Raw genomic sequence first — 130190 nt, forward strand, 5'->3', positions numbered from 1 at the left:
TTTTCATTTTGAAGGATGGGAAGATAATGCACCTTCTTGAAGAGGCTATAGAACCGAAATTGACTAAGGTTTATCTTTCTCGAAAAGCAAACTATTTCCTGTAATTTTTCAGATTTTTTTATGAATGTATTCTGTCATGTAATTGAATATGAAGTTATCAGTGCCTTTCTTCAATATTACTGCGATTTTATAAGTTTCTTATATCGGAGCAGGTAGTAATAGTCACTATCTTAAGAATTTTATCATCACTCATTGTAAAATCCTTTTTATCACGACACCATCTGTTGAATGGCAAAATCCTTTGATGCATGAGATTATTGTGTTGACTGGCCGAATTCTAGATGGATCTTCTGTACTCAGTTCCTCAATCGTTGCCTGTGTGAACATAATATCAGTCGTACTTAGAGGGGCGTACACTCCCTTGGGGCAAGCGGGGCATGATGGCATGATGGCATGACATATATTATTTGGGGATCCTCAAAAGCTAATACTTCAGTGGTTCAAAACAATCAAATGGAAAATTAAATATCAATTCAGGGGCCCCAACATAAATACATCAGGGCCCAAAATAAAAACATTACGTTATTGGTGGCATTCCGAATATTACTTCAGAACAGAGGCCCCAATACCTATTAATTCTTGGCTCCAAAAAAATTATATTATATTTTAGGGGCCTCTAAGCACTTAATTTTGAGGATCCTAAAAATAATTTTTCAGGGGCCCCAAAAGAAATAAACTATGTTTGATGATGGAAAATCAAATGTGTACATATAACTTCAGAACAGAGGCTCCAAGAACTAAGACCTGAACCTCGATTGTACAACAGTGCAAATGAGTTGAACCGAGTTCAAACATTGATCCGAGAATGAACCACGTTTGTACAACTGGCCCTTAAGCTTGAACATGGAGAACTGCTACAGAAAAAATAGGCCTCTAGATTGCCTCAGGATAACGCCATATGTGAAAACCTTACATAGCCTATAACTAGCGGATAACCAAGAAGCTTAAAATGGTACATCATTTGTCAAGTCATGAATAGTACTTTAGAAGTTACGAAGGAACATACATACCTACTAACCTGTTGAATGCATAACGCACTTCTATCCTACGCCATAGTTAATTTAAATTAAAATATAGTACTGAAAAGTATTCCTGATCGAAAGATAATACTCTTTTATGATCATATTATGATGGTAAAAAGGGTAAAAGAAAGTTGGGTGGACGGATTTAAGTCTGATCTATTAAGAAAACATCATTTCTTTAGCCTAAACAATTGAAAATAATAAATGTGTGCCGCCTATCTTTTATCTCTAACAGTTTACCATGTTCAGTCTCAAATATCTCGGCATCCCTTTGTGTTAGGGAGTTGAGTCCTTTTTGTAGTCCAAAGTTCAATTAAAGCATTCCAAACTTGTGAATGATATATTCATAGCTGTGGTTTTGATTCCAGAACCAGTTCTGGAATTTATTTTCTGATCTTTATGAAATGAATATTTTTGAAAATATATTCCGAATGACCAAACCAAAACCTTAACGTGAACCTGAATCTACAACGAAATCCTTTTCTCAATTTTCATTATTTTGTGCCTCCAGCTGCAATTTCAATTCAAAAAGAAGCCACAAACAAAACAATTTCATTCTTCTTCAACCACTCCATTCTATACTATTCCAAAGCAAAATATGACTTTTAATATTTCTAAGTCCAAAATCTCATTAAAATTACTTAAAACACAAAAAGTTCTATTCCAAATGAATATAGAAAGGTATTGCCTTGTTTTGCTCTTTGTGATTTTTTGTTTTAAATAAAAAAGTAAAAAGGTCACCAAGGCATTCTATAAGATACTAAAATTGCTGAGCTACTTATGTAAGAGATTTTTTTTTCATGAAATTTGAGTTATCAAGAAGTGAACCTTATTTAAATTTATATAAAGTCCTTTTAAGGCAGTATCTTTAAAAGATATTAAACCTATCAAATTTCTATTCATGAACAATTTTTATCATCAATTTAAAATTATTATCTAACCTTAAATATCTAATTTTCATTTCTGAAGAAAAACAAAATTCAATCAACTTCAAAAAAAAAATTCAGATTACCCAAGTTCAATTTTTTAACTCTTCATTTCGTATAGTGCAAAAACCGTAGGTATTCAAATTAAATTGATTAAATTGTTTTTTTTTTTTCTTTCTTCTCATGTTCTGTCTTTTACTCCTTTATACATGTCAGAAGGGAAAAATTAAATTTATTTTTATCTTAAGCCCTTTTTTCCAACACAAAAAGATTAAAAGACAACGTATGTTTGTATCTACAACATCTACATGGTCGTAGAGAAAGATGTATAATAATGAAAAGAAAGCAACTGAGGTAATTTATATTCAAAAGGAAAAAATCGATAAACATCTATTAGCAATAACCAACCATAACAATATTAGCCGGAACTTATTCTTCTGAAAAAACTTTGAGAAAACAGTAAGAACTTTACCTTTGTATTAAGAACTTTATGGAAATAAAACTTCCAGCTAAAGAGGGTATAATCCTTTAACTTGTCATAACATGAAATCTTTTATAAATTGAAGTTTGGTTATATTTTTTTTATATATTGACAAGGAATTAAAAACAACTTCGGTTTTAATAGGTCATAGATACCACAGTCGAGAATTCGGTTAAAGACGGCAATGTGACAAGTTTACACCCTGAAAAAAATGAATGTTTTGAATATTAAATGAGAAACATAACCTAAAACACTTAAAATTAACACTCTGTATTATGAATTTGGGCCAAAATTGACTAGGGTACTCGTCTCAATAGGGGTTTAATAAGGGTCTTTTGGAAAAGTTGGGTCTGGGAATATTATTAACCTAAGATATGGAATATCATAATTATTATATTTGGCACCATACTGAGAAAAGAATGGAAAGTTATTTTCAAAGTTTTTTTTTTAGTTTCTCAAAACAGATGGGAAGTTTCGGAAAGGCTGATATATATTTTGTGGTTCATAAAACTGAAAGACTAACGAAAAGTTAAAAGGTTAATTATGTAAACACTAAAATTGAAATTAAATCTCTGATAACACTGGTCTGCAAAATTTAACTTTTTTTTTCTCCTTCAAATAATTTTTTGATATTATAAATGATTTGACTTTCCTCAATCTAAATCTGGTTTCAGAAAAATTCTATCAGGTACCATTTATGTAAAAATGATTTTTGAAAAATGTGGGTAGTTTCTAAAAAATCACCCTTTCAAATGAATCGAACTTGTATAAAATTAAAACTATTTGTCGCATTAAACGCAAATTTGGAGAACTTATTTCTAATAATATAACCTATCGATTGACACAAAATATATCCTTTTACATTAATGTTTACTCATATTTTAAAATACTGATTGAAAAAAAGAGCTGAAATAACGAAATCCTTCATTTTTTAGTAAATCCTACATGAACAAAAACACCTTAATTAAGGAAAATGTAAAATATCAACGCACATTGTATTTAAAAAGTCAAATATGTAAAAAAAACCCTAATAAAATACATTAAACAAAACTTTTACGTGTTTTGTAATTTTATATACATACATACTATTTTTCTATTTAGAAATATCTTATCTGTGATAAATCATTCGATACACTGCCTTCTAAAGCTTCAGATTTGTTTTTCCTATAAACAAAAGTATACTTTTTTTTATAGTTTTTGATTTGCTAAGTTAGAATCCGAAGTCAAAAAAATTCTATTACGTCAGGATTTTGAGATATTTGCATTAAAGTATCGCAAAATCATGAAAATCTCAAAAAAAAACTACTATATTTCAAAAACTAGAGCTGACCGAAATTTTTTGAGTTTGGATTCAAAATCAACACACTAAAGTCCATAAAAAAAAGTATACTTTGGTTCGAGGGAAAAAGATATATTAATTTATAGAGATCAGTTTCTTTATGGTAAGATATGCCAAACCTACTAAACTTACTTAAATTAAGATATCTCGGAGAAGAAAAGAGATATTTGGAAGATTGAAACTGAATTTGAAAGAAAAAAATAAGTTCCTTCATAAACCATAAACATAAACTAAAATTGTTATTTTAATTGAAAAAGATTACATTATGCCAAAATATTTCTTCGAAAACCGCAAAAAAATTGGTTTTTGAGATTTTCTAACGAGAATATCTAAAAAAACGTGACGTGCTAGGTCAATTCTGACTTCGGATTCGGAATCAGCATACAAAAATCCTTTAGAAAAGTATAGACCAGTGTAATATAAACTGTTAAATTTCGTTTCAAATGCATTAAAAAAGATTTCATTTCATTGACTGATATTTTTACCCGTTTGCGTGAAACAGGAAATTTTCTAAAAACTTCGTCATGTCGCTATGTCGCCATGTCGCTATGTCACTATGTCGCCATGTCGCTATGGCGCCAAGTCGCCATTGAAACAATTTTAAACTAAAGACAGCAAGCTTAATGTCATTTAGATTTAGTTTTCTTGCCATCACGTTCCAGATGGTGAATTTCTTTTCCCACTATTTTTTGCAAGTTCCAATTTTGCCACCCGTCATTCATACAAATAGATTTGCCAATTCCAAACTTTCTATTACCTCAAATGAATTTAAATAGGAACTTCATCAACATACGAGCAACGCTTGTCTTGACAACTTGAAATCACACATATTCACTTTATTCAGTATCCCTAGATCTTTAAAATGTTCATGATGATTTTCTCTTGGGGGTGATCGGCGAAAATCCTCGTTCTTTGCACGAATGTAAATTAAAATGTAAGCAGAATAGAACATATTATTCTTATTTCATCAACAAGAAATTTTATTTAATTCAGTTTGAAGATTTTTTTTTATTGAAATTATTGTATCGAAAACAGCACCGGTGTTATCGATGTTTCCTCTCATTATTGTTAAAAAATTACTTGTTTGTGCTGTTTACCCGGAAACCCTCTTAGCATGCATCACATGATGGATGCCGAAAATCTTGTTTTTTATCGACTTGCTACGTAAACAGCACACGTATTATTTTCTCATTCAAGGACTTGTTGTGTTTGTTATTTTGAGAAGAAACCTAGTGAAAAGGTTACTCTTTCCCAGCTTTTCTTTCCCCAAACGTAAAAAGATACGAACTTTGATTGTGTGTTGTCTCAGAATTCATAATTTATAAATTTGAATTTTGTTTCCTTTTTTGAATTTCCTATTCCAATATTTCGTTTACGGATTATCAAATAAGGGCGTCATAATAATGTAGCCCCTAACAAAGGGCTTTATAAATTTGCTTTGTATCTTGAACCTAACATTAATAATTGTGGACGAAATCAAACACCTTAACGACCTTAATGTTTTTTGTGATTCAGGGTGTTGGGTGGTATTTCAAAAACACCCTCACTTTGGTTTATAAATATTGTAAAATTATATTCAATTATAAAACAGGTTTCTCTTTTGCTCATGTTCGACCGACCGACGCGACGGACGAACAAACGACTTATTTGCCAGAAACATTTTATCAAGACGTGAATTTGTTGGTTTTTTTTTTATTGAAGCTTAGCACTGCTTTTAAGGTAATTGAAACTATATAAGATGGGTGGGAATAGAACAGAATGGCACGTTTTTGAAGTGAAATTAAGTTTACATCAAAATTGAATTTGATTTGTTTGTAGGATACAGTGTTGTTTTGTGTTATAAGGAAAAGACACCTTTTAAATGAAAAGCGGCAATGAAGACTGAAAGTAAATTGGCTAGACTATTTCTTTTTTTTTTTTTGTGAAATTTTTGTTTGCCCTATAAATTGAAATCAAAAACATCTCACGATAAATGATGATTTGTAAAAAAGGTTAGAGGAGAACTCCATTTAGCTTGAGGGAACGAACGCACATTACCTATACCACTTTCTAAAATGAAAGCCGATTTAAGAGTTCTTCAGAAAAAAAAAACATGAAATTCCATGGAATTAATCAGGCGAGCAGAAGGTGAATGATTGATATACATTTACTCAGAATATTGCCAAATTGATGAAATGAATAGAGAATGTTAAGATATTTATTTGCATTCAGAGAAATATTTGCATTAAAACAAAGGAAGACACGCAACCAACATACTACATACAAAAAAAAGTTACTCATACGCCATAGTGACTTACTTTTTCTTGAAAATGATTGAAAATTGAAAATGATTGAAAATCATAAAAATTTATCAGTCGTATTTATTAGATTTTTGTCTACTTATACAGGGTGTCCCATAAGTAATGGATCAAACGAAATATGCTGATAGGCCAACTTAAGGGCTCTCAGAATTTGGTAACTTGTTCATCCCAAATCCTTACGGTTTTCAATTTAATGCAGTTTTTGTGAATTTTCGATGAATCCCGACTTTGCAACAGTATTTTGCTTCCTCCGCTGACAATTGATTTTTGTTTTTTACAATTCGTTTACTAAAAAAATTGCCTAATAATAAGAAATAAGTAATTAATCAAAATATTTTTTATTTCATACGCCATTTTTCTGCAAATTAATGAACAGTTCCATGTTTTATAAAAACTCAATTTCTTTCTTTTATTTCAAAGCAACACCCTGAAAAAAATTTGTATGGTGTGGCACTGGTTTATTATTTTGAAAACTTGCTGTGTTATTGCAGTTTTCAAAAATGTATAAAAATTTCCAAAGTTGAAATTAGAACGAAGGATATTTTAATTTGAATGCAAAAAACAGACGTTTTCAGAGCAAAATAACAAAAAAAAATCGAGGCTTTTATTCAAAAAGAAATAAACAAACAACAGTCGAGAAAATGTGTTTATTTTTCTTTGTTATTTTTCTCTGAAAAGCCCTGTTTTGTTGCTTTTAAATTGTAATATCTTCAGTTCTATCTTCAACTTTGGAAACTTTTATACATTTTTGAAAACTGCCATAACACGACAAGTTTTCAAGATAATAAACCAGTGCTACACCATACAAATTTTTTTTCAGGGTGTTGCTTTGAAATAAAAGAAAGAAATTGAGTTTTTATAAAACATGGAACTGTTAATTAATTTGCAGCAAAATGGCGTATTAAATAAAAAATATTTTGATTAATTAATTATTTCTTGTTATTAGGCAATGTTTTAGTGAAAGAATTGTGAAAAACAAAAATCAATTATGAGCGGAAGAAGCAAAATACTGTTGCAAAGTCGGGATTTTTCGAAATTTCACAAAAACTGCATTAAATCGAAAACCGTAGGGATTTGGGATGAACATGTTACCAAATTCTGAGAGCCCTAAAGTTGGCCTATCATCATATTTCGTTTGATCCATTACTTTTGGGACACCCTGTACACTACAGATAAAAATTGCTTGAAAGTTATGGTTGTTGTTCTTATTCTGAAAAAATATCGAAATAATAATTTCTGGAGCCACTTCCAAGTAAATTTCATCAACAGGTAGTACACAGACGTTTTATTTGCATTTGTTGCTTATTATTTATTATTATTATTAATTATTATTGATCACTTTTTTTTTCGAAAAAAAAAATATTTTATATGTTTCATAAAGACAATAAATAAATAAATAGATAGGTAATTAAATAAAATATTTGCTTTAAAAAAAAAAAAAAAAATTTAAAGTCAAGATTACCTACAAAACCTTAAAATTGAACTGTTACTAGCACCCTCTTGCACTTAAGATAGCGAATTGAAATTTCACAACGTTAATGTTATAGATAAATGGAACAAATTTAGCGGGTGGCCCGACCAAAACTCTAAAAAAATATTTTTTGGACCACATTAATGATGATTGTCGGAATTTTTCAAAAGTTGACCCCAAAAAAAAAAGCATATTGGCGATAATACGAGATCCTGTTTATATCATAATAACACTCATCAACAAGGTTTTTGCCACAAAAACCAAAATATACTTTTCTAGTAGTTTTTCATGTGCTGAATCTGAAGTCAAAAAATTGTTATTGGCCTCCGTTTTTGCAATATTACCGTTAGGAAATGACAAAAAACGTCATTTTGGCTGTTTTCGAGGCTATGTTTTTATGTGGGGTAGTTCATTATGAATTAATTTGTAACGGTGCCTATAAGAGCTAGTTTCAAAAAATGTTTAAATCTTTCCGATATCTCTTTTACTGCCCGAGATATTTAAAATTAAAGTAGTGGTCTTTGAATCAGAAACAACACAGACCAACAAAATTAAACTTTTTTTGCCACAAGAACCAAAATATACTTTTCTGAAAGTTTTTGGGTTACTAAACTCGAATCCGCAATCAGAAAAATTCTATTAGCCTTCGTTTTTGAAATATTACCGTTAGAAAATGCAAAAAACGGTTTTTTTATAACGGTAATATTTCAAGAACCCAAAAACCTTCAGAAAAGTATATTTTGGTTCTTGTGGCAAAAATTCTGTGACCAGTGACTTAAACTTTAGATTAAATTTAGTTTCTCTTTGGCTTACTAACTGAAACTTAAGATGTCTCGAGCAATTATAGAGATATCGGGAAAATTTAAACAGTTTTGGAAATAAGAATATCTTTTCTTATAATCACCTGTACAAATTTGTTTATAATGAATTACCCCATATAAAAACCGAAGCTCGAAAACAGCCAAAATGAGGATTTTTAGTATTTTATAACGGTAATATTTCAAAAACGGAGGCCAATCAAATTTTTCTGACTTCAGATTCGGATTCAGCACCCCAAAAAATACTAGAAAAGTGTATTTTGGTTCTTGTGGCAAAAAAAAAGTTAAATTTTGTTGACCGCAGTGTAATTATGCATTTGTATTATGTATGAATAGCAGAGTTCAAAAATGTATTTTTTTATAAGTTTTGGATGAGTATATTTTTGATACGAAAATACCTACATAAAAATGATGTATGTATTGTATATAGTCTGTTATTAGTTTAAGATTTTAATAAATTCTTAAATAAATTAAAAATAAATCATAAAGAATGTCAATTTTGATGACATTCCCTTAATTTAAAGAAAAAATAACGTAAAGAAAATAATTTACCAATTAAAGTTTATGAATTTCAAAACTAATTTTTTTCATATTATGTACCTATACGTACATTTATTTATATGTAAACTGTTTTTTTTTTTTTTTTGATTGAAAAAATATTACGCATACACCATAGTGACCCCTTTTGTAGTTCCTTTAGTTTTAACGTCCAGTGAAATTGTTTTACTTTTCAGAAAAATTATTTTCACGCTACGCGATTTCTTAACAGTCAGTTTCAAAGCGCCAACAAGTGAAACAAAGCGAGTTAATCCCAACCAATGAACCTTATTAATGTAAAGTATACAAATCTCAACGTCATGTGAAAAATATTTTTTTTGTGACGGAGTCTTACATTTTAAGAATCGAAGGGCAGATTTAAATTCAAAAAAGATCACTGTGATGTATGCGTAATTTATCAATACAAAAATTAAACTTAGACCGATGAGTCTATTTAGGTATGTATGTAAAATTGAATTGAACCAAATAATTTTTTTTAGTTATCTGGCCTAAAGCCTCTTTAAATACAAAAATAACGACTCATCATTTTACGGGCGTTGCTCAATGGAAAAAAACACAATGAAAATACGCAGCAAATAACCGTACAACTTCAACATCCGTAAATAAATCTCTAAGTCCCACTTAAAAAAAAAAAAATCTGCTTAACGACAACGTGTGCCGGCGCGCGTTTCTGTGCTTGATAAACATTAAATTATGTCTAATTTGAAGGTCAAAATTCTTTTCTATACCTATTACATATTTTTAAAAGTTTGTACGAGAATTGTTTTTTATTAAACGTGAACAGGAAGGCAAAAAACAAACCTTTATAACTTGGAAAACCGAATCCATGGTTTAAGGACTAAAGCTATGATTACACGGTCAACGAAATCGGTCAACGCGTTGACTCTCTGACGTCAAGAAAAAATCCATATTCTCTCTGTCATCTCACCGTCAACGTTCACAGTGTCAATGCATAAAACATTGACTATCACACGATTGACACTATTGCGTCAATGTTGTCCTAAATTACGTTGACCCGCAGGTGTGTCAACGTGACGTTTACTTAGCAGTGTCAACGCGTTGGCTCACAAAACTTTGTTGATCACACGGTTTGACACAAAGCAAAAATTTAAATTTTCTAAAAATATTTTGTAAACAAAAAAAAAGCGGAGAAAATGTGATTTGAAAAATGAAAATGAGAAAAATTAAACGAAAATTGGTTTGACATGGTCGCATTGAAATTGAAATATTTCGAGATATACGCAATGCATTTTTAAGATAAAAGTCTTAAATGAGTTCTAATAAGATTGTTGAACAAATATAAATGTAAAATTACTAAAGTTTTGTCTAAAAATTAGAAAAAAAAAATAAAAAAGTTTCGACATTTGATTTTAAAAAAATCGAAAAAAAAATCAATATGGTTATGGTCTTAAAATGTAGCTTAGAATATACAAATGGTTTTTGGTTTTTTATAAAAAAAAAAATTTTTGCATCCAACATGGATGCCATGGCCACACCGAAAAGTTTTTTTTGTAAAAAAAAAAAAAACAAAAAGGTGAAATGATGACATGAGAACCCCCTCCCTCTAAAACGGTACATCATTCAAAAAATCGCTCTACAAAAAATGTTCCCAATCCAACTTTCATCACATTTCTATACAAAAAAACAATGTCATTCTGAAACGATGACACGGTATTAAATTCTGCCCCGTCAATGCTCGGACAGGGTCATTGCGATGACACCCAGTCCTAAAATCCTGTCAACGCGTCCCAATAGCATTGACAGAGAGATTACACGGTCATCGAAAATAGTCAATGCGATGACCCAAAAATGTGTGTCAACGCGAGAGTCATCGTACCCGTCAACGCAATGACAGGAGTTTTCGTTGACGATCACACGACGTGACACTATTGGGACAGATTGTGTAATCATAGCTTAACACAAACTAAACTAAATGCAAGCTATTTTTGATTATCCATCCAATACCAGAAAATGGTGTGCGAGCCAAGCGAATATGATTTCTACCAATTCCATAAATTTTTACTAAAAGAGGAAAATTTAATAGTTTTCAGAAGGATAATTTAGAAAAATAATACATTATACCACTTGCGGGAATTATCGTTTTATAGTTGAATTTTGAATTTATTTAATATTTTTAGTGATTTCCTTTCAACCTTTATTCATTGAAAACTACGTGTCACGTACCTACTTTGTCAGCTGACGTAAAATACATTCTCGGAAAAAAAATCATTGGGGCAAAAACACTTTCGCGAATTTCTGAGGTTTCTACCCAAATTACATGTACCTAACTATTAGAATTTTGCGAGTATCTGGAAGAGCACAAAGAACTAAGCTCAAAGTTGTTCACTCGAATCGCAGAATGAAAAAAGAGGTTGTCTGTAAAGCCGGTTTACGGACGATGATTTTACGTGATAACGTCGTAAGAAAACAGGTTGTGTGCTTTTGTTTAAAATTTGTCAATTGAAGCGTTTACTTTTTTCAAACAATCATAATTTACAAGAAAAAGCTAAAAAAAAAATACCTTTTTTATTTTCTCATTATATTAATTATTTTACTTTAAAAGCTTACAAAAAAAAATTATGCAATTTAAAAGCCAAGCAGGGGCGTACACTCCCTTGGGGCAAGCGGGGCGGTGCCCCGGGGCCCCCGACTGACCCCAGGGCCCCCACTGGAGACAATGCAGGGAAAAAAACTGTTAGCATAAATTGAGTTACGAAGTAACCAGGGAGACAAATTATGTCATTCAGTGTAATGCATAATGCATTGGTAGCCACACAATATATGTATATTGATTTTAAAAAAAGTTACCACAGGGGCCCCAAAAAAAAATAAACTGCTTTTTTAAAAGAAAAATTATAATTTTATCTAAGGGTCCCAAAAAATATTACTTGAAAAATCTTTGCCACCACAAATAATACATTAGGGGCCCAAAAAAAGCAAAAAAATATTATTTGAGGATCTTCAAAAGTGGTTCAAAACAATCAAATGGAAAATTAAATATAAATTCAGGGGCCCCAACATAAATACATCAGGGCCCAAAATAAAAACATTACGTTATTGGTGGCATTCCGAATATTACTTCAGAACAGAGGCCCCAATACCTATTAATTCTTGGCTCCAAAAAAATTATATTATATTTTAGGGGCCTCTAAGCACTTAATTTTGAGGCTCTAAAAATAATTTTTCAAGGGCCCCAAAATAAAAAAAAATATGTCTGATGATGGAAAATAAAATATGTATTTATTACTTCAGAACAGAAGCCCCAAGAACTATCAATTCTAAGCTAAAAAAATTTTTATTTTAGGGATCCCTAAATATTTAATTTTGGGGGCCCCTAGTACAAGTGTTTACTACTTTTATGAGATACATTTTAAGTAAGTATAGCAAAATGCATTACGAACATATTAAAACATTAAAATAAACCTAAAAATAAATAAGCCATACAAAAAAAAACCTATGGCGTATACGTAATTTTTTTTTAACTAAGGGGCCCCCAAATATCAAAGGGGCCCCAAAATTTAGTCCTACCCCGGGGCCCCGGCGACTCAACGTATGCCACTGAAGCCAAGTATTTCTTTTTAAGAATAAAACCATTTTTAAATTTTTACAATGCGCAAAAAGTATAAAATTAATTTATTGAAAACAATCATTTTCATCAAAAAAAGCAAAGAAAACCTATAATTTTATCTTCGCACTCTATTGAATCAATTTTTTTCAATGACAAACTATAAAAAATTTTAAACCATCTGAAAGCTAATTGTCTAAGCTCAAAATATATATGAGACATCTACAAAAAGAGCTAGAATTTTTTTAACTCCATGTATTTTCATCAAAAAAAAAAGCATAAAAAACATTTATTTTTATGTTCTCATGATATAGAATTAATTTTTTTCAATGACAACCTATATTAAATTTTATATCATGTGAAAGCTTATTATTTCACCTTTCACATGACGGTTCAATCTTATTTTTGTGATGCCTACAAGTAAAGTTAGAATTTTTTAAAGTCAACCATATCGAGTTTCCAGACTGAGATTACGGTACGTCCCACAGTGGTTCCCTTCTATGGAGGAAGTGGAAAAAACCTATAAAAACTGAACGGGTGGACCGATTTGATTGAAATTTGTTATATAAGTTAAATAAAACGAATTCTCATCGTGATCTAAAAAATGTGCGTCGTACTTTAAAATTACTCATTTTTTCAAAAGTTGTATTGATTAATACGAGTATATTCATTATTTTTGTTTCCTTTTCTTGTTTTTCTTTGTGATGTGAATTTCTCTTATACTTTTAAAACTTAATTAAAACTGAATACAAAGAAGGTTTTGAGAAAGCAAATAACTAAAAAGTTTCAGAATTATTATAGCACCTTACTATACTTACTAGCCCAAAAAATTGTGATTTTTTTTTTTGTGATTTTCGATAGGCTGTATCTCAGTAAAAAATGATCGTATCATGACAAAACAAAAAGCATGTGAAAGCTACATTTGTCTAGTTTTAGGATTTAAAAACTAAATATTTTATTTCTAATGGTAAAATAACTAGATCTGGAATTATTCAAATACCAAAATTTTCCAAATTTTTTTCTTTTCTCTAAAAAAATTGGGAACATTTTTTGCGAAAAAATGATTATCATTTTTAGAAAGGCTATTTATTTTGCTTTGAGAATTTAAGGATACATTTGAAAACTTCATTTAATTCTCTACAAATAAATTAAGTTTACTTTGTAAAAAAAAAAATGTTTTCTTACATTTGAGATCATTTTAGAAAATAGGCCTTTTTACGGTTTCTGACAAAATGTGACGCTATTTTACAACTATGGTTGATTATGAGCAAAATTAAATTCGTTTGAGTTTATTTCAACATTTTATTAAAACATACCGTTTAAATTTTAGATAAACCAAAGAAAATTAAAAGTTTAAAAAAAAAGTTAAATTTATACCGTTTTCTGATATTTTCCCTTTTTTTGAAAATTTTTGATTTTTCTTTATTTTTTGGTTTATCAGTGATGGCTACATAGACCTCTTATAATGTAAACCACTTTATTTTACAAAAAAAAACCGTTAAATTAGAAACGGTAATACCAGAAGCCAATTTCAAGTGCTGTTTGAGTGAAACGCATTGCTACACTCAAGAAGCTCTTACAGGAGAATGGGTCAATATGGGTCATTTGTTTTAACACCATAAATAGTATATATCATAAGCTATAAATTAATACTAAAAAGAACGTGGAGCATCGTGGAGCTTTTTTTTTATAGGCCGACAAAGAGTAAAAACTATTCGTTCTAGAGGTTTCTTCATATAATATTCTGGTTTTTCTGATTCAAAAGCAAATTCAACAAACGGTAAATGTAGACTTAAGGACAAATATACCATTAACAACACCACATACTTTTTTTAAAAAAAAAAAATGTTTTTTCTTAAAAAAAAATTCGTCAAAAGTTGCAGAAAAAAAGAACGAAATTTCCAAAATTTTAAAGAATCTAGTTTGAGCTAAGTATACTCGGGACCCAGGCAATGCAAAAAATTAAAATTGATTGCATTCTGTATTTAAATATATTTTTAAACAAAAAACCAAATCAAAAAAATTGAAATAATTGTTTTACTTTTTTGGGTTTTTTCCATCTGGGAACCACTGTGCGTCCTAGACTGGTGACTGTTCATGGGGCAACAGATCTCCACTGGTGTTTTGAGGTTTTTCGCAAGTTCCTTGATTTAACATTGTATAGCTTGTAGTTAGTCTACCGTTATGTGTAATATACCAAATGAAATTTAATTGTATCAGGATGCTCATAAAAGTTTAATAAAATTTCTATCTGCTCTTGGTCAAAAGTTATAACCTGTTGAATTTTTTTACCGTTATCTCAAAAATGTGTTTACGAAAATGATTGAAACTTCGCACACATATAGTCGTAGTCATGGTCTATCATTACTCCATATACTTTATTTCTGTATCTATTAAAGAAAAAAGATAAAAATAAAAAACGATGAAAATCGGTTAAAAACGGTTAAAAAACGTGTTTTTTAAAAACTTGTTTCTTCTGTTATTCAGTCAAAACTCATTAAACGATTTCAAGTTTTTGCACATGTATGCATAAGGGCCTACATGTCCTATAAGTTTGAGATTTTTTGAACGATCAAAAATTATCCAAAAATACCCCTAAAAAACAAGGTGTTTTTCAAAAATTCATATTTCGAAACGCAGAGTGTTGGAAAAAAATCCGTATCAGACGCCTAACTTTTTTTTCTCTCATCTTTCACCTGGCATCTTTAGAATTGTCAAAAAAAATTTTCCTTTACCCAAAATCATCATTTTGTCATAGTGTACAACGTTCAAACAAAACGTTATAGCTTAGTTTCAAAATTTTTTAGAATTTTTTCTTAAATGCAGTTATTCTAAAATTAATCTCATATATTTATAGCAAAAAAAATCAATTCTCTACGACTTCGCGTTTAGATTTTAGCCCAAATTTCATCTTTCCGTTTTACCCCTGTTTACCCTATTAAATTACAGAATTTTTAAAAATCCTTCATTTGGATTAAGCTTTAGGTTATTATCTTTCAAATAAGCTATAGAAGATTTTTGTATCTCTAATAGTTTATTTTTAATTTTTAATTGAAATTTTTTGCCGCACTGCGAAAGTGCGAGAGTGTAACGTTAGAAAATGGCGTCACTTTTTTGTGGTGGCTGCCATGGTTCATCGATTTATAAGACGTTATCACGTCAAAAATATTATGGTAAAAATTTTTTCAAACTACTTTCATATTAAAAGTACCTAAATCCGGTTTTTATTTCAAGTACCTAACCATTAAGACTAATTTTCTGTTCTTATCTAGCAAACAGGAAAAAAAAACATCTAACAAAGGAATTTTAGCCAGACATGTCCAGAACACAGTAATGACAAGACAAAAATGACTAACTTGGCTGTAAAGGAATTTTGGCTTGCCTACCAAAAAGGTAGATTTGTTTTTCATGTTTGTCAAAGAGAAAATACGGTCACACGCTGCTGGCTGGTGTATCGTCTATATTTATCTTTGCACAAATTCATCAAGGTCCTATTACATTGAAGGTAAATTTGTTTTCCTCAATGAATAGTTCCACACCAGGTTCGTCCAAAGAGAATACTAATTAAGTGACTGTTCAAAATTCAAAATCAAATTGAGCCATCTGTAATTTGACCTTAGAGCCAGGTATCCCAATCCCAATTAACAAGAAGAACCTAGACAGGCAACAATATTTGAGGTTGAATATCTATAACCGCACTATGGTTATTGGACAATGCCACAAATGTGAGGAATATTATTTATGATGAATACCCGTATTTGGGACAATATCATCCACACATGAGTTAAATGGAATAGAAGTTTGTTGTCTGTTGAGTATATGAATATAAATAGATTTTACTTATTACGAACTTGTTTAATTATATTAAATTAATAATATTTTGTTGCGGTGTTATTGTTATTGTTATTTGTTGATATGATATTACAATGCATTATATGTAATTAATATAATTTTGTGTTTATGTGTAGAAATAGAATAGTGAAAATAAATGAGGAAATAAAAAAACTTAATGAAGTTGGGGACCAAAGCAAAATTTAACATACATAAGTGGATAGCAGAAAGGGATTTTATGAATCCAACAAAATAATTTTTACAAATACTAAAGTGATCTCACTGAAAATATTAATAAAATAACTCTTTTTTGCAATCACTTGAACTATGTTTATTATCCTAGAAAAATAAATGTTCTTTTTTTAAAGTCAATCCAAGTAAAGAAAAAAAGTAGATTCTTCGTTAATGTCACCTGAAATTCAGATGGATTTTTGCGTTCAACGTCAAAAAAAAATCTGAACTTAAGTTTAGAAGGTGCGTTGAACCCGGCCATTTTCTATATTCATTTATTTGTACAAAACTGTGCATGTAACTATTTAGTTTTTAGTCAGTGATGTGTTTTGAAAAGTTGTTATTTTATTGAAAAGGCATTTCAGAGAATACATTGGTGTATGTGGGTGGACACACTTTAGGCTTTATGAGTGAGAAAAACACTTGAAAATACCCATTCGTCTTTATTCAATAAGGGTTCACCCAATGCGATAGTTTTCTATACTTCGATAGATTTGATGCAGTACTTTGTACTTAAAAATTCAATTACTTAATTCTGTAAAAGGAAAATGGATTGTTTATTTGAAGTCGTTGAACCATCATAAAAGGGCTTTAGAATACTTACATGTATTTATCTAAATGTATCACATACATATAAACCTTTTTCCCTGATTAAAATCTCATCGATTATGTCAGCTTAAATCAACACCAAAAGTAAAATACTTGAATTGTTGGATTATGCGATCTACCTACTTGTATGATTTTTCGTTCTTCTCGCCACATAAATTTAACATAATGTGATTCAGAGTCAGAGATGAGGGGCGGATATTGAGTCTACATTTTGGCTCTAGTAAATTAAAAATTAATAATACCTATAATAAATTACATTTTTTATGATTTGTGACTTACTTCGAAAAATAAAATTAAAAACGTGCAGAGGTATAGCAAAAAACCTCGAACTCAAGCTATGAAAATCAATATTAAAAAATGTTTTTTCAGTATTATCATGTCAAAAACATCACAACTAAGAAATATGAATAGCAAAAACTTGTTTTCCAAAATAATAAATAGAAAAAAAAATGTGTTACTATCATGTTACATGTAAGAAATATGCACTGCCTATGACCAGTGTTGCCACAAGCTAAAATGAAAAGTCGCTAGGCCAACCCCTAAAAGTCGCTAGATTGGCTGAAATTCTGGAGACAAAAAGTCGCTAGAAAAAAATTGTAAAATAAAGCTCAACAAAAATTTATTTTTGAATAACTTTATTTTTTTTTTTTTTTTTTCAAAAATTCAAAGTTAACAACAAACTTAAGGCTAGAGATACAAAAAACAAATAAAGGTAAAACAAAAAAAAATTCAGTCTCATTGTTAATAAGTATTTAGATATATAGATAATTCTTAAATCTTTTGGAATAAAATACTCAGTATTTATTCTGAATCACATACAAAAAGATGACTATCGATTTCTTCAATATACTCAGTTGCAAGAACTTCAACAGCATTATTTTTAAATACATTTGTTTTTAAAACGATTTCTGGTAGTTCATAGGTATGACGGTTTTTGTAAAGTAATTTAAGCTGATTTCGAATAAGAATAATAGAATTTAAGTTTTTGTTGACAATTTATTTCTGGTTTTATTTTTCACAAGGTTTTGACCAGTGCTGTTATATAATAAAAATAGTATTTACGTTTCACAACTCAGAAATGCTTGGCTTCAAAAGTCGCTAGAAAAGTCGTTAAAAATCGACAAATGTCTATCGTTAAATGTCTATCGACAAATGTCTATCCACAAATGTCTATCGACAAATGTCTATCGACAAATGTCTATCCACAAATGTCTATCCACAAATGTCTATCGACAAATGTTTATCCACAAATGTCTATCCACAAATGTCTATCCACAAATGTCTATCCACAAATGTCAATCCACAAATGTCTATCCACAATGTCTATCCACAATGTCTATCCACAAATGTCTATCCACAAATGTCTATCCACAAATGTCTATCCACTATGTCTATCCACAAATGTCTATCGACAAATGTCTATCGACAAATGTCTATCCACAAATGTCTATCGACAAATGTCTATCCACAAATGTTTATCCACAAATGTCTATCCACAAATGTCTATCCACAAATGTCTATCGACAAATGTCTATCGACAAATGTCTATCGTTAAATGTCTATCGACAAATGTCTATCCACAAGTGTCTATCCACAAATGTCTATCCACAAATGTCTATCGACAAATGTCTATCCACAAATGTCTATCCACAAATGTCTATCGAAAAATGTCTATCCACAAGTGTCTATCCACAAATGTCTATCCACAAATGTCTATCCACAAATGTCTATCGACAAATGTCTATCCACAAATGTCTATCCACAAATGTTTATCCACAAGTGTCTATCCACAAATGTCTATCGACAAATGTCTATCCACAAATGTCTATCCACAAATGTCTATTGTTAAATGTCTATCGACAAATGTCTATCCACAAATGTCTATCCACAAATGTCTATCCACAAATGTCTATCCACAAATGTCTATCCACAAATGTCTATCGACAAATGTCTATCGACAAATGTCTATCGACAAATGTCTATCGACAAATGTCTATCCACAAATGTCTATCCACAAATGTCTATCCACAAATGTCTATCGTTAAATGTCTATCGACAAATGTCTATCGACAAATGTCTATCCACAAATGTCTATCCACAAATGTCTATCCACAAATGTCTATCCACAAATGTCTATCGACAAATGTCTATCGACAAATGTCTATCCACAAATGTCTATCGACAAATGTCTATCCACAAATGTCTATCCACAAATGTCTATCCACAAATGTCTATCCACAAATGTCAATCCACAAATGTCTATCCACAATGTCTATCCACAAATGTCTATCGACAAATGTCTATCCACAATGTCTATCCACAAATGTCTATCCACAAATGTCTATCCACAAATGTCTATCCACTATGTCTATCCACAAATGTCTATCGACAAATGTCTATCGACAAATGTCTATCCACAAATGTCTATCGACAAATGTCTATCCACAAATGTTTATCCACAAATGTCTATCCACAAATGTCTATCCACAAATGTCTATCGACAAATGTCGATAGACATTTAACGATATCGTTAAATGTCTATCGACAAATGTCTATCCACAAGTGTCTATCCACAAATGTCTATCGACAAATGTCTATCCACAAATGTCTATCCACAAATGTCTATCGACAAATGTCTATCGACAAATGTCTATCGACAAATGTCTATCGACAAATGTCTATCGACAAATGTCTATCGACAAATGTCTATCGACAAATGTCTATCCACAAATGTCTATCGACAAATGTCTATCCACAAATGTCTATCGACAAATGTCTATCCACAAATGTTTATCCACAAATGTCTATCATTAAATGTCTATCGACAAGTGTCTATCGACAAATGTCTATCGACAAAAGTCTATCGACAAATGTCTATCGACAAATGTCTATCGACAAATGTCTATCGACAAATGTCTATCGACAAATGTCTATCGACAAATGTCTATCGACAAATGTCTATCCACAAATGTCTATCGACAAATGTCTATCCAAAAATGTCTATCGTTAAATGTCTATCGACAAATGTCTATCCACAAATGTCTATCCACAAATGTCTATTGACAAATGTCTATCCACAAATGTCTATCCACAAATGTCTATCGACAAATGTCTATCCACAAATGTCTATCGACAAATGTCTATCCACAAATGTCTATCGACAAATGTCTATCCACAAATGTCTATCCACAAATGTCAATCCACAAATGTCTATCCACAATGTCTATCCACAAATGTCTATCGACAAATGTCTATCGACAAATGTCTATCCACAATGTCTATCCACAAATGTCTATCCACAAATGTCTATCCACAAATGTCTATCCACTATGTCTATCCACAAATGTCTATCGACAAATGTCTATCGACAAATGTCTATCCACAAATGTCTATCGACACATGTCTATCCACAAATGTTTATCCACAAATGTCTATCCACAAATGTCTATCCACAAATGTCTATCGACAAATGTCTATCGTTAAATGTCTATCGACAAATGTCTATCCACAAGTGTCTATCCACAAATGTCTATCCACAAATGTCTATCGACAAATGTCTATCCACAAATGTCTATCCACAAATGTCTATCGACAAATGTCTATCCACAAGTGTCTATCCACAAATGTCTATCCACAAATGTCTATCCACAAATGTCTATCCACAAATGTCTATCCACAAATGTCTATCGACAAATGTCTATCCAAAAATGTCTATCGTTAAATGTCTATCGACAAATGTCTATCCACAAATGTCTATCCACAAATGTCTATTGACAAATGTCTATCCACAAATGTCTATCCACAAATGTCTATCGACAAATGTCTATCGACAAATGTCTATCCACAAATGTCTATCCACAAATGTGTATCCACAAATGTCTATCCACAAATGTCTATCCACAAATGTCTATCCACAAATGTCTATCCACAAATGTCTATCATTAAATGTCTATCGACAAGTGTCTATCGACAAATGTCTATCGACAAAAGTCTATCGACAAATGTCTATCGACAAATGTCTATCCACAAATGTCTATCCAAAAATGTCTATCGACAAATGTCTATCCACAAATGTCTATCCACAAATGTCTATCATTAAATGTCTATCGACAAGTGTCTATCGACAAATGTCTATCGACAAAAGTCTATCGACAAATGTCTATCGACAAATGTCTATCCACAAATGTCTATCCACAAATGTCTATCCACAAATGTCTATCGACAAATGTCTATCCACAAATGTCTATCCACAAATGTCTATCGACAAATGTCTATCCAAAAATGTCTATCGTTAAATGTCTATCGACAAATGTCTATCCACAAATGTCTATCCACAAATGTCTATTGACAAATGTCTATCCACAAATGTCTATCCACAAATGTCTATCGACAAATGTCTATCGACAAATGTCTATCCACAAATGTCTATCCACAAATGTCTATCCACAAATGTCTATCCACAAATGTCTATCGACAAATGTCTATCCACAAATGTCTATCCACAAATGTCTATCATTAAATGTCTATCGACAAGTGTCTATCGACAAATGTCTATCGACAAAAGTCTATCGACAAATGTCTATCGACAAATGTCTATCCACAAATGTCTATCCACAAATGTCTATCGACAAATGTCTATCCAAAAATGTCTATCGTTAAATGTCTATCGACAAATGTCTATCCACAAATAATGTCTATCCACAAATGTCTATTGACAAATGTCTATCCACAAATGTCTATCCACAAATGTCTATCGACAAATGTCTATCGACAAATGTCTATCCACAAATGTCTATCCACAAATGTCTATCCACAAATGTCTATCCACAAATGTCTATCCACAAATGTCTATCGTTAAATGTCTATCGACAAATGTCTATCCACAAATGTCTATCCACAAATGTCTATCCACAAATGTCTATCCACAAATGTCTATCGTTAAATGTCTATCGACAAATGTCTATCCACAAATGTCTATCGACAAATGTCTATCCACAAATGTCTATCCACAAATGTCTATCCACAAATGTCTATCCACAAATGTCTATCGTTAAATGTCTATCGACAAGTGTCTATCGACAAATGTCTATCCACAAATGTCTAAGAATAATAAAATTTAAGTTTTTGTTGACAATTTATTTCTGGTTTTATTTTTCACAAGGTTTTGACCAGTGCTGTTATATAATAAAAATAGTATTTACGTTTCACAAATCAGAAATGCTTGGCTTCAAAAGTCGCTAAAAATAATCTAGCGACATCAAAATATTTTTTGTCGCGGAAGAAGTTGAAATGTCGCTAGATCTAGCGACAAAGTCGCTAGAATGGCATCCCTGCCTATGACCACCAAAAAAGTCGGACAACTGAGAAAATAACTTTTTATGGAACAATAATGTATGCTACTTCTTCTAAGTCAAAAAATAAAATTTTTACGATTTTTTAAAAATAAGTTACATAAGAGTAATGCTGGGTCCGAAAGGATCAAAGGACAATTTTAAGTTAAATTAGCTCAGCTACAAGCTACATATCATACACAGAGAAAAATATGACCACCTAAAAACTAACAGATTGCCTTATTGTTTTACTGCCCATATGTTTTATAAAGAAATCTTATTAATAAGGTTTTTCTATAAGGATTTCTTATTATTTTTATAGGAAAATCTTATTAAAATTTGAGTGAAAAGTTCATTTTTTTTACAACTTGGTACTAGAACAAAAATCGTGATCAATATTTTCATAGCAGGTTGGTCGTGGTTTTTTTTTTTTTTTTTTTTTCCTTTTCAAAACCCTACAAGTGCAGATTTCAAAAAACAATGAGGAAAACCCGATTGTTTTAACAAGGTTTCTTTCTTGGATGAAAACCATAGAGAAATCTTATTGTTTTTGTTCTATTTTATGTCGTCTATTTTTCTCTGTGTAGTTCATAGTACATAGTTATTTATTTACTCACTTTAATCACTGATTTTTTTTTATGAAATATGAATAGAATTTATTTAGGTACAGTAGCAATCAAAGAAAATGCAAACAATAAAAACATTTTCATATTTTTGCTCGTCTAAAAACGCGTAGACTTTTGACCAAATAATGGTTTTGGAGTAAAATATTCCACAAATTGACTCTGTTTAATGAAAATAAAAATAGTTTCAATATGCCAAATTTGGTAACTTAGTTCTTGTTCAAAACTCTTTAAACATCTTTCGTTTGCATTTTTTTTGCTCGCTACTGTACATACCTTCATATTTTCCAAACAACAATATAATGATTCATTAAAATTATTTTACACAAATGTTTCCCGCCGATTTTTTTTTATATCTCTTCAAAACTATTGCTATCAATTAAGATACTTAAAAAAAATGATTATGAAGCTATTGCATAGTTAAGCTATTGCATAGATTTAAACGCAGGCCTGGCATGGGGAGCTAACCAAGAAATTTCGTAACGAAAAATTATTACACCCTACACATAGATAATTCGGGATCGGGTCAAAATTCTGGCTTCAAAATTCTGCTTTTCAAAATTCTGCTTTTTCAGCGAAAATTCTGTTTTTCAAAATTCTGCTTTTTATCTATTCTATTTTTCAAAATTCTGCTTTTTAAAATTCTGCTTTTCAAAATTCTGCAAGCATTATATTTGAACAAAAAAATTCTACTAATTCTGTTTTTTTTTTATAGCATATGCGCTGGCTAAAGAAAAATACACCTCATTAATGTAATTCAACATTGGTACTTTCCTAAATTTTTTTATTTAAGTGTCGCAAATATTTTTTGAAATGCATATACTGACTTTCTTTCAAATAAAATATGTATACTAATTGGAACCGATGTTGTACATTCCTTTTCTTATTCAAATTTTTGAATATTCATCTTTATTTGATAAATTAATAAATTTTTAGTTATTTTCGGAAATGTTTAATATTAAAAACCTTTTCTTAATATTTTCAAATTTATTCATTTATAAAACAAAAATTAATTCGCATTTAAAAAATGACAAATTATGTAGGTAAGTAATCAAATAAGCAGATAATTTTTCAAAAAGATGATTTTACAGAATTCTGCAAAAAATTAAAAAAGGGTTTGGAAAATGTTTAAAAGCGCGTGCTTTTTAACATTTTCCAAACCCTTTTTTAATTTTTTGCAGAATTTTGAAAAGCAGAATTATGAAAAGCAGAATTTTGAAAAACAGAATTTTGAAAAACAGAATTTTGAAAAGCAGAATTTTGAAAGCAGAATTTTGTAAAGCAGAATTTTGAAAGCAGAATTTTGACAAAAGAATTTTGACCCCGGCAGAATTTTGACCCCAACCCAGATAATTCGCTATACGTGTATGGTATGGTGTCTATGTATTTTAATATTTTCTTCTGATTCTTGTTCAACTTCCTTAAGTCAGACAGAGAGGGTTAAAAAAAATTGTGTTAGACAACAAAGAGAGGAGTAAGGAAGAAGACCATAAATGCTGTGCCTGCAGAATAAATCAGAAGCAAAAAAAATTATCTGTATTTTCTTTTCTTTTCTCTTCCCATTCTTCTGTTTCTAGTTCAACTTCTTGTGATTTGTGAACGAGTAAAGCGTTGCATTGCGCTTGCGATATTAAATCAGAAGAGAAGAAATATTCTTGTGTTTTTTTATTTTTTTTTTTTTTTTGTCTGGAGAAGTTTATGACATGAGATTGTGTTTATGCATGTTTTCAAATGTGACCTTGTTGTTGTATATGAATTGATAGGTAGATAAAAAAAAACATAATCATTGCTCTTGTGTAAGTTATCACAGTATAAGTTGTCGTCGCTAACAACACGCGCGACACAACTTAGCTGACACAACATGTTGTCGACCCCAGTCAACACGAGCCAGTGACCAGACTGCAGCGAGGGTTCCCACAGGTGGGAATTCCAGGAATATGAAGTCAGCAGTACTACAGTCAGCAACACTAACAACATAACAATAAAATTAGGTTTCTTTCGGGCCAACAAAATATGTATAATTGAGTTTACTTCTATCAATAAAAGAGCTCACTTCATTGAGCAAAAAGTACAAAAACTGTTTTTTTTAGTTCATATAATAAACAAATCCATAACTGGCGCCCGAGCAGATTATCGCGGAATAAATAACCGTTTACTGAAAACCCGTGCAAACTTAAATAAAATAAGTGAAACCCGGTTAAAGTTAAAAAAAAAAATAAAAGTGAATTAAAACACTAAATGCAAAAAGTGAACTAAGACACTAAAAGCAAATAAAAATAAAAAAAAGTGAATTAAAACACTAAATGCAAAAAGTGAACTAAGACACTAAAAGCAAATAAAAAAAAAGTGGATAAAAAGTGGATTAAAACACACAAAAAGTGAACTAAGACAGTGCGTAACTCCCCTGAGGAAAAGAGGCCCCCCAGTAGCAACCAGCAAAAAGGAGGTGAAATTATTTACCAGCCGCCCAGGACATAAGGAAGATGATAATTACAATCATAATAGCGTAAGGAAGTTTATTATTTTTTTAAAAAATTTTTTTTCTCAAAAGAAAATTATTTTTAATTTAATTAATTCAAAATATATTAAAATAATACGACAAAATATATAAATAAATTTATATAAGAATTTACAAAAAAAAGTTACAAAAATTAAATAAGAAATAATTACGCAGTAATTCAAAATATATTAAAATAATACGACAAAATATATAAATAAATTTATATAAGAATTTATTACAAAAAAAAAGGTGACACAAATTAAATAAGAAATAATTACGCAACAAGCGAAAAAAGAAACAAATTTTTATATTACAAAAAATCCAAGAATAAATATTTTTTATATTTCAAAAATATTATCTTCACAAAAGTGTAGAAAATTTTAAATCAAGAATAAATAGTTTTAAGAAAAATATATAAACATAAAAAGTGCAACATGGCAAACCAAAACAATAATTTAGTTCCCCCACCTATTAACCCCCCTAATTTGAATATACCCCCTCCAAATCCACAACCACAAGGGAATCGACCACCACCACCTATTCAACCTGCCTTTATCGCTTCTCCGGAATTAATAAATATTATCGCTGAAGTAGTTAATTCAATAGTTAGGCCAGACTTTGATGCTGTCCCTACACGGGACCAAGCCATTCGCCCCGAATTATTGAACAATTTGGAAGAACTTGATAAGATACCCGATGTCGTAAGATCCTTGCGGGATTTTTCGGGTAAGTCAGGAGAATTCAGCTCCTGGCGTAAAAGTGTAGAACGTATCTTAAAAATTTATGAACCTCTCCAAGGTACACCAAAGTTCTACGGTATCTTGAGTATAATTCGTAATAAAATTATTGGTGATGCAGACGCCGTATTGGAGTCGTATAATACTCCACTAGACTGGAGAGCAATTTCCAAATGTCTAACCTTACACTATGCGGATAAAAGAGATTTGGGTACTTTAGAGTACCAAATGACATCTCTTGTTCAAGGATATTCTTCAGTGCAAGAGTTCTACCAATCGGTATATAAACACTTGTCACTCCTCCTAAATAAGATTTCCTGCATGGACGTTGGTCAAGAGGCCATCTCTCTGTTGACTAGCAACTACAGGGACAAGGCATTGGATACTTTCATTAGAGGCCTAAACGGAGATCTTCCAAGACTCCTAGGCATGAAAGAGCCGTCGGACCTCCCAGAAGCCTTAAACTTATGCCAAAAACTGGAAAATCAAAAATTTCGCTCCCAATATGCGAGCAACCATCAAAATCAGCAACATTTAGGAAACTATCAAAAATTCCAAAATAGACGACAACAACCAACATTGTCCACCGGATATGCACAGAATAGGAGAACACCACAACAAAATGCTTTCTATCCAGAAATTGCCTACTTGCCACAACCTAACAACAGTATCCCTAATCTTGCTTACCAAAATAAGCAAAGAAATTATCCCAACTACCCCAACTACACGCACCCTAATTATAACTACCCCAATCCTAATTACCCTAACTATACACAAACACAACCTAACTATAATTTTCCCAATTTTGCTCCTCCACGCCCACCCAAACCCCAACCCAAACCGGAACCAATGGAGACATCAACTATCCACTCTGGTGCCGTAAACTACCAGAACCGTCCCCAACCGTTTAAATACGCTGGTAAAAGGACACAAGGGTTCAACCCTTCAGTTCAAAATATGGTACCTCAGAAAATCCAAAGGAATTTTCATATAAATTCTGAAAATCCAGTTCCATCATCTTCAAATATACCTCCAGATTTCACCCTGCAGCCAACTGGATATATCTCTCCTAACGATGCTTATGCCTTCTACCAACAACCAAACGTACAAGAAGCAGAAAACGATCCCGATCTTTATAATTATATGCAAGAACAGATTGAAGATCAGGAACCCGAAGCCGATGAATGTGACATTCATTTTTTAGGTTAAATGACTCTTCGCTGCCATACTTTCAATGCAGAACGAAGAGTGGACAACTACTAAATTTTCTAATTGATACAGGCTCGAGTAAAAATTACATCCAACCATGTTTGGTAGAGAAACCTCTTCCAAACGAACAAACATTTTTGGCAAAATCAATTGCAGGTAACATTGAAATAACGAAACACACGTTCGTTAACCTATTTAATTTAAATGACGTCAAACTGAAATTCTACCTTCTCCCAACCCTTAAATCTTTTCATGGGATCTTGGGAAATGATAGTCTTAAAAATTTACATGCAGTTATTCATACAAAAGATAATTTTATGTCAATTTTAGGCAAAACTAAAATTCGAATTAAACAACTTAAGTCACAATACGTAAACCCCATAGGTATAAAAATTGACCATATGTCAGAATCGCAGAAAAAAACTATAGCCACTATCTCTCAAAAATTCAAACCTCTATTCGCTAATCCAAATGAAAAACTTACATACACAACAAGAGTCATAGGAGAAATACGCACCAACACAGATTCCCCAGTATACTCGAAATATTACCCTTACCCCGCCTCATTAAAAGATGAAGTGGAAAAACAGATAAATGAGCTTTTGGAAAACAATATAATTAAACCTTCTCGATCCCCATACAATTCACCTGTGTGGATTGTACCAAAAAAACCCGACTCATCAGGAAAAAAGAACTTCAGACTTGTAATTGATTACAGAAAATTAAACGAGGTCACTATCTCTGATCGTTACCCCATCCCAGAAATTAACGAAATATTATCCCATTTAGGTCAAAGTAAATTTTTTTCAGTTCTCGATTTAAAAAGTGGTTTCCACCAAATTCCCCTAAAACGTTCCGATACGGAGAAAACAGCTTTTTCCATTAACGGAGGCAAATACGAATTCACCCGACTTCCCTTCGGACTTAAGAATGCGCCATCCATTTTCCAACGTGCAGTTGACGACATTCTGCGCGCTTACATCGGTAAAATATGTTATGTCTACATCGATGACATAATTATATTTAGTCAAAACGAAAAAGACCATGCATGTCACATAGAAAAAGTACTACACACACTATGCGAGGCAAACATGAAGGTACAACTAGACAAATGCCACTTCTTCAAAGAAGAAGTAGAATTTTTGGGCTTCATTGTATCGTCAAAAGGTCTAACGACAAACCCTTCCAAAGTTCAAGCAATAGCAAATTTCCCAATTCCAAAAAACCTAAAAGAATTACGATCATTCTTAGGATTGGCCGGATATTACAGACGGTTCATTCACGATTATGCTAAATTAGCAAAACCATTAACGAGGATGTTACGCGGCAAAGAGGGCCACATTTCAAAATTTAAATCGAGCAAAGTTTTAATTTCACTATCCACCGAAGCAATAGAAGCTTTTAACAAACTTAGAAAATCCCTTACTTCTAAAGATGTAATCCTCGCCTACCCTGACTTTAAAAAAAGTTTCGAACTCACAACCGATGCATCAGAGTACGCAATCGGTGCAGTTCTCTCGCAAGATGACAGACCAATAATGTTCATTTCAAGGTCATTAGACAAGACAGAAGAACATTATGCTGTCAACGAAAAAGAAATGCTTGCCATCATTTGGGCATTGGACAGCTTCAGAAATTATTTATACGGAACAGCTCATGTTAAAATTTATACAGACCACCAGCCGCTTACATACGCTATGAGTAACAAGAATAACAATTCGAAAATGAAACGCTGGAAAGAAATCCTTGAAGAATACGACCACAAAATTATATACAAACCAGGGAAAAGCAACGTAGTCGCAGATGCACTATCGCGTGCTCCACAAAACTCCGAAGTATTCTCACTTACCGCATCTCAACATAGTGACCAAAGCTCGTCGCATAATTTAATCCCTAGTGTTGAAAGCCCAGTTAACGTTTTTAAAAATCAAATCTTTCTTCTCATTGGCAAAGAAACAAAATACGAATTTAAAATCCCTTTCCCAACCTACCATAGACATATATTCACACAACCAGATTATACCATAGACCAGTTAATTTCAATATTTAAAAGAGTCTTAAACCCAAGTGTTATCAATGGTCTTTATACCAACGAATCAATTATGGGAAGAGTTCAAGAAATGTATCCGCTTCACTATCAAACTTTTAGAATTCGTTTCACTCAAACACAGGTTACCGACCTCACAAATGTAATTGATCAGAATGAAGAAATCTTAAAAGAACACAATAGAGCCCATAGGAACGCTAAAGAAAACAAAATTCAACTCCTTTTCAAATATTATTTCCCAAAGATGAACGCTCGAATTTCCGAAATTATTAAACAGTGTAGAATATGCAAAGAACAAAAATATGAACGACATCCTAATAAACCAAAAATTCAAGAAACCCCAATTCCACAATTTCCAGGCGATATAGTTCATATTGACATTTACTCAACAGATTCAAAACAGATACTCACTGCAATAGACAAATTTTCAAAATATGCGCAAGTAAAAATTATTAAATCAAAAGCTATATTCGATATAATTGAACCTTTAAGGCAGCTCATATTTTCCTTCGGCGTACCGAAAAAAATAATTTTCGACAACGAAAAATCATTCAATTCAGCAACAATATCCTTCATGCTTCAAGATCAGTTAGGAATCCAAATTTATACCACCCCTCCTTACAGCAGTTCGGTAAACGGTCAAATAGAAAGATTCCATTCGACACTCTCTGAGATAATGCGTTGTTTAAAAGCTGAACGACCTCGAATGCCATTTGATCAACTTCTTGATTGCTCTGTATACGAATATAATTACTCTATTCATTCTGTTACAAATAAAAGACCAATCGAAGTATTCTTCGGTAGGACTGTTACAACAGATCCGAAGCAATTCGAATCAGCAAGACAGGAAAATATTGAAAACCTCCGATTGAAGCAGAGTAAAGATTTGCAAACCCATAATAAATCAAGACAAGAATTAAAAACATATTCACCTGGTGAAACCATTTATATCAAAATTAATAAAAGGCTAGGAACAAAATTAACCCCCAGATTTAGAAAAGAGATTGTTAAAGAAGACAAATCAACCACAGTTCTAACAAATTCAGGCAAAATAGTCCACAAAAATAACATTAGGAATTAACTTTTTCAGATTTTTCCTTTGCGGTGTGCTAAGCGAAATACAAATTTTGGATTATTCCAATTCAAAAATTGTAGCCACGAACATGGGCCCAGCAAAATTACAAATCGGCGCGTTAAGAATTATCCACGTCATCGACCTAGGCCAATACGAGGAGATCTTAACGAATATCCAAGCCGACATAGACCATCAAGTCAATAAATCCGATCCCAGTCTTCCCTACCTGTCCCACCAAATATCCGAAGTCCTCAAATCCCTAAATAATTTAAAACCCCAATAGAAATCCGAGATCAATGAACTTCTTAGGAAGTGCATGGAAATGGTTGGCCGGTACTCCGGACCACGAGGATTTCCGAATTATAAAAGCACACACACAAAAATTATTACAAAATAATGAGAAACAAATCATTATTAATAATGTATTAACAAAAAAAATAAATAAAATAAGCAATATAACAAACAATTTAGTAGAAATTACTAAACTTAATGCAATCCAAAAAAACGAATTTCTGTTAGACATTAAGTTCAAAGTACAAATCATAAAAGAAGAAATAATCAATATAGAATACGCTCTACTTTGGGCAAAAAATAACATAATAAATTCATTTATTTTATCTAATTCCGAAATCGAAATTGTCAAAGAAAAATTTAATAAGCAAAATGTACCATTCATTAACTTAGAAGAGGCACTAGAATTTTCGAATGTAAAAATAGCCTCCAATAATACAAATTTACTTTATATAATAACTATTCCCACAACGGGAACAGAGATTTGTACAAAAATTCTAATCAAACCTATTAAACAAAATAAAAATGTAATTAAAATAAATTATGAGAACATATTAAATTGTAACAATAAAATATATGGTGTAAAAAGTAAATGCAATACTTGCAACAATCTAACTATCTGTAAAAGAAACGAAATTATAAATTTAGAAAACGACAATTGTACAAGAAACCTAATCCAAAGTAAACAACTAAACTGCGACGAAATCAACAACCAGCATATCCCGACTGTAGAGGAAATACACCCAGGAACAATACTACTCAACCAATTCAACGGCTCTATTCTGGTGGAAAATAAGAAAGTAAATCTAACTGGCTCCTTCATTGTGCAATACAGCAACATATCAATAGTTATAGATGGGCAGGAATACCTATCAAAGGAGACTCCAGCAGGAAAGCCATTACCTGCAATCTTGCATGAGAACTTTTCAACAAAAACCTACAAGGAGATTCTCACAATGGAAATGCTCAAAGAACTGCACATCAACAACACGGTGCATCTAAAGAAAATCCAAAGCGATGCAAACATCCATAAAATCGCCAACTATAGCCTTTCGACCATCCTAATACTTTCCATACTAGCAATAATCGTCAAAATAATCATTCCAACCAAGAAAGTCATACAAATCAAAGAAGAACCAAAGAAAGATCATATGGACCAAAACAAAATACCAGTGCTCTATTTGTCGACTGAGGACAGTCGAATTTAAGAAGGGAGGAGTTATCACAGTATAAGTTGTCGTCGCTAACAACACGCGCGACACAACTTAGCTGACACAACATGTTGTCGACCCCAGTCAACACGAGCCAGTGACCAGACTGCAGCGAGGGTTCCCACAGGTGGGAATTCCAGGAATATGAAGTCAGCAGTACTACAGTCAGCAACACTAACAACATAACAATAAAATTAGGTTTCTTTCGGGCCAACAAAATATGTATAATTGAGTTTACTTCTATCAATAAAAGAGCTCACTTCATTGAGCAAAAAGTACAAAAACTGTTTTTTTTAGTTCATATAATAAACAAATCCATAACTTGTAGTGTAGGTAGATAAATTATAATTGCATAAGTCGATAAAAAATTTGGCTCTTCTTGTAAATATCGACACCCGTATTTTCACACGCGGTTTTTTTATAATCGGTAGATTATCACTTTTAGGCCCAATTTATTCACTCTCCATTATATTTAAAAGCTTCATTAAAAATTATAAAACTGTCAGATCGCATACAAATTTTAAAATTTCCCTTTTTTTAATGGCGACTTTAAATTTAATGGAGTTTGAATAAATTGGGCCTTAAACAACAAATAGCTATCACAATTTTAAAGCGGGGCAATATTTATAACTATTTTTAATTAATTTTTGAAGTTCCGCATTTCCCATACAAAACCCACATAAAAAACGGCCGAACACCACTGAACCAACATTTTTCCTCTTTATTTTGACATTTCTTTTTGTACATGATGTTGCCAGGATTGGGTTATTTTTGGGAAATTATGGCCGATTATTTTTTTTTTTTGTTGATTTTGTTAGGGAAGTTTTTGTACCTTCATGATCTTTACATAAATAATAGAATTTTTATATTCTTTATAAGATAAAGAAAACTGTGTACATTAGCACCTGCCTTGCCTGGTGACTTTAAATAACCTGACGTGGAGCAAGTTAAAATTTAGTTAAAAAAAAACTACACTATCAGTACTATGAGTCAAATATCCCAGGGAATTTTAAACGGACAATTATTTTTATTTTGACATTTGAGGATAAATAGTGAAGTGAATTTTCAATTTCTGTTTCAAACTCTCGAGTTGAAGCCAACGCCAACTTGTTTCAAGTTGAGCAATAGGGAGGAAAATGGCCCTTAAAGGAAGATTTAACAAATTCTGACACAAGGATTAGTCGCCTTTATTCAGAAATTTTGTGGCAATTTTTCTGTCGTTTCAGATTTGTATCAGTTTTTTTTTTCTTAAAAAATTGCTTCCTTAATTTTGCGATATTTCTATTTTTTGAGATTTTACAAGTGCAAAACACACTCAATGATCTATTTAACTCTGAACTCAAACTTACCTTAAGCAGATGAACCTTATCTTTTAATGGGTCTTTTTTTTTTTTTGGTAAAACTACAAAGCACGGAGATTTAGCGTTATAATGGTTTTCCATTTACCTCTTTTTATTTATGTAGGTAGTTTAAGAGACAAAACTTGAAAGTATATCAACGAAAAACGTTGTGGTTTACACAGTGGACCTATGTTATTGACCGACAGTGTGTGTACCTAATTACACATAGAAACCAATGACGATTCTATAAAAACAATTCCTTCGAATGATCTGAAAGGGTGGAAACATAGCCGTAGCTAGGATTTCATTTCGGGGGGGGGTTACCTCAGACTGAAAAAAATTTTTTTTTAAGATTCACAAAACTTTTTTATTAACTATAGGCGTGTTTTTTCTATTACTCAGTTGCTACTCATTTTTGATTTTATTCGCAAAACAATAACAAAAATTACACAAGTAAGTATTTGTTTTTATTGTTTTTCGAATAAAATAAAAAAATGAGTAGCTACTGAGTTGAAGAAAAAACACGCCTTATATGTAACTGCAGTCGATTCTTAATTCCGCTAATGCAAATGGTCATTAGAACTGTGTCAGAGCGAAAAACTTGTCAATATCCTTTTTAAGTATTTTTTAGGAGAGAAATTCATAGTTAAAAGTTTAAAATAGCTCTGCTTACCGTAGAAGAATTTAAGAATGTACCGAATATAAAATGGCCGAATATTCGGCGGCATCTCTAGTTTAAATTGGTACAAGGAGTGATAAGATGTTTGATATAAATTGCGATCGTTAGCGAGCAAGAAAATTTTTTTGAAGAAATAAATTTGAACCATTATTAGGCTTTATACAAAAAATTATTTCGCACAATTTTATATATAAAAACATTGAAAAATGAAATTTTTCTCCCACTAAAAATTTGTAGCAAAAAATTGAAATATTCTATTATATCAATTTAGTTCTAAATTAAATCGGGAATACTTAAAATTAAAAATTTTAAATAATCCAAGTTGTTTGGCATGAGCTAATTTTCTAATTTGAAACAATTTGATAAATAGAAAGCTAAAAATATAACGAAAAATTTTACATAGGTACTCTCTGAAATAAAAGGATAAGATGTCGGAAAGACTTAAATAGATTTAACGGTAATATTTCAAAAACGAGATGTGATCGAATATTTTTATCTTCGGATTCGAGTTCAGCAACCCTTTGAAAAAGTATAGTTTAGCCTCGACATCAAAAACCTTGTAGATAAATACTTGTGTTATTTAAAGGGTGTTTACATAGTGCTTTAGGAAATGATCAAAGAGGTAAAAACTAGTTTTTTGAAAATCCCTTACCAAACGTTGTAATGGACCACAAAATTGTTGTTTTTCCTTATAAAAACTTCATCGACAGCTTCTTAAACTATACGAAATTGGTAGAGACTTTTAGGGAGATTTTCGGGATCGGGTCTGGCTTCAAAATTCTGCTTTTCAAAATTCTGCTTTTTTAACGAAAATTCTGTTTTTCAAAATTCTGCTTTTCAAAATTCTGCCAGCATTATTCTTGAACAGAAAATTCTGCCAATTCTGTTTTTTTTATAGCATATGCGCTGACTAAAGAAAAATACACCTCATTAATGTAATTCAACATTGGTACTTTTTTTATTTGAGTGTCGCAAATATTTTTCAAATAAAATCTATAACTTATTGGAACCCATCGGTTGTTTGATACAAAATATTCCTTTTAAAAAATTTTGAATTATTTTCGGAAATGTTTAGTATTAAAAACCTGTTCTTAATTTTTTCAAATTTATTTATTTATAAAAAGAAAATTAATATACATTCAAAGAATAACAAATTATGTAGGTAAGTTATCAAATAAGCAGATAGTTTTTCAAGAAGATGATTTTACAGAAGTCTGCAAAAAATTAAAGAACGGTTTGGAAAATGTTAAAAAGCGCGCGCTTTTTAACATTTTCCAAACCCTTTTTTAATTTTTTGCAGAATTTTGAAAAACAGAATTATGAAAAGCAGAATTTTGAAAAACAGAATTTTGAAAAGCAGAATTTTGAAAGCAGAATTTTGTAAAGCAGAATTTTGAAAGCAGGATTTTGACTCCGGCAGAATTTTGACCCCAACCCGAGATTTTCAGATAGGTAATTAAATTACTAAAATACAAAAACAAACCATTTAGTACTGCAAATATTAGACTTATAGGTATTTTTTTATACTATATCTTTTGATTTTCTGAAAAAAAAAATTTCGGGGGGGGTTAAACCCCCAAACCCCCCCCCCCCCCTAAATACGGCTATGGGTGGAAATACCTCAAACTGTTCGATACTGCACACCAGACTTATTACAATAAATTCCAGTGTACAATTTAATATATTAATTAATTTTCCATACTTCTTTTGCACAATATTAGAATAACTTACCTCTCCGCCTCAAAAATAAACACATTCTTTAAAGTAAATTCAAACTTCAGTCTTTTTCATTGAAATTGTTCTTTATTGAATATTCAGTACCTAAATTGTCTAAATGCTAAAAAAAAACATGATTATTTTTATTCTTAAAGACTAAATTTTGTTTATAATTTAAAATAAAAAAAACAACAAAACTAAGAGTAATTGTGCATGATTTGAATGTATTTATCTTACTTTTTTTAATACGTTTTTTTAATGTGGAGTTTTATTTTTCATCGTTTGCTGTTTAAAGATTTGTGACTATGTCACTTCCTTCACGGTTAGAAGTTGTCGAGATTCCAGAAAAACTTTTCATATTTATTTCCATTGAAGTCAAAGCACTCGATACTTGATAAAGACTTTCAGATAAAATAGCATAAACTTCAAAGAGTTCAGAGCTGCTTTTTGAAATTATAAAAGTATCTGAAATGGAAAATAATAATTTATTTTTTCAATTTTTTCTTGAGAAATATTGAATTTGGTACAAACCTGTTCGATCCTTGAGAAGTCTTTGCGAATAGATATTTAGAATAAATATAACATCGTCGTATTTAAGACGATTCTCCAGATTCGTATACGGGAATATCGACAAGTTGGAATTCGACACAGACATGTGAGACATTCGTTTGTATTGTCGCACATGTGCCACTGTTTCTGGCCATTTTTGGTTGTCCATCAATTCATGCAAAGTTGTTTCAAACTCTGCACTCGTCATGGGTAGTCCTGGCGATGGTGTCGGTGTATGATCACCTTCTGTCGATGTTGATGTGTCCAAGGAGTCTTGTTCAGATTCGTTTATAGTTCGGACAAGTGCCTCACGGACCAAGATGAACAACTCCGAAATATCCAGCATCTGCCAAGTTATAAGAATTAGTATGAAATGTGTCTTTCCAAGAAAACTGAAGATGAAAAAGTTACCTTTTCGTTGTGTCGAAAATTGTTAACAACATTCGAAGCGATTTTATGATTCGACTCAATCAGTAACAACAACTGGAACATCAACTTGTAAAGGGCCCGCCCTAGGTCCAATACAATCTCCGCTGTAGCTGGGTCGAATGGCATGAAGCTGGTCGAGGTTGAGGCTTCCGCGCCAGACTGATGTTCAGTGACTTCGGTAAAAAGCGACAGCTTGCAAGAAGTCTTCACCGAGTCGAGACACTATAACAATAAGAAAAGACTTTTAAATGACCGAAATCAAGGATGTAACCAATTTTACCTCTAAAACTTGATCCTTGCGATCGAAAAATGTTTCAAGATGCTCTTGAATCTCAAGAACATTAAACCGAAGGGTCTCATATAAACGTGGAGTAGTTGGCTGCGATTGATTGCACCAAATCATCGGTGGGTCGGCCTTGGAGCTAAGCAAGTCAGTGAACTGAGAAATTTGATTACCCAATTGTGCTCCAATTCCGGTAAAGTATTTCTTCGAGTCTCGTGTAATGCTTATCGACTTGAGAGTGAGCTCCTTTATCATCTTGTGTAATTGCAGAAGCAAATCAGGAGCATGGGCAGATGGTTGATTGGTCAACATTGTCTGGAGTTGCTTGCGCCAATTTTCTTCGGCTTCATCGCGCATCGGTGCACCAAATCGAATTAGACCTGGCAAGTGGGGCGAAGCATTGCAAGGCGTTATGTCACCCAAGTCACCAGCACTCGAACCGCTCGTGTCACTTCGTGATACTGAGTTTCTGCGATGTCGTTCTCGCAAACTCAACGATGTGGGTGGCCCAACATGGAATGGAGATTTCAGGAAGGGTTGGCGATGATCTTCATCCATTGGAGACTCGGATTCAACTTCTTCGTCTGAAGAATCGTCAGCTGTTTGACGTTTTCGCTTGGTCAGAATCGGAGTCTTGTCACTATAACTCTCATCCAGATTCGAAATACCCTTCGATCCTCCTCCACCCACAGTATCACTGTCTCCGTCGAAGAGTTGATGACGTCGAACACCCCAATTGAAATTATCTGTCGATTCGCCAGCTATACTATCCTCATACTCAAGGAAATCAAAGTCTTTGAATACAGTAAAGTCCGGTTGGCCATCATCTCGACGTGAACCACTGCTTAGGTCACCCTGTGGACCTGAAGTTTCCTCAGTGCTAGATGCGGCTGATGATTGCCGTTCCATGAGATCAGAGGATTGACTGAAGATGACCTATGTAGAAATAAGGACACAATAGAATTTTATTAAACAACTAATAATTCAAGAAAGAAAAATTCTTATTTTTTATTAATAAAAAAAAAATGTGCACCGGAAAAAATTCTTTGATTTGTGTAAAAAGTTGAAATTTTATGTATAAATTTGAAAATCTTACACTTTGTTTAGATTTCATTGATCCCATAAAAAAGGTCATGATAGATGTCTAAAAAGTAAAGGACATGCATTGGTTTGCTTTAAAATTTCTGTCAATAAACGTGCAATTTTTTAAAGTTTTTTTTTTTGTTTTTTTTTTTTTTTCTTATAAATCTAACAACGATGAAGGTTTTGATAAAAGTTTCAATGGAAATTATTGACTAGTTGCTAGCGAAGAGACTAATGTGCGAATTGCAAATGAAAATAATAAAGCATTTCTTTTTTGTTTTGGTTTGGAACACATTACAGTACAAAACTAATACTAATTGGATGTCTTATCTCACACACATTGTGTCTATATTGTGTGTTGTAAAGTAATAGGTAAGTTTTTAGATTACGAGTATCTATTTAGTACTTGATTGAAGTACGAGTATAAGGAAAGAGGAGGTTTCTTAATACAATAATCGAATTATTACACTATTACGCATTTACTTATTATTTACTGATTTCCAAAATGCCCTAACTTAAAATCTTGTGGCTCAATAGGTTATATTAGGTTAGGTTAGGTTAGGTTAGGTTAGGTTAGGTTAGGTTAGGTTAGGTTAGGTTAGGTTAGGTTAGGTGAGGTTAGGTTAGGTTAGGTTAGGTTAGGTTAGGTTAGGTTAGGTTAGGTTAGGTTAGGTTAGGTTAGGTTAGGTTAGGTTAGGTTAGGTTAGGTTAGGTTAGGTTAGGTTAGGTTAGGTTAGGTTAGGTTAGGTTAGGTTAAGTTAGGTTAGGTTAGCTTAGGTTTGTTACGTTAGGTTGATACACTAACTACATTCTTAAATCGTTTCAAAAATATTCAACTACATGGAAATTGGAAAGTTGTAACATAATATTTAAATAGAATATCAATGTAAGACACAAGGTTGAAGGTTAAACAAAACCAATGAGAGTGATAACAACCACACTACTAGCATTATTACTGACATCTATTTTCTTTAAATTTTCCACAGATGTTGAATTCATACATGTATGTATCAAATTCAATTTGATAAAAGTTAATTAAAGCAATAAGGCACATCATTTGACTTATTTCATGTGCATCCTTGAACAAGTTTAAAAAGACAAACAAAAAACAAATGGTAGCTGCAGATAGTAATTTACAACCCTTATTTTTTTTATAACTCAATATATAATGTGCCACAAGTGTGTTTCATTTCAGCCACTATTCAACACTCTCACAAACAGTCAAAATGTCGTATGGGCATTATTTTTTTGCGAACAATCGACTTGTTTTGTTTTAAAGGTTTTAAGTAAGCATGTTATATCGTATACGCAATAAAATTAGTAATTTAAATTTTAGAAATAGTACAGGTAAAATAGTACAAAAAATCAATAAATAAAAAAAAATTGTTACCCTCATGAAACTTGGCAAAAAGTTTGATTTCATATGGATCAAGGATTAAGGGTCTATACGAAATGGGTCTATAAAAAATGATACACTGATGAAATTCGGTATGTAGGTTTCAGTTCTTAAAAATATTTTTGGAAAAAAGGTGTTGAGTTATATGTGAGAAAGGTATCATAACAGCTGACATAAATGTTGTTAATGTTTTAAACTTGGTGAAAATGTTTCGTTTGTTTTGTATAAGAAATAAGAATCTACAGAGTCTACAAAATTATCTTGAGTGAAAGGGTGTTTTTTTTAAGAAATGATGAAATTCACATACATATACTAGGACAAAAATGGAACCCTAATGAAAATTGGTAAAAATATTTAATTTATTACAGAAACTAGGAATCTAATCAGTCTATGAAAAAAACTTAAGGTGAAAGGGTGTTTTATTAGAAAAGAAGGAAAATTCTTAATATGTCCGATAAAATCAGTGGTATAAAAGGTACCCTTACGGAATTTATTAAAAATGTTTAATTACGAATTAAATGAGTCTATATTTTTTTTCATGTGAAAGGGTGTTTTTTAGGTGTAGAAAAGGTGTGGGTATATTGGAAAAACTAAGTTTTAATAGTGGTACCCCATTGAAATTCAGTAACTTTGTTACTTTTGAGATTAGCAACAAGAATCTAAAGTGTCTACAAGAATATCGTGGTTAAAATGGTGTTTTTTTGAGTAAAACAAAAATTGATGGGCCACCCCAATGAAATTTGGTAAAAAAAAGTTGTATTTGGAATAGAAAGCAAAAATAAAGAGTTTTCATAAAAGAAAATTGGGTAAAAATATTTTTTTTTTTTCGAGGAGACAGTAAAATCTGTAATTGGTCCCAAAAAGCAAATGATTCACTTTATTATTATTAACGTTAATACTTAAGTTCTTAGACGTTATATAAGAATCATTGGCTTTTTGTGACCAATTACAGATTTTTATGTCTCTTCGAAAAAAACACAACATATTTCAGAGCTTTTATAACTTGTTCTCGGCTATTTCCACATAATTGAAAATATTGATACAAGGTTTCGACTGTTTGACAACGATACACAAGACATAAAGAATAATTCTATGGACTATGGCATAGTCATCTCTTCAATATACTATTACCAAAACATATAGCACACCCCACAAGAAAAAAAGAAAAAAAGGAAAACAAAACAAACAAAAATAAAAACAAATCAACAAACACCCTTTTCCTAGGAAAAAGAGAAGCCGACATGACATAGCTAGCTATAGCTATACTACAATGAAAGTAAAAGTAACAAAATAAAAGATGAGATACTTGGATTATTACCTTGGAGCATACAGAGTTAATGAAATCATCCTAAAGATATTTTTTTTTTTGATTTTTTTTTTTTTTTTTTGAAAAAGGGAGGATAGGACGAGCATGAAACGAAATGAGAAAATAAAAATATCTCTATCAACAGTTTAAGGTAATAAGGATGTTGAAATTGTAACTCGTTTTCTCACTCATGAAGACATACGAGCGCGCGAGGACATGCAAGCAAATTGATGATATAGGTTTATATAAAATGTAATAAAAAAATAGCAATAAAAATATACACGATGGGTTCTTTCTTGCATTGGCATTCGAAGAATGCATGCATTCTCGAAGGAATAAGGAAGGAACAAGGGTATAGATATCGATACGAAAGGATAAAGCAAAATCCTAGCATGAAATATTGACTTACCGAAGGACTCTTGGGAAGACCAACTCTTTGGCCGCATGTTGTGAGCAGATTAACCAAACACTCACGAACGCGACCCTGTGACATCCATGGTCGCTTCCATCCACTTAATGGTGCTGAATCTGCAGGCGATAAACTAGCACTTCGTCTTGGGGAATTTGGTGTACCAACATGAGGCAAATGCGAATAGTTATTGCTGCTTTGTCCATTTTTATTCTGCTGTTGTTGTGCCACTGACATAACTGATGATGTATTATTGATTAAAGTTGTTGTTGTGCCATGAGTCGATGTTGACGATGATGGTTCTTCAGACTTTAAAAGTATCCGGCGGCCGATGAGAGGTGTTTGTGAGACATCGAAGGTAAATTCCATTGTTCTGCCGGCAAGTTCTTTTTTACAAAACATCTCCGAATCCGGATAAGCACCATAGAAACTAAATGATAATCCAGGACTTGACCCTTCTGTGGGTGGAACTACTTGTAGACTTGAACTTCTCGTCACAATAAGCTTTAATATTTTAAGTGATTCTTTCCAGTTGGCCGTCTAGAGAAAGAAAAGGAATTTTAAAAAAATCTAAATTAAATCTAAATTAAATTGTGATGAGGTAGTTTTATTGCATTCTTTTGAAAAAAAGGGTTTTTGTCTTGTAAAGCCTTAGGGCTACTGGTTAGAAACTTTTTTTTCTTGGTTTCTTAATTCAATTTGACATCTTATTGACTTTTCAAGGAATTTTTGTTTTTCTCTTATTCTAGACAAAGTATAAATATAAGGTAAATACAACATTTATTCATGATGCAATAATAATGTACTTAGATAAGGTTTGGTTGAACGCTTGAATAAGAACTTGACTGTCTATCCGAAGTAGGACCCAAGGTTAATCTTAATTTAATTACACTCAAATACCTGTTTAGTTACATACATTTATGAAGCTTTTTTTCTTTAAGTTAAAAAAAAAAAACCTCATTTTAATAATTTATAAACAAAACTTAAAAAACTTGAATAGAACTCATAGCTATGTAAATATAATGGCATATCGTTATTCCAATTTATACAGCATTGACCTTTTTTCTCCTGGTTTTTTTTTTTTCAGGTCTATTGCAATTTTGTTTGGGGTGGGGTAGAGTTACTATTTTTCTCAGCCATCAAACAATTTTCCATAAAATCAATATTGACTATTATCAAAATAAGATTTATTGTTTTTTGCTTACATTTATTTCTTCCTTCTTTTTGTATTTTTTTTTTCACTGTTTTGTACTTTCAGAAACTTTATCTTTGATTTCATATTCAAATTATAAACCAATCTATTATGTCTGAGAAATTAATTTAAATTTATTTATTTTTTCTGAGCACCTTTTCACTTCCGTATTTCTTTTGTTGTTTATTTTGCCCTACATGTCTTGTGAATGTAAGAAAAAAATATTTTTAAGCCTGTATATTTAAAAATCAATTATCTTACATATGTTTGGAACTATAAAGTTTCCAATCAACTAAAAGACAGCATTACAAATAGACATACAAAATGATTAGAAAGTTATCCCATATTCCATTAAAGTTTTAATTCACCGAGAAAAGACAGACAAACAAAAACAGAGGTCACAATAACCATTCTTATCAGATGAAATGTTCAAAATGTCAAGCTTAAAATTATGTAATCAAATTTCCCACTAAACCCTTTCAAAAGATGAAAGGAGGTATTAAACATTTTTTAATATGCCCTCTGTACATATTTATAGGTTTAACATTTTCCAATATCCTCTGTTAACTGCTCACTTCTTCATTATTTCAATTATCCAAATATCACTAAAATAGAATATCCTTTATTCTTCAATATCTATTTCCAAAAACTTAATTTTACATTTTACAAAATTTTCTATTTCCACTTTTCTATTTACACTTAAAACCCATAAAACGATAAAATGAAATAATCTCCATAACAAGTACCATCCTACACCACACACAACAAAAGTACTTTCATAGAATTTAGTAAAAAAAATTCAAAATAAAAATAGTAATTCATTGAATTTTACAATTTACTTACATCCAGATATTTGCCAATTGCTCTCAATAAATCAGCATTTATTGTCTGAGCCTGCGGAGCTGATAAATCCACATGATGCAACATACAATGTATTACATTCAGCACTGGCACTTGAATTTGCTGAGGACCCTTCTCAAGAACTTCAATAAGAAAAGCCAACATATGTAGTCCCATGTGTGCATAAGTGTCATATAGATACTTTACAACACACTTCGTCCATTGGAATGACTCTTTGCAAAATGTTTTCCTGCTATACAAAGTCATAACAGTTCCTAGATTCTCAAGTTTGGCTCCAAGCTCTGAGGAAACTTGAGCAATATTTTCCGCACTTCGAATACAAATTTCATTTGCATCTTCATAGTGGAGTAGCATGTATGGGAGGAGAGAAATTACATTCATTGGAAATGCACAACTTTGGGTGGGATCGCAAACTGGCAAATTCAAAAGTGGAGGCAGTTGGGAGAGGAGCGTTATTGTTGGCTCGTAGGTTGTTGTGTGGGTGCAACCCTGTAAATATAAATAATTTATTTTTCGAATGATTTATTCTTAGTCATTTGGAATTTGGTATTTATTATGTACTTACTTTTAGGAGTAGAGCATGTACTCCAGGGTAGCCAGTCCATTTCAATTGTTGCTGAAGCTTTTCAACTTTATCTCTGGCATCTGGTCGATCGAGTGGAAGACGATGCAGAACTCGAGTTAACAATCGAAGGGCAAGCAGAAACTCATGTTCATAGTCGCTTTCTAGCAACGAAACAGATAACCAGAAAAGTTGTGCTAGTATTGTCATTTTATCGTCCTGAGTTGCCGTATCGCCGAGCATTTTCAAGCTTTGGGCACTTCGCGAACGTGAAAGTGCTGAACCGAATTTTGAGACATTACGCTCCATATCGATTCCTGATGCTCGATTTCGAAGTTCAACTGTAATACATACCAACAAAATTTTAAGAGAAATTCAAAAATTTTCTTAAAGTGTATCGTACCTTGTTTATCACATGGTGAATTGGTAGTTTTTCGAGTACAATATGACACCGAATAGCTTGTGCTGCGAGCATGACTTGGCATTGAAAAGTTCGGCGATTGAGGTGTAGCCCCCGAAGGTGACTTTTTACCGGCAAGAACTGAATTCGGACCACCATCTTTGTTGTTGAGATTTGGAGTGCTCTTGAAAATATCTTTCATAACATCTAAAGGCCTGAAATCTGAGTCGAGACTATCGACAGCAGCTTCTAGGGTTAGCAATAACTCTGTGACATAGCCTTGCATGTCTTCACCTTGTTCGGCTACCGTCTCAACTAATCGTGAAAGTATATCTGAGAGCATTCGAGAATTGATTGGAACATTTAGAGCACGAAATATTTGCAAACATCTTCCTGCGTAGTGTCGTGATGAACAGCTGAGTCCGAGTTGTAGGGCAGTTTGTGCCCAACGTTCTGCAATACGGGCTTGTGAATAACTATCTGCAAACACTTTCACCATATGCTTGAGGAATGATGTTAATTGTTCTGCTGACTTGATTGACCAAACTATTTATACAAAATATAAAGAATGTTAAGATGGATCAATGACCTTTTTTATATGGCGATTACCTTTAGCATTAATATCTTCATAGTTCCATAGGGGTTGACAACTTTCTTGGGATAGAAATTTAAGAAGACTTTTTATAACGTGTGCTATGGGCATTGTTGGTCCGGGCTGGGGTGGTGCATTTTCATCAGTTATGATGAGTGGGACTTCCGAGTTTTCAGATGTATTTGGATTTATTTGCAGTGTTTGGGTGGAATTATTAGAATTCTGATGAATTGTTGCATTGGGAATGTTACAAGGTCCAAATAAATAACTGTCAAATTCGGGATTTGTTTCTAAAAATTAAAGAAAAAGGAAAATCTTAAAAATCAGCAAACCAAAACTGACAATTTCGAGTATAGTTCTAAGGTAACTTTTCAAATTTATGTGATAAATCTGTACTTGAAAGAGGGGCAAAGGACGAATAATTTGGGCGGAGGGACGTCCGTTGGTCGGTCGGTCTTTGGGAAGAATCTGAAAGGGACGCCTTTCAAGTTAGCTTAACACCTTGAACAGTCAACTATCTGCTGCAAGACAGAATAGGTCATTCAACTTGAGAAGCTGATGTCAAAATATAAGTCTCAAAAAGTTAGAACCTTAATATTCAAAAAGTGGTCGTATAACCAAGGTCCGAGGCAGATTTATAAGGTCTGTGCCTTCGCATATCGAATTCAGAAGTCTCACATTTTTTCTGGAAATCATGTTGCCTAACAAGGACTGTATTTTATTTTTATTGACTATTTAATACAATTCCCTTTATGTACAGATTTTATTCTATTCAAGGTATATCACGTCGAAGTATTAATATATTTTCAAACAAAAACTTTTAAATCAAAAGAAACCCATTCACGTATTTCTCCGAATCACTTATCGTAGGGAATCGTAAAAATGACCCAATAAACTTTTTGTTATTGCAAAGTTTTAAAAAAAAGTGAAAAAGTAATAATTGGCTCATTGTTGATGTTTTCATATGAATTTATTTTAAAACTGGATGAATTTTGGATGCAAATTAATTCATAAAGTCAAAACTCCCGGTTATCACAATCGATATGCAACCCTTGACGGTCATTTATCGCAAAATATAACCAGCAGCAGTAAATTCACTTGAATGTTTACTTTTTAAGCAAAAGAATCATTAAAACGACACTAAAAATAACAAAGCACAAGGAACAAAAGTTGAATGTATGCTAAAGAGAATGAAACAAAAGAAGGACATTCAAAATTTCGTAAAAGCCATTGACGGAATAAATAAGAACGATGAATGTTAGTTACAATATTGCGAAGAACAAAACTTTGTTCGTACATTTATTTAAACAACTTTTACTGGCGTCATTTAAGAGCAGTTGTTAGTTGTTATAGTATTGCATTTATACTGCAACAAAGATGTTTGCCTTTAGCATAAAAAACTTTTAATAAAGGAAGCGCAAATGATATTAGATAAAGTTCTGTCTGGGGAAACGTCAAGGAGATGATTCATTTTCAAACTTTTTATTTGTTGGTCTTTTCAAATTTCTAATGAAGTGATGGAGTGAAACTGTTTTAGAATATACAAAATAATTGTGTTGGTCGTAAGAACTATGCAGAACTGCTATTCAGTCGCAAAGTTTTATTTTGTTAAGTTTTGGTCTTTGGTGTGGTTTTTCAAAGTGGTAATTCTTTTCTGTTCAAACCAATGTGTTGAAAATTTTGCGATTAATTGAACATTTCGTTCGAATCACACAAAGCAAACATGTTTCAAAGTTTCATTTGACACCATTTTATACCTCCTACCTTCCAACGGTTGCCTATTTAAAAAGACGTTTCCTGATGGTATCACTTTTTTATTGAAAAACGGTCGCACAAAGAGGTTTCTAAAACAAACTTAAAACAGAATGTTTCAAAACTTAAAAAACTTTTAGAACGGAATTCAATCCAGCTGACAATGAAATTTGACTACATACGTACTGTCATCTGAAAATATATATTTTTTAATAATTCGTCATCGATTTGATTTTGTTGCGATAGACGATATTTAACATTAGAGAAAAAACGAATAGGGAATTATTAAAAAATATATATTTTTAGATGATAGTTTCCTCAAATCATTCAAATTTCATTGTGAGTTTGATTGAAAAAAATATTTTGTTAAATCAAGATTTTACCCTACTCAAGTGAATGCTTAAGTGGAGAAAAATCTTAACTTGAACGAGAGACAGAAACGTCAATTGTTGCCAAATATAAGTTACAAAGCAGCTTGCTTTTGAGTGTTCCTATAGCAATGTCATTAAAATGTGCAGCTGTTTTCATACTTATACATTCCCCGCGTTCAACGCAGGCCACCTGAACTTAAGATCTTAATTTTCAGAGGCTCTGATTGGTCAGATGTCATAAAAAGTTAGGTGGCATACGGTTTATAAAACAAGTTTATAAAACATACATAAGTGGATAACATAATAGCAGAAAGAGATGTTATGAACTTAACTACATAATTTTTACAAATATGTACTGAAGTGATCTCATTGAAAATATTTAATAATAACTCTGTTTTTACAATGACTTGAACTATTTTTATTATCCTTTTTTTTTAAGTTAATCCAAGTAAAGAAAAAAAGTAGATTCTTCGTTAATGTCACCTGAAATTCAGATGATTTTTTGCGTTCAACGTCACAAAAAATCTGAACTTAAGTTCAGATGGTGCGTTGAACCCGGCCATTGTCGGCAGCCCCACAAGGTATTATGAGTAATTCAAACTAGTTGTAGCATACAAAAAGTCTTTTGAAAAGTAGTTATCACAAGATTATATCATCTTTGTGTTTCCTACATTTCATCTCACTTCCTGGAAAAATGTAATATCTACTTTGTTTGAGTTCAGGAAATTTTATGTGGAAATTCGAAACTCTTTGCCCGGGATTCAGTTGATTGGGTTGTTAACATTTGGATCATCCATATCACAATCATAGCATAACACATGATTTTTTTTTCTGAGTTTCTGAGGAAGAGAAGTGGAAAAGAGGATATCTTCAAGGATAGGTGCCGGATTAACCACTTTTTTTTTTTTACTTTTTGACAAATACCTCGGCTTGACAGTTAAAAGATCTACAGAAAATGATCCAAATTTAGTATTTATGAAAATTGGTTAAGAAAAAATATTTTAAAGATTTTAACCGGGAAATTCAAGCATTAGGGTTAATATATTGAAAACAATAATATTAGATTAACCATCAAGCAAGGCTTTTTTGTGTTGAGTTGAAATCGTAAAAAAAATTTCTCAACCAATTTTCAACTGATTTTCATAAAATATTGGATTTTGAAATAAAAATTCTTTAATGTATTAATTAAAAATAAAATAAAATGTTTCTAGTACATAATGGTTTAAGTATTTTCTCATTTGAAATAATTATATGTTTACTTATGAGGCCATTTTTTTTTTAGATATAGCCTTAATGTAAATGTTTCTATATTAAACATTCTTTTCAAAAAGGTATACACCATTTTTCTAGGACTAGGGGTTAAGTCAGGACACGCATGTCTTTTTCTTGCATTCTTTTACTCTAAGGCTATATCTAAAAAAAATGGCTTCATACGTCAACATGTACCTATTTCAAATAAGAAAAAACTTTAACCGTGTTGGGGCGCCATCTAGCGTCAAAATAAAAATGTGAAAAAATTAGGGGATTTTTTTTTTACTATTTAGAAACAGTTTTTCCAATAAGGAACTTGATTCCCGAAACATTGTTAAATAGTTCTGAATGTCTTTTTTTTTTAATAGGTAAACACAACAAAAAATCGATTGAAAATTTACGAAATATTTAATATCTCCGTTGTTGAGAAAGATATTTCAAAAATGTTTTCACCATAAGTTTTTTAGGACATGTTGTAATGTGAAAACAAAAATTATTAAAAAATTATAAAACATCTCATTAATGGCATGAAATGAAAATATTCGCAAACATCTTGAAAAATGTATCATAGCATTGAAACACAAGAATGGAATGAAATGTGTTAGAGATATGTGCATACATATAAATTAAAAGAAAATCAAATAAATGTTTTTTGACACATTTTTTAATATCTTAATAATTTTTGAGGTTATGTATGTAACTAAAAGTTGTAGATCATTTTTAAATCATATACAACTTCCACATATAACTTTCGATAAGACGTCCCATTTTTTACACCCGTACTCTTTCTTTCTCACCCACCCGCACCCCACTTTTGGCCATTTGATGCGGTTCAATCTGGAGGACCTACATCATTAAATTTTCTACTCAGCCCAGAGACAGGTTTTATGTTAAGTTGAATCAAGTTTCTGTTCACTCCTAAGACCAAAAATTGCTGGTTTCAAAACAAGCAAACACTTGTCCTACTAATTTATGTTGTATGCTATTTGGAACTTAATATCTATTCATTTTATCTCCTGAATATTATACTAAAATATTATACCAGACCAATCCTAAGTCGGTAATTTTCTTAACTTTAAGAATTTTTGTAAAAAAAAGAAAAAAACACTTTAATTTTTGTTATTGTATTCATTCATTCAATCACCATCAAAGCAGACGTTACCAAAAATCGCTGGTGTCAACGAGTAAAGTTTTGGCGGGTTCAAAAAAAAGACTTATATACCAATTGCGAGCGTTACCGAGCAAACAGTTTTTTTCAGAAGGAATTGAGTGTTAATCAACGCAGAAATTCACTTTCTGCAACATATTCAAAATCTTCTGATATCCTCTTAAAAATAGCGCTATAAACACATTTTTATAAAATTGTATAAAGTTATGTTTTTCATAAGAAATTCAATTACTTATTGCAGAATCTCTTCAAAAAACGACTTTAGAAGCTCATACTAAATAAAACATTCATGCAGTTCAAAAATAAACTTACCTGTAAAATTATTACTTATAACCGGCAACGAAGGACCAGATAGTCCAAGTTCCAACTTTGAAGTTTCACTATTTAATAAAATTCTAGCAACTGTCAAATGGTCATTATGTTCTGCCAATACAATCTATTACAAAAAAAAAAAAAATAAATAAATAAACCCCCACGATTAAAAATAAAAAAAAAAAACCCTAAACCTCTTACCAAAAGATTTATACACAATTGTTTGCAATGTTCCCTCACAATAACCCGATTATGATCCAAACCCAAAAATAAAATATGCAACATTAGAGGCAAATGAAGTGTCCAATCCACGCCTGGAATTCCATCAACCACAATGTCAGCTAACAACATAACAGCCACGTTACATCTATATATTATGAATGTATATTGAAAAAAGCAAAAGACCAAAAATAGACGTATTGAATGAATATTCCATAAAGACTCATTAGCTATGGTGCAGAAAATTTTCCACTGACGATGGATGATGCACTTACCGATGGAAACCACTTATCGGCAAGCTGACGTCTGGCAGGAATTGGGTAAGTGGTGCAAAATAACCACCATATTCTGGCATTGGTAGTGGATGGGGTGGTGCAGGTTGTTCCGAACGTAGTTCAACATTTTCCTCTTGTCGCAACTGTAATAATATGGTTTTTTGTTGTCAGTTTTCATGCAAAAAAGGGTTGAAGGTGGGTTGTTCTGGTTTGTGGAATATTTTACCTCTGGATCGTTGATGAGAATATCTTCTGGACGTGGCATTATAGAAGGGCCAGATGCAGCACGTATTTTATCTGCACCCCTGGGGGGACGACTCGTCTGACTGAATACTCGAATTCCACTGTCTGACTTACAAGTTCTAAAGAAAAATGTTGGTTGCAAATAAATGAACAAGGTTCAAGTTTATTCAACTTTAATTGTGTTTTTGAATTTAATTCAAGGCCAATTAGCCGGTGTAGCTTGAAGGTGTTTTTTTCATGGCCAATTAAGGACACTTAGATAAACTTTTGATAATTGATTTATTTTCCAACTAAAACGTGGATTCGGAAGAAAAATGAATCTAATTGACTTACCCTGTTTTAATGGGATCTTCACCGCTATGACGTTTAGTATGAATAGTTCCTTTTTCCACAGTTAGATCTTGAATTCTTGAGTCATTTATTCCTGCTGCTTGTCCTTTTGAATCATAACAAAGAAGAACAAAGCATTTTCAATAAATTTAAAAGTTTTGAACAAATTTTTCAAAAACATTTTTTTTTTTTTAAATAACAAAATCCAATAAAATAGCCCTCAAACATTATTATATAGGAAGCTACATATTTTTGCAAAAATTAATTACAACATTGAAAATTAATCAGAATTTACCATCTGAATGACTTGAGGCTTTTCGCATGCTCGTTAGTCGATAAAATGGTGGTGTTTCCGTTCGCTCAATCAAACAATTAAGAGTTTCCACAGTTTGAAGTTCAGCCATTAATTCATCCAACAATCTATCGGCACAAGTTCTAGCTAGATATAGTGCTACTCGTTTTGCCTAGAAGCGTACAATATTATTTAATGAGAATAATTATAATTTAACTTTGGATTAATGAGCGGAGAGAGAGCAAAGCAAATTCAGTTCATTATAAATGTGTGTCTTGATTTATATTCATTTTAATTTCTTCTTGTTCAGTTTTTTCCTTTTTTGTTTTATGAGAAATTATTGGTTAAGTACTTACATATGGAAGAAGTTCAGTTGGTGCCATTCCAGACATAATAACCAAATATCGTAGAATGACTTTTAGATTATTTGGCCAAAATTGGCAAAGAGTTCCCCATAATTCTTCTATGTCTCGAGGATGTAAGTCTGAAAACTGAAAAAGAAAAAATTTAAATCAATTAGATCTTAAAAAAAAATATTCAGTAACAAAAATGATTTCAAATTGTTTATGGTTTCGTTGATATAGTTAATCGAATGGAAAAAAATTTGTTAATCAACTATATAGGTAAGCCATTTTGAATATAATAACAAAAAGGTTATAAATCCAATTAGTATGTATTTTAAAAGCCAGATTTTTAGTCATTAACTCATGACTGAGGGTTTAAGTGGAAAAAGTTAATCCTAAAAAAATATATTTTAATATTAAAATAGTATGCCAAAGTCTACGTCTCAGGCGGAAACCATGGGTTCCTCTACTAGGTAATTTTAAGGTTACTTTTTCGTTTTCAGATTATAACGACTTTGTTAAAGTTAAAGATTCGTTAAAAATTTAACTCGATATAAAAATGAGACATGACATTACGACAATGGAGAATGCTATACCGTTTACCTACTAAAGCGATTTTCTGCAAACTTAGTGGATGTAAATTATGAGCCATTCCCTAGAGGAGAAATAGAAAGTTTTCGTTTTGGTTTTATTTTTTCAAAAACGGCTCTAACAAATTTGGATCAAAATTTCCAATTTCCGTTCCGATTTCAAGCAAAAAATTTTCAACAGAAAATTTAAAGTAATCATAATGTTAAATCTTGCAGAATTTTCAAAAAAATAAATTTTTGAATTTTTATAAAATATTTCAATGTCTTGAAGATTTTTTTTTTCAAAATTTCGTTTAGAAATTAATATTTTCTTAAAAATGGCATAGTAACATTTTTTTTAGAAAAATATTGGAAAATTTTTATATAGGTATACAAAATTATTTTTTACAAAAACATCAAAATGGTTTTGACTACTAATTGAAGTATGCCATTTAATTCTTGTATGACAAAGATTTTAAAAGATTTAAAAAATCCTTACAGAATCCTTACATACATAATTTAATTATTAAAGAATTTGAAAAAAAAAAAATAAAATTCACTGTTTTTGCTCTTGTAGTACAAAGTAAACTATTAGATTATAAGAAAATATGTATAAGGGAAGAGCCAACATAACAAACACGATTTGTTTTAGCTTGTGTTTTTTGGAAAAAATAAAAATGCGGTTGTATTGAAATTGCTTTCAAAATTTAATCAAAACCATTTCGAGAAAATTGCAATAGCTCAAAAATTTTGTATATGGGAGATACCTATAAGAATATAATGTATATGAAAAATAAACATAAAAAAACTTTGATAAAAATCATATGTATGTACGAAATTGATTTTCAAAAAAAAAAAATAACAATTTAAAATTTTTTATAAAAATCCAAAAATTTTTTTTTTTGGAAAACTCAAACTCAAGAAAGTCAAAAATTCAGAAAATAAAAAAAATTAATGTTCAAAAATATTTTTTTTTTTGTCTTAAAAATAAGTTATTATTTGTCAAAGCACACAGTTTTTTAAAATCGTTGAAGCCGTTTGCCGTTTAGTTTTGGACCTTCAAATTAGTTTTCGATTCCCCCAAAAACACTAAACTACCAACTTTAAACAAAGTGCTTGAGTTTGATTTAGTTCGAGAAAGACAGAAACACACATAGCCAGACAGACTACTTCACTCCATCTTTTTTGAATTTCTCCATGTCTCTTTGACTAGGTGGTACTGCCCTTTTGAAGTCAGTGTTTTGACTATTTCCATGCAAAGTTCGCTAATAAAGGCAATCTTAAGTATATTTTGTCTTGAAGTACGCAAATTTGATTCATCAAATATGCAATTTTTTTCGTTTTATCTTTTTTCATTTAGTCGTTAAATGAGTTGATGTTATATTATTTTCTGGACACATAATCATATATTTTGTTTGAGATAAAATATTATATTTTTATAAATTAATTTAATATTCAATTTTTGCCTAAATCTTCTGCATTTTAATATTCAACTGTCTTGGCCTACCACTGCGCATTCGAATTCAATGAAATGAAATTACATTGTCATTTGATACTCAGAAAGCACACCTTAAATTATACATAAGTTGAATATATGTACTAAGACAAAGGACAAAGTAACATTGCTCTTTCATCGTTGAAATTTCTGTTAATTTCAAGGTGTACCATGGATACACGGAACACCTGCTGGCTTTGTTAAAATTTCTCCATAAATTGCAGCACATAATTTGCGTTCCAAAACCGATTGTGTCCTATTTTACCCTTAATTAAATTCCATTTGATTGTGGGTGCTTTTGTTTGCATTATTTGACATTTATGATATTCTAAGGACGACGACGACGACGATGGTGTTTGGTAGCAACAAAAGCCAATTAGAAATGCTTCTTCTTATAATGCTGTTTGGTAATAATATCTGGTTGAAAATTATTAGTTGGTGCACAGAAAAATGTCAAATATCTTTACTCGTTTTATGGGAATATGTCTGTTGTAACTTTTTTTTGCATAGTTCAGATTGAAAAACAAATTTCGAAGAATATTTAATATATAGAGATTTTCAATAGTTGACTAATTTTAGTTTTTAAAAAGATATGGAATAAAATAAATATATTGTTATAATGGCGATTCGTTCTTTGAAATATTTAATAAAATTCTTTTATATACCATATTTTGTAAGCAGTAAGTTAATTTCAAGCGAAATTGTTAATATCATGTTCAAGAAAAATAAATTGAACTGAATTTTTTTTTTTTGAAATAATACATAAGACGCTTACGAACTTTATTAAAATGCAGCCTTTGGGACAGGAGTCGTGGTTCGTGAATTAAATACGAAAATAAATTTGTTTTACCATGGTGAGAAAATGTGGGATTATTGTTAAATAATAATATTTAAATTTAGCGATAAGGTAACCATTAGAATTGGAACCATAACAGTATCAGCCCTATACTGCTATTCATGGGGGGGAATCCAAACTCACGTCGGTAATATCGGTAATGTTGTTCAGTATTCCACTAATCACATGAATGAACTGGCTCCATACATTTGCAATCCGCATAAAAAATGTTGTGGACCTGTCACTTTTGGTTGTAAAAATAAATTCACCATCGTTAAAATTAAGCAAAATGCCACTTTTCATAAATTTTTAATTATTTTTTAACATTTTATCGGCTGTTTTTATTTTTTCTATGCAAATAAACACAAACAAAATTTTTTTTTTTCCTTTCAATTTACTTCGTCGCCATTTTTTTTTTTTAATTTGACGTTAACCTGGAAGTCAAATTGAGGGATGATAATGCAGTTTACCCGATGGATAGCAGAATGGCAAGGTAGAGTTTAAGTGAACCGAATGTGTGAATCGGATCTGAGATTCACGGGAACAGCAGAATAGGGCTGTATATGTCAAGATATCAGTTAAAATCTATTTTGATTAATTTGTTGCAAAATTCTGTTTAAAACAATTTTTGTTGAAAATTTGAATTAATCATGCCTATTACCGAGGACGCAGATGCACTGCGGCGGGAGTGAGAGTCACTTTCACAAGATTTTGTATTACCGAAGCCGCCGCCGCCGGTGCGGAAGTGATAGAATGACATTTGGCTATGTAAGTGTCAACAATGACATATGTCGGTAAGCAGTTTAGTGTGTTTTCGAGGATCGATAATATAGTTCATCTCGGAGAGTTCACAGATTGAAATTTGATTCAGTTGCGGATCGAGTAGATTCCCGGGGACTGAGTCACTGCGTCTTCTGTAATAGGCATGAATATTTTAGTCTCAAGCAAAATCTGGGGTCGAACTACGGCAAACGTTCGTTAACGTTTTGAATATTGCTCTCTCTCTCTCTATTTAATCAAAAGAAAATGATAGAGACATACAGCGTCAATACGTTAACGTACGTATGGGTTCACAAGTAGCATAAAGTAGTATAATTTCGGTATGACACTTCTTTATTGATACTTTATTTACTATTAAATTGGTATGCAATTTTTTAATCAATCTTTATTCTTTATTAACTAGATATCTTTTTTTTTTAATTTCTTTAATACTTTTTCGGGAGACGGACAGAATTCATAAAACCCAGAATCACAAATAAAAAATCATGAAAGCCCAAGATCCAGAAAAAATGTATACGCAAATTTCTAATTTTATATAATTTTGCGGGATTTCGATTTCGAAAAATAATGAGTTTCTGGGTTTTCGGGATTTTGGGTTTTCGAAATTTTGGATTCTCGAGGTTCTGGGGTTGTCAGGATTTGAGGTTTTCGGGATTTTGTGTTAATGGGATTTCGGTTTTCGAGATTTTGAATCGAATCCTACTTTGTCACTTCATTAAAAAGGTATTATTCATTCTTGCATTTGTTTTTGAATGACCTCGTTCAAGGCCAGGTAAATAATAAAATTTTGTTAACAATCAATGAACTCTATTAAAAAATTTGTCTTTCCTATGTATTACTAATAAATCAATTCTATATACATTTATTCCTTGCAAAAGGGTGTTTTTTTTAGGTGTAGACAAAATGTGCGTTTATTGTATTTTATTTAGCAATCAGCATCAAAAAATAACCCGGCAGCGGCAGCATGTGTGTTATATTCCATAAACAATTATGTTGACAGATGAAGTCTAAAAAACCTTAGTGCTTTGGATATTCTGGATGAACACATAATCCCAACCGACAACGAGGAAGTAGTTTACTTTTACGCCGATACGCAATCGGCCTACTACCGCGGCTAAATGCCATACCACCCAACCCACCATTATCAATACCACAACTGGACAACCGGGACGGAACACCCCGAGGATAACCTAGTCAGCAGACTTGTAAAATTAAGCCTATTCATGTACTATATTTATATATATTTTATCTTTTATCCATTGTATAAGGTTAGGCCCCATATGTGCCAACAAATTTTATATCAATCAATGTATCTTATTAGAAATAAGTTAAGCTTAAGTCAATTGTATATAGTATGTTCAATAAAACAAAATTGAATTGAAATTGAATGAAGTCTAAAAAAAAACACTCTTTAACCCAAAATAGTTTCAATGCGTATATTTTAACATCTTCCAATCATGAAAATTTCATGCATTTATCACAAATTGCAAAATTTACTTTGTTTTGAATGCTTAGTAAAAGGCTCACTGAAACAAAATTTAATTGAGGTACATTTTTCATTTCCAAAACAAAATTTATTAGAGTAGATTTTTCAAATAAAATTTTGGTTTTCAATATTTATAAAAAAAAAAAAGTCCATTCCTTGAAAAATTATTTTCAGCATCGTTACCATTTTCTGGAAACATACTGTTTTTTAGAAACTTTTAAGTAGAATTCAGTCAAAAATAATATTCAAATAACAAATATCCTTAAACACCATTCTTTCTGTCTTCTAACTACACTCCTGCTCCTGCATATTTGTTTTACAAAAAAGTCCTATTATTACTTTATCTCAGAGTATCGTGGTTATTTTATCAAATAAGACAGGAGTGAGCTTAAATTGAAGGTATAGAATAAAAAGTTTGTGGGGAAGATTTGGAGATGCTGAAGAACCCGCGAACCTTTTAGAGATGAGTCATAAATTTTCATGGAGTAAAATCAGCTATACAACACGTACGGAGTTAGTGAGCTCTCCTAGACTTACTTTTAGTACCCAAATATACTTGACTGATATCCTCACAGCATGCGGTTCCAATCACCCCCAGATTTGGTCCACAGTTCAGTCTGATGCACGATAATGCGTTCAAGATTAAAATATGCCACCTTTAAATTGACCACACAGATATTCGGATTTAAATTCAATAGAACATGTCTAGGAAATGTTGAAAAAATGCATTTGCGACCGAAATCCACCTCCAAGCATTCTTTATCAACAGAAAACTGCAGTGAAAGAAAAGTTACAATAAAACCTATAAAGTTAATTCGTGGAATGAACAGACGACTCCAAATTATCATTATGCGCAAGAGGAGACAATGCCAAGTATTGAATAAAATTTTATTGGAAAGAACTGTCACGTGCTTCTATTTATTTAAATTTTTTTTCTTACAAAAACAAATTTTCAGACCTTGAATTGCTAAATTTGGTTTATCATTTTTTTTTTGGTTGATAATACTGCTGCAGTTTAGCATTTTTCTGACTTGCTAAACAATAAGCAAACATAAAAAATATAACAAATAATTTTAAAGCCATTTTAAAATATGACGCAGGGGTATAACTAAAGAAGAAAAAAGTGTGCGTTAATTTTGAGCAGGAGTTTAATTTCTCAGAATAATATTCAAAAATCTTTTCAGATAGATTTTTCAGTTGAAAATGTTGCAAAATTTATGAATAGGAATAATTAATGTGTGAAACTACGAAATATACAAAATTAAAAAAAAAAAAAAACAAGTATTCGTTCTAGTAAACCAATTTAGGTTATTATTTTTTTTTTTTGCTTGTAGTTGTTTTGGGAATGTTACTTGCATTACTGAAAATAAACTAGAGCTCAAACAAATTTACAGCTTCCATTTAAATTTGTATATTTTATGCTTACATTAATTTTAGAAGTACCTACGTATGTTTTTATTTTGTTTTTCTTTCTGTTTCACAAAAATATTTCTATTTATACCTACGCACGGCTTGGATAAGATTTTATACATTCCGTATTTATAATGTTAATACATAGGGAATTATATGGACACGGGTGACACTTGTATAGTTAATTTATTGTTTTGTTAATTTAATCAATTGGTAAAAAAAAATATGTCAACTTGATTTTTTAAAATTTATGGTAGATATTTACGACTGTTACGGGTGGTACAAAAAAAAAAGGAATTGATTTTGAGGCAGGGTACCTATGTAGTTGCTTACAAAATCTCTGCTTATTTATAACAATTTTTTTATAATTTTAAAAGTGATTATCTTTATATAAAAAATGTCACGGGTGGAACAACTGTTAGTCACATAAAGACAAGTGCGAATTGTTTTGGCTGACTTTCAGGAGACAGACAAAGTTGCTTTCATTATATTGAAGGTAAAAGGTATGGAACTTATAAATGAATAAATTACAGCTGTGATTTCAAGGAATCATTTCGAAAAAAATCTTAGTGGCTATACACTAGGGTGTCCGTTATTTCCCAAAGTGATTTTTTCGGGGGAGACACCCCCTAGATCGAAAGTTTAAGGCCTAAATAAGGGGAATTTAGCAAAAAAAAAAATGGGAAATTTTTAACTCATACATAAAATTTTTTTTCTCTCGAGTTAAATCATCTTTTTTTTCAAATGTTTGATAATTCTGGTTGGAAAACAGTTACTTTAAAAGATCACATTCAAAATTTCCCGTTAAAAATTTTTTTTATATTTTATTTCGGTTTTTGAAATTATTAGCTGTTTTCGTAGTTTTTGCTTTTACGTTTTATTTTTTTATTCTTAAAGTACACCTCCTATCACACAATTTTTGATGCAGTTTTATTGGTTTTTAAATATTTTCAAATATTGCATTCAAAAATGTGTGTATAAATCAAAAAATTTGATTTTTTAAATTTTTATTTGAAATTTTTGAAAAATTATTTTACTGGAAAATTTTGAATGTGATCTTTTAAAGTAACTGTTTTCCAACCAGAATTATCAAACATTTTACAAAAAGATGATTTAACTCGAGAGAAAAAAAATTTTATGTATGAGTTAAAAATTTCCCATACAAATTTGTATAGGGAAAGTATGACCCTAGAGGCACGGGTTAATGACCTGCGTAATTCCCCTTATTTAGGCCCTAAACTTTCTAAACTTTCGATTCAGGGGTGTCTCCCCCGAAAACATCACTTTGGGAAATAACGGACACCCTACTATACACTAACATAAATCGCAAAAAAAATCTGTATTTTTTTTTTTAATTTTTGAAAAACAGTTTTTAAACTATATAAAATGAATCAATTAAAAAATTCTCTGAAATCTTTTCAATTGATTTCTTATTTTAAACAAAAAATAACTAAACTAGCTATTTACTATTCGTGAACATTTAAACAAAATGATTTAAAAAATTCAATTTTTTTTCAAATTAAAAACACCTCAAACAGCTCGGACTTCTTCTTGATTCCATGCAAATAATTTTATACTAATGAAACCGCAAAATTTAGATATTCTCAAAAAATGTTCTATAAAATAATTCCTATGGGTAGTTTACTCTGGATTCTAGACAGCAATTAAATATGTAATTTCCAAACTGTCGTATTCATATATGTATTGTATATATGTATGTAAATCTAAATTAAATTATTTCAAAGAATCATGTCTTAAAATACTTTTTGCACCATAAATCCAAATTTTCTGGCTAGCATTTTTTACTTAAAGTTTAAACTGTAAATTCTCCATCACCACATCTACAATTTTCAGTATTCTGAAAAAAAAAAACTTATAAAATTATCCTTAATGCAAGCCCTACAATCCTTATAAATATTTTAATTTTTGTTTTACTTTATACAAAATCGAGATATGTGCGAATTAAGAGAACGTACGAGTAGCTACATATTTTGTAATGTTAGTGAAATTACTAACATTTAATTTCCACTTAATTTCACCTACATTGCTACTAAATGCTTCGTGATATAGAAAATTTCTTGCGAAATTCTAAATTTTTCGTGTTAAATTAGTATAAAATTATGCGCATGAAGTCAAGAAAAAGTCCAAGGTTGTACGAGCTGTTTGAAGTGGTGTTGTTAATTTGATAAAATCTGAATTTGTTGAAATTTTCACGCATGGTAAAAAGTTTTCAATTGTAAAGATTTCAGAGATTTTTGTATCGATGCAAAAACTGCTTTTTATCATTAAAAAAAAAACACGGTTTTTCGCGATTTATTTGGGCTCTAGGAAAGCAGATGGCGCTTTAGCTTAACAGGCCCGCAAAAGAACTGTAGGGCCTCGACCGAGCTCTAAGAGCCTTGAATAGAGCTCTAGGTCTTGTCTAAGAGCTGTGAGGCCTCAAACAAAGCTTGAACAAAATCTAGTGACATCATTTGTTTGATAAAATAACCAATGAAATAAGCCGGTTTAATTTTAATGGTTTTTATTTTTATTTCACACTACTGGCTCCATTGATTTTTTCTGTTTAAGGATGCGAATTCAACATATTATTATCCATGAAAAAAGTATAAGTTAGTTTGAACAAATTAAATATTCAAATTTTTCTCAACTTTGTACTGTTTCAATGTTTGAACTTAATTTTTTTTTTATTTTATTCATTGAATATGAAGAGTTACATACAAACAAAATGAGTAAATGATCAAATTAGGAAGATAATTTCATCCTTTTACTATGTTATTAATCACAAGCCCAAAACAGCATAATTCGTCATTATTTTTTTTAAGAAGTCTAATTTATTTTAGTTTAATTTTTTTTACTAGGTAAATAAATAAATCAGTTCCTAATAAACTTGATTATTAATAAAAATAAGATTTTTTTAAATTTATTTCTATTTTTAACATTTAAAAAATCCAATTATATGAAAACATGTTTTGTTTTACTTTTTTTGAGAATTGTTATAATATTAATTGCATTTTAAAATTTGACATTTTATTAATGTGAAATGCAACACCCTAATTCGCTAACATTTAGCTATATTTTTAAAAACTTAAAAAAGTAAAGTAAACATCTCGAAACATGAAAAAATGGACTTATACCGCTTTCAAATACAACCGCAATTATATTGATTTAAAAAATGAAAATTCAATTTAAACATGCATTTCGGCTTCCACGCCGTGTTAAAAAATAGAAGTTGGTAATAAAACATAGATACTTCTAAACTTAGAATTGGCTTAGAGGTAGTTCACCTTTAACTAATTGGTTTTTAAAATCATAGCACTTTTTAAATTTGGAAGTGAAATGAATGTTTTATTTTTGTTTAAATAAGGCTTTCTCTAAATCCGGAGCCAATGAGTACAAATTATGAACTTATTCATGTTTTATTCCAGCAATCTTTATTTAAAATACTTTATTGATACTATTTTATAAAATAAATTCGAAATTATTTGTTTTATTCATCGCTCAATACGATCTTTTCTTTTTTTTGCAAATCAGAACTCATGTTTTTTTTTTTAATTTCGAAATGGCAACACTGGTCTGTATGTTCCCTCATGGCTTCTTAACTACTAATCACCATTTAACGAATTAAGTATTGTTTGAATGGTTTTTCTTGTCTACTGATTGAAGGACATGCAAAGATTTCTTATATGGCGCCCTCTAGAGGCAAAATTCATTAATGGTTTTTTTTTTTAATTCTTGTCATGGCTAAAACCATACGAAGCTGGTTTTGTACGACACTCATCGATCGTACAAAAAAAGTGGTTAGATAGGTTATGTTTTTCCGATTAATCGTAAATCAATATTCCAAATTTAGTTGTTTTACACAAACAAATTAAAATTTCATGCAAAAATTATTATTTTGATATTTCGAAACGAATGCAATCCATTTCCGCAACTAAAAGGGAATAACAGAAATGCAAAAACCATATTGTTCCGGCCAGTTGAGATTGAACCAATAATAATTCACCTCTAAGAAAAATAAAGGGTTTAAGGACTTACCTTTGCGGTAATGTAAAAAAGATTATTCAATATCATCTCTGTAGCCTCTGTTGAGCCAGTACCTTCTCGTCGCCCACGTGTTCCAGAATCTGGGAAATACTGAAAAAAGAAACACAAAAAAAAAAAAATAACGTAAAGCAACAAAAAATCATACGAACGAGGAGGAAAAATATAGAACAAAAAAAAAAGTCATCTTTTGAAAAAAGAAACAATTTGCACACCACATCAAAAACGGTTTATGCAAACATTTCCACAAAAGAATAAGGATAACGTACCATGATGTATGATAAGGGCGTTGCGGGTGGAACTGTTGTTGCTACTAATTCCATATTTTGTAACCAGGGCAACAGACATTGCAACAGCAGAGCCCGTACTTCTTCTCGTGCCGTTTGGAAACGATGAGTTATTTCTGTGAATGGAAAAATAAATAATATGTAAATAGAATTTTTTTTTTTTTCGTTTTTATTTTGTACTTACCAGAAAACATAGACATGGTCAACTCGGGTCGTAGCTGGGCCATTTGTTTGGAGAGGAAACGTTGTGAACGGCAATATGCATTGCTAAGCAAAATATCAAGAGTTCCTGCTTTTTCATCTTCTGAAAAAAATAAAAATTAAGATTAGTGAAGTTTAATTCTATTTGGTTAGTTTGATCGTGTTTTTAAAACTCACTTAGGCCCAATTTATTCACTCTCCATTATTTTTAAAGGCTCCATTAAAAATTATAAAACTGTAAAATCGCATACAAATTTTAAAATTTCCCTTTTTTAATGGCGACTTTAAATTTAATGGAGTGTGAATAAATTGGACCTTAGTGAGAAAGGCAAGAATTAACAACAATTATTTGGAAACCTTGCTTTTTTAGCTTGAAACGCAGAAGAAACTATGCGGGGTTGGTTAACGAGTAAGATTTAAAAAGGGTAGATGTGCGAGGGAAGAAATTTTAAACGAAGACTTCAAAGCATCTTGAACAACGCTTCACTAGACCTATTTAAAAGTCACACAATGAAACCAAAATAGAAGGCGCTTCGCCTAAAGGCCCTGAGTCTCAAAAGTCTTCAAAGGACTAATTTCTTAGCCAAAATTTGTTTAAAAAAATATTACTCATACGCCACAGTGACCGTTTAGAAAACGAAAATTAATACAAAACTTGGGAATTTTGAACTAATTGATACCATGCTTTGAAATGTAGTACTGAAATAGTTTATCCAACAAAATTAAAGGCTTAGCTTCATTTTCATCGCTCCAGGTTTAAAAAAAAAATAAATGAAGCGTTATCTTGTAAGTGAACGTTCGTATTCGTATGGAAAAAAAGTTTGATGACATTTTTTGTGATACAAGAACAAAGCTTCACAGTTTTTTTTAAAGTGTTGGTGTTTAAGGCTTGAATGGAATGGAATGAAATGAAATGAAATGGAATGGAATGGAATGGAATGGAATGGAACCTTTAAATTATTATTTAGCATTGAATAACTTTTTTTACTGATGTTGTGGCAAAGTTGGGGGCTTTTGGCAAATCATTGTTGATGAAAAATCAAACGTACATACATACCAATTTTGTTCAGCAGGTTCTTTATTTTGACTGGACTTAGTCTAAAGAAGTTAAATGTGATTTTTTTAGATTCCATATTGAATAATACGTACAATTTTGAATAATATGAAAAGATAGAAACTATAAGAATTCAGTTCATCTGTCAACTAACCGTTCACGTCTTATTTAATAGAAAAAAGTCACCCGATAATTCTACTAATTACAAATAAAATAGGATAGCTTTTTGACAGTTTTGTATTTAATTTTATTCAGTATTTTATGCTTTAAATTCTTGTCAAAAAGTTGGATTAAAACGATTTTTTGGTAAATGCCAAAGAAAAAATACATAAGTTTGCTCTTGAATTTTTGAATGGCAGTTCCGACGGCATACCCCAATTTAAAAATATGATTGCATTTTTGTGAGTGTTCAGCAAATATTTAAAATAACTTTCTCTTTGATTTTCATTTTTCTCAGCATTTATTGAGAAATCCACATATAAAGTTTTGATAGAAGCTTACAAAAGTATTTCTCTTTTCATTACCTTGGAACTTATGTAGGTATTTTAAAAGAAAATTGAGAAAAGAAGTATAAGTAGGAGTAGGTACAGACATAAAGATTTGATTTATATTTATGAAAATGTTGTTTTATTTTCATATATAAATATATCATCAAAAGACTGCCTGAATAATTCCGAAAGCAAAATTGCATTGTAAGACTGCGAATGCAAGAGGTAAATATTTTATAAAGAATGTAATTGAAAACTCTACAGACGTTGTATATTATATACAGGGTGTCCCAAAAGTTTACGTCGAAACGAAAACGGTAGATAGGGTAGGTGGTGACAGTTATCAGAAAAATAATTTTAAAAAATCGCAGCCATACATTTTGTGAGTTATTGGCATTTGAAAAAAAATCGAAAAAAATGGTCACCCTGTGACGGTTTTTCATTTGCCGTGACTACAAATCTTAATTTTTCTCATTTTTTTCTTTTGTTACGGAACCTTGAATAACCCTGCTACCAAATGCATTCAAAAATTTTAACTCAGCTGCATCAGTTTTAAAGCAAATATTACTTTTTTGCCCAACTAAGAATTAAAAAATTTTACATGACTCTAATTCAATGAACCGTAGTGTTAAAAAAATGCACTACGATGTTTCGGCAAGTTACCTTAAAAGTTGGTGTGTTCAATTCTCTTTTCAAAATGGTATAACATTGTTGAGAATATTCCATAAATAACCGATATAAAAATTATTTTCTTAAGAAATCCGACTTTTTTATTAGGTAATTTTTCCATATTTTTTAAGTTTTGTACCCTTTCGGAACCTTTCAGAATACAAAAACTCAAATAATATGGAAAAATTTCCTCAACTAGCTATTTCTTAGCAGAAATGAAAAAGCGTGTCTGTTACATTGGTACAGCTGATACAGCGGTAGCTACGCCTCTGACTCAAAGATGGAAAATTTATTTTTTTTAAGATATTGGGCGACTTTGTGTCCTTGAACACGTCTTTAACGCGTCTAGTCACGTCTCGGGCGCGTGTCGGTCGCGTCATGGAAGTGTCTCAGTCGCGTTTTGAACACGTCGCGTGTTAAACCCATCTCGGTCGCGTTTTGGACGCGTCTTGGACAAGTTTTATTATTATTTTGCATTAAATTTTGTTGTAATCAAATCAAAATCACCCAAATCTTGAGTAGGTTGAAAGTAGCCTTGAATGAACTTATAAGTTTAGCGTTAAGTTTTTAGAGGTCTTTTTGTAGAACGTAAAATTTTCTATTGAAAAAAACAAAAATATTTCCCGCATGAAGTTAGATTACCGAACTACAAAAGTCAAAAGAAACAATTCAATTTTCTTCATGTAATTTCAATGGAAACCGAAAATTGAAAATCGTCACCTCTTAATATTTTTTTTTTTTTTTTTTCATTAAAAAACATTTCTTTTAAACACCCAAACACATATAAGTACCTATGCGGCTATAATATACTAATTAAAAGGTTTTTTTTTCTTCGGAAAATAAATGTACTTCATTTTAGAAGTTGAGTCACTATGGCGTATGTGTAATTTTTTTTGTCAATTTCAATTTTGTTAATCATCATTAATACATACAAAAAACTCCTTTCCTGACAAAAAAATGAAACTGGTTGATTGTTGTTAAGCATTCATCAATCTCTTAGGCCCAATTTATTGACTCTCCATTAAACTTAAATCGCCATTAAAAAAGGGAATTTTAAAATTAAAAACCAATTTCATTTAATTCAGTCTCTTTTAAGGATTTTTTTAAAGTTTGGCATCATTAACTAATTGAGCAATAAATTTAAAAGTAGTTTTAGTTAAAACACCAAATTCGACCTTTTAAGAGGGATTTTTAGAGCTAATGGAGGTTTTAAACAGAATTTCTATTTATTCACTCTCCATTAGTGTCAAATGTCATTTCATTTATTTTTTTTATTTGAATTATTATTTTATTTGAAAAATGTCAAATGAGCTAAAGAATTATTAAAAAAACATCACAATTATGAAAAAAGTCCAGACTAGAATTTTTTGTAGGTATACACACATGCATTTATACCATAAAAAAGAACAAGATTCAAAGAAATTAATGCATTTCTTGTCTACTTCGCACAGATAATACTAGATCTACTAGATTATGTTCTCTACTTCAAAACTAATCATTTTTGAGATGCTGCATAATACATACATAACATACATAACATTGCAATTGAAGCCATGAGAGGAAGAGATATAAAGCTTACTTCTAAACCAATGACACGAGATGAATGCCGATAACACTTAAATTTAAGTTGTTAATTGACACCGATGGAAAAAATTAAAAATTTCACTTAACTCCTTCTTCTTCTCATGGTTTCAATTGTAGGTTGTAGCATTCTTTGGTTACCACTGGTATATCGTTAATCTCTTGCATTTTCTGGCGTTTTCAGCTGCAAAATACTTACGGGTCATAGTTTTTTGGTTTTTCTTCCAATTCAAATCTATTTGATTTGACAAAATTGTAGCTTTTGACAGATTATTTTTCAAACAAAATAAAAAATCCCTAGGATATTTTTAACAGAGTTTTAAATTTAAAGTTTCCATTAAAAGTAAGGACTTTAACTAAAGAAGAGTGAATTAAATTAATTTTTAATGATGTATACTTAAGGGCGACAATAGTTTAACGAGGCCGTTAACTAAAGCGATAAATTTCAAAATTTAATGGAGGCTCAATAAATTGGCCCTTAAATTATAAAATTGGTCATTCGTGTTTTTACGTATATTGATTGATAACATCCCATTGCTTACCAAGCGTATGAAAAATTCATATTAATACCCAATGATGGTTACTACTCTACTAAATCTAAAAACGTAAACAAAAACCAACGCATGTTATAGTAAATAAATTTAAGCTTTGAACCAGTTGTAAACTTTAAAGCTTTATTCCATTGCTTTTTCCAGGATTTCCATCAACTTAAATAGAACTTTTTTGCATTTCAAGACAAGTTCTGGAATAATATTCACTGGGGAAATATTATTCCCGAAAAAGTAAAAGCATAAAAAGGAAAAGCTTTCATACTAATAGGTAATGATGAAGTAGAAACTAATCCAAAAGTTATGAAAACAAAAAAATCACTTGTTGATCTAGCTAAAGAAGGATTTCAGTTTTAAACCCTCTGGAGAAAAGTTATCCTTTCGATTATTTATCTTCAAAAAGTAAATTTTTATTTGAGATTTAAAACAAAATTGCCATTGATATTAAGGCAGGGTTTAAACGGTATCTATATACGCGTGTTTATTAATAGGTAGTTTTGTATCACCCGGTGGTCGAAATTCCACCGACATAGTCAATTTCTTTCTTTTTTTTTAATTTATTGCTTTATCAAATAAAAAGTGATAGCATACAAGATGAAACATAAAACACGAAGCATGCAGCATGTAACATTCCACATACGACATGCTACACATGCATTATTCGTCCCGATTTTCCCCAGAATGTCCCGTCTTGGTTTATTTTTTGTAAATATGGTCACTGTTATTTTGCCACATCATCGCTATGGCACATATCACAACATCATGCAATATGCCTCACCCATCATGAATGCCACATGCAAAATGGAGACTTTAAATGTTATATTAAAGGAGAATGACCGTGTTAACGTGTTTATTTTTAATGAAAACGGTTTTAAAGTGTGTGCAGCTTATACTCTCTTTGTTTAACAAACCAAATCTACACTGGCTTATAAAAGCACTCTTTCCATGAATCCCACATAGTTGTCTATTTTTTATAAATTGAATAACAAAAACAACAATATAATCAGTGGCATAAAAACATAAGTCAATGACCTTACTTTCAAATGTAATTTGTTTTTTTTTTTTTTTTTGTTCTTGCCAAAAACAATACTTTGATTTTGTAATTTTAATTGTTTTGCAAAGTTTTTTCAAAGGTTATACAAGTTAAAAACGACTTTGTCAATATTTACACACAACAATGATTTTTTAACCAACAAAGGTATGCATCCTTTGTAAACCAATTAATGTTGAATAAAAATAAAAATCCTTTTTCACCTAAGTCCAGTTTTTGTTTAACTTTGAAGGGTCAATTATTTACACTTGAGCAATGTCTGTTTATTTTGTTTTAAGAAAGAAAATTTTAATTAAATGAAAATTGACTTACATAAATGTTAGTTAAGTGTTCACAAAGGTGTATGAACCTGGTACAAATATAGATAAATACAAGGCAATTTTTTTTTTTTTTTTTTGTTTGTGGGTATTTTTGTACTTTATTCTTTTTTTGAATTCCCTATTCCCCAACTGAGTAACACATGTTTCTCAATTTTTGCTATTACCCTATTTAAAGTTGCACAGTTTTAAGAACACAAAAAACGCTTCACTTACTACTTGACATACACCAAATGAGCTTTTAATGTCAATACGATAAGTTTTACTGATTGCCATTTTTGAAATATTCTTATCACTTCTTCTAAAACCTTCTTATTTCTTGGAATATATTAGTTAGTAATAAGAACGCGATTGGTATATGCTTCAAGAAACTTTTATATAATTATGAACATACACACTATGCGGTGCATGATATATCTGAACTGAAAGTAATTTAACTTTTTTAAACACATCTAACTTAACAACGTACGATAAAAACTCGAAACTAGAAAATCTTAAAACTATGTTAAATTGCAATTAAATGAAAGTAACTCCAAAGATTAAGTTTTTCATATTGCGAATCAACCTCGGTTTTAAATCATACCTACGTATATTTTTTATTGTAAAAAGAATGTTAATGAAGTTTTTAAGTTGAACTTTTTTTGTATAAAATAGTAAATTTTTTGAGTCAGGAAGGTCTTTTGAACTTAATTTAGATGAAACTTGAGTAATTGGCGTAACTTTTCGCAACACAAAGTGTGGTGAAATTTATTTAATACTAAAACAAAATCATATAGGCTTTTCATTTGTGAGAACAAGAGCAAAAACAAAAATTCAAAATAATTCACTTAATATTTTATTCTTGTTCCTGCAAACATTTCAATTATATTACAATCTTAATGACTTACCTTTTTCATTTTCAGTATGTAATGGTCCAACATTTCCGAAAAAACGTTTATCCAGTATTTGAAGTAATTGCAGAGCAGTTGAATGTATTTCAACTCGTGGACAACCCGTCATCAACAAAGTGACATTGATAACGGATGTATAATGGTCACATGGATATTCTCTGTAAAATTAGTTTAAAAAAAAAAATAAATACAAAGAATTACAATATTGTTTCGTTAAAACAAAAACATAGCTACGTTTTTAAAATTACAATTTCAAAAAAAAATATATACATACTTAAAATAATCAACTTACCTTGCACTAAATATTGATGCCAATGACAAAAAGCAAGCATCAGCTTCTCTTGGTGTTGAGGTGTAACAGCGATCAATAACCCATTCAAGCAATTGTCCCATATCAGGATTTGTTTCAAGTAATAAAACCACAGTATCGCGAGCAAGTTGATAAACCTGAAAAAAAAAACAGTTAAACAAATGAGTAAAGAAAACAGTGGTGCAATAAAAGGCAGAAACATTCAACATAAGTATTGAAGGTGCAATACTGGATGGGGATCAGATTTTAACTCCATAGGAAATCTATAAAATCTGACCTATTCTATTTTTCAAGGTTGATGAAAATGATAAATATTTAATCTGACGGTAAAATTTTTTTTCTACAATTCTTCCATAGAATTTTTTTTTCCTGTACACACTTTTTGGACCGTTTTTATTTCAATTCTTCTTTTTGAGATAAATTTCAAAAAAAAAAATGGATAGAATTTTTACATCAGAACGTCATCTGAAGAATATATGACTAAAACTTTCCAAAATTTTGCATACGTTTGTTTGAATATTCATGTCCAATTTTTTTTCTTTTTTTATAGGGAGAGTAAGTATTCGTTTCATGTAAAAAATATCGAAGTTTTAATTTATGCTTCCATTCCTCGACAAAAAGAAAACGATTTGAAGTCTTTTAAGACGTTTGATTTTTGTTCGAAATTTTAAAGTCTTATCTTTTAGTTCACATCGTTTCCATAAATAGTTGAAATATTCTTATTGAAAAAAATTTTCATACAAAAATGATACACCTTACTACACATCAAAGCACAAATTTGGTACTGAAAAGTGAGATAAGAGCTTAAGCTCATTTTTATTGCATACGACCCAATATTTCAAAATCCAGGCGAGGAAAATGTCTTCCTGAAGGTCCTCAGACCTATTAAGTCCGTGAGTAATCCCAAAAGGGACATATGGCTTCGAACGGAGGGTAGTATTAATATTATTTATACCATTTCTATGGGCACAATCGATTTTTAAAAACCTTATTGTAAATATGCAAATAACACACCTTTTCATCTCTTGAAACCAGTAAGCAATCCAGCCATTTATAGATAATTCCATCATCTCCCAAATAGGTTGTATGAAAGATTGGGCCACACGACAATAATGCAGACATTGCCTGAAAAAAAACACATATTTACAAGTTAAAAATTTTCAAAAATGAACTTTAAATTAATTACCTGTAGAGCACTAAATTGAAGTTTTTCCTCATCAACTGTCGTACCAATTTGTGATGATATACCAAGAGCTTTTGCAAATGGTCCAGACCATGTTGCAAACAAATTGAATAAATTCCTTTTTAAATCACGAGATAGTAGAGTTCCACAAGCTTCCACTTTAATTTTGTTTGAAGAAAAAAAAATTTTTTCACTGTGTAATCAACTGTGCATCAAAAATTGATTTATATAAAACACTCACGTGAAAAGTTCTTTATCATCTTACGAATGAAATTACAGAAATGTGCTTTGACTTCCCGAATGCTCGTATTATCTTTGTCTGTTTCTGATTCCAAATAGAGACGAGCGCCTTCTATATATTCAACAAATGTTGGATGTAAGGACATGGTATCTCTTTCCAAAACACATGTGCTGTATAAAGCAAATTAAAATAGATTTCAGTCTGAACAAACAAAACACAAGCTTTTATATTTGCAAAATCAAATTACCTTACACCAAAGGTGCCATTTTCTGCTATCTTTTCTAGAACTCTTACCAACTGCAAACGCAATGCATCACGACGACGTCGTCGTCTCATGTTCTCTTGTTTTCTGTCAACAGCTTCACGTATAAACACCACCAACTCCTCCATCAAGTCCCTTTGTATGGAAGGAAAATATGATATGATTATGTTAATTTATTTTATTCCTCAATAGAAGTTGTTTAAAAAGTTTTTTGTTACTTTAAGGCATCATGATTAATCATTCCAAGAGCATTTACGGCTGCATCTCTAACTTCAGTCACCTCACATCTCAAAAGAGGTACGACAAGTTTATATAGAGCCTGGGGTGAAGCAGATCCAATGGCTGATTTGTCACTGCGATCTGCGTTCAAAGAATCCGGGGATGAACTGAAAATATGGAGAGGTTGTTAAATAATTGTTGAATTTTGTATTAATTAAGCAACCTCATTCTTCTAATTTTTTGTTTTGTAAACAACTAAACATAACTTAGCATAAATAAGTAAAACAACACTTTCATAAAATTTTATAGAGGTCGATTTTATTTTTAAATGGGAACTTGATGTAGGTCAGTTCGAATCACAAAGATACAGAATTGAGAAAGTTAGTTGGTTGAACATAAAATGCCCCTGAGGAGCACCTAGCCCCGATCAAAAAAAAAACAAATAGTTTATTAATTTTTTTGGTAATTTTACGGGTGTTTTAATTTTTTCGGGTTAACTTCGCTAACTTTGTATGAATGTATTGTCTAGCAATCGGTTTACGTTTTCGAAATGTGATAAGAAAATAAAAATCAAATTCAGAAAAAGTTAGCCGTGGAAGTTATAAGAAAAACGATGAACCCAATAACCTCAATTGGAACTTGGATTTTTGACTCTTCGATTGCATTTTTTGGGTTGAAGCCAAAAAGTAAACCAGTTTGAACAAAATGTTTTGATATTCGGGATGTATGTAATACATCATTTTTGTTTGGTTCCTTAGATATTAAAGATATACAATACAAAAGTGGAAGAATTTTTTTCATAACGTTTATTTAAATTTCATAAAGTAGGTTAATAAAATAATACAAAAATATTTCTTTGGTTCTATAAAGAAATAAATCTTATGAGAGTACACAATTTTGTTTGGCTGGTGGTAGAAACGATTTCCGCATAATGAGTTTGAAAACTCGCACTTTTTTACTTTTAGCAAAAAGTGTACGTTGTAGTTATACCTTTAGAGAAAAATTCTTTAAGATCTTTTAAACGTTATTCACTTTGGCCTTAATACTAAAATATTTTTAGTCTAACATTTACATACATAAATCTCAAATTACAAAACTCGGAGAAGCAAAACTAACTTTGCACAAATTAACTTGCAAATTAGTATGGAAAATCGAAAATCTAAACTCATATTTTAATAGGTTCATTTTTAAGGAGTGCATTGACGATTTTTTTATATTTTTACAAAAAAGAACTAAAATATTAAATTTTATTGAACTTCTCTTATACCTACTTCTAAAATAATGTTAAAAATTATAATCCATTTGGAAAATTAAGGCTTACAGGTTACGACCCATAAAAAATTTATTCGTGGTATCACAAATACTTTTTAAATTTTTTGTTTTTGGTGTTTTTAGGTTTTTAGTAATAAAAGACAAACACAACGAGGATATAACAAACATTATCGAAAACGCTGAAAAAATAACTAATCAAAAACTTAAAAGTACCACATTTTAAAGTCTATTTTACTTTTCAGAATTGGTAGTTGATAAATATTTTTTTTTATTATTGTTATTCAATTGTCCTGTTGTCCTCGATTTAATACTTTCGAAAACGCGATCTGATGAACTATTTCTGACTTCAGATTTGAGTTCAGCAAATTAAAATTCTCCAAAACAGTTTTTTTTTTTTGTGAGAAACAAAAATTTTGTATTAGTGTTAATTCACGTGCTGCAAGAACGTATTATAAAAATGTATATAATGTTTTTGTTTATTGAAAATATGTTCCTGAAAGAGTCTTCTGTTCTTGATATCAATTTTTTAACTTAAACATTTTATGAAAGTGTATTTACTTAAAACTGTAAAAAAAAAAAAAGCAAAACTAATCTATGTATACCAAGCGCGCAGTTTTATAACATAACAACAGTTTAACTACTGTGTTAATTAAAAACAAAAAAAAAATATAAATCAAAATGCATTATTTTATAATCAAGAAAACAACGAATAATATAAAATCTATAGCAAACGATTAAGAATAAAAATATTGAAACTTATTTTTGTAAACATTTTTGAAGTTGTTCGTTGTATCTAAATATTATTTTTATTTATATTTTTTTTTTATATAAGACTATCACTTTACCCAAGTCTCTTCTGTCTGGCTTCTTTGCGACCGTATGACAGTGGCAATGTAAACCTTGTTACGATTCCTTCTGGCCCAAAAACATTTGAAGGAATGTTGTCCAAGGAATCAGACAACGATCGAGAGTCCGATTGATCTTGTAAACTTTTTTAATTTATTGTTAGATTGAGTGATAATTTTATTATTATCATGTAGTAGACGACGACGTTACATAAAGTCAGCATTCGCAGTTCATTCGACAAAAAGTAAGAAAAAAAATATAAAGAAACGATAAAAGAAAAACAAATGAGAGAAGGTTAACAAAAATTTTAATGATCACTTCAAGGATAAACAGTAGCATAATTGATTAACATGAACAACGAAACTGACTTGATGGAAGAATGAAACAAATAAGTATAAGGTTTTTGATTAAAACAAATGAATATGAGACAGGTGGGTGGATGGTTCAAAATCGTTTATCCATTCAAAGACAAAGGCTAAGCGGTATTCTTTTTGGATTACTTTACAAACAATTTGTGCTATATTAGAGGCACAATGAATGAAATGCGTTTGTTGTGCACATATGCTTGTTGAGGGAATTTTAAATGACTTAATGGGTGGTATGCAAAAATTTGTCGCACTATGAGATATTCTTAATCAGAGCTAGGTTTTGGAAGTGAAAATTAGACTTAAAATAAACCATTTCATTCATTGAAGGATGAAAACCAGTCTGGATGTCTGCATTGGAGTGAGAATTAAGGTGCTTCGGATAATGAAACTTTGATGTTTTTACCAGGCACCTCGCACAATGCGCCCGTTGTTAAGATGTGATGAGTATCACCCGAAAAAAGATCCCGCGGAGAAAGAATGGGCGTATACTAACACCCCTTTCAAAGAGATAAAAATTGAGTTTAATAAAAAAGCCAAGTAGACGGAAAAGCAAATATATTTGAACTACTCAATGGACAGTTTTAAGAGTTAGTTTAAGAAAAATAAAGATTAAGCAACGCCGCCAAATTTGAATCCATTTTTTTTCAACAGAAAAATGTACCACATACACCACAGAGACCCACTTTGATAAAAAAAAAGTATATGTATGGCAGCATGTATGTGTCTCCCATACCCATATGCTTTTTAAGCCAGGCAACAAAAAAAAAACTTACTGTATATGAAACAAATAACTCCGAAAATCTAAAGAAACCGAATAAACAACAACTTTTACAGACTAGTAAACATCCTAATTAGTGCGATGGGATGAATTGGGTGTGCGGAAAGTCTAAACTTCACATTGAAAGACTAAGAAAAAGTTGTTGAGATTGCACGATGTTTGCAAGAGTTACGTCGAACCGCATCAAGGCCAAATTCCACTATCTGATTCTTAAGAGCACACATGCCACAATGAAGGAGAAAAAGAATGACATTGATAAATTTTTCTGCAAGACATCACTGCCGTTAAGAGACACGAGTATATTTCATTCATAGCAGAGAAAAATATGTTATTTGTCCACCTCGAAAATCCCGTCTCGACAGCTTGAAATCATAATTGTGGATATCTGACGAAAGTCTTAGACGAAAAGAGCAAATGAAAAGAAATCCGATAAAAACGACCCACTCACTATCGAGAAATCCTACTTCTTATAAAATGTACTGCTATAAAAAAAAGTAAGAAAAGAAATCATATAACTCGCAATGCAGGTTTCTTCTCTAGGAAGAAAAAACATCAAGGTAAGGTCGATTTAGAGATGCTTTTTCAGAAACCAAATATGAATTTTCTAACAAAAAGTAAAAATTTCAACAAAATGTGAAGCTAAGAATTTGAAGAAACCATTTAAACCGATTTCTGCAAATTAGCGACAACTTAAAGTCATATTGAGAATTATGTGTGAAAGTCTAAAACCAATTACTGATGCGTAAGGATAGGAAAAGATTTTATCGAAATATTTGAAACGGCCAGAAGACTATAATAAGGAGGAGGATGCACTATCATGAAGCTACTTTAATTTTTTTATAAGCCTAATACAACCGGCTTTACCTTACAAATTTAATGGGAAAAGGTAACATATTGTATTGTTTTTTTCAATACTGTGAAATACATTATATCCCTTTGACTGCCAAGTCATGAAATTTCATATTGATTGTCGCACGAAAACGTACGACATGGCAGCCAAAGTGATATTCAATTTTACTTTGCATACCACCCAAAAGGTTTTTTGAAAATCTCAAAATCCGAATGGTTATTTAATTTGAGTGACCTATGTACATATACGTTACAAAATTTCTTAATGACCGATTCCAGGTCGACTTCAATGAATTTTGAAAAAGGAACTACTATTTTATAGAAAACACAAACAAATTTTATTTTTTTGAAAACAATTTTCGGATCTTAAATACGAAAACAATTGTTAAACTTATTTTTTGAAATTAAAAAAACACGGTCCCGTGAACAAATTTTTGCAACAAAAAATCAGTTTTATTTGAACACTATTTAAAATAAAAGACAAGATTACTTTCAATATTAAAAAAAAATTAAGATACGGATTTAGAGAGAGATGGAGACAGTGGAAACATAATATTAGAAAACGAATGCTTAAAATAAAAAGGAGGTAAATTGAAAGAATAACTATCAGTACCACAATGCCTATTTTTTATATTTACTCCAACTGCACGTCTTGAATACTTGAAACGTTTACTTATATGGGCAATCAACTTCAAAAATTCTTCTCTTAGAATTGGACATTCAAATCTTTTATTTTTCAACTTAAAACATAAGTTAATGCGACCGCAAAAGAAGTGTATTTCATTTTAGGCTTTTCTCGCAAAGTGTTTTCCATGTGTAACATTAATGTTGATGTTAAAGTCGATACAGAAAATATACAAATAACATTAATTTAAGAACATTATGCTAGGGATCGGAATAGATGGTTTTATTTTTTTGTTTTATGAACATGCGCCAAAATACCAACCCACACAAATTTACATTATTCCCGAAAATACTATATCCAACCTTTATTTTACCGAAAAAATAAAACAGGGGATTTATCGGACTCTACTAAGTTACTAAAAAGTACTTACATAGTAATTGAATTAAAAATCATAAGTGTTATGAATATGAATAGTGCATTGTACTTGAAAATGAATTTACCGGTTGATCTATTTTTGTTTTTTTTTTTTTTTTGTATAAATTCACAAAACGTATATATTTATGAAGTCTGAATTATGTGATGTCTAAAGAATGTTCTACCCAAAACCAACATTTATATTCTTATTCCAATTACTTACCTTAAACTAAGATCAGGAGAAGCACAACGAACAGCAACACTGGGAATTTGTGGAACTAATCTCATAGCACATGCAACTTGATTACGCCACAATCTCAGATATAAATCTTTCTGTCCTTCTGTTGGGACCTTTTTGGTGGGTGCTGAGCTTCTCAAAAGTGATGCTCTATTATCACTAACTGGCCTATAGTCAAAAGCAAAAAATATATACAAAGTTCTGCAATATATGAATAATAATACTTACGTTGGATCAATGACACTATAAAGAGTTGTTACACGAGAATAGCAAATTGGCCAAGCCTGAGCCACAGTCGATGGGCATTGTTGTAAAATACGATTTCTTTCCAAGAATCCAAATAAACAAACAGCCCATGGATCAAATTGTTGCTGATGGGGATTACTGGCTTGGGACAAATTCAATGTTGATGTTGAAGATTTTGATGATTCTTTAATAATATAATACAAATTGATTAAATTAGTTTTTGAATTTTGTTCCTATACTGATTGCAATTACCATCAGTTCCAGCTAACCAAGCACCACTAGAGCGTTCAGCAATCCATTGCAAATCGATTGCATTTGCATTGAGAATGGCAGTCTTTTCTGCTTGTGGCAAGTGTGGTAAACATTTTTCCAAGACCTATGGATATATAAATATTTTTGTGTAAATTTATGTGTGAAATTTAGTGCATTTTCAAAATCACAAAAAATAAAAAAAAAAAGAAATACTGGACTTTAACATTAGCTGTGTTTTATTTTCCTCGTGATCCAGATCAGATCATTGTATTTGTTAGCTTTACAATAACAAAGCGAGATCCTGCTTTTGTTGTAAAGCAAATAAAATCAATGATCTGATCCGGATCACGAGAATAATAAAAAACAGCTATTAATATACTTCTGCGTCAGATAACTTTAAAAATTTTCAGAAATGATCACTTTTTAATACGATTAATACAAACTAAAGCAGACTTTTAAATCCAACATATTAGTAAAGCTCAATTATTTTATCAATTTCTAAATTTCTGTATCCTTTTCATACCTGTGGCAAGCATTTATCAATCACATCAATAACTGGAGGCTCAGTTTCTGGTATTCCTAAAGCTTTCATCAAATTTTTCACTTCCTTCAATATAATCGCTGCTAATTTTCGTAAAAATGGCCTGCAATTACAAAGCAACACCAATGCAAATCCTTCAACAAAATGCAATGTCGTAATCAGTGGAACTTCGTTCTTTTTTGTGCTTTCAGCTAAATTTATCACAGTTGTCTGAGTGATGCTCGATACACCACTTGAAGTTATTGTTGATGCTCCACTCGAAGTTGTATTTAATCCTCCAGTACCCTTAATATTGCTTGCACTTGAAATTTGACTATTAGTTGTCTCTTTTCCACTTGTCGGATTCAATGCAGCCGCAGCTACTGTGGTGGGCGTTTTAATGTTATTGTTTCCTGTTGAGGCGTTTACATTTGCAATGCCACAACGCCATATATTTAAGAAAACATACAACATTCTAGTGCAATTTTCCAATAATTGAGGAAATGTATCAAGAACATCACGCACTAAGAATTGCGTATATCCATGAACAACATCTTGTCTCCAGTCGGGAAAGTCAATTACCAAAGTCTGTAAGGACTGATGGGTCAGCATACGGAGTTCTTCGTCCATATGAACAGTAAGTCTGGAAAGTAAATCGACAAGCTCTTGAGCAGTCATTGTATCGGGAATAAGACGTGGTACAGCCGCAACACATGTGCGGAATAAATCAATGCGAGGTTTACGTTCACCAGTCAACATTTCGTCGGGTTCTTTATTTTGATTTTGTGTATTGGTCATCATCAATGGGCGTCCAAGGTGTACGTCAAGGGCTCGTAAAATATCAACAAATACACGACGGACATGAGGGAAATATGTTGACATGCCAATACTTCGAGCCGTATCATCGGTAAGCATTTTATTGATGTATGTTTTCTTAACGCGCAATGTATTACCCGACGGAAGAACTCCCACAGTTCTTGGCATAGGAGGTTCTCCGTCTTTTTGTTGTAATGAATCAGCAACAACCAAAAAGGCTCTTAAACCAATGCTCATTCGTTCCGGGGTTAAAATAAGCTGAAAAATATTCAAAATTACTATTTTTCTTTTGAATTATGTATGAAGCAATTTACCTTAATTGAGCGTCCAACGCAAAGCAAATCATATACAATTTCACGCATTGCAAAATCTAATCGTTCTTGTGCAATAAACTGAATAATTTTTACAAATATATTTAGCGGTGTGTCTCGTGGTATAACTCCCTTTGAACCTCTGAAAAAAAATTTTAAATTTTTAGTAATTGTTGTTTTTGCTAAATAAAAACTTACTTTGGAAAAAGTGAATTAACTATGCTCTGAAGTCGTGAATGCGTTGCAGAATTTGATTCACATTTTATGCGAATCATATAGACCCATAATAGACGATAAAGAGATTCCAGAGCAACACGACTCATTTTTGAATCTCGATTTTTTAAATTGCTTAAGCACATGGCAAGAAAGTAATGCCAATTTGTAAGGAAAAATGTTTTTTGAGACACACAGAGCAGGCATGTAACCAATGGGAAAAGAGCCAAGCGATGTTTCGATTTTGTTGATGCATCCAGTGTCTGCATGTATAAAAGTTCCACGAAGTTTTTAACGCACGGTACATTTACTTCGTTCTTAACAGCCTGGAAAGAGATATGAAAAAATTAATAAAATGAAGTACAACCTAGAGGTTTATTATTGAGTAGTCGAATGACAATATAAAATTAATAAAAATTGTCATATTCTCCATAAAGGAAGTACAGATGACTTTGGAGTCCACCATAATGTCAGACAAGGATGTATTATACTAGGGTGCTTTTTTTAAGGCAATTCATCGAAATAGCATAAAATTCAGCGGAGCTGTATAAATTTAAAAAAAAATTACCAAAACTTTAGTTATTTTGTATGCGAAATCTTCAAACGCGAATGGTGAGTGCTAAATCTTAATTTTAAGGGCCCAAACTTTTAAGGAATGTTTTTGGGTATTTCCAACAGAATTTTGAAATGGAAGTGACGAAAATTTATGGGCGCCTTAAAAAAAGGACCCTAATGTATACTGTGGTAAATCTGATGGCAATAATGAAAATTTTGGAGCTAAAACAACTAATAAACAGGGTGTCTCGGAATAAGACAAGGAAAATTGAAGGGGTCATTTTTGGTTATATTCTAAGAAAAAAAAATGTTCTGCAGTAAAGCTCTATCTGCAAAGTTGATACCACTTAACGATGATTTATGAAAACCATTACTTTGGTATGCCTTTTCTCATATTAATGATAGTTTTTCTGTTAATTATAATGGTAGGTTTTTATTTTTAGAAGAAATTTTATTCTTTGTAAATGTGTTTAAAAATTTATTATATCTTTTTTGGTTGCTCGGATATTAACTTTATAAAGCTTTTTCATTTTTTCATGTTTCTAATCATTTTTGACTTTGAGGCTAATTCTCTTTGAAAAATGAGTGATCAAAACAGTGTTTCATGAACTTATTTTTATAAAGAAAACAATAGTAAAAATCACAAGTTTACCAGAAAACTCATACATTTTATGATATTTGGAAAAGCATTTGGAGAATATCAAAGAACTACAAAAATTCATCTTATAAAACTCCATTATAGCTGGTTACAGTTTTAAGGAAGTTAATCTGTTTTTTTTTTTTTGTAAAGCTGTCTCAAAACTTCAACTCAAAAAAAGAAATGTTGAAATCATTGTAGAATTTAGTTTAGTTGAATACAATTCTTACCGCAGCAACAGGAACTAAAATTTCAACAAAAAGTCCAGCCAGGGCATGCTTAATATCTTTTTCTTTGACTTCTAAAAAGTATTGTCCACATTCGTGCATAAACTGAAATGATGCTTCAAATTCTTCTATAGGTACCATCTGTAAAATAAAACATATATTTCTTATCATCTTTCAAGGATTAACAACTAATAATCTTACCTTCACCCGAAAGAATTTCATGCCCATCAAAAGACTTATTACACTCTGTGTTGTATGCGGACTTGGTTCTTTAGTACGAAGCTCTTTCAATTCACTCATAAATCGTTTGCGCACCGAGGCAAAACGACTCTGTGCCAAAGCACCAATTACTTCCGCATACAAATCTGCTATCATATGAATGTTGTTTGCATTTGGATTATTTTGCAGTCCATCTTTGTATTTAAAATGTTTAAATGCAAGATTTTCAATATTTCTTATAATATCCTCGTGTCCAGGATGTACTGGGAGTTGTTTGAGTATCTCGATTAAAGCTAAGCAAAAAATAAACTCTACTGCTGCTTCACGACGTTGAAGTTGAAAGTCCATGTCAATAACTGGCTTTGGAGCTGTGCTCTTCTCCATACGCTTGAGATCATTCTTAATTTCTACATCGGATAGCTGACGTCTATGCCAGGCGAGTATTGTATGCAAAAGTGAGGGCAAACAATGTTCAGCGACTGATCCAAGTGCAGAAAGTAACTGATCAAATTGCTGATCTTCGCCGCGTTGCAATAATTTAGCTAAATTTTTGTCTGCACTCTCCAACATCACCAATTCGATTTTCTTTTCAGCTTGAACTGTGAAATCTGTAAAGAGATTTCTCATAACAATTTCGCCTGGCCTCAGAGCCATTTCGCCGCTGTTTTGTGATTCGGTGGAATTAAAAGAAATCGTATTGATTATTGATATGCGAGATGGTGCTCCCCAGGGAAGTAATGAGTGACGCGTGGACGTTGGCACTTGTCGTATAATTTCTGTAACATTGGGCAATATATGAGATTCGGCAAATGATGCATCGGCTGTGCTTATAGCAGGGGCAAATGTTGAGTCTGTCGAGGAGTTAACTGTACCTCCTTTTGTCAATGGTTTGGGATTGGGTGTGCTTTCAGTAAAATTTGTTGAATTTCGATTTGAGGGGGATCCTTGAAGGTTTTCAATGTTTCCGGATGTGTTTTGTTGGCCTCCATCATCTAATGAATGGATTTGGGCTTCTTTTAAACTATCATTGGATGTATCATATTCTGAAATAGGAAGAATAAAAAAGTTGAAATTAAGTTTAAAGTTTTTGTGTTTTGATAAGTTAACAGTAATTATGGCAAGAACATTCAATTTTTGTTCGTTTTCTTATTTTATTTGAAAACTTACGGAAATAACAACAACAAACATAAAAAAAGTCTGCAAAGAGCTTCAATCGATACAAATTTGCATTGAACTTGAACACTATTATTGAGCGGTCGTCAATTTCTTCTTTAAAGTTAATTGAATTAGTTGATAAATAAAAAAATGTACACAAGCCTTTGACTTGACACTAAGAAAAAAATATTCAAAAATTTATTACCAAATAATTAACAATATAAGATAAATTAAGATTACAACAATCGACAACTGTTCTTATGCCAAATTCAATTCTATTTTGTTTTTTCGCCCACTATAGTGTGATGCATGTTATATTTCTGTGAAAGCAAATTGCACAGGGGTTGAAAAATAACAAGAGAGTAATATATGAGTAGAACCAATTAGTATAATAATGCACAAAAGTCTAGGAAACAAAGAAGTATACATTTAAATGCAAAAAACAATGCATTCGACGATAGCGTGGGAATGTGTCTGCAATAGACTTTGGATTTTAAACATGCGTAGGTTTTCTATTTTGTAGAGATTATCATATTAGTTTTTTTCGTGTTACATTGTAGTGTTTTTGTTTAAAAAATTACATGAATACGACAAGATTCTTGGATTTGAGATTAATATTTAAAGATGAAAGAGGAATTAGAGGTTGATAGAATTTTAGACTTTACAATCATATCCAGATACTGTTTGTATTATCATAATATCTGGCTTATTATTATAAATTTTCTGATCCATTGATTGAATAGAAGGATTTTTGTTCTGGTATTCTTAGCATAATGATTAACTTTATTTTATTCTTTAAAGTACATTATATTTATGAGTAATATATTTAAAATATAAGCTTGTCTTTTAACGTTTAGGAAAACCGAAATTAAAATGCACGACTGGGGTCGCACGTACTTGCTCTAATGGTAAACATAACTCTAATATTAAAGCTTTTTATTGAACAATATTAGTTTTTATAATTAATTTAATACCGTTTTAAATGATCTTTTACACAAAACTAAGTATGCCATTTGATTTCTTGTATAAAAAAAGTTTTAAGAATTTCGAAATCGTTAGACCCATTTTTTAAAAAAATAATTTTTTATATCTAAAAATGTTCCAACATTTTTCAAAAAAAGTTGGTATGCCATTTATAAGAAAATATAATTCAACACATAAAAACTAAGTTTCAATAAAATTCATCAATCCGTTTTCAAAAAATTGATTTCTCAAAAAAAAAATTTCAAATATTTTGTAAAAATTTGTTTTTTTTTTTGAAAATTTTATAAAATTGTTATAAAACGTTTATTTTAAGGTTTCTGTATAAAAATTTTGGTTGAAATCTACTTTGTCGTTTACGAGAAATTCATAAATAAAAAAACCCTTCTATGACAGGTACCGTCAATAACGGTACAAACAATATTTTTTTTATTTCAATAGAAGACTCTTATGTGTAACACTAAACAGGAAAATTTTAATCAAAATCGTTGGAGCTGTTTTTGAAATAAATTAACTTTTCTATTTCCGTTATACAGGTACTGTTAGTTTTGGTCCTAAAAAATTAAATTTGTCCTCTGGGGAATCACCCAAAACTGTTAACTACCAAGTTTGAAGAAAATCGATCCAGTAGTTTAGGCTGTAGCTCGAGAAACTTACAGACGGACAGACAGACAGAATGGCCGGATCCACTTTTTTGGCATTCTCCATCATCGTAATGTCATGTAAAATTGTTATCTCGAGTTCGATTTTTTTTACGAATCCTAAACTTTCCCTATAGTACCTTTATCGCAAGTAAAAATGAAAAGTAAACAACTTACACTTTTTCAAATAATAAAAAAAATATCATTCTTAAAATATTCAATAAAATTGGTTGAACCATCTGCGAGTTATACGTTAAAAAGAATAAAAATATGTTAAATTTCACACAAAACGGCAACGCCACATGCGTATTTTTAAAGAAAAACTAAAAATGCAATTTAATTAGAATAGATATGTATAATCACAATCGTTGAAACCATTTTGAAAAAAATAGTAAAGAAATAAAGAAGGATCAACATTTTCTGCGTCACTTCTTTTGAATTGACTTTATAAATTGACTATTACTCTAAAATTATAACTTCTAGAGAAAAATTTTGTAGCAGAAAAAGAAATGTAATTATATTTCCAATCTAAAAAGTCCTTGCAAATTGTCTGTCCGACCAGTTGTTCTCGAGATATTGAGGCTAATGCGTTTTTCAAAACCAAACAATACGCAAACTGAGATTTATACTCAGGATGAACCCCTCTTCAATACTGCATTCAAACTTAGCTGACGTCACAATTTTGTTCATATTTTTCCCCATTGACTGAACTAAACAATTAGTATAACTATTTGTTTATTTTGAGGAATCTCGAGTCTTAACTCATAAATCGGTATTCATTTACAGAACTAAGGCTAAATACCTGTGTGAGAAAATGTATTTATATCGATTAACTAAAGGACTAGTACCAATATTGCACTAGGTCATAAACAGCGAAAATTTAAATTTTAACATTGATGCATCGTTAACGGGCTGGTAGTCATTAAAAATTTTGGCAGCTTTCAGAAGTTACATCTAATACAAATAGGTTTTATATAAATAAATCTTTAAAAAACCGAGTGACTCCTATACTCCAAGTACTGGTTACTGGAGTAAAACCTATACACTAAAATTGTACCCAAAAGTGACATGAAAATATTTTCATACTAAACCATCCCACTTTTATGGCCCAAAGTCATGACAGCATACATATTTATAAAATAAATTTCTCCAATCACATTTCGATGTGGAACACATTTCTTTGCATGTTTATACTACATTTAGGGAACAATTGACAACGAATTGGACTAATTCTCAATATGGCAGAATATTTAAAAACTATTGGTGTTGGAATTGGCCGTTTAAGATCGAAAAGAAATCCAAGACATATTTGAATAATGTGACAAACAATAAGTATCTTACGAAGGTCAAGTTAGATGATTTTAAATAAATAAAAAAAAATTCCGACCGTTGTTTAAATATATTTTTAATCCAAACAACTAAACTTACCGTCAAGAACAAAGAAAATATTTTTCTTTAATATTTAAACATTTGGAAAAAAAATGATTCACTGCTCTAATAGAACAAAATCAATCACAATAACATAATACAGTATAATTTTTATTTGTATTGCAAAGAGTTGATAAAGTTTATGTTTATTTTTTTTTTTTAGCAAATGGAAAAACCTACAAGTCACTGCGAAACAATAACAAGAATTGTTCAACTCTTTACCAAACACTTCTTTATCAGTATGACAAAAATATAAATAATATTGATGTAGGCAGGTTACAAACCAATGAATTGCAATTAATAATAATTTTATTATATTTTTAACTAGGCACACTTTTGTTTTTTTTTTTTATTCACAAACCAACAACCTTTGCCGAAGCTTTTGCAGTGAAAGAATTGAAATACAAAACTGAAAATCGCAAATTTGATTCGGTCACCCTTCGCAAATCGCCTAAACACATACACACAAATAAATACAATTTCTGTACATAAATTTATCTATATTACACTAACTTTTTTTTCCAAGATAAAGATTGAAGGGTTATGTCATCCCTGATTTTAAACCAGCTGATTCTAACGTAAGAGATTTGACAAAAACAAAATGATTTTTCTTTATTATTTTTTTTTTCTATGAATAAGAAAACAGCAACAACAACAACATATTTCTACGCTTCGTTACACGACACGATACCACGCACTCGGGAACAAACTATAAACTTAAGTTAAGTAAAAATTAATTTATTAGTGAATAAGGTAGATAGAAACTCATCTAGTTTCTGGGACTGACTGAATGTTGGGAATTGAGTGTGGTCGCCCGGTGCCGGTCTATTTTTTTGCTTATGCCTGAATAGTGTGGAGACCAAGAGGCTTTTTTGAACGCCAACCCATGTACAAATACATTACACAAACATCAAGTCAATAAGCCGCTTATCTAAAATCAAGTGTGTGGATGTACACTCTGGGTCACTAAATTAACGTCTCGGTGCAGAGAAAAAAAAATATTCAGCGATGTCGATTTAGTCAACAGCTGAAAATACAGACTATTGTGGGCATGAGATATGCTAACATCGACGCCCTAGCAACTAGCATTGAGTTTTTCCAGTTCAACCTAAAGGACAGCAATGAACTCACCTTAGATGAAGCTCATATTTGGAAAGCGATAACAACTTGGTTTTAGACCATGTAGACCAGCGCCAATAATTTTGGGAAAAAAAATTAATAGTAGCATATGAGTGATGGGAAAATTTAGGATAAATGGGTAATGAAAGGGGCGGTTGGGCGAAAAAGTGGGGTGGGTGTCAAAAATTTTGTTTTTGACGATTCCTGTCAAAAAAAAAGACCTCTTATCGAAAGAGGTTTTGGTTTTTTATTTTTTATATTACAAAAATGGTTGGATTTAAAAAAAAAAAAAACTGGTAAGAAATGACTTTGTTATGTTTTTACCTATCTAATTTTTTTTGTTAGAAAAATAATATTTTTTAGATTTTTGAGGAATTTAATTTAAAAAAAATAGCGAACATTTTTTTTTTATTTTTGAAGAGTTTGTAATGCCGTTATTTAGATTAAAACTTTTTATTTAAGACTATGTACAAAAACTACACTTTTCTTTCAGAAGATTTTGAGAAAAATTGAAGAAAAAAAAAACAAAAAACTATTTTTAAGATCAATTTTTCCATAAATGACAGTATTAATTGGCAAGACAGATTTTAGCACAGAAACCAAATTTTACATTTCTATTGGCATTTGACCTTTTGAATTAGAATCCATCAGAATGGCTCTAACGGGCAAAATTTTTGAGATATCGAATTTTGAACTTTGAAAAACACTGTCGTTTCAACTCGAAACTACTTGAAGTTTCTTGCAATTCAGATTTGTTGATGCAGAAATGTTTCTTGGAGTCTTAATATTAAAGTAAATGATTTTTTAAACCCCGTTATCTATCTTTTGTGGGCCTAGTAGTTAAAAAAGGCTTACTTTGAAGAGTAACAAATACGTCAAACAGAAAAGGCCTAATCTTTTTTCTTGCTGCTCAAAAAACGACGAAGCTTTTTGCATTAATGGAGCACCACTTAATGGGTGTATTATGTCGAATTCCTTTCAACCACTTGCAGTTACTACTAAAATCGCTACTAAAGTCGATACTTTTTGGCTGTTTAGGAAATCAAAAGAGGTAGCGATCTCTTTTTTGTGAATATATTTGTGTCCAAGTGACTTATGAAAATCAAAAGAATTCACAAAACATCAAAGTTAGAACAAAACAACGTAAAATTTGTTTATTTTGTTCACTAAAAATGATTTATATTTCAGAAATAAACAAAAATTGTCTCTAGTTCTTCATTTCTCTACAAAATTTTAGTTTGGTTTGACGTTTTCCCTTTGGCAAAATTGTATTGTGTGTGAAAATTTTTGTAAATCTGTCTCAAAAAAGAGATTTAAAAAGGATCGATTCTTCGGGAAAAAGTAGCGAATTTTTTTTTTCATTGGAATTCATTTAAGGAAAAAGTAGCGACTGCAAGTCGACTGCAGATCGAATTTTTGGTTCATTGGAATTCTACATTAGTTTTAATTGAATTCGAATTTTCAAAAGTAGGTATAGGTATTTACATTAAGGTGGTCCGTATATTGCTTTTTGCCGAAATTCCACGGTGGATGGCCATCAATTAGTTCTACATAGCGAACAAAAAAATTCTCTAATTTTTGCGAATTTTTATTTCAACTGTCTAGGCTCCCGGTACAATCCTGAAAACCCCATATAAAATTTTTGTACATGAAAACTTCAAGTTGAATCCGGGAGAGGAAGGGGGTCAAATAAAAATCTATACAAATTAGGGAAAATTTTGCTCAGTATTCCAATAGAGATGGCGGCTATCCAACTGCATGTCCCAAGTAAGAACCACCCTAATGTTCATGTTAAAATCTACCTACATAGCCATTAAGGGTTCCAGAAGCCCAACAAAAAAAGGGGAAGCAAATTATGGCTATAATCATATGACACAGAGTGTATAGAAAGATTATGGTGTTGGAAGAGCAAGACAATGGAATGAACAAAAAGTTAGAAAAATAGATAAATGCACAAAAATGCCTACTAATTAATTAATTTTGTAAACAATTTTTTTGGCCAAAGCCAAATGTGTGTGAAGCAATTGAGAGTGGGAGAAGGTGTGTCTCATTAAGCTATGTATATTTTCTATACAATTTTGGAAATCTAATTTTGTTTTCAAAACAAAAGAAGCAAAATAAATTTTTACACAAAAAATTGAGAGCAAATGTATAATAGTTTTTGGAAAGTACACAATTTCCGATATTTAAGAAAAATTTCAATAAATAATATACCTTTCATTTCTTCGATATGAAGTTCGTCCATACTTGTTTCAGTATTTTCCATTTTTGTATATATTATTTAAATGAATCACAGTAAAAATTAAAATTTATAAAATTTATTTAACAAAAGAAAATATTTTTGTCGGAATGCAGCAAACCGCAGCCATATTTTTTTTCGTCACAAAAATTGACGTTTGTCATCGATGTCAGTATTGATCAGCTGATTATTTACCAACAAAACGCTACTTTTTAGTGCTTATTTTGGAGTGATATTTTGAATAGAAATTCAATATAAATCATTATGAAATGACTTTTTTCTTATAAAAAATAATGTGAAAAATTATATTTTCTATGGTTTATTTAAAATTATTGATGATAAATTTATGAAATTAATAATTATAAAATAATGAAAATGTAAACAAAACACTTGTTGATCAAAATTACCGGGATGACATTTGTACAACAACAAATTTTAAATGTCAATTTTGAAGGGTGTTGGCTTTTTAGATCTGTTTGTTTAGTTGTTTGAAATAAGTGAAGAAATTAAGGGATCTAGGTAATTTTTAAGAACACATTTTAAATATTTAATTTATGTCGGTTTTATAAAGGTTTTTGACCAGTGCATAGAGGTGCGTTCTTTTTCTAACAATAGTTAACTATTGTTAACTATCGTTAACTTTTTTGTCCTTCCTTAACTACAAAATAGTTACGATTTGTAACTATTTGACAGATGAACATCGTTCCTAAACTCGTTTTGAAGTGTCAAATAGTTACAAATCGGAACTATTTCCAACTCACCTCCATGATATGAGTTGAACATTCATGAGATTGTTGATGTGTCAAAGTGGATGTTTTGTTTACAAAACGAACACAAAGATTTTTTTTCTTTTGAAATAAGAGGAAAAAATGAAAATAAAAAGAGAGTTTTGTAATTTTTTGATGATAGATAATTTATTTTAAATAAAAAACAAAATGTTTTGCTATAATAATGGAAATAAAAGTATTCTCAAAAAAAAATTAGCTGGTGGTTTGACAGTCTAACAACAGGTGTGTTTTTTATTACCACCGGGCTTAACTGGACAAAAAAACGCATCGAAAAAAACGAATGTTCCGAAAACACAAGACACAACAACAATTTAGAGTTGTCATATTTTTCGCTTTCGAGGTTTTCCTTTATTTTTATGTATGTTTTACAAATAAAAATACAATAATAGGGGTATTCACAATCTGGTGCAACAGGCCTAGTAAAAGTGTAAAATTTTATTTTTTTACAATAGATCGTGAACGCACCTCTTCTTATCTATAGTAAATATTGAATGGAATCCATGATATGATTTCTTCACTCTTTTTTTTTACGGAGTTGTCTTTCCACCGATGCTTCTTCTTTTTTTTTAATTTTTTTATAATTTCATTCTTTGTTGTGTTCGGGTTAATTTATTTTCACAAATTACATCAAAAGAAACAAAATAAAAAAGAATAAGAATAAAAAAGATAAACTGTTCATCATGGGCGACACGCGACGGCGAGCTGCCATCTGTCAAAAAAATTTTACACCATTGTATTTTTATTTTGCAATAGGGTTAGGGTATAGCAAAAGTGCAAGACCATTGTAAAATTTCAATCCATATATTTTGTTGTTGTAGTGTTGCAAGATTTTACACTTTTGCAATGATACTAGACCAGTTGCATCGGATCGTGAATACCCCTAATGTATGCTAGTAAACCTAGTTAAATACATGTTATCATTCCAAACGTGAGTTTTCACGTTTGTAAACAAATTCTAAAAAATTTCTGAAAAAAATAGTTTGGTAGCACAGATTTAAAACTGTTCAAAAAGTTAAGCCCAGAGAAATCTCCGGGCTAAACAACTAAGCCCACGGGGCTAAAGTGTTGTTGTATTTAACATGTAAATTGCTTAGCCCCGACTGCGTTTTTTTTGTCCAGTTAAGACCAGTTGTAATAAAAAACACACCAAATCTCTAACAATAAATCGTTCCTAAATGGTTTATAAAAAATTCAACGATTTCTAACAATGACACTTCAACAATAATTTTTGACATAACAACGATCGTTGACTATTGTTAGAAAAAGAACGCACCTTAGGCCTTGGAAGTTTGAATAATTTTTGGTGAACACGTTAGTAGGTGCATAAACAAAAAATACCAAGACTGGAAACTCGGCGGTCAACTGACGTTTGCCTACAAGCTGCGAGGTGTGGTGAATGTCGTGAACCTATCGTTGTGTTCGTGTCAAATGTGTGGTGAATGTCGTGAATCTATAAATGTGTGCGTGTTAACGTCATTTACCAACGTGGTGGCTTTCACATATATTCACAGACAGCAATGTACACAAAAGGGTTTTGGGGGGAAAGACGTACGAAATTTTCCAGTCTTGGTATTTTTTGTTTATGGTGTGTTTTTTTGTTTATCTATATAGATTTTGTGCAAAAAAACGACATCGAGATTTTTGGAATCCGTGTTAAAGTTTGGCAGCACTGGACATTAACTTTGACAACTGTCTGTCAAAAAGTTTGCTTTTGCTTTTTTTTTTTTAAATTAAAATTTAATAAAACAAAGCTCTAAACAAAATGAGAGAAAAAAAAAAACAAACAAAAAAAATCGTAGAATTGTTCCTGTTTTACCTATGCTTACTTATGATGCCCAAGGAGATGACGAACAGAGATCGCTGCCACACATCGACAATGGTTTCCATTCCAAACTACCACCAGGAATTCTACCACATGGTTTGCCCACTATGAAGGAAGTTGCATCAGCCATAACACCACTTGAATACAAAAAAGAACCTGAAGAGAAAAATAAAGTAAGTGAATTTTTTCTCTCTCTTTACATTAATTTAACATTTGTGCTTTCAGTTAAGGAACTATCGGAAGAACAAAAACAGATGATCATCTTGTCGGCGGACTTTCAAAGGTTTGTTTTACCCGCTGGTCGTGTCATCGAAAGGGCTCTATCTGAGAATGTCGACATCTACACCGAATACATTGGAGGTGGTGATAGGAGTCAAACGATGAGAGGACACATGCTAGGTTGTCATTGAATCGAGATTTCCACGAAGACCGACAACAACACATTTTCCTGAACTGGTTGTTGTTTCATATCACAATAATGAGGTTTGCATTTGTATTTTTTTCTACGATTCTATCTAAAACCCAATAACTTTTTTAAGGAGAGTCACAATGAACCAGATGGTGTTGTAATGGTCTGGAACACAAAATATAAAAAACAAGCACCCGAAGATGTATTCCATTGTCAAAGTGCCGTTATGTCAACATGCTTTGCTAAATTCAATCAAAACCTTATACTCTGTGGAACGTATTCCGGTCATATTGTATTATGGAATAATCGAGTGGAAAAGCGCACACCCATCCAGAGGACCAGAGGACACCTCTAAGTGCAACTGCACATACGCATCCAGTGTATTGTTTGCAAATGGTTGGCACACAGAATGCAGACAATGTGTTATCGATCTCATCCGATGGCAAGCTTTGCTCATGGAGTTTAGATATGTTGTCGATGCCGCAAGATACACTGGAAATGCAGCCACGGCAATCGAACCCAATTGCTATCAGTTGCATGTGAAGATGGCAATGTTTATTATGGTAAAAGTTTGTTGTGATTTTCCATTTGCTTATAAATAAATTGTTGTTTCTACTCAAGCTTATCGACATAGAATACGTTCGGGTGTGTCTGAAGTCTATGAGAAACATTTGGGTCCAGTGACGGGAATATCAACTCATCCAAATCAATCTACAACAGATTTTGGTGATTTGTTTCTTACATCGTCCATTGATTGGACAATTAAGTTATGGAGTCTTAAGGTGAAATTTAATATCTACTATAACGACCAATATGTATTACATTTTTTGTATTTACTTGTAGGACACTAAACCATTATATTCATTTGAAGAAAATTCAAATTATATTATGGTCTCCAATTCATCCCGCCTTGTTCGCTTCTGTCGACGGCAGTGGTCGCCTTGATTTATGGAATACCGAAGTGCCCTCGGCATCGGTGATTGTTTTTTTTTTTTTGTTTTGTGTATGTATGATAATGAAAATTAGTAAAAGAGTATTTACTGAGTAGGTACCTACTTATGAAAAAAAAAAAAAAACATGAAACAAAAATGTTAAATGTTAAATAAATATATAGGTAAATTTTGTCAAAAGCTGAGTAATTCTTTCTTTGAGTATGTTATTTATTTCTTAAAACTAATACAAAGTTATGTGTTGAATTTTGTATGGAAACATTTTGTAAGTCTGATGTAAAAGTGCAGTTCCGAGATTATGCAGTGAGGCGCGCACAAATTTGTTCATTTAATTTTCATATCGCATTGGAAACTTGTCAGATAAATCTTAATGAGAAAAAGCAAAACGGATTACGTTTTAATTTTGCAATTTGCAATTTAATAATAAAATAACTTATTTCTAAGATACATTAAAAATTTTGATGGCACAAAGGGGGTCTAACGTTAAATAATAATGACAAAGTTATAAAATATAAACAAATATAATACATGGATAAACTTAGTTTAAAAAGTCTGCTGTACTCGAGTTGTTCAGACCCGGATGTCCAGTTGTAGGGTTGGTTAAGTTGGGTTGGGAATCCATGTGTTTTGCCTCAATTCCTCCCTCTGCATAACTGTTTAGGAGGGGAAAGCAATTGCGAAGAAGATTCATGCAGATTTTCTCGGGATCTCGATGGGGGCTTTAGACCCATTTGTAGAAGACATGTCCTACAGAAACAAAACGACATCAATGCAGGCAGAGTACATAAGGAATATATCGAACCAAAAAAGGAGAATCAATAAAAATATTACCTGCAACCAATTGGGGAGCTAAATGATGCTCTGAAACAATTACCACTTTCAACATGCCATTTGTTTCCACACTTCACTTATCATGCACATGTCGTCCAAGTTTGAACGCAGTGAAGCGATCTCTTATAAAATGGTTTTTCATCAACGGGAGCTGAAGGATTTTTGGGTGTTGAATGAGCTGCATAATGCAATGTTAGGATTGTCTTGCTTGTTGCTGTCTGCTGTTTGGGCTGAAAAGTGTTTTCTGGGGGAATATTTTTCGGGAGGTATGTTTGTATTTGCTTTTCTTCGCAGCGCACATACATGACGTGTATCATTTTAAAAATGTAAGAGACTGTTTTTGTGGTGGGCATTCTAATGAGGCAATTTACTAACAACAAGAGCTTTGTTATCATTTATTCATGTTGATCGTCTAAGAATAGACGTTTTCGCAAACGAGCGGGCATTCCAAGAGCATTTTACATTACATTTTGGCTGTGAGGGTTGAAGGTACCGACACGATAAGACCCAAGCGCACAGTACACAGAATTCTTCTTTTGTGAAATAATTCCTAGAAAAAAAGATAAATACGCTAGCTCATTTTAAGAATAAATTGATTTACTTTCCATCTCCTTTTCAGGTTTTTCTCTTTAATTTTGGGGAAGATATCGCACTCTTGCAAACACGTGAATCCTAAAATTATTAAATTAAAAAAAAAAACCAAAGTTTATCGTACAATTTTCATCTTTTTCCAAAAAATATGCTTATACTTACATTGATTTGTGTTGTTTGTTATTCCTAATTGAATTCAATTTAAAATATTAAATATTTTTTGTCATATATCTGTCAACTGCAGCTGTCGTTTATTGGAATCTGACATTTAATAAGTGTAGTGAACCTTGGCAGTACTGTTTTCTATCGAGAGAAAGTAAAATCTGGATAATTATCTGGATTTTTCAAAAATCTATACAGATAAAGTTTTTGTTGTAATTAACACGTAAATTGTTTTCATTTCAAAAATCTCGATGTCGTTTTTTTGCACAAAATCTATATAGATAAACAAAAAAACACACCTAGTGTACACATTGGGCACATGAGCATGAATTTCATTTGTTGGGAATTTGAATTTTAGTCACATACTGAGGAGCCTGTCATCCAGAGACCGCTCACCGTTTGTTCTCTAGTGTTTTTCTAGAGACAGGCGCTTTCCAAACGATTATTCAGGAGCCGTCACTCGGATACCGCTCACCGCGAAATTAGCCCACTTGGATTCTACTTGTTTTCTTTCTTCGATTCGCTTAATTTGAGTGTATCGTGGACATAGCCCGCTCTCTCCTGAGACCCGCCACCGATTATTCTCAAGCATTTCGCTTGGGACAGTATTCATTTGTAATAGTTGTAAAAGATTGTATTTGATATACAGTGCTGCTAAAAACATTCCGGATTTTTTTACCATTTTCATCAAATAAAATTTTAAAACACAAAACTAAAACAAAATATTGTTTTAATATTTTTTCTAGGTCGTTCATATATCAATTAAGCAATTTCAACAGAAAATAATGATCTTTGACACATTACAAAAATTTAAAAATTGAAAAATGAAGCAAAGCCAGAATTACGGATGTGAAAAACTAACCGGATTTTTTAATGTTAATGTTTAAAGTTAATATTTTGTTGAGAAACCTTTGTTTTCGAAAACTGCTTGGCCCCAATGAGACTTGGACTCGGCCAAATTTAATAAAATAGAACTAGGAATATGCTCCTAGTTATTTTTCAAAGCTACAAGTACGTTAGTTGCTGAGGTGTGCTTTTTCTTCTCTACTTGTCACTTAAAGATGACCCACAAATTTTCAATCGGGTTCAAGTCAGATAATTGTTGCGGCTATGTCATACCAGGAGTGTTGTCTACCCCGAAATACCGTTTTACGAGCTTTTAAGAATTTTTGGCATCTTAACTTGCAGGAAAAGCCAATGTAAAGGCATTTCTTTCTCCTTTTATGGAGCCATTATCGACTCCAACATCTCTCCATTCTGGAAATGATTCATAAATCCGTTGATTTAGTGCAACGGGGTAGAACCTGCAGCTGAAAAACCCCAAACCATCAATGATCCTCTTCTGAGTTTCACGGTAGGGAGCACATTTTTTTGGTTTCAAACATGTCTATGTTTTAGCGCCTGGCTGCCATTTTACAATCGGAATAGAACAAGTTAAAATTGCTTTAATCATTGAAAAACATATTTTTCCGTTTTGTTATCAAGCAATTCAGATGATTTTTTGTAAATACAAGCATAATGAAGTATTTTCATTTTAAAATTTAAAGTTTTTCTTAAGATCCTTTCATTGCCTACCTCTTTAGACAATGCTTAGCATTAAGGAATGGCTTTTTTCCGAGCGGAAAGAGATTAATACCAAATCTCTCAAAGCCTTCCTTACTGTACTTGATGTTGAAAGCAGATTAAGCTCCTCACAAATCGATTAAGAAGTCGCAAAAGGATCTTTAATCAAAAACTCTTTATTCGCCTATCAGTTTTTAGGAATATTTTGTTATCGCATCCACCCTAGTGATCTGCTTTAACTGATTTTTCTCTTTTTTACTGTTTGACGATATCATACTCACTTGACGTTGCAATTTACAACATCCCAAAGGGATAACATTTGGTTTTATTTCGACTTGAAAGTGTTCTACGACCTAGTAACGAATTTTATGACTATAATGCGTTTTTTTCGTTATTCCATTAAATAATTTGTACAATTCACAAAGCTAACAACTTTGTTTGTCACTGCAAACAAAAATTTTACAGAAGTGACGCTTAAAACCGTTACCTCAGCAACGAGAATCGAAATCCTTGAAAAATCCGGTTAGTTTTGCACAGACGAAATTCTGACTTTCCTTCATTTTTCGATTTTTAAATTTTTTTAATATATTAAAGAACATTATTTTGTGTTCAAATTCCTTAATTGATATATTAAGGATGTAGAAAAAATACTAAAACAATATTTTGTTCCAGTTTTGTATTTTAAAATTTTATTTGATGAAAATGACAAAAAAATCCGGAATGTTTTTAGCAGCACTGTACCTACCGTATTATTATAAGTAAAAAACATAAGTTTTAAACAAATTAAGAAAAAAGTGGTAAGAAACTAATATATTAATGATTGGTTCTTTTATTTTGGAGTTTTTGGACTTTTAACCAAGTTTTTTTTGCTTTCTTTGGGATCGATCCTGGACACCCACGATTCTACCTCAGCCTAATCATTTTTTTTTCTGGCTATAGCGCAATTGTTTTGTGAAAAAGAGTATACAAATTGTTTATAAGACCAAAAAATAAGTTTTCTCCATCATTTGTTTTAATTTTTCAGGCCGAAAAACTATACAAAAATGCGTTTGAAAATTTTCTCTTTTTTCCTTTTTCACTTTTTGAGCCAATGTAGTTAAGGCTTTATTTTAGCTTTTACATACTAAAGCATAGTACACAGCTGAAGCGAACCGAAATTTTCCATACAAAATTTCGTTAGCGAAAATCTTTTCTTTTTTCGTTTTTCAGTACGCAGCTCTAGCGAAAAATTGGAGAGTTTTCACTCATTTGTCACTTACTTTTTACTGCTCTGTGCATTTTTCTTGACTCCAAGAGCAGTGTTAACGGTTTTTTCCCTCTTATTTCATTTATTTCTTGCTTTAAGCCTGGAACGCAGCTCGCGCTAAATTATAGCTCCCATACGAATTATCGAAAGCTCGATCTGCGTACCAGGCTTTAAAAATTATTTTCTGTTGATTTTTCTTGATTTTAAATTAATTTTAGCATTTTCGTTGTCGTTGAAAATTTTTCGTTTCGCATCAGCAGCGTACTAGGCTCTAGTTGGGACATGATATATAGATTATTAATTTACACATATTACAACAACTACATAAGATCTTGCTTTTGTTAGCCCTGTTCCATTGGAGGTGGTAGTTTACTCGGGAGTAGAAATCTAGTACAACAACTACACATTCCTATCTCCTCGAGTAGAAGATCATGTGTTAATTCCAGTGCTAAATCTACTCATGAGTAAACTACCACCTCCAATGGAACGGGGCTGTTAATTAATAATCTATATGGATTAAGTGGGATAATAAAAAACAGCCATTAATTGAATGTAAATGTAAGAAAATAGACCCGTTCAAGAGTAGATCTAGTACTACAATTAACGCTTGATCTTCTATCCGAGGAGATAGAAATGTGTAGTTATTGTACTAGATTTCTACTCACAATTACTCTACCACCTCCAATGGAATAGGGAAGTTCGAACATTTGTCCTTGTCTTCTCTTTCTATTTACAGTTACCATTTTGACGTTTTAAACTCGGCGAAAATCAAAACAAACCAGCAAAAACAAACCAACAAAACAAAAAAGCAAAAAATACAGCATAGAAATATATTTTAAATTCCGTAATTTTTTCGATTTTTAGTACAAATTAAGTTATAGTAGAACGTTACTACCAAAAAAACACTTGAAATCGATTTGTATGAGTTTTTTTTTACAAACAACAGTTCTTTAAAATTGCGCGCGTCCTTGAAAAATTTGGTCTGTTTTGATCTTCACCCAGTTTAGGAGATATTTTTTTCTATTTTCTTTTGTTCTTTTGGTACTGACAGATGAGCGAAATTCCGAATAGGGCAACTTTTCCAGAATGTAAAGCCAGAACTATAATTGGCGGATGGAGTCGGAAGCTACTGTCAATTGTTGTTGTTTTCCATAAGTTTTCATCCGACGAGTGTGCTCGCAACAGCACTCGACGGATGAAAACTTATGGAAAACAACAACAATTGACATTATCATCCGACTCCATCCGCCAATTATAGTTCTGACTTAAATCCGGCATAAGTGTGTTGCTACTTGCTGCACTGAACATGCACATGTAGCAACTAAGTAAGGGAAATTTTTTGAACATTGGTAAAACGTCAAACTGAAAATAGGTGTTTCTTTTTAGTTTAAGGCCTCTGTTAAACTAATGTGGGTTTCCATTTGCTATCGATATTTTGGATGAAATTCCCAGATATTTCCTTACAATTGGTTTTGCAACTATAAACGAAATCAGTCAAAAGTTCTTGGGTCTGCAAAATTAAAACAAATGATGCAGAAAGCTTATTTTTTGGCCTAAAAAACAATTTCTTTAGTATATTTTACAAAAAAATTGCGCAAGCGAGACAAAAAATATTTTCACTTTTGTAATTTTGCAAAAACTGGCCAATGCAGTTAAGGCTTTAATCTAAGTGCCTGGCTTATACTATGTTTCCACCTACGCTAAATCCGAGATTTAGCTAAGTAGATTTAGAATAAATCTCGAGATTTATTTTAAATCTACTTCGCTCAACCTCAGATTTGGGTCCAGCTACCCTAAATCTAAGTTTTCACCTACTTTCAATCCGAGATTTAGAACAAAACTCGAGATTTATGCTAAATCTACTTAGCTAAATCTCGGATTCAGGGTAAGTGGAAACGTAGTATTATACTACGTTTCCACCTGACCTAAATCCGAGATTTAGCTAAGCAGATTTAGAATAAATCTCGAGATTTATTCTAAATCTATTTCGCTAAATGGTAGACTTAGGTTTACCTAGCCTAAAACCAAGATTTTTAGCTACCCTCAAACTGAGATTTAGAATAAATCTCGAGATTTAAGCTAAATCTACTTAGCTAAATCTCGGATTTAGCATAGGTGGAAACATAGTATTAGAGGATATAATATATGGAATGCTTTTTCCTGTACATAATACATTGTAACGCCATATGCATGGATAGGGGTCACTGCCTTCGTTTTTCAGTGAGAGTCGGGTTCCGCAGACACGCTTGTTGATGACAGCCATCAAATGAAAATAAAATGGAGGCATGCACTCATGGAAAAACTTAAAGAAACTAGAGCCCTCTATGAAAGCTTCACGGAACTAACAGCACAAGCACTCCATATATTGTATCCTCTAAGGTGCCTGGCTACACAGTGATTTTTCAATCGATTGAAAAATCACATGAGGTGGCTACACACTGTTGTGCCCAATCACGTTCCACTTTTACATTTTCTAGGAACAAACGTCAAAAAGAGGAACAATTTAGCAATAACCTCAGAAAATTCAGTTCCCTTCGTGAGCATCTTCCCCCTTCATTCCTCATCCTTATTGCCTACAAACTCACTGCTTAGGCGATTGAAAAATCACTGTGTAGCCAGGCACTTAATCACTACAAAGAAAAATCGGCAATAAAAATCGTCAAATGTAAATTCTTAATTCTTGTACAGAATAGTTAGTGAGAACATACCTTTAGAAATAGCTGTAGGGAATTTTTTTTGGGGAAATTTATTGAACATTGGCAAAATGTCACAGAAAATATTTTTGAAAACTCCCAGAGCATTTTGCGTAGCGTTGGGTTGACCTAAAATTCTCATTTATTTGTTAAATTTTCCAAAAAAAACAATAAATTAATTGTTTAATTTTGCGGGAAATAAGGTAAATTTACTCATTATTTTAACATTATTCATAATAAATCATTATTTTATCATATAAAACTATCTCCTCTAGTTTTGGTTGTTTCCCATAGTTACCAAGCTCTTTTTTTCTTTTGTGTATGTAACTAAAATAGTTTCATCTACTTAAAACTTATCAAAAATCCAGCCGGTTAAATAGATAATGAAAATAATTATTAAAAACAAATTTTTATTTTTTTGAATAAATGCTCTTCAAACTATCTACATTTTATTCTCAATTCATGTTTTTTTTCTCAAAACTTATATTTTTTGTCATGAAAATGATGTCATACAAAGATCAAAGAATCATCCGACAATAATAATTGCCCTTATACACATCTTAAATTAAATTATCTATCTTCCCAGTCCGTAAAAATGGAAGTTCCAATACATCCCCTAACAAATGATCCGACTTCAGCATGGAAAGAACTCTCTAAAACCCAAAGAGTTATCAAAGTAACAATGAAACCACCACAGACGACCGTTCCATTCAACAAAGCTCGAATAGTTTGCATGAGCGATACCCATTCACTGACGCCTTACATAAAATTTGATATCCCAGATGGTGATATCTTTATTCATGCCGGAGACTTTACCAAATGTGGACAATTGGAAGAGGTGATAGAATTTAACAATTGGATTGGCAATTTGCCGCATAAGCATAAAATTGTCATAGCTGGAAATCATGAGCTTAGTTTTGATTCGACGTTTACACATCCTTTTCAAAATAAATCGGTTTCGCAAAGGTAAGATATAATAATTAAATATTGTTTCAAAATATAAATTCCATTAAATTGTTTTAATAAAATTAGTTTTAGTTTTTTAGTTTTTTCTTGAAACCATGCAAAAAGTGACTTAGTCCACTTTCACAATTGATCCGTTTATTTTCAAAACATGATAAGTCCATTTTTAAAATTTTTTGTTAAACAAACAAAAAACATGATTTTATTTATTTTTATGGATTAAAATCTTAATTATTAGATACTTTGATATATAAGGATAATATTTGCATTTAAAGTAAATATCAAATTCGATTAATACAAAAAATATGTTGTCAGAAAATTTTTTTGACCAACTGGACTTACAATGTTTTGAAAATAAACGATTCAATTATGGGCACAATTAAGGTATTTAGAAGTTAAAGAAGAAAAATCCAATCATATTATCAGACAAATGTGCTAGCAAGCGATGTTCAAAAGACAAAACAGGAATTTGTGAATGCTACATTGAAGATCTTCTCCAGAATTCTTAAAATGATCTGCCTATAGTCGAATAGTTCAAAGCTTTCTTTTATTTGATTTTAACTTATCTGTAGATACCTTGATTGCAATTAAATTTGTAAGTTCAAGTGACCTTTACTCCATAGGTTTTGTCCAAGTACGACAGTGGGCTCATCAGTTAGATTCTGTTAACTTTTAATAGTGTAGGAAAATATCGACCAAAATGTTGCGTCTTAGCATAAGGGTACGACAGAATTTAACTGATGAGCCCAATGTCGTTCCTGAGCGAAACGCTTTGGAGTAAAAGTCATTTTAACTTTAAAGTTGAAATCCGACCTATTCTGAATGAAAACTCCCGGTGAATTGTATTCGGGAAAAGAGCTCACAATCGGAAAATTCCCAGAATATAATTATTTTTTCGCTTTAATTTTGTTCCCTTTTCGGTAACAATATGTAGCTATGTTTAATTATTCCCGTGACCCAGATCAGATCATTGTTTATATTTGTTTAAATACAAAAGCAGGATTTAGCTTTGTTATTGTAACGCTAACAAATAGAATGATCTGATCTGGATGACGGAAATAATAAAACACAGCTAATGATAAAAAAATGAGAAGGGGACAAATTTTTTTTAAGCTTTTTGATTGGGAACCCTTCTCCCGAACACATCCGCTCAATCATCTGAAAATAAATAAAAAAATATCCTCAATTTTTTTTCAGGTTTTTGTCTATTCCCCTTATTAACCTTGTTTCAATGAGAAATTCTTGTACTTGAACTTTGCATCAGATTTTTGGATAATTCTCATATATCTAGTTTTTGAAAAAATATCAAATATTTCGACCAGTGAACAGTTTGCCTTTGTATGAAAAAATTTTAGAAAAAATTGCCTTTCAACAAGCTGAAAACTGCTTTGAAAATAATAATTGACTCCCAATCTGGCTTTCGGAAAGCGCATTTTTGTGAAAATGCCTGTAACTTTATTGTCACAAACTGAAGAAAGTGTTTCTGAACGAAAATTTGTTTATAGTGTTTTCTTAGACTTGAAACGTGCTTTCGAAACAATTGATCGATCCATCCAATTTTATCCAATTTTAATGGCAATCTATTAATCGAAAACCAAATAATAGAAAAATTTGATAAAATAAAATACTTTGGCATTATGATAAACTTACTTTTGAAAGTCATATTGAATATTATGTACTTGTAAAAAAATTTCAAAAAAGATAGGTTTTTTAAAAAGAATTCGAAGAGATGTAACTATATTAACAGCAATTAATATTTATAGTGTCATTGTTAAACCGCGTTTTAAGTATTTGTTTTTATGTAATGAAAGTTCAATTGCCACACTACAAAAATTGCAAAATAAAGCAATGCAAAGCATTCTGAAATGTAATAAATTATACGTCAATTAATTTTATATTAGAAGCTTTAAAACTGCTTACCGTTAAACAAAGAATTGTTATGAATATGTTAATGTTTGTCTTTAAAATTAAAAAAAATTTAATGTTAATATATTTGTCAAGATATGTTCAGTATGTTCGTGAAGTTCAACCATATCCACTTAGAAATATGAATGATATAAGACTGCCTAATTTTAAAACTACCAGAGCTCAAAATTCCCTTATATAATACAAAGGTTTTAAGATTTTCAATAAATAACCGATTCATATCAAATGTGAAACAAATATTAAAAGAATTAAGAGAAGCATCGTGGAATTTGTATGACTGAAATATTATTTAAGTATTTATAAACATATTAAAATTATAAATTTGTTAATTTTTACTAAAGCCTAAATACTGTGCTAATAAATATATATCTATCTAGTTTACGGCTTGATCGATTTTATTATAATTTTGCACACTTATACTAAAAATTATACTTATATATTCTTGAATCACAACAAAATCGAAAAGGAAATCATTTTTTAGTATTACGTTTATTACACTTTTTTCTATGGCAAGAAGAACCAAAATCGGACAACAGAGATAGAGCGCATTCAATACACGAATGAACCTGAAGCATTTGTGTATACAAGGATGTCCCAATATTTGTTTTCTTTCTTTGATTGATTTGATTATATAAATACAACAGATATAATAGATAACGCCTTGATTGATTGATTAATTGACGCCTTGAACGATTTATACTGAAAATAAACAAACAACACAGTGTATACATATATGTAGAAAAATTACTTCTTAAATTTCAAATAAAAAAAATACATATTTACAGAAAATATTTGACGTTGAACAACCTTTATTTTTCAGAACAAAACATTCTGGCCCATCGATCCTCGATGACATGCCTACATTAGGCAACGCCAAAGAAAACATCGAAGATGCTGTACAAACGTTAAATATCAGAAAGTATTTAACAAATTGTCAGTACATTGAAGATGAACTAACAACTATTTATGGCCTTAACATCTATGGTAGTCCATGGCAACCGGAATTTTGTAAATGGGCTTTCAATATTCCCCGCGGTCGAGAATGCCTTGAACGTTGGAATAATATACCCGAAGGAATTGATATTCTTATAACACACACGCCACCAGTTGGCCATGGTGATTTGTGTTGTTCCGGCGTAAGAGCTGGATGTGTTGAACTACTATCAAGTGTCCAACAACGAATCAAACCAAAATATCATGTTTTTGGACATGTTCATGAAGGATATGGCATAACATCGGATGGACGAATAATATTTGTGAATGCTTCAACATGTGACATAAACTACCTGCCAAACAATCCACCTATCGTTTTTGATATATCACTACCAAAAGGATTTTCCAAAGAAGTCTAGTGAAATTGAATTTAAAAAAGGACCGCATTATTGTAAGCTTTTTTTAATTATTTTTTTTATTTATATGTATTTTGTTGATATATAATGTAGATTTAGATTTTTTTGTTGAATATTTTCTAAGAAACAAAAATCCAGTGATAAAATAGCTTATGATATAAAATGGGCTTTGTTTACAAAATCTAAAAAAAAAAAAAATAAGTCAATGCACATTAAATTTATTAAGTGCCATACGCACATATATAATTGTATATTGGAATGATATATGAATTTATTTACAAAATTAAAAAATAAACAAAATTTTTTGAAAATTTAATAAATATTTTGCGAAATGAATAGCCAAATTATAGTTATTGTGATTATTTTAAGTTTATATGGCACGTTGTATTTGTAGCATTGAAACAAAAATAATATTCTTCTCTTAAAAAAAACTTAATTCCGGTTACACAAATTTAAACAATTTTTTATAGATCTATAAACCTTTAAAGCTCTCTATAACGCTCACTATAAACTTTTGAAGCTCTCTCTTTTGTCTTGTGGCTTATAGTTTATAAAATTCTTTAGATATTGTCAAAATTTAAGGCATAAAAATTCTATTTTTATTAAATGCCTTGCACAAAAACTGTTTTTTTTTTTTTTTGTATTACAATCAGAGACATATGTGTAAAGCTGCTAGCTAAGTTCGTTCACTTTTGGAAATTTTGTACCAGAACCAAAAAAGGAGTAGAAATACTTTATTAAAAATCATGTTCTTCTAGCTTGAATTACACTGTTAATGTTTTAGCACAACTCCGACCGTCACTAAATAAAACCCTAAATAAACCCAATATAAAATAAAACGCAATAGATGTTTGAACGTGGAAAAGCCTTAGCAAAAACACGGTTTATTCTTTCCACACTTCATAATTCTTTCGCACATAAAAACTTTACCATTACAAAATCTTTCCGAGTACAATTCTTTCGATTTAATTAATTTTTTTGTTTAAATAATTCTTTCGATTAAACAATTCTCTCGATTTAAACAACTCTTTCGGTTTAAACAATTCTTTCGTGTTAATCTTTCAAAGTTCGCATCAAGACTAAAAAGAAAAATGGTTTCTCTCCAACAAGAAAGAAAGAAAAACATAAAATATAGAACGAGAGCACAAAGTTGCTCTGTTCAGTTAAAAGAAAACATCGAACGAGAGTTAATCAACTCTCCGTTCGATACAGTTTATATTAAATTTTCGCGGAGATAATATATTTTAGCTCGTCAATGGGTGTGGTCCTTCGATCTCAACCTCATAACAAAAAAATCTCTTACTAGACTTGTATACATGTGGGTGTTTGGATACGTGAGACATTTCTTTATCCTCTTAAAGGTAAAACTGAAGTCATTTTCATTCTTTCAACTGTTCAAAATTAATTTAAAGAAATATAAACCATATTATTTCTTTTTATTTAACATTTTATTTGTGAGATATTTTATCAGTATGCAGTGAAGAATATTTGTTGTTTGTGATTTATATATTTGTCTCGTTTAAACTGGGGTTGTTGTTTGCCTGTTTTGGTATTTAATAGCTGTATTAAACAGTGTGTTAGTTTTTATTGTTAGTTTGTCGTTTAGTATTTTGTCTTGACATTGTCTTTAACCGCATCACCAAAATCACATTTTCCGGCTTGCATGCGGAGTTGCGCACAGCCAAATGCATATGTTTAACAAATTTGTCCGACTCATCTTCAATATGCTTCGTTTTAAGATACCATTTGAATGAGTTGTGCCAATTTGTCTATTCTACACAGCTACTCTTTTCATATACATATATGGACTTCGAATATATTTTTTCTAAAAAAAAAAAAAAAAAAAACATTTACTTTTATCTTTTATCTTTTGTGATATTAATGTTGGCATTAATGATAATCAAGTCTAATTTTGCTCCAGCCACCGTTTTTTTTTTTTATTTTCAATGGTATCCTTGTGCCTTAAGACGCACTTTGAGAAGTTGATGGAACGTTAACGCTTCCTCTTTCCATCTGTAAAATTAGCAACCTTTTGCGAGTTACGTAGGTGATCCTCCATTTTTCTTTGTTTTATTTTGTCTTATGTATTTAAGTGTTTTTAATTTATATATTTTCCGATCAGAGTTTTATTTTTGGGTCAAAAATACCAGTCTCAGTAGGCGTTTTAAGAGTGCGTTTATGACTTTCCCTTATTTTTGTAAGGTCACACAACCCCAATTAACTCAGTTTAAGATCAAGAAAAAATTTTTTTTTCTCTTTTTATTATATCCAATTTATTTTAACCGATTTTTATACGATTGGGTACTGGGTATCCTTCCGACTGCGTCAGTTACGTAGGTGATACTCCGGATTCTTAAAAAATATAATATTTATATTCTTCTCCTAAACATGGAGGAAAAATGAATAGGCGAACAGACTTCTGAATTTAAAATGAGATCAACGCGATCTTACTAGGACTTATGAACCTTTGATTTCTGTTTGCGGCTACTTGAGGCGATTGGTCACACGCACTCAACCGGTCCCAGCTTGGGCGCCAATTAATAATTTACTTAAGATTCATATTTTATAAAAAAAAAAAAAAAAACATTTTGTATCTCTTCATTGGTGGATGAAGGATGAGCCTCTGAAAAGGAGACTACATTTTTAGCACAGATGTCTAGATTATACACTACGGACTCTTATCGCTATCAACAAATGCTCTATTTCTTATCTTTACAGTACTCACTAAAGACATTACAAATGAAAGGGTCTTTGTTTTTTTTAGACATCCGTCAAGCTTTGTGGTCAAAATTGACTTCACTTGAGTCGATACACATTTGTTAATTTTTTATTTTACAAAAAAACACTTAACATTTCACTAAAAATTAGTTAAACAAACACGTAACTAACCTGAATGCATTTCGAAGCGTATTCACTTCCTCATTAGCAATCGCTAGTTGTAATACTGCTTTGTATTTTTCTGCACGGGACATTCATCGTTACACATGAAATATTTCCTATGTGAAATGTTTCCCATTAGTTTTTGTCTAATGCCCACTATTTACTTTCAAATTGATGTTTTTATTTTAATTCGAAGTATTAAAATGGATTGATTATATTGGTCGCATCTATATGTTAAAAACAGAAGCTCTTTTCAAAACAAATTTTCGCATAAAAATGGGACGGTAACTTTTCTTAGAACCGTCTTAATTTTCTGGGTCGTACCATATGCTGGATTTATTGCTTGTTTTTCACAGTGAAGCCGAACTTGATTAAAAAAAATCTTCAAATCAGATTTTGTTTCCTCATGACCGAAACATTATTGTATATGTCCTGCTTACGGAGCATTGTTCAATAGAATAAATGCATCTGTTGTTTGTACGCTGAATAGGTGCATTACTTATCACATGTTTAGTAAAAGAACATTGATTTAATTCTTTTATTTGATTCAATTAAACTTTCCTTGGTCGTGAACATCTTAGTCATTTCCCTCAATATTTCATCTGTCGTCATTTGAACAAGATCGGTTCTTGAATGGAACCATTTGAGTGAGTTACCCTTCAACCGACAAGACATCAATATCCTGGCACTCCCGTCATCTAATTTGTATACTTCAATTAGATTTTTTAATTGCGTCATCCAATAAAAAAAACAATTCCCATCGAAATCGGGAAGCAATTCTTTAACACCACTGTGAAAGTATTCATTCTGTTTTGGTGGTTGACCTACTTTCAAAGATTCTTTCTTTAAAGTTTCATTCTCTTTCTTTAGAAGGATATTCTCCCTTGTCTGCAACTCTATTTCTTTTTTTAGTACTCTCATCTGTCTCTTCATTTGCAGCAACTCTCTTTGTATAACTCTCATTTGTGTTGGAATTTCGCCGTCATCTGAATTCGCCTGATTCTCATCATCATCATCAGTTCTCTCATCTGTTTTCTCATCAGCTCTTTCTTCAGTTCTATCATTATTTCCCGCTTCATTTGTCTGCTCGTCTTCATTTGTGGTTTTATGTACATCTTCGTCTACATGTATGTAGGGACTAGGGCTCCCTACAAAGTCTTTTCTTTAGTTTTAAATAAAAAACACGGCTCAAATTATATTTAAAATACGTTATAATATTTATTGATAACTTTAATGGTTGGGTTCAAACAAAAATTAAGTGAAGTGAACTAAGTTGCTTGCGGCTTGCGATTTACTATGCGACTACTTGCTTCAATGATGTATGTATATGACTAACTGCTTGATTTACTTTTCTAAATGAAAATGGAATGTGTAAAGGAATATGAGAAAATGAGTGCAAAGGGGCGCGTATTCTGTTTTGTTCGTTTGTCTGGTTTTATGTCTTGTCTGTCTTCGTTTGTTTTATCGTCGTACCGGGTGTTCCTGCAGAAAAGGCTGCCCCTACATGTATAATTGTGTCGTCGTCAGATACATATTCATCATCGTCGTCAGTTGTGTGTATCTTTTTTATGCTGGATTTTTCTGCAGTGGATGGCAACTCACCACGCTCTTTTGCTGGTATTGACATCAAACGCAAAAGCAGCTGGCTTTTACTACCAGTTGTTTTGCGTCCCAGGTGCTGCAGCCATGTTTTCAACTGCAACGCCGTATATATTTTATATTTTTCTATGGTTGCATCCATCTTATACAGTAGTAGTAGTGGTAGTTATACAACCGTTGAATTTTTGCTAATGCGAAGTTTTTTTAGTTAGTTTTTTTTTTTTTTTTGGGTAGCAACACTCATATATGTTGTTTTAATCAACCAAATTTTTGCCTACTTCTTTTGCACTGAAAAAAAGATAGGCAAACTCAGTTATTTACTTCTTGTACATAAGAATACGTAAAGCAACTATCTCTTTCTACCATGAATTTCCCCGTCAAAGTAATGATTAGGTATGTACTTCTAAAGTTCATGAACGAAGTACTTCTGGATGTACTTTTAATGCACATTCATCAGTACTTTCATGAACACTAAAACTTGTCCTTAAGAAGTTCTTCTAATGCGGATATTTTTCACTGGTTTGCATTCGTAATAAGGTTTTTTTTTTTAAATCAACAATTTGTTTGGGTTTTGATGTTGATTTACTGAAATTATTAGCTTAATTTTGGAAAGCTAAAAATTCTTTATTATTGATTTTTTGATGAAAAAGTTAAGATCTAACATTTAATGAATAAGAGAACTCGGGACTCGCACTCAACTTAAATAAAAGTCAAACTTAAGCGATGATTTTGTGTCTGAAGAATCAGTTTTTATTCCCTTTTCAAGAGAATTTGATAGCGCAATTAATGTCGTTTCCGATGTTATTAATTTCTTAGCCTATCCTTTCACCTTTGATTTAAATATTTTAATTCTTTTTACCTAACAAAGATTTAACTTACTATTAGAATAGTTCCAAGTGGCGCCAATTTTGTAATAACTTTGTGAGCTCATCATTTGAAACTATTTTTAGTATAGTTTGTTAAAATTGATTGCAATTCCATTGTGATGGCAATCCATGCTGACGGCAATTCTTATAATTTTCGGAAATTTGACGGGACGGTAACTTTTCTTAGAACAATCTTAATTTTTTGGGTCGTAACCAAATGCTGGATTTAGTGCTTGAACACATCACAGTGAAGTCGAACTTGATTAAAAAAAAAATCTTCAGATCAGATTTTGTTTCCTCATGACTGAAACATTATTGTATATGTCCTGCTTATGAAGCATTGTTATAATGTATATATGCATCTATTGTGTTTAGGCTAAAAAGGTGCGCTAATTATCACATGTTCAGTAAAAGAACATTGATTTAATTCGTTTATTTGATTTAATTAAATTTAATTGATTTAAAACTTGCAATACGAGCCGTAAATTGGGTAGGCCAATTTACTACGGGGTTATATCGTGCGAAATGATCAAACTTAAACTGGTTCTCGCACTCACTCACGTTTATTGTCTCTATTTGTTTTTTTTTTTTTTTGCACTCCCCACATTGATCTTTTTAACGTAACAAAGATTTTACTTACCTGCTATTAAAATGGTTCTAAGTGGCGTCAATTTAGTAATAATTTTGTGATCTCATCATTTGGAACTACATATTTTTAGAACTGGTAGTTTGTTAAAATTGATTGCAATTCCATTTGTAATGGCAATGCATGCTGACGGCAATTCTTATGATTTTGAAATCTCAACCACATCCTCATCGGAAACTTGATGGGGCGGTAACTTTTTATTAAAACCGTCTTAATTTTCTCGTTCGTCACCAGATGTTGGATTTAGTGCTGGTTTTTCACAGTGAAGTCAAACTTGATTAAAAAAATCTTCAGATCAGATTTTGTTTTCTCATGACTGAACCATTATTGTATATGTCCTGCTCATGAAGCATTGTTCTATTAAGTATATGCATCTATTGTTTGTAGGCTGAATAGGCGCACTACTTATCACATGTTCAGTAAAAGAACATTGATTAAATTCGTTTATTTGATTTAATTAAACTTAATTGATTTAAAACTTGCAATACGAGCCGTACGCGTTGGGTACGCCAATTTACTACGGGGTTGTATCGTGCAAAATGATCAAACTTAATCTCATTCTCGCACTCATGTTTATTGTCGAACTTGATTAAAAAAAATCTTCAGATCAGATTTTGTTTTCTCATGACTGAAACATTATTGTATATGTCCTGCTCATGAAGCATTGTTCTATTGAGTATATGCATCTATTGTTTGTAGGCTGAATAGGCGCACTACTTATCACATATTCAGTAAAAGAACATTGATTTAATTCGTTTATTTGGTTTAATTAAACTTAATTGATTTTAAATTGCAATACGAGCCGTACGCGTTGGGTACGCCAATTTACTACGGGATTGTATCGTGCGAAATGATCAAACTTAAACTCGTTCTCGCACTCACTCACGTTTATTGATACCATTTAGTTTAATACATTTAATATTGTTGCCAGTATCTAATAAAGCTGTCAAAAATATTTAATAACTTAAATAATTTATTTTAAAAATACAGAAAAAGACCTTACATAATCATCTTCGCTTTCTAATACGCCGAGTCTTTGAAGAAATGGACGCGTACGTCCAACGCATTTGTTTTTATGAAACTCGATGAGAACTATTAATTGTAGGAACCAATAAATCAATCTGTTGTAAAAAGTCCGTTAAATGATGTTTGTCCGTATCGTCGAAGTCTTTTATATTCTTAATGCAATTAAAAATCAGGTTCATGTTTACTACAGAATTAGCCATTTCGTAAATGGCCATCCTACGTCATATGAATGGACCTACAACCCAAAGTTCTTGACAAATAAGATGATACATACTATAATTAATATACTGTATGACTCGTTTAAAGAACTAATACTATTTCAAAAGTAAAATAAATTCTAACGTACAAATCATGCCACTTGCTGATAAGTTCATATTTCTTATCAGGGTACATAGCAATAAAGTCGAAATCGATCTGTAATATACATATATATAATATAATGGACTGTACAAAATAATACATTGATATCATTTAATAAAGTTGAAACAGAAGGTATTTTTTTATCGTCTTGAATATTAAAAAAAAAAAAACATTTCTAAATAAACCCATACCGAGAAACACTGTAAAGGGTATTGAATATTTAATACATATACAAGCTTTAAATAAAAAGTAATACTGTCTAAATTCATCAGATTCAGTGTCTTAAAAACTTTTGCCCCTTGAAGACGTTCGATCACCTCGTCCATTTTCTGGTAAGTCCCGGTGGAGTCCTGTATTACCGCAGGTTTGCCCTGGCCATTCCAAATTCGTCGTCTTCTTCCAGATAAAATTCAAAATGCTGTAGCAGTCTGTTTTGTAGCGTTCGTTTTCGTCCCGTTGTAGCTAAATTTAACTCCGTAAGATTTTCCCCAGGTCCGTCCACCGTTAAAAGTTTAATCGCGTCCCTTTCCATTTAAAAAAAAATCAGTCTACGCTACCCCACACAATATGGGGTAGTTGCTGTTGTTCAAGGATTATAATGGAATTGACCCCACAAAATAGTCAATGCCTAAAAATAAATAAATTTAAAAAAAAATTAATTAATGCATTGATATCATTTAATAAAGTTGAAACAGAAGGTATTTTTTTACCGTCTTGAATATTAAAAAAAAAAAAAATTGTATAGAAATCCATACCGAGAAACACTGCGGTCGGTATTGAATATTTAATATATATTTAAAACATATATAGATTACTTTAATCTTGTAAATCTTTAAATTTTGTAAATCCCGGTTGTGTCCTCAATTGTAGGATTTCGCTTTTATAGGTACAATAAAGAAAACTTTTATTTTGTTTGAACGATTTTATTTTACAAAACCATAGCGTACGACCGGCCAGATCAAGTGACAATTTAATACTACTATAACTCTTTTTCCAAATTAAGCAAAAGGGGGCGCGATCTCTCTTTCTTGTTCTTTTGGTTCTTTGTGTTCGTATTGTTTTATGGTATTTGTGTGTCTCTGGTCTGGTGTCGGTCGTACGCTGTCGCTGCTAATGGGCTCATCCCACATGTATTAAATTTAGATTTAATACTGTCCATGTCCAAGGACACGTAAAAATTATTAAAATAAAATTCCTCACCAACAACAATTATTATAATTGTGGAAAATGCAAGCCATATTGAACCTATCCTTCAGAAAGTTGCTTACGATTGACCATCGCTTTAGTAATCTGCAGCCACCTGCCCTATTGTACCTCAGCCATGGGTGTGGGCTCTTGCTCTTGCACCTTATCTAGACATACTTGATTTGCTGAAATTATAACTGCGCAAAATTGGCCTGAACATAGTTTGTTTTTCTTGCTTTATTATTAATATCACTTAATACTAACTAAATCCAAATTCCTATCAACAAATCTTTGTATTTTCGTTGAAAATAATTAAAATTCAGAAACAGATTTATAATTAATAAACTTCAGTAGAATTCGTAACTTACCAATTTTTATTTCGAAAAAAGGAATCCCAAACCGTTTATTCGACGGAATAATAGATACCAAATTTGTTCATAAATCAATATATGTATCTACATATGTATGATTTATATTTGAACATTAAGAATCTACAAAAAAAAATATTTTCCTGTTCTTCAGAACAGGCCAATTGTAAAAATAAAATGTCCGTTTTAAAATTTATAATTGATTTTGTATTGAAGCTTCAGATCCCTTACCGTGGGTAGGGGGAAATCGTCAGCTTATACGTAGAAGTACTTAAAAAACTAACCAGAATAAGATCTGGAGCTCTCTTTTTATATAACATTAAGGCATACGCAGCAAGTATTTATTTATCTGCATCGACGAAGTTCTCGTTGCTTACAGTATATAAAACGAAACGAAAAATCTTAAAATGCGGGGTTTTCAAAAACGGATTCAATAATGCTTATGAACGACTTCGTTGGATTTTTTTTTCTTCAGGAATCAAGCCTTACAATGTAAAAGTAGGATTTACTTATTAATTTTTTTGTAATTCGGGTTTTTAATTAAAATTTTGAATTCTTATTTAGGAAAATTAAAATTAAAAAAAAATAATAAAGTAAACTAAGATCAAACGTTGTAATACAAATTAAATATTGAAGATCTCATGGGAAAGATTTGACCATTTAGGATATTTTTACTTATCAATCCTTACAATTTCTTTCTGGATTTCTTCAGGAGAAAAATTAATGAAATGCCTTTTAAAATAGCATTATGTTTTTTTAGTTGCCTGGGGGTAAAGGAGAATGCATCAATGCCAGAATCCTTAAAAATTTTAATAAAGTGGGAATGCACCTCAACATCCTTTACAAATTACAAGCACTTTCAATTTACCGAAACCGTTCGAAATAAATTTTACATTTTCAATATTATAATTAAACTTACTCATGAACTCCAAGATACTTTTTGCAGAAATTCCCTTGGTGAAAATTTGTGGACACCAAGGTTGCGATTTGGTGGAAGGGGTTAAATTGTTGGTGGTGCTACTCTGTGTGTTTTGTGTGGTGTTAAGAGGGGGTTTCCATAGCATTTTAATGGAAGATGGTTGACTAATTGTTGTATAACTTTTGCAGTTTATAAGATAATCTTATGAAACGTAGTTTTTTGAAAAGGTAATAAACGTACAAATATTTTTGCATCATTTAAATTTTAGAAACATTTCTTGTGCGATTTTTATAAAGGTCGAAAATGATTTTTTTCCTGCAAATTTAGATTGAATCAGAATTTTGGTTGGGGCACCGTTGTTTATAAACTTTTTATTTTTTTTTTTTGTTTTATAATGATCAAATGTGTTTTCAGGCAATACGTGAAACAGATTTTTTTTTTTTTTTATTAGAAAAAAAGCTTCGTTAATTTGTTGTAATTTCATGTTTTTTTACTCACTCTTCTTAGAATAACTTTACCGTTTATTAGTGTTTTTAGACGAAACAAAAAGAAAACAATAAAGTGAAATTAGGAGAATCCAATAAAATTTCTAAAATTTAATTTGAAGTTAGTTTGAACTGTTAATTTGAAGGAAAGGTGTCAAAATGCACTTTTTTAGCATTTTAGTCGTGGGGAAAAGCGTGATTATTTTTTAAAATGTTTTTGTATTTTTTAATGAGAAGTTAATAAAGTTGTTCATGCAACCCGTTTGCCAAAAAAAAATATTTTTTTTATTTACACACTAAAAATTTGATTTTAATAAACCAATATTTGCATTCTGTTTTTGAGGAAGGGGCAGTCAAAGCATCCACAATTTATTTTTATTATTTTTTTTCATTATATTTCAAATCAGTTTCAAAAAAAATATATATATTTTTGCTCACAGTATTTTTAATATAGTGATCGTGGGTGCCGTGGTTGATTTAAACAATTTATTTATTCGCCTTTCTTAAAATGATATTTTATTATTTCAATTTGTAATAAATATTATAACTTCAACTTCTGACTATCAAAACACAACTGGTGTCAATAGGTATCTTAAAAGAGAAGCAAGCAGCAAGTTGTGGGCGAGAATGCATTGCAGCTAAAAGTGCTGCATTGCATTCTGCGAATTTAAAGATAGATAAGATTCTTATTAAAAGCATTCTTATGAGAAGCATAAGAATTAAGAATGTGCTGACTCTATTTAAAGGGTCCGGATGTGACTCCTCCCCCCATAGATTCAACGGTCTCCGTTGAACAAGGATTAATTTTTAATTCAATAGTATTGCTTGCTTTTCCTTTAGATTTACATTTAAAATATAATAAAATTGTAATTATAATTAACATAATTAATACAAAAGTTAAACTTGAAGTTACCTTGTGGTTATTTTCAACATATTTTATATATTTTCTATTTTCAATATTCCTTAAATTTAAATCAGATAATGTAAAGTTACTAAATATTTTACTTGTATTGGTTATAAAATGCGGTATTACAAAAGTTTCATAATAAGTTTTCTGTTTTACACTTATTTCGAATTCTTTTAATTTTACTGTACAGTTTTCAATACTAATAATATTGTGATTTTTAATGACAATTTTTTGATCAATGCAGTCTTGATCAATTTCAATGACTTCCAGATTTTTAGTTACAATGGTGTGTTCGTTAATTTTTGTTATTGAAGTTTCTTTGTTACTTTTATAGTTACAAACATTATTTTCATTTAAAAGATTTCTTATACATTTGTTCGGAAATGGAATTAAATTATTTTTTAAAAGATTTTCTGTATTTGAGAGGTAAATTTTCATCTCATTTATGATTACAAATGTTATATCAAATTCAATTTCCATTGAATCTAGGTTTGGAATAGGTATAATGGCTGAATTATAAAATTTTTCTTTGCAAAATATCGGAATTGATACAACGAATATTATAAGATTATTTTTTAATAGCACAGCAGTTTTTATAAGTGGTAACATTTCAATAGTTATGTTATAATCTCTCATTTCATCAATATTAAACATATCGTGTTCTAGTAAGTTTATTTTTGATAACAAAATATTGTCTTTAATTTTAGAGATTTCATTTTTTAAATTACATGAGTACATGTAAAGCTGTAGGATCAAAGAGTTTTTGTCCGTCTTAAAAAGAATGTCTTCTGTCAAAGTCGAAATGTTTTTATAAAATTGATTCATTTTCACGTCGTTTTCTATGATATGCTTTCTGATGGTTTCAAAATTCTGAATCATATTATTATTTATTTCAACTTGCTTGTTTGTTTCGTCAGTTAATTGTTTCATATTCTTTTCTACATTTTCCATAAACGAATATATTTCCTTAGAGTCTTCACTGTCCATAGTTCCTGCTAACAATTTCATACCGTTACCCCAAATATTTATTAAACCTCGCTTTTGGCGTGTAGTTTTCATGTAGTTTCTAAAGCAATACAGTTCTTGTTTTATTGAAATTATTTCTTTTTCAATAATTGTCATTCCGATTTCCATTACTGAATTACTTGTTTTAAGGGATTTAAAGCTTGTTTCAATTGCTTCTGTCGCCTCTAAATATTTTTATATGTTTACAATGTGTAAAAACTTATTGTAATGATCAATTATTTTAGTTTCTTCGAATCTGACAATGGTATACCCATTGTCATTATGAATTGGGGTAATGTCAATTCGTTGTCCGCTGACAGAGTTGTAAAAGATTGCAATCTTTTTTGAATGCAATCTTTAATGACTTCAATCAAAAGATTGCATTCATTGACTTACATTTGAGACTTAGACTTCAAATTTTGCAATCACCAATCATTTTCCATGAAATGATTGCAATCTTTTTTTTTTCCCAATCAATTGACTGCATTCAAATGATTGCAGTCTTTTGGGACTGCATGCAGTCTTTGCATTCTTTTTGCAATCTTTCCATTCCTTGGCAGTCTTTGCATTCCTTGGCAGTCTTTTGCATTCATTTGCATTCCTTGGCAGTCTTTTGCATTCATTTGCATTCTTTTGCAGTCTTTTGCATTCTTTTTTAATTCTTTTGAATTCTTTTGCATTCTTTTGCATTCTTTTGAATTCTTTTGCATTCTTTTGCATTCTTTTGCATTCTTTTGCATTCTTTTGCATTCTTTTGCATTCTTTTGCATTCTTTTGCATTCTTTTGCATTCTTTTGCATTCTTTTGCATTCTTTTGCATTCTTTTTGCATTCTTTTGCCACACCCACACCAAACGTATGGATTTCACAAAAATTTTAACATTTTTTTAGTTCAAGGATGAACTATAGTATCATTGTCTGTGCAGGAGTAATAGTACAGTCAAATACAGTGAAAAAGGGGTATGCCTCGGAATGAATTCTAATAATAATATTTTTTTTGCTTAATATCTTCGTTTTGGCATTCTATAACTTACCTCAAAAATCTCATGTTCGGAGGTCGTGATTTTTAAGGCCAAACCACAAAATTAAGATTTTGGAAATAAGCAATAATAGACAATGGTATTATTCAATGATGAAAAAAAAACTGAAATCCAGGAAATCTGACGTCTCTAAAAAAAAGTTTTAACTCTTTTTCATCTTTCAACCTATATTATCAAAACACTTGCAAACTTACTACCAAAAAACCTTTAAAAATTATGGTAGAGTAACCAAATTTAGCATGAAGGCTTTTATATCCATTAATCATTAACAATCTTAACAAAAACATATCTCTGAAATCATGTATCATATGTTTATATAATACCATTGTGGTTTGGCCTTAAAAATCACGACCTCCGAACATGAGATTTTTGAGGTAAGTTATAGAATGCCAAAACGAAGATATTAAGCAAAAAAAATATTATTATTAGAATTCATTCCGAGGCATACCCCTTTTTCACTGTATTTGACTGTACTATTACTCCTGCACAGACAATGATACTATAGTTGAACTTAATTCTTAAAACTATCAAATTCATCCTTGAACTAAAAAAATGTTAAAATTTTTGTGAAATCCATACGTTTGGTGTGGGTGTGGCAAAAGAATGCAAAAAGAATGCAAAAGAATGCAAAAGAATTCAAAAGAATACAAAAGAATGCAAAAGAATGCAAAAGAATTCAAAAGAATGCAAAAGAAAGCAAAAGAATTCAAAAGAATGCAAAAAGAATGCAAAAGAATGCAAAAGAATTCAAAAGAATTCAAAAGAATGCAAATGAATGCAAAAGACTGCAAATGAATGCAAAAGACTGCCAAGGAATGCAAATGAATGCAAAAGACTGCCAAGGAATGCAAAGACTGCCAAGGAATGGAAAGATTGCAAAAAGAATGCAAAGACTGCATGCAGTCCCAAAAGACTGCAATCATTTGAATGCAGTCAATTGATTGGGGAAAAAAAAAGATTGCAATCATTTCATGGAAAATGATTGGTGATTGCAAAATTTGAAGTCTAAGTCTCAAGTGTAAGTCAATGAATGCAATCTTTTGTTGGAATTGTGTAACTGAATGGCAATGACTGCATTCACAAAAGATTGCATTCTTTTACAAGCCTGTCCGCTGATTAGAGGAACTAACAGCATTAGAATTGCCAACGTCATCATTTTGTCTGTAATGATAATTTTGGAATTTAGTTTTGCGTTTGACTTGGTTCTTATAAGATTTTTTTGGATGTTTTTTTTTTCCTGCTTGTTTATAGTTTTTTATATTTATATACTTAGGATTTGACTTCCCTATTCTATTATTTCTAACGAATTCATTTTCAAAATTAGTAACAGTTTCTCTGTTTTCGTTCAACTTATTTATTTTATTTGTTTTATTTGCATGTAATAACTTAGACAATGAGGTAATTTCTTCCTCTGAAATAATATTGTTTATAAAGTCTATTGGCCTCATTTTCGTACTTGTATGAATTGTATTGTTGTATAAAACAACAGCTTTAAAAACTTTTTCATCAAGACTATCTTCGTTGCAAGGATCAGCATTAAACAGTCTTATGTGTTCATTAAATGTTGAATGCAAGCGTTCTATGTCAGCATTGCCAGTTTTCAAATAAGGAGTTGTGACATGAAGTTGAATGTCATATGAAGTTAAAAATTGTCTTATTGAAACTGTGTCTAGTTCGTTATCAGTAACGATAAGTTTTGGCTTTCCCAAATATTGCATTCGGGTTTTAAGTGCTTTTGTAATTGAAATCCATGTTCTGTCTTCTAAAAGGTCAGCCGTAGCATATTTGGTGAGTTTATCAATTGTTGTCAAATACATGACATTTCTCATAGGAAACCATATATCTACGTGAACAATATCGTTATGTCTTGTAGGGGTATCTGTTATATTAAATTTATGTTTTATAGGCATTCTGTCAAATTTAGCTGAGTTACATATGTTACAATTATTTATGAATTTTTGAATTTCTTTTTGAAGGTTTGGATAATAGTAGTTAGCTTTCATTTCTAAGAATATTTCGCTAATCCCCCTATGATTATTTTTCAAATGTTCATATTCAATGATTTTCAACAATTTTTCTTTATCGGTTAAATCTTCCAATACTTTACTAGTTTTCATTACTTTGAGATTTTTATTCTTTGAAAAATATTTTACGTAATTGTTTTGAAAAGTCAAAAACAATTCATTATCCTCACAAAATACAACTATTAAACCTTTTTCGGGTAATTGATTTCTCATTAATTCTAATAAATTGCTTTCAGAATTTATATACAACGTGGTTCGTATTTTCTTTTTAAAAATGATTTTTTTTGTCGTGGATTCCCTTATTGATTTTTTTAATACGAATTGGTATTTAAAAATATTCAGTGGTTTTTCAGTAATAGATATAAAATCGGCACTGTCAGTGTCTGCACTGTGCACGGTGTCAATTTCGTCATCAAAGATCTCGTTGAGATTTATTAAAACTTCATCTGCATTGTCGATCTTTTCATAGTTTATTCTGCTTAGCCCGTCGGCTACTACATTTTCTTTGCCTTTAATATACTCTATTATGAAGTCAAACTCATTTAATTTTATTTTCCAACGTTGTAATTTCATGTTGGGCTCTTTTAAGGAATTTAACCAAACTAATGGTTTGTGATCAGTTTTGACCACAAAACTTCTTCCATATAAGTAAGGCCTGAAATGTTTGGTTGCCCAAACAATGGCCAAAAGCTCTTTCTCTATTGTACTATATTTTTTTTCGTGATCATTCAGAGATCGACTTGCGAAACTTATAGCCTTATTATCTTGGGTTAAGACTGCCCCTAACGCATAGTTGCTGGCGTCTGTTACTAATGTGAACTTCTTTTTGAAGTCAGGGTGTACTAAAATTGGATCATTTTTAATTAGTTCTTTAAGCTTATGAAACGCAGCTATGAATTTTTTGTCTTTTTTATTGACTTTGGTATTCTTTTTCAAGTACTTAACAAGGTGATGAGCAACTTTAGAGTAATCTTTAATAAACCGTCTGTAATAACCTGTGATGCCAAGAAAACTTTTAATTTCTTTCTGATTACTCGGGAGTGGTATTTTGTCTATAGCTTCAACTTTTTTAGGATTAGTTTTAATGCCGTCAGGTGTAACCACGTGACCTAAAAATGCGGTTTCTTTTTTCATAAACTGACATTTATTCAATTGAATTTTTAGATTAGCCTCTCTTAATCGTTTCAAAATTTTGGATAGTGATTCCATGTGTTCTTCAATACTAGTTGAAAAAATCAAAATGTCATCCAGGTAAACAAGACAAATTTTGCCAATATATTCTTTTAATACATTGTTAATCAGTCTTTGAAATGTGGCAGGTGCATTACGCAATCCAAATGGCATACGAAGAAATTCGTAGTGACCATTGGATGTGGAAAACGCGGTCTTATGAATGTCGCTATGATGCATTTCAATTTGATGAAATCCCTTAGCGAGATCCAGCGTTGTAAAGTACTGACATCGACCTAATTTATCAAATATCTCTTCGATATTTGGCATAGGCTGTCGGTCTTCTATTGTTATCTCATTAAGTTTTCGGTAATCGATAACTATGCGCCACTGTTTTTTACCTGAAAGGTCTTCTTTTTTGGGAACTACCCATATTGGACTATTGAAAGGACTATTAGACTCCCTTATTATACCCTGCTTAAGCATTTCTTCAATTTGTCTATCAACCTCATCTCTATGTACTTCCGGATAACGGTATAGTTTTGAATAAACTGGTAATTCATGTTTTGTATGTATGTGATGCTTTACTTCATTTGTAAACGATAAGTCATCATTTTCATTGTAAAATGTTCTTTTAAATTTCTTCAAAACACCGTAAAGTAAACCTTTCTCATGTTCACTTAAATGCTCGCTTTCAATAAATTCACCTATATTGTTATTGATTCCCACCTCATTATTAAAATTAATTTCTACTACATTTTCATTATTATATGCAAGATTGTCATAAATTTCTTCTTGTTTATCGAAATACAACTTAAGCACTGCTTTATTCAATATTAACTGCTGTTTAGGGTAATCTACAATTGCATTAAATCTTTTAAGAATATTATTACCTATTATTCCATCGTAGTTATTTTTGAGATCGTGTTCTAGAAACTCGCAAAAAACATCTTCGTTTTCATTGAATTCCTTGAAAACTGCAATTGAACACATTGTATTTAAAACAAAACTATCTCCGATCGATCTCACTGGTATGTGAACTTGTTTTTTCCATTTTGGATGACATATCTGAGGTTTAATGACACTGACTTCTGCGCCTGTATCAACAATAAAGTAAAGTTTTCTAATTTTAGTATTAATTATTATATAGGGAAGGTGTTTGGGCTCTCCATTAAAAAATTTCCCAATTCCATTGGTTCTGTAGATCGTGCACCACTGTTTTGTTGATTTCTACTTCTGTAGCCATTTCCTGTTCCCTGATTTTGGTTCAAATTGGAATTATTTCTGAAGGGGTTTCCATTTTGCTGGTTGACGTTAAAATTCTGATAATTTCTACTAGTACGCGTATTTCCTGACCCATAATTATCAAAAGGGTTTTGATGATTTCTATTTATGTTTCTGTAAGTATTTCCTGATACTTGGTTTTCGTTTAAGTTTTGATTATTCCTATTAATATTTCTATATGTGTTACCTGATTCCTGATTCTCATTAAAGTTTTGATTATTTCTGTTTCTAAACGTGTTAGTACCTCTTTGGTATTCGAAAGAGTTTTGATTGTTCCTACCTCTGTATGGATTTCCTGTTGATTGATTTTGATTCAAATTTAAATTATTTTTGATAACAGGACCATGAATCGTATAACTTTGGTGACGCGCTTCTAGAATAATTTTGTAAGCGGCATCTAAGTTACTTGGGTTTCTACTAAAAATTAAAGTTTTAGTAGGCTCTGGAAGGTTCTCTCTAAAAACATTCAGAGCTATCCTGTTTACCTCATCAGTTGTGTAGTTTGTGTCACCATGTGATAGAATACGAATATGTATTCTACTGGTAATTTTGTTTATTTCATAAAAATACTTTTCAATAGTAGAGTCTACTCTACACATTTTCAATTTGTCTATTAAGGTGAAACTATTTTCTTTTTCACCGAAATTCTCAAGCAAAATTTCTTTGATTCTTTTCCAGCTTTCTATCAAGCCGTGTCTTTGGAGAACTGGACGTGTGCGTCCAACGCATTTATTTTTAAGGAAACCTATTAGAACTTTTTTGTTGTTGTCGTCAAAGCTGTCAATCGTAGGAACTAAATAGTCAACCTGCTGTAGAAAGTCCACTAAATGGTTTTTGTCAGTTCCGTCAAAGTCTTGTATGTTCTTAATACAATTAAGAATTAAATTCATATTTTCTACTGAATTAGCCATTTTTTTTTTTTTTTTTTTTTTTTTTAACAAATCTTATAATAATGTGGAGAAAAAAAAATTTATGATTATATTTTGAATAATGAATAATTTTTGTTTATATGTATTAACAAAAACATACACTAAAAGACAATTTAAAAATTCACTGGAGTCATTTGATTTCAAAACAGCTTAGCTAGCTATATTATTTTTTTCCTTCTTGCACTATGTATCTCTGTCAATATTTAGATAGGGTTTGCTTTTTTATCTTACAATTTTGGATTAGAAACTTTGTCGCCTTCTTTTTCAAATAGACCATTTATTTTATATGATCAGGTATTTATGAAATTCACTTATATTTCGTTATAAAATACTAAAATAAGAATTGTAACAACAAAAATTATAGTTCTGTTTTTTTTTTTTCACTTCATTTGGGAAAACACATTAATGAATTGCTCATCAAATTTTATACACTAGGTAGATGGCATAGACTTTTTTTTTTTATTTTATTTATTTTTCTTTCTTTTCAATTCTTTTTGGCACAGCTATGTTTAGTTAAAATATAATGTTTAATAATAATAATCACCATTTCCTGCATTTTCAATCCTATTTCGTGTTGAATTACATCTTTTGAGCTCATCCATCGCTTGGCAATAATTCTTTGTCACTTCTTCAAATTGGGATTTCGATTTTGGGCACAAATTTTTGTTGTTGTTGTTTGAGTGTGGTTTTGTTGTTTTTCTTTATATTTTTTTTTTTAATCCTCGTCGCCAGTGATCGTGGGTGCCGTGGTTGATTTAAACAATTTATTTATTCGCCTTTCTTAAAATGATATTTTATTATTTCAATTTGTAATAAATATTATAACTTCAACTTCTGACGATCAAAACACAACTGGTGTCAATAGGTATCTTAAAAGAGAAGCAAGCAGCAAGTTGTGGGCGAGAATGCATTGCAGCTAAAAGTGCTGCATTGCATTCTGCGAATTTAAAGATAGATAAGATTCTTATTAAAAGCATTCTTATGAGAAGCATAAGAATTAAGAATGTGCTGACTCTATTTAAAGAGTCCGGATGTGACTATATAAATTGTTGAAAAAGTGTCTATTTTAGCTTTTTTTACTTTGAAAATTCCATTGATCACGCACACATGCAAATTTAGTTCAAAAGAATGCCACGCATAAGCTGGCGCTGATGAACTCTTTTTTTCTGTTCTTTTCTATTTATTGAAAAAAAATTGCTCTTGCGCTCTCATTTTCTCGTTATATTTTGTTTTTTTTTTTTTTGTGTTTACATAATACTTTTTTTTTTGTTTCCTATTTCCTCACTCAGGCAGGCAGAAATCATTCATGAAATTATGAACATGATGCAGGAGTAGGTAGTAGTAGATATTTTTTGCAAGATCATTATCTTTGGTTTTCAAAAAGGGTTGTTTTGTTCTTGTTGACTCTTGGGTTTTTCCTAACAATTCATTTCGTGTTTATAATATCGCACCCGCGCTTGCGAGTTGACACTTTTGGGTTTTTTTTGTGTCAGCGAAATTCTTTGCATTGTGTAATATTCACATTGCTCGTGCGGGGATATAGGTAAAGGATTAGATATGTGGTATGCATTTGTTTGTGTGTAAAAATGTGTATTGACATTTGACATGTGCTTGTGCACAATGATTGATTTCCATATTTAGGTTGATTTCTGGGTTGTATTGTTTATTATACTACACTTGCGCGTGCGTGCGGGGTTATATAATATAAATAATGTCCTTTTGTTTTTCATTGTCTTTGTTTATATGTTGCGGATTCGGTTTTTTTTTGTAGGTTTGTAGGTATAATAGTTATATTTTCGCGGGGGAATGGGTAAAGGGTTATATAAGTGTATTTGTGGTTAGAATGCACTTGATGGTATTTATAGAAATAGTTTTGAATAGGTAAAGATGCTCAGTATGTTTCCTTAGCAAAAAAAAGTTTTTAAAATTACACCTACTGAGGAAACAGAAGCAAAAAAGTAGCTAATGCCTATCTGAATTTATAAATAAAATATCATTTTGAAAAAATAAATCATTTTTTTTTTCAAAGTGTTGAGCTTGAAAATTATTTTTGAAAACTTCCCTAAATTTTGATTACATTTTACATAATTGAAAAATTAATTTCAAGGTTTAAAAAAAAGTAACTTATAAGTTATTAATGCTGCCTTATTTTTGTTTCCTAATAATGTAGGTATAGGTAAATAAAAAAACAAAATCGATTCAGTTACGAACTGAATTCACTCTAAAAAAATCTTTATTAAAAAGGTGTTGAAAGTAAATTGGATTGATATCGAGTCCATCCTCAAACAACATACACATAAGAACCTAAACATTCTATATATTGTATGTAAATACATTTCCATGTCAGCCGGCACGCGCGAGTGCGAGACAAAAAATTTCTCAACGAAGAACAACTCAAAAGTGAGCAAGAACCTGAAAATCAATCCTTCTGCGCATCTACTCATATTTTTATACACACTACACAAAGGATAATGTCAAGTATATTATATCAATGCACCCATATAACACATCCTCTACCTGCTTCTCCGCTGAACAACTATAATTATTATTATAATGCAAAAAATTTCTCTGATACACAAAAAACTCAAATGCCATCCACAACAGCAACATGGAAACAAGTTTCTTTTTCATTTCAAAAATAAATAGGTATACACTCCAGAAATCTTTCATGAAAATATTGAATTTCAAACCAGTTTTCGTCCACAAACACCATATCCATATAAAGATCTATGTAGTATACCTACATCCATTCGCATGTCACCCCACACGCGTGAGTGCGATGGTGATCTCACAAAGAGACAATGAATGAAAACCATAACCAACATCCTGAGAGTAAAAAACCAGAGAATTCGATGGCGAGAGAGCGAAATACATTCACTAATACACACAAATGCTTTTACATGAGATTTAACTTTGCTGAAAAAGGGAACCCAGTCTTAAGCTTGCTGCTACTTGTGCTAGCCAGATGATTGGTGTTATTAACGATTGACATGACATGCATGACACGCTTAATAGCTTTTTCACACCAAACCCAAAAACGCGGTTTATGGCAAAAAGTTTTCAAAAACCTGAAAAGCGTTCACACTACAAGTTTACAGGTTTTTGTTTGACGTTTAAAATGTTTTGACATCCAAATGTCAAGTTTTCGATGGGATTTCATTTTTGTTGTTTAGTTTTATTTTAATTTCTTCCGGAGAGTAATATATTGGCCGCCCCTCAAATTCTTTAGACATTTCGATGTAAATATGACCGTTTTTTCGGCTGCCTTTGAGCAGTGGCTCCTTTTCAGCCTTCATCTTCGGTCCCCACATCTTTTTTTTTGTTTTTTTTTTCTGCTCTGCCATTTTCTATAATTAATGAAAAGAAATTTGATTTATATTATCAAAAAAAATCAACAAACTGCATTATTTGTAAAACAACTAGTTATCTTTGCCTGTCAGTTCTTTTTTTTTTTGTCTGCTGAATTTTTGCTGAATTCTTCAAAAGGTTTGTTTGGTTATTTCGTTTGGAGTTGAATGTTTTCATTTTCAGGTTTTTGGCGAGTTTAATCAAAAACTTGTGTTTTAAGAAACTTGTGGTTTATGAAAAATGTATGGAAAAACTTGTGTTTTTGATATAGGTTTTTAGGGTTTTTCGCAAAAACCGCGGTTTTGGCTTGGTTTGAAAAGGCTATAAGGGTTCCCCATCTGATTCTATGGTAGAGTAATGCTCTTATATTTTTTTAGTTTATTTGAGCTTTCCCTATCACCCAGGTCAAGTGTATCGTCCTTGGACCATTTAGTTGAAAATAGTTTGACTTGAACTAACCAAATAGTCAACTATCATTTAAGAGGTGAAGACGTCGGACAATCGATTTAATAAAATTGAAAATTGTTTGAGCTTCTTTGGAACAAAAGAAGGCATCAACCTTTATTTCTCTTAAAGTCGTAAATGGGCACGTATGCAAATGACAATCTTTGACAAAAATTGTATGTAATTATAAACCCCAATTTTCAAACTTTACACTGTCTAGGTTATTTCTTATAATTTTTTGACAAAAATTCTAGTCAATTTTTTGAACAACCTACCCCCTTCGCAAAGCACTTTTCTTCCTTAATCAAGGATGATGCATGTATTTTGCGCATTGTTATTTAAAGATGTCACAGAATTATGTACATCAAGTTCCTCACTCAGGTCTGCCAGTGCAGAATATCGATTGTTGTTATTAACATTTTCATTTGCTGCCTTTTTATATGTAATATGCGGGTTAGTTGATGTTCTCCTTTTCTGACTGTTCAAAACTTGTTTTTACCTGCAATGAATGACAATTTTTCCAAAAGTGGAAAATGCGAACTCGAAACTATGAAAAAAAATTTAATTGCCGAATTTTATCTAACTTAACTCTTATTTTTTGGTTTTATATTCAAACATTTCCTCGTCTACTGGCAAATAATTGCTTGGTTAAATCTTAATTTGAAATTAAAAAAAAAAATAAAATCTCTATTCTTTATTAATTTACCCCATTAAAATTTTAATGGTTAACTTTTTTTTTTTCATTTCAATGCTACATTTACAAATATGCTACAAAACAATGAAAATGAAAAAAAATATTGGTTTCTTTAATTTTTATTTAATAACTTATTGTAAAATCAATTACTTTTATTTTGTGTTAGTTAGAAAAAAAAATCACTATAAATGCTGAATTGCTGATACTATTTGTAAGATTTTCAATGCTAATTTTAAAAATGAAAATAAAATTTTAAACTTAAATAACTAAATAAACTTAATTTAAAGCTCAAGTTTAAAAACACCAATGATTGTAATAGTTATGTATATGATTTGTACCTATAATTTGCTTTCTAATAGTTAAAAATATTTTTTAAGGAAAAAAAGATTGAAAATAAAATTTAAATAAAAAGTAAACAGAATTTTATTTTACTGAACTGAATTATCTACACATTAATTTTAAAAAATTGAAGCAACTTGCGAGCTCACCCGCAAGATCATCGAAGGTCAAGGTCACAACCTTATTCTTTTTACCAAGCAAAGGTAATGTATAAAATAAATTCTTGTTGAATTGAATATAAATGCGATCAAAAAAAAAAAAACATCTAAAAGGTATTTAGGTAATAATATAGCAACCATAAAAAAATGAATACATAGTAAAATATTCTTCAGGATTTGTTAAACACAAATTGAAATAGAATATTGTGTTTTTTTTTAAACATGATATCCAATTATGCCAATATGGACTCAGAGAGCACAAATATGTATTTGTTCTTTATAAGTTTTGGATAAGTTTGATTTTTCTAAGACTGAATTTTGCAACTTCGAGGGTCATTGGACTATTACCTTCTTGTTTCAGAAGTTATGACTGTTTAAAGATTCAAGATGAGAGTTTTTCCAATTGATGTTATGCCGACGTGGATTTCATGTTTACTAAATCATAAACTTGGTTCTGGTGGTTGGAAATTTGACTGATGAACCCGAATTCGGTTGTGTAGGTAAGGTACACTTTTTTTAAATCTCTCTCTCTAAACAGTACTTCGTGTTCCGTCAATATCACACCCACACAAAAAAAAAATGCTCTGATCTGGGGTTGCGACTATGTTTTTCATATAGTTTTTGGGTCGCTGAAACCGAATCCGAAACCTGACGTGATTGGGGAAAATTGACTTCGAATCTGGATTGAGCGACCCAAAAACTATTTATATGATGAACATATTCGCACATCCAGATCGTGACATTTTTTGAGGTTATCTCGAAAACCTGACGTGAGAGGGACTTCGGATTCGGTTTCAGCGACCCAAAAACTATATGAAAATCATAAGCTGCGTTCCTTTGGAAATATTTATCTACTTTTTAGTACTTAAAACTACTTTTGCTATACTGAAAAAGTAGTTCAAAGCAGCTTTAAGTACTAAAAAGTAGATAAATATTTCCAAAGGAACGCAGCTATAGTCGCAAACCCAGGTCAGAACTTTTTTTTTTTTGGCTGTGTATTTATTTCCGCAAAGAATTTACGCAGCACAATGCCACACGAGGGCACACAATAAGACACGGCGTGGAACGATGCGGCGCAGCGCAAATAATAGATTCTTCATTTTTGGGCTAAATGCATAGGGCTGCTCTTTATTGACTCATATCTGTTTACAAAAACTTATTTTGGGACTCTGGTCCGAAGATATCTTCTTCCGAATCTTTGGAAAAAAATTTTCAATACAAATAACTCAGCAACCAGACCTCAAAGAAACTTTTCGTTTTCATTCATGAATAGAGCTTAAAGAGACCTCTCTTTTGATGTCTCACTCGATGCATTTGGAGGAAATTTTTGAAAATTCGATTTTTTGAGGCAAGGGGTACCCCTTGGATTTTTTTCGAGAATCTCAAAAAAAATCGATTGTTCATTTTTGGACCTAAATGTATAGGGCTGCTCTTTATTGACTCATATCTGTTTACATAAACTTATTTTGGGACTCTGGTCTGAAGATATCTTCTTCCGAATATTTGAAAAAAAAAAACATTTTCAATGCAAATAACTCAGCAACCAGACCTCAAAGAAACTTTTGGTTTTCATTCATGAATAGTCTAAGCTCTATTCTTTTTGATGTCTCACTCGATGCATTTGGAGGAAATTTTTGAAAATTCGTTCCTGGATTTTTTTTCGAAAATCTCAAAAAAATAGATTGTTCATTTTTGGGCTAAATGCATAGGGCTGCTCTTTATTGATTCATATCTGTTTAAAAACTTATTTTGGGACTCTGGTCCGAAGATATCTTCTTCGGAATGTTTTTGTTTTTGTTAAAAAAGAATTTATTTATTATAATTTAAATGATCCCAGTTAAAAATCGTGCTCTGCCGCACCACCGACCACTGCAGCATCTCGCACGGCTTTTTGACCACCGCAGCATGATCATAAAATTTCTATTTCGCCGCACCACTGACCGCCGGCGGTGCGTGGTGCGGCTGTGATGCGGCGGCCAAGAATATTTTTTTTTTTTCTTTAAAAATTCAATTTCTATTTTTAATCGTAGAGTCAAAATGAATTCCTAATTTTAAAAAATGCTGAGATCTCATGCTTTCCTTATGTAAACGAAGTTTGAGTTAAATATTTTTTATTATTTTTTTTTGTTCAAGCAGAATGAGGGTTAACAATGAGTCAAGTTCAATTAATTAATAAATTAATAAGTAATTAAATGTTTTAAAACGCGTATTCAGCATTTCAATAATCAAAAGGAAGTCAATTTAACGTTTAAAATATCCTGTACGAATGTACGCCATGTGCAGTACGAAGGTACCCCACGGGGGGTGATATTCATACAAAAATCTAATCCCAGTAAAATGGCTATACCTATTTAAGCCTTTGACTTAGAAGTGTCAAACTGTTTTGTAAAGTGTAATGTTATGCATATTATATATAAAGTCCATTTACTCGAAGCTGGAGTGAGTTAATAAATAACTAAAAATAAATAAGTAAAAACTGTACGAAGGGTGACCACTTCCCCCTACCCCTTGGATTTTTTCGAAAATCTCAAAAAAATAGATTGTTCATTTTTGGGCCTAAATGCATAGGGCTGTTCTTTATTGACTCATATCTGATTACAAAAACTTATTTCGGGACTCTGATCCGGAGATAATGTTCTTCCGAATGTTTGAATAAAAAAAAAACATTTTCAAAGCAAATAACTCAGCAACCATACCTCAAAGAAACTTTTGGTTTTAATTCATCAATAGAACTTAAAGAGACCTTTCTTTTGATGTCTCACTCG

General features: G+C 31.1%; 2 protein-coding genes and 3 long non-coding RNA genes across 10 annotated transcripts; 3 read left to right on the forward strand and 2 right to left on the reverse strand.

Moving 5' to 3' along the window:
* Positions 1 to 36167: 36167 nt before the first annotated feature.
* Positions 36168 to 88587, reverse strand: LOC129908149 (protein furry). Of its 6 annotated transcripts, none has more exons than XM_055984470.1 (38): positions 88433 to 88587; positions 80877 to 81937; positions 80679 to 80816; positions 79242 to 79582; positions 79047 to 79185; positions 77920 to 78990; positions 77397 to 77520; positions 77127 to 77328; positions 76884 to 77066; positions 73626 to 73769; positions 71508 to 71675; positions 71275 to 71424; positions 71028 to 71197; positions 70790 to 70944; positions 70618 to 70728; positions 69586 to 69740; positions 69291 to 69451; positions 62679 to 62798; positions 62477 to 62610; positions 62202 to 62300; positions 51601 to 51735; positions 51248 to 51416; positions 50956 to 51058; positions 50606 to 50741; positions 50380 to 50522; positions 50087 to 50252; positions 49886 to 50009; positions 45049 to 45321; positions 44443 to 44985; positions 44043 to 44380; positions 43460 to 43966; positions 41425 to 41964; positions 41028 to 41057; positions 38327 to 38374; positions 37228 to 38166; positions 36930 to 37169; positions 36501 to 36864; positions 36168 to 36434 (listed from the first exon to the last, which is right to left on the reverse strand). In XM_055984470.1, exons 1-38 carry the CDS (start codon positions 88482 to 88484, stop codon positions 36259 to 36261), a joined length of 9852 nt encoding a protein of 3283 aa, XP_055840445.1. In that variant the 5' UTR covers positions 88485 to 88587; the 3' UTR covers positions 36168 to 36258. The 6 variants fall into 6 exon arrangements, with proteins under 6 accessions (XP_055840445.1, XP_055840450.1, XP_055840448.1 ...); XM_055984475.1 differs by lacking the exon at positions 88433 to 88587 and adding an exon at positions 85613 to 85909; XM_055984473.1 differs by lacking the exon at positions 73626 to 73769.
* Positions 64000 to 64453, forward strand: LOC129908151 (uncharacterized). Its single transcript, XR_008771227.1, has 3 exons — positions 64000 to 64150; positions 64207 to 64285; positions 64408 to 64453. It is a non-coding gene; the product is annotated as an uncharacterized LOC129908151 (long non-coding RNA).
* Positions 88588 to 91108: 2521 nt separating the features above from the next.
* On the forward strand, positions 91109 to 92446 carry LOC129909969 (uncharacterized). Its single transcript, XR_008771471.1, has 5 exons — positions 91109 to 91240; positions 91293 to 91550; positions 91607 to 92039; positions 92098 to 92258; positions 92320 to 92446. It is a non-coding gene; the product is annotated as an uncharacterized LOC129909969 (long non-coding RNA).
* Positions 92447 to 92816: 370 nt separating this feature from the next.
* Positions 92817 to 94123, reverse strand: LOC129910028 (uncharacterized). The gene is made up of 4 exons (XR_008771472.1): positions 94011 to 94123; positions 93859 to 93929; positions 93258 to 93807; positions 92817 to 93173 (listed from the first exon to the last, which is right to left on the reverse strand). It is a non-coding gene; the product is annotated as an uncharacterized LOC129910028 (long non-coding RNA).
* A 5468-nt stretch (positions 94124 to 99591) lies between these two features.
* On the forward strand, positions 99592 to 105110 carry LOC129908733 (UPF0046 protein C25E10.12). Its single transcript, XM_055985459.1, has 3 exons — positions 99592 to 99715; positions 100099 to 100478; positions 103222 to 105110. The coding sequence occupies exons 2-3, from the start codon at positions 100108 to 100110 to the stop codon at positions 103751 to 103753; spliced, it is 903 nt and encodes a 300-aa protein (XP_055841434.1). The 5' UTR covers positions 99592 to 99715; positions 100099 to 100107; the 3' UTR covers positions 103754 to 105110.
* The last annotated feature ends 25080 nt before the right edge of the window (positions 105111 to 130190 follow it).

The sequence above is a fragment of the Episyrphus balteatus genome, chromosome 2, assembly GCF_945859705.1.
Source record: "Episyrphus balteatus chromosome 2, idEpiBalt1.1, whole genome shotgun sequence".
Lineage (NCBI taxonomy): Eukaryota > Metazoa > Arthropoda > Insecta > Diptera > Syrphidae > Episyrphus > Episyrphus balteatus.

What these genes read in the sequence shown, in the direction of transcription:
- LOC129908149 (XM_055984470.1), bottom strand. Translation starts at nt 88,484, where the DNA reads ATGGAAAATACTGAAACAAGTATGGACGAACTTCATATCGAAGAAATG. An exon ending in GCCAGACAGAAGAGACTTGG is followed by an intron (nt 71,676 to 73,625) that starts GTAAAGTGATAG and finishes CCATATTTTCAG; the next exon opens with TTCATCCCCGGATTCTTTGA. An exon ending in GCATCAATATTTAGTGCAAG is followed by an intron (nt 69,452 to 69,585) that starts GTAAGTTGATTA and finishes CTAATTTTACAG; the next exon opens with AGAATATCCATGTGACCATT.
- LOC129908733 (XM_055985459.1), top strand. Translation starts at nt 100,108, where the DNA reads ATGGAAGTTCCAATACATCCCCTAACAAATGATCCGACTTCAGCATGG. An exon ending in AATAAATCGGTTTCGCAAAG is followed by an intron (nt 100,479 to 103,221) that starts GTAAGATATAAT and finishes TTTATTTTTCAG; the next exon opens with AACAAAACATTCTGGCCCAT.